Source organism: Vanellus vanellus (assembly GCF_965231255.1).
Source record: "Vanellus vanellus genome assembly, chromosome: 1".
Classification (NCBI taxonomy): Eukaryota; Metazoa; Chordata; class Aves; order Charadriiformes; family Charadriidae; genus Vanellus; species Vanellus vanellus.
The window spans coordinates 66,599,183-66,743,361 of record NC_138905.1 but is presented as its reverse complement, the minus strand read 5'-3'; the positions used below and the strand labels follow the sequence as shown (position 1 = coordinate 66,743,361).

Genomic DNA, 144,179 nt, shown 5'->3' with positions numbered 1-144,179 from the left:
AAGTTTCTATTTTTTTCTTTCCCACAAAAGACAACGTTTGGGGTGTTGTTTCCTCTTGCAGGGGGGAAGAAGGAGGGAGAGATCCTGGGCAGTAGATGTCATTGCATGTGCCTGTGCCTTGAGGAAGGTCTAGCAGAAGCTGCTGTTCAGCCAGAGAAAGTAGGTTTTAAACTCTTTCCGAGTTGCAATGATAGGAAGCACGCTAGTCTCAGCAGTGGGGAAGGTCAACGGTTCTGGTACTTCTACAAAAGAGCAGTGGATAAGGCAATTGAGGTGGACTACAGGACACAGAGGGCTATGAGGACTGAAGGTAAGTGCATTGATTAACCTAACATCTGGTTAGGTTTCTTGTCAGCAGTTTACCTGGTTCAATATTTTCTGGAGGTAGTTGAGCAAGGAACAGCCACTTTTGTCCCAATAGGTGTGTTCTGCATCTCAGCAGGCATGAGTCAGAACCTTTTGACCAGCAGGTCTGTTGTAATATCGTAGTGTTGTATGAATTTATAACGGTGATTATATGACTGTTTATCCTCAGACAATAATAATGGAGTGGGGACAGTGATTTACAAGGAAGACAACATTGTAAGTAAAGGTTTATGCGGTCTGCTCTTATAAAAATATCTAATCATGATCTATTGTCATATGAAAACAATGCTTGTAAGATTGCTATGTAATAAGTTATCAGGCATGGAAATGTTTAAAAGAAGACCATTTCTGCCATAAGAAATGCACTTTAAGTTTACTAGGCTTGTGTTTATGCATGTAAGTGAGGAAGTTAATTTGCATCACATGGACTTTCTTAAAAAATAAGTTACATAATTGTTAATAACATCGTTACTATTATCATATTGAAATTCCACACTTATTTTTATTTTATATGTTTCTAAAATGGGTACAGCTAAGAAAACACAGCTAACATTTTCCAAATCTTTTTGATGACTTTGTGTTTAGCAGCCTCTTTTGTGTTATTTTTTTCTTTCTAATCAACTTTTCCTGTGATGATTGTTTATAAGCGTTGTATTTCATGTTCATAGGAAAATGTATTTCTGGAAACAAAGACAAATTATCCTTTTGGGGAAAAAAAAATCATGATTTTCTGAAACTTCACATATCATACAACTGTATGATTACGATCCACAATCAGACATTTTAAAGTGGAGATCTGCCTAAACATTACCAAACAGCATCACATGAGGACTCTCACTGAAGTTATTAGCAGCTTTTAGGAGCTGGAGTAGGCTGTAGGTAACTAGAGGTCCCAGAACAACATTACTTTTTGTTTCTTTCTATGTTGTTTCTTTCTAGGTTGCCCTGGGCTACAGTGGATATCCCAAAAGGGCAGTGAATAGTTTATTTTGCAAGAAAGATGATGATTTTGACAAGCATGCAATTGTATGTGCAGAAGCTAATGCAATTATTATGAGGTAGGAATTCATTAAATATTTTGATGGAATTAGACAAAAAAAAGTCTTGGTGTTGGGTGCTTCATTAATGAAGAAATAGCACTCTGACTAATCTACCACGGGAATTTCCAAAGCGTAGAAAGGGGGAGTAATGTTACATAGCACAGAAAGGAATTTAGTCATAAGGCACCGAGTACAATTAATTTTTTACAGAGATCTAGGTCCACGCGATCTTAAATTCTAATATACTCGGCAAACTTACGTGATGGAGTCTCAGAGGTTCCTGCTTGTCCCCTCTCTCTGACCTCATGTAAGCCCAGTCCCCATGGGCAGTCATGGGCAGGGGGTCTTCATGTGTGCTGGAGGTGGGAGTAGCCTGTAGCAGAGCTATTGCTTCTGTGTGGGCTCTGGTATTACTTAGCCAGTGGAAATGCAGGGCATTGCAGCTGGGTGCCCAACTCAGACTGCCTCCTTTGACACACACGAACCGAGTTTCATGAAGTTTCCTGCCTATGGGAAATTTCTCTGCAGACCGACAGAGCAAATGTCTGTGCCTTTGTCCCTGGCTGACGGTCCCTTTTCTGACAACGGCTTAGTGGACACTGTATTGACTGAATGCTCTTCTGTCACCTGCTCTCATATTCAGGTGATTATGGTTTGGTGGCGAAATGATTCCTGGATATGCATTTCATAAACCAGAGTATCTGTCTTTACGGTGCCGTGAGCACACATAGAGTAGGTAGATCCGTTTCCTGAGTTGGCAGGCTCATAGTACATACTGCAAGTATTTGCTTGTCCTAAGTTGAAAATCCTTTACTCACCTCCCTTGACCAGTGATAGAAAAGAACAAAAAAAAGAAGAACCCATTCTAGGTTCCAAGAGAAATAATTCCTCCTGCCACGTTTGTAATTGTGAGATTGTTGTATTTTTTCAGTTCTGAGGGAGACCTGCGTCATGCCGAACTCATCACCACACGTGAACCCTGCCATGACTGTCTGAAACTGACCCAAGCAAAGAATATAGCGAAAGTCATTTGGCCTCTGAGACAGAAATGCAGGTGATTAATTAGAGATGGTTAAAAGCTGTGTGTCATGGTTCAAGGCTTGCTGTTCCTTCGTCCCCTCCCTGAGGACATCATCCTAAAAACCTTGTACTTTGCTAGGGGGGGAAACTGCACACTTTTGACTCTTTCAGGCTGGTCCCTCTTCTGCATTGCCAGTTTCCAGCTTGTTTGCACCACCGGAGATAGGCTGAGTCCCAGGGGAAGGAAGGATACTTCTCACGGGGGTATAGATGGTCGGGATGGCTGCTGTCAGGCTGCTCTCATTCTGAAGGGGAAGGAGACAATGATGAAAGGTCACGCTTACAAGCTATCCTTCGTCTCCTTCAGCAAGTGGGGAAGGTCCTGCCTACTGAGGCACCTAGCCTTTAGATGGAGCTTCATGGGGCCCACCCTGCCCTCCTGCCTCCCAAAACAGGCTCTGCTCTTCTGTCCACCTATGTTGGCTTTGTCAGTTCCTCCCTCTTTGTCAAGCCATGTAGTCTTTCTGAACAGCTCATGTGCTGCTAAAGGCATATGTATGGTTCTCTAGAAATCCAGGTCTACACGCTTGCCTGCCTTCCATCTAAATATCCTAGCAGGGTCAGCTCGTACCTTCCAGACACTGGCAAGGACTTTATAAACATTGTTAAAATCTTTGTCATTCTGTTTTAGAAGCAATGTGTAGAGACGATAATACAGTGGGGAGAACAATAAGAGAAAATACTGTACAGAATGAGAAAAGTTTAGGTTATTCACTATCCAAATAATACTGACAAGAAGAGAATACCTAGTTGTTGCGCGTTAGTGTGGTGGTTTAACCCCAGCCAGCAGCTAAGCACCACTCAGCTGCTCGCTCACTCCTTCCAGTTGGGATGGGGGAGAGAATTAGAAGGGTAAAAGTGAGAAAAAACTCGTGGGTTGAGGCAAAGTCAGTTTAATAGATCGAGCAAAAGTTGTGCATGCAAGCAAAGCAAAACAAGTAGTTCATTCACTGCTTCCCACGGGCTGGCAGGTGTTCAGCCATCTCCAGGAAAGCAGAGCTTCATCATGTGTGATGGTTACTTGGAAAGACAACCGCCATCGCTCTGAACATGCCCCCCCCCTTTCTTCTTGTTCTCCAGCTTTATATACTGAGCATGGAATGTCCCTTTGGTCAGTTGGGGTCAGCTGTCCCGGCTCTGTCTCCTCCCAACTCTTCGTGCACTCCCACCCTACTCACTGGTGGGATGGTTTGAGGAGCAGAAAAGGCCTTGACTGCTTAGCAACAACCAAAAGCATTAGTGCGCTACCAACACTATTCTCATCCCAAATCTAAAACACAGCACTACACTGGCTGCTAGCAAGAAAGTCAACCCCACCCCAGCTGAAACCATGACAATTAGAAACCAACAAAATAGCCATTATCTCGTAAAAGGCCTGGTAAGGTTCTCCCATGCACCGCTTTCACACTCAGCTGAGGTTGCTATTCTGCAACACATTTAAGTGTTAGTAAAAGCAATGACTGTGGAAAGTTCTTACTTGCTGTAGATTCAGGTAAATGCCTAGTTGGAGTGGACGTTTAGATCCCTTTGTGCTAGTTGGGGTTGCTGACTTCAGATCATCCTTGCTCTTTCTTTGTTCATACTCTCTCTTCCTGAATTAACTTCATAAATTCACTCCAGTTTGCAACAGTATTAAAAGCAGGATGATTCATAGGCAATTACAAGTGTTTTCCTGATTCATCACCAAATCTAAGCTAAGAAACACATTTTTTTGGCACGGCGTTTTTAATTCTTTTCTTGAGACTGGCTAGATCAGAACAGGATTGGATGTAAAATACTCAGCACGATGTGTATGCCATTGCAAGTTGAGAAGCCCCTTAGGTGCATTGATTGGCCCAAGAACGGTGGTGCCAAACAGGTATAGCAAGGCAGGTAGTGTCACAGCTTGCACTTTTCTGAATTCGTAATTTATTAAAGTTGCAAAATTCTGACTAGCAACACAGAACGCATGGTGGTCCACAAGGCAAAAAGCGTGAGAACTTCTCCACAGAGTGGCACTCAACATTAAAACATGGAAATATATTGCATTCAGGAACTTTCTTTTCCAATAAGAAAGTGATATTCCGTTTCAAGCAATCAAAGAGAGTCGGTGCAGGTAACCTAAGTTTGAATTTTTAATATATCACTAGCTATAAATTGTGTCACAACATTGATACTACTTTTAACACAACTGTATTTAACAGATAGAGTGCATTGGGAGTACTACTGGGTGTCATTCTTGCAAAGAATTATCTCTGTGGATATGCGCATGCAGTTGTCTGTAGAATTTAGACCATACAGTTTTATTAATATGAGATTCAGTTAGTGAAGTAGAGTTATTTCTTCCTTTATTAAAATATAGCTCACTAGCACAAATTATTCTTAATGAGCTTGATTTTTAGAGGCTTTTTAGCACGATCAATGTTTTAAAAAAAAGCCTGTAAGATAATATAAAAATAGGAATATGAAATCAATTTTTAAAAAGTCTTTCATACTGTTTAATGGTGTGTTATACATTTGTCACTCATTGTGTTGTTTTCTTTTATTATCAGCAGTCCAGGGGATTAACTGAAGATCCTTCAGGTAATGATATCCAAATAAGATAATAGCAAATATGAAAAGTCCTGTTAATTTTTAGCTACAATTATGACCGGCTCTGGAATATGCCCATGTCAGAAGAGAAGTGGAAGAAACTAAACTGAGTGAGGTCATGATATGTGCTAAATGTGAGACCAACTACATGATGAGCATTTTGACTATGTAGGTGGTGGGGAATGGTCCCTACAAACAGGGACAGCTCCCACCACCTTAGAAGTGGAAAAGAGATGATGATTGTGTCAGATTGTTTCTCTGAAATCTCTGAGCTGCTGTATCTTGTTTGTATCCCTCCCTTCACAATGAAATAGTTAATTCAGTTAGAGAACTCATTTTTGCCAACGGTTCCTTATTCATGTTTTCTGTACTTCTGCTTTCATTTCAGACGGATAGTCTGTGGCTGCGGCTGATGGTGAAGCAGCATAAAGCTCCACAACATCAACAGGAGCTTTAGGATCCGACACCCCCGGTCCCCCCAGTATATTCAGTGGTGGTGGGATAATCACCTTGCCTTGGCAGCCGCTCCGGTTGTGCCTACTCCCTTCCAGAAGCACACCTCACACCGATGCCCCTGCCACCTCTTTTCTTATTGTTGCTTCTGCTGTGCTCTACAGGGATTTGCTTCTGTCTATGGCTTAAGGGTGGAAAAGCATTTGCTTTCGATGTACCTCTAAGGGGTAGCCATGCCTAACTGTGCAGTGTCTGTAGCCATGAAGGCAGTGGTTATTTTATCATAGAATTGGTATGGCTGGAAAAGACCATTAGGATCATCAAGTCCAACCATTACCTAACTCTACCAGGCCCACTTCTAAACTATGTCCCTGAGCACCATAATCTAGATGGCTTTTAAATACATCCAAGGTTGGGAGTTCAACCACTTCCCTGGGCAGCCTGTTCCAGTCTTTGACAACTCTTTCAGTGTAGAAGTTTTTCCTAATGTCTAACCTAAACCTCCCCTGGCGCAACTTGATGCCATTTCCTCTTGTCTTATCGGTTGTAACTTGTGAGAAGAGACCAACCCCCACTTCTCTACAACCTCCTTTCAGGTAGTTGTAGAGAGCGATAAGGGTTTCCCCTCAGCCTCCTTTTCTTCAGACTAAACAACCCCAGTGCCCTCAGCTGCTCCTCATAGGACTTATTCTCAAGACCCCTTTTCTGCAGTCCTCTTTTCCTCTGCAGCTTTTCTTCTCTTGGACTAGTCAGAGCATCTGAATGAGGATTCATCCTTTTCCTTTATTGCGGTTTCCCACCCTCCCTCACATTTATTTTATTTCATTTGATCATCTTCTTTTCTGATATATCTGTACTTTTTTTTTATGCTGCCATCTTTTTCAGCTGAAAAGCAGCTAGTTCCCTGTTTCCTTGTCTCTCTCCACCCAGGGGTATTTGGTTCCCGTGTGTCCTTTCCCCTTCCTTCTCCTCTTTTTCTCTGGTGGAATATGTAGTTTAATTTTGTTTAGCATTCATGGGCCTCTTTATATGTCCTCTAATAGGTACATGCCTGTTTTTTATTGGTGTTTGTGCCACGTTGATCATGTTTTAGACTTAAATTCGATTTCCATCCTTGAAACACCAGACCAATCAATGCGGAATATGCTTTCGCATTTTTCCAGGCTAAATCATTTTGCTTTAAATGAACCAGGGGTTTGCAGACGATGGTGCTGACAGCTGCTTTTGTCTTTGCTTTTAGATTCCCTCAGCTGCAGCTTCAGTACTGGGTTTTCTAGGATGACCCCAAACCCAGAATCAACTATGAAAATCCTCTTGATTTCTAAAATATCATTGTGGGAACTCTATTATTTGTGGCTCATTAGCTTTCAGCCATTATTCCTTTTACATAGCCGCTTTAGAGTGAGATCATCAAGGTATTTTGCATGGGATTAAATTGAAAGTTATGCCACTTTTAAAAAAATTAATTTGTTTGCACTTTTCAACATGTCCTCTGACTGTATTGCCTTTGGAGCTGGTACGAGCACACCATCAAAAACCAAACGGTGGGGCCCCTGCCACGGTACTACTCGGTACTCATGTTGGAGCAGATGTTGCTATGACTGGACACGTATTTGTTGCCTTCACAAAAGGTACACGCAAGTCTTGGACAGACCTCTGTTCTTCATTTCGCTCTTTCCCTTTGTTTTCTGGCCTGAAAGTATGTGTGGACTCTCTGCTTAGTGTGGAAACTGAGAAGGCAGCAGCAGGAAGAGGATTTTGATACAGGGTCGCGCGGTACCCTCTGCATGTGTGTGTGTGTGTGTGTGTGCGCGCGCGCGTGCAAGGGCATGAAGAGCAGCTGTAATTTCCAAGGACATAACCACGCATTATACGATGTAGGTATGACTAAGCCATGCTACAGGCATCCTGTAAGAGAACCTTTACAGAGCTAAATGCTATATGTAAAAATAACATGATACTATCGTAAATCCAGAATTTCTCAATTCTCCACAAATAGTCATGCACAGGCTTAATTTTCAAATAAGATAAAGTCTTAGGAAGAAACTTGTGCATCTCCCATTTTAACTGCAACAGCTTTCCCAGGGTCATGCAGAAACCCACGAAGCCATCAGAAGGGTAATCCCCATTGTAATCGCATCTCAGTCTGATGTTTTAAGTGCATGCCCATCACTCCTGGCAAAGATGGAGCAAGAACTTGTGTAAAAGTTTGCATAGGGTGCTGGACTGCTGAAAGGACTAATTTTCTTCTCGCCAATGTTGTTAGACTGCATCTAACTCACCGCATAATTCTAGAACTTACCTATCAGAGACCATGTTTGTACATGTCAGATGCTGGCCTTTTTAATCACTGAATTACGTATATTTTTATGTGTATGGATATAATGTAGAATTTTTAAAAATATCGTGCTATGTTAATGACACTGAAATTTAAATAATCACACGATGTGTATATGCACATAGTATCTTCCCCTCCCTCCCCCCCCCCCCAAAGCTTACGGGTTGGTATCGCTTGCTAAGAAAATATTTGCTTGTGGCATTCCTGAGAAAATTTTCACGACTATTTTACCACCCTGCCATACTGTAACTGTCATATCATTTGTTCTGAGAACCATTCACTTAAAAGAGTAAGTTAAAGCCTAGGGTGATCTCTCTTGGCTGTATTATGGGGTACCAGTAATGTAACCAGGGAAAGTAGGAAGTGTTCAGGATGTAATCCTATTAGAAGACAGGCTAAGCCTAAGCAGAAGAAATGTGGATACCGTTAGATAGAGATGATTAAGGTGCTTAGCCTTTTTATTATAAATTGTCAAGCTTTGTGTGTGATCGTCTTCCTATAAATCATAAAGCAATTTATCTAAGCCTTGTAAGCAAATTATTTTTGCAGGCATTTTGCAAGCATTTGCACGAAAAAATACAGCACTGATAGTAAAGGGTTAGCCTTCCTTGTGCTAAATAGCATAGACGCAAAAAGATAATTATTTTCATGATCGTGTACTTGGACAAATAACTTATATTAGAACAAGAACTAACAAGAGCTAATAATGAGAATAAGAATGTTATTTTTTTCCAGCTGAGTTATTCAAGGATGAGTCCTTTGTCTGATTTTGGGTTCTGGATGGTGCTGACATTGAAGGGGAGGAGGAAACCATTCTGCTTTCAGACTATAAAAATGTATGCGAAAGCTGAAGCTCCCTCTGCTTGCCAGTGCAGGTATATAAGCATCTTGGTGGTTTGAAGGAAATTACTTGGAGAGTTCAGGGAACTGCTATGTGAAATTAAAGGAAATAAAAACATTTAGTATGAAAGGCCTCTGTAGAGACTCGTGAGCGCCCACACAGTTCTCTGGTCAGTAATTGATGTCTCTGGCAGTGGTAGGCACCCTTCCACCGATGGTTTCCTCCTCGTTCTTTTCTGGGTCCATGGATCCTTTGCCTGTCCGTATTCTCAAGTAGGTGTGAACATAATCAAATTCAACCACCACAGTATTGTGGGAACTAATTGTCAAAAGAAGGTAACATTTGTCTCTATATCAGTTGAATTTCAAATCACAGAGGCTTTGGAAAGTATTATGAGACTTTCCTAGAAGGATTACTTAATAGGATTAATTTTGAAGTTACTCACTAGTGGCAACATTGTCTTTTGCGTCCCCCCAGCGAGAGTGCCAGGCTGAGCGAGGACTGCACAACTGACACACCACAAGTGGGGCGGTTACTTAAGTTTTCACTTCATGCTTAAGTTTTCACCTGGGATTTGGTTCTTATTCTTCTTGCAGAGAAGAGTCTTATTCCATTGCAAAGTATCATTATTAAATGTAACTAAATTTAAAATTCCGCTTTGATTTATGCCAGCATTTGTCAGCTTGTTACACAGTACAAGGAATTCCTAATCTCCTCTCCTCCCAATAAAGTGGTTATACGCGAAGTTATACGTGCATCAGCCACGAGGTGGCAATACAAGAGCTTGAGATGCTAAATTTTGTTGGTATTTGTAGCATTCTCGCAGGTTGGGGTTTGAGGTATTAGCTAAGCAAATATATTTGCAGTGTTACTGCAGAGTTTGACTCTGTTTGCCGGTGTGTAATATGTGCTCCACATCCGCATAATTGACTTCATGCAAAAGCCAAGGAAGATTAAGCTGATTTTCTGGATCAATAATTCGTGCCTTTTATGTCGCTAATAATTGATATCTCTATTTAAGTGGCTCCATACTCAGTGAGAGATGTTATGCTAGGAACTCAGCTGCTGTTAAAAGCAAAATATCTTAGGAAAGGGGGTGCACTGGCAACATACAGCTGTCCCACTGTGAGTCCTCTCCTGCCTTTAACTCCTGCCCTTCCTGAGGTCCAAAGGGGCCTGGACACCTCATACGTGTGGATTTCCCAGGGAACTGATTGCTTCACTCCGTTAAAGTCTGCTTCTGTCACCCAGGTTTTTGATTCCCTTTTCAGCAAGGCTGATGCTTGTTATCCTGCATTATCAGTGCATTCAACAGTGAATCAAAAGTGATGTCAGGTGGAAATAGTTCATTTCCGTCCTTTCTTGTAATTAAAAGTATTTGTGTCATTTGTAGGGAGAGGGAAAGTATTAACATCTCTGTTTTCTACGCTTACTTTAAAGGACTAGTTTTCCGCCCACTGTAATGGAGAAAGTATTTTTAGACATTTTCTATTTCAGCATGACTTCTTTCAGTAGAAGTCAAAGCTACAGCCTTTCAGAAGGTGGGTTTCTTTGTTTGTTTGTTTTTCTCATCCAAACAAGATAGACTAAAAAATTCATAGCATAAGAAACGAATTGTGGTTGTGGCAAATGTCTCATGTAATTCACCACAGTATTTTTTCGGACGTGGGGAAGTTGTTATGGAAGCGCATTTTATTATTTTGCACGAAAGTGATAACAGCCTGCTGCTGTCTTCTCTTGACTTGGTACCAGTTTTCTGCTGAGCACTTTTGGGGAAATCTTATTTCCAGTCAGGTGATACATTGTGAAGTCAGTGTGTTAGCAAATACACCTTTCAAATACATGCAAGTTTGTGGTTTAGTAAATAAATAGCGATGTAAAGGAGAGGAAAGCAGTAGGAAGCCTTGAAAAAGTAAATAACTTTTGACATGTGAACTGCTATCAGAAGGATTTAAGATGAAATCCTGCCTGTGAGCTGTGTGTTCAGGCTGTTGGATCAGCTGTGGGCACATGTGCGGAGACTGTCATGTACTTCAGATAACACTTGTGGAAGCCCATCGATGGCCCGTGCCGGTTCAAACAGCTTGCTGGGCCAGGGGCATTGGCACACGCGTGCCCTTATCCTCTCAGAATTCAGGAATCACAGTTTCTAAGGCTTGAAGGAAACAGCTGGCTGATCTGCCCTCTACACAATACAGACCGCAGGATTTAATTGTTAACGCAAATGGAGACCTGTATTTGGTGGGGGCACATACTTTTGAAAGACACCTGGGCTGTGGTGTATCTCTCACCCCGTCTGCTAACATCAAGCTGCCATCTTAGACAGCTGATAAACAAACTTTGTCTTCAGAGCTGATAACGGCAGATTTCTTCTGGCAAAATGTGCCTCCAGCCTCTTCTGTTGCTGGAGACTGTTTGCGTGCACATACCAGATTTCTTGTTTACATACTGCACAGCCTGCAGCCACACACACCTCAGGCTGTGCTCCCGGCAGGTTACGTAAAATAAGCTTTAAAAGACCGGCTGGTGTTCAAAGAAGCGAAAGCGAGCTTTGGGACGTGGTGTTTGAGGAACCGGGTGCTTTTCTCTTACAGCTTTCTGCTGCTACATTCGCCAGCTTGCGGGTGAGGTGTTAGATATAAACCCCGATGGGAACCATTTCTCAAGATCACGTGTAATTGGCTGTACAAGCACAAGGCTAACTCAGCTCAGTGTGGATTGTAACTGATAAGACAGTGTTTCTATCCACCTAAATTTTTCTATTGTGTCAAATGAAGAAGATAATTTTTCGCTTTTATTAACCTACAGGTTTTGGACACAGGATATAAAAAAAGCAGAGAAGAAAAGAAAGCATCTAAGCATTCAGAAGCAGTCACACAAAGCTCTACTGAAGTATTTCTGCTTATCTTGTCAGGAACAACCCAGAAAATCTTTCTGGAATCTTTAAAACCTTCCTGGAGTGAACCAAGATATTTCAGTGGGGCTTGGGATGGTGCCTGGGGCAGTGGCAGTGAAGTGCTTTCCAGGCTTTATTCAGAGCAGCAAATTTAATCTTACCTGTCTTCTGTCTACCTGTTCTGCATTTTTTGAGCTGCGAATCAGCTTTCAATGAAGTCAGTAAACATGTTTTAATTAATCTTAAATAGCAACAGCAAAGAAAATCCTGCTAAAACTTAGCTTGTGTTTATCTGATATCAGAAGATGTCATGCTGCTTTGACTCGACACATTAAAATATTCATTGAGCTGGGGTGAGAATATCTTCTTTAAGATATAGTATACAGGATAAAATATTCCTTACTCCCTCCAACATCCTTTTCCCTTCCTCACTTTTACATGGAAACATAGAATCATAGAATGGTTAGAGCTGGAAGGACCTTAAAGATCATCTAGTTCCAACCCCCCTGCCATGGGCAGGGACACCTTCCACTATACCAGGCTGTCCAAAGCCCCATCCAGCCTGGCTTTGAACACTTCCAGGGATGGGGCATCCACAGCTTCTCTGGGCAACCTGTTTTAGAGTCTCACCACCCCCACAGTAAAGAATTTCTTCCTAATATCTAATCTAAATCTACCCTCTTTCAGTTTAAAACCGTTACCCCTCCTTCTATCACTACACTCCCGGATAAAGGGTCCCTCCCCGTCTTTCCTGTAGGCCCCCTTTAAGTACTGGAAGGCTGCTATAAAGTCTCCCTGGAGCCTTCTCTTTTCCAGGCTGAAGAACCCCAACTCTCTCAGCCTGTCTTCACAGGAGAGGTGCTTCAACCCTCTCATCATCTTCGTAGCCCTCCTCTGGACTTGCTCCAGCAGGTCCGTGTCCTTCCTATGTTGAGGGCCCCAGAGCTGGATGCAATACTGCAGGTGGGGTCTGCCACACAAGAGTGGAGTAGAGGGACAGAATCACCTCCCCCAGCTTGCTGGTCACGCTTCTTTTGATGCAGCTCAGGTTATGGGTGGCTTTCTGGGCTGTGAGCGCACATTGCTGGCTCATGTTGAGCTTCTCATGAAGCAACACCCCCAAGTCCTTCTCCTCAGGGCTGCTCTCAATCCATTCTCCTCCCAGCCTGGATTTGTGCTTGAGATTGCCCTGACCCATGTGCAAGACCTTGCACTTGGCCTTGTTGAACTTCATGAGGTTTGCACAGACCTACCTCTCAAGCCTGTCCAGGTCCCTCCGGATGACATCTCTTCCCTCCAGCGTGTCGACTGCACCACACAGCTTGGTGTCGCCAGCAAACTTGCTGACAAAAAACATCTCAAAATGTGGTTTTCAAACTCTAAGGAAACTAGAGCTTTCAAATGGAGTAAACTTTAACTCTCAATAGCATGCCTCCATATTTCCATGAGACACCTGGAACATTTTGCATCACTTGGCATTTGTATGTAACATGATGATGCTGTGTGTTCTCTTACTATGTAGTTCATTTTTCTTGTGTCTATCCTGACATGGATGCTGAACATTTGTTGTATTGCACATTTCTGTTTCTGATTTAAGGCATTCAGTATATATTTAAGCTAAAGAGCAGGAACCTGGTAACCTGGAGTCTGGTCAGCAAGTGATGAAACATGATGTTCCCTGATGTAGACAACAGTGTCCGCTTTCATTCCAGCTTGGTGGTTATTTTTGTTATACTGCATCACATATGAAATAGCTATCTTTGATGTTCACAGATGATTAATTTGCTGGGTTTGTGGTCTGAAACGTAATAATTTACATTCCTCCTCCACTCATGGAAGAGGGATGGTTGCTCTTTCTTCTGGGGAATTGCTAGTCAATGCGCTCAGTTCAGGCTATTCATACTCTGTGTATCTCTACATGATAAGGGGAAATTATAGAGTGGGGTTGTACCTGTAATCTTTTAGGCCTGTGGGAGTTCCCCCAACATGTCACAGACTTCTCCACATAAATGATAAGGCAAGCTGCAAATACTGACAAAAGATAAAAATGTTCATTTTCACAATGGAGGGGAATTACCAACTGAAATTCCGTATGGATCTAAATTAAGCTCAGTGCTGTTTGAAATACCTATAAACAATGTGGAAAAGTAGATGGTTAGTGAATGGTTGATGATGATGAGACATTTCAGGATGCTCCAATGTAATCATGTTTAGAGATTTCTGTGTATTGAGGTGCTGTTGTATCTAATCTGGCTTGTCAGACATCATGGAGATATCAGAATGAGGGCTGAATGGAATTCAGGAGGAGGAGAAACTTTAAAATTAACTTTTCTACTAGGTTTGTAAGAAAAAGTCTTTGTTTCAAAAGCAGGATCCGCTAAGAGGAAAACCACTTGTTCCTTCTGTTACCAGAAATGCTTCGCTACAAGGCCCAGTTACAAACAGGGAAAATAAAGGTGGTCTGTGCCAGTTTGTAGCAGTAGTTGCTACAAACAGACACAGAATATGAAGAAACAATGGAAAATGATGGACAGCCATAGTCTAAATTACAGCATGACGGCAGATTTATTTAGGCTAATGAATATAAGTGTACCTTTGCAGTTTCATTTTTATTTGGAGAGACATGTCAGTGCTTTTGCAATATTAGTCCAAGAAGTAGATGGGGGTTTTGTGCAATGCAGGAGCTTTTTTGGGTGCAATGCCTAACTGCTCTTATCAGCTGAGGCTTAAGAAATGTTTTAAATTCCTGTTGCGCATCTGTGGGTTTATGTCAGAAAGCTCAAGCATGGGAAAACTGATACCAGTGAAATTTTTTGTCTGTCCTCCCAGTAAAATGAAGTCCTATGTAATGAACAGGCTTGCAGTAGTTCATACATCTCCAACAGAAAAAAAATGGCAAGAGGTATGAACCCGGGACATCTTAAACCCCACCCTTGAGGAATTTAGGTACCATGTGGGAGGAAGGTGTATCTATCACCAGATGGAATAGATAGGTCTGATCTCTCCTGGAGATCAGCCCCTGCACTGGGTTTTTCTCTCTAAGTGCAAGGGTCAGAGTCACCAGATGTCTCTCTTTTACCTAAAACCCCACTAACCACAGTTCTCAACGTAGGATGTTGACATGAGGCTTAAGTTGCTCAGACAATGCATCAAACATATTTGGAGAGTTTGGTAACACTGGCTTGTGGATGAATCTAGGGGGTGTGTGGACAGTGTGTTGTGCTCTGCTGGTCTAACGTGGGGTCTGGGAACTGTGTCCTGCAGGCGCTTCTGGTATGACGGGTGGAGGGGATACCGAGCCTTCCTCTCCTGGGTTAGGCACTGTCACTTTTAGCGTTCTCATGTTTTTTGATGTTTCTGGATCTGTCAGAGAAGATCTTCATGTGTTGGGAAGTTTCACAGGTAAAAGACCATTGTGCAGAGGACTTTGGTATGTCCAGGGTGGGCAGCAACTGAGCAGTCGATTCGCAGAAATAAAATTGAGAGCCGTGTAGGTAGGTGACACTCAGGTGTTAAGGCCTCACAGCAGGCAGTTCTGTGTGTACCTCCCACTCTTAGGAGCCACTCTGGCCTCTGAGGGCACTGCCAGCCCTCACTGTCCTGCCCAGCCTCCCCTGGAGCCTCTCCTGCCTAACCGAGGTCCAGGACCCCATTTCAGCTCAGCCTTGGGCACCCGTCCTGGCTATGTTACAGGGGTGCCTCTGCCCAGCCGTGTCTCCAGTCCCAGCTCTTTTTGCTCCTGATGGGACCCCAAGGTCCTGGCTCACCCCTTGATGGACCTTGTCAGCTGGGGGTTGCCCTCAGCCCCCTGCTTGTCCCTCCTCCTGGGGCAGCCCCACGTGTGGCTCCCCAAAGATCTGGACAGCCTGAATGTAGCATTATGGGGCATGTGTAGGAAAGGCAGGTCCGTCAGTGAAATGCGGGATGTTGAGGGGTGCTGAGTGTCTCAGAAGGGTGCATCTTATTTTCTGGGTTGTCTGAAAAGTGTCTACCTCCTTCTGCAGCTCTTGGCACAAGCCTGTTCCTAAATCTCACTCCTAGCCTTTAAACTGCAGCCATTTCCCACCTGCCTGAAGCTAACCACAAGGTCAGCTTCATTGCAGCTGGCGTTATCAACGCTGCAAGGACACGTCAGCACTGCTATGTGACACTGGTAGAAATCGATAGCCCAGAACCATGATGTTTTTAAGAGGCAGCGGGTTTTGCTGCCTGTGAGCTGCAGTAAGTGTCTGGCTGAAATGTCTGTCAGCCCAGAAGCCTTGTTTCAGCTGTGAAGTTACGATGTTGGCCAGACCAAGCCAGCAGAGACTGAAGAGCAGCCAGAAATACCGGCTTCTCCATGGTGATTCAATTCAAACCATAATGCCTCTTGTCAATGCTAGGAGTAAACTCCTGAAGGCAATGGCTACTAAAGAGCGTTAGATCCTCCTCATGCTCGCTCTCATTATCAGCTGAAAGTATGGCTGTGGTCCCACATGTCCCCAGAGCTGTAAAGTGGTGGGGTTTGGCCCGTTATTTACCTTTCCTTTGCCAATCCAGCACTACGCAGCAGCTGTAGGCTGGGAGATGTCCATGGAAAGTGAAGTTGCTTAGTCATGATTTGGGTAACGGAGACTCGAAGATTTCCTTAACCTGTTGAAACAAATCATGGCAATAGACAATCTTCATTATTTCTCTGGGACTCCAGTGACATGAAAACCAGGCCCTGTATATCCCTGTCTGCAATTGCTTAATTGTCCTTGCAGGTAAGGGGAGTGACAGTTCCTCAGTAAGATGTGTATCTTAGCATTATGGCCTGCTATAGGCTATTATTAGATGTTTACGTTGCTTAACTTTAACGTTAAACATGACAAGCTATTTCAGCGCCCGGGATAACTCCTGGCTGCCAAATAGACGGGAAGAAGTCAAGGCGCAGCTGTGTAAGCACTTTAATTTCTTTTTTGTGGGGGAACCTCAAATAACCCCGAGGAATTCATTATTCAATCTTTATCATGAACACATAAACAAACGTGTTTTCTATAAATAGCAATTTCATTAACAGTGGTACGTAGAGGAGCCTCTTGCATGTATGGCTTTGATATAGCGGTTGTGCACAAGCAGGGGGTCATTTTTAACTTATATTAGCAATAACCACAACTACCATATAACCTTTTAGGTTATATCCATACACATATATATGAAAGTTGTTTTTTTTTTAAATAGTGGGTATAAAAATAAACATACACTTATATATACACAAATACAACCCTGTAGCCCTTTTAAAATACACTGAAACTCATGTGAGGAAGGAAGAGCAAAACATGGGGAGTTTAACCCCACTGTTGGAGACTTTTCCAGTTGGCGAAAACCGATGCAGCTGGCTCTTTGCTACCTGTTTTCCCAAGAATTGGATTATGGCCTGCTGACATTCGTTTGGTCAAACACATTTGTGTAGAGAGGAAGAGCACAGGTAACTTCAGAAGGCGACTCTTAAAAAACCAAACCAAACCAAACCAAAAGGCCCAGAAGGGTGGTACCAGCACCCAGTGCGTGCAGCTTTGGCAGCTGCTACAATGGTTCCTCAAGTGCTACAGAAAGCTCGGTAATCCAGAGCAACTCTTAGTTATCTCCAAAATATGTTGACATATTTACTAAGGGCTGACAAATGTTCTAAGTCCACCTTTTCACTTACAGTGACTAGTTGCTTTTGGTTCTTTGGAGCTCTCCGCTCCGTATCTCTGGTCACCACAGCCTCCGAAAAGCCCTCTGCTCTTGCCCTCTCTTCCCAACGGCAACAGATGGAGATGTTCAGAGCTGTGTGCCCTCCATAAAGTATTGTTTCAGCTTCAACTGACGACAAGTCCCGGGAACAAACACGGTCAGAGCTGGGGAATGGCAACAGTGCAGAAGAGTCAAGCCAGGTGGGGGAAAAACAGCTGGGGAAAAGATAATTCAGAGAAACTTTCTTTACTTGAGAGATTTAAGAAAGGTGGTCTTTGTCTGGCCAGGATCTCTTCAGCCTTTTGTCACAACTGTATTTCCTTTGTGTGGCTACTCTCCTTTGGTAAAAAACATCGAAAATTGGAGGGAGACCTTTCTGTTTACTGTAGTTCCCTGACTGGCTGCCTGGGTAAGGTAATGTGCGTGTCTCGGAGTAAACAAACATCCCCACTGCTTTCTTCTTGAGGCCAAACTTCAGTGGTGATTTGAATAACATAGAAAAGCAGAATCAAAGAATACACTGATAAATGATCAGCATAAAAAGGATTTAAATGCAGCCATTCAAAGGTAAGTGGTAAATCTGTTAAATACAATCAGAATTATTATACTATTAAATCAGTTACAAAAGCTTCAGTGACACACCAGCTCAAGATATGATGCAGCAGCCGCGGGGACAAAGTACGTACTCAGAAAGGTAGGTAGTCATTAGCCAAGAATTGGGCCTGTTTCCCGTGTGCTACACGATGTAGCTGTTTTATCATAATGACATTTCTACTTCATTTATTTTATTTGAAGCAGATAAGTCACTGTATTTTGCAGGCAGCATTTTTTTTTTTCACAGGACTGCACTTTAACAGTTGAAAGCCTTTTTGCTTTTTGCTCATTTGCATTCCACTTGCTCTTTCCATTTTACAAAGAGGTTTCCATGTCAGCATCTTCTCTTCAGATTATTTATTATTTTTCTTTGCTGCCTGGTACACAGTAGCATGGTCCTTGTATCTTTTACTGCTTACCTATAGCATCATGGCAACTATGTGCAAATACTCGGGGGGGGGGGGGGGGGGGAGGAGCTGTCTTGCCAGTCAGCAGTACTTTGGGGTGGAAAAAGATTTAGGGTGTGGAGGGTTGTGCTAGAGAAACGAAGACGTCGTTTCACCTGGCTAGCCATAACATGCAAAAAGCATCAGCAGTGGAGATCCAGGACCCCTGGAGAGCCCCCACGATGCTTGCGGACACTCGGGGGGTGATCGTAGCCCAAGCACTTGCCGCTGGTTCAGCTGAGACCCCTCAGGGCTTTCTGGAGGCTCCTTGCAGGCAGGTGCTCGGTGGTGCTGGGATGTGGCCACCTTCGTCCTCCTCACTGTGGTGTCCCCCTGGCCCTGCTGAGAGGGTGGGTGGTGGGCGCCCTTGCTGTCCAGCTGACCAGCCTGACCAGGGCTGTGGTCATGGAAGGCTGGGTGGCCATCTCTGGCTGAGGCCTGTCTTTGGGAATAACAGGCGCTGCAGAAACAGAGGCCCAAGTGCATTTTTTATGCTTTTTCCTTCCCCACCCCCATTCTTAATAGTGGAGTTATACCAGGAATTAATTTAGCTTTGGCATGTATAATTTCCACTGTGCTTATAATGGGTTTCTTTTGTGCTGAGCAGCTTGGTTTTCCTTTGGTTGTTTAATATTACCTGATCTGTTGCACTGTGATGGATGATTAATCTTTACCAGTTGTGTTATTAAGCAGTTCCTACAAACTATGAATTCAAAAGTCTGCACTTCCTGTTCTCCCCCGATGTGATGCCTGGGCACATGTTGCATTTCGTTTCTAATTACATACGTTAGGATGAATTATGTGCTATTACTCAAAATAAATTGCTCTTTGATGTAAGTTCAGCATATGAATGGCCGGTTATAATTATACAAAGTTAAAACAGAATTTAGCACTATTGTGCTTAGTCCAAAATAATTCTGTGTGTTTTATAACAGAATCAAATCAGCACTTTTCCATTGTTTCTCAGTTCAATGTGGCCATTGAGAAAGAATTTTTTCCTTTGTAGATTTGAGCTAAAACCTCAAGTGGTATGTGAATGGCATTGACAGAGACAGAGGAAAGGTGATCCTTTCTGGTTTGCCATCTCCAATTTCCATATCACTTCAAAGGGAGCAGCTGCTGGGTGACTCACTGCAACTGTCGCTTCAGCTCATTGCACTTTTGTGAACATGCTGAGTTCCCAATATATGTGCCCGTATTTGTCATAGGAAGACACCACTCCAGTGCCTTAGATGCTCTGTGGAGTAACATAAAACAGAGTTGTGTACAATTTGGAGTAGAGGGAGAAAGGGAGGTCATATGCTCTGTTTTCAGTCATTTAAAGATTCCGTGGATGTTCCTGGGGTTGTTTTGGTGATAAATTCCGATGCTCTGCCACGCTGGAATGCACAGACAGTGCTCTGCTGGAGCAAATCAAGCATCTGCTTTTAACACAAACATAGGACTTTTTAAATGAGAGGACTAAACACATTCCTGGTGTCAGACCTTAACTTCAAGGGGTTTGGTTATTTTGGTTAATCTGTAGCTAGCACACATGTTGTGCTGGATAGAATTTGTTATCAGCCGTAGCTACAGGCAGCTCCAAGGCTGTATGGGGCCGTGAGGCTCTTCAGCGTTCGCCAGTTCTGCTGCCTATTTTACAAGAGCACGTGTGTATTTGCTCCATCTTGGCTTTAATTATTGGTGGTAAATATGCTTCAGGAGTGAAATATGTTTTGTCAGGAGAAATCTGGAAGTGCTTTCCCAGGAGAAAAATAATTAGAAAGGTTAATGCAATCCACTCAGTAAAAGACTTTAAACTCATTTGCTTGGAGATGTGAAGCAGATGCGTTGTTCACAAAACTGTATTAAATTAGCCCTAGGGGGATCCCATTACTGTTTCTCAAGTACAGCAAAAATGGCAAATTAAATATATATCAATTTTAAATATTGAAGATAAAGTCTGCTTTCAAATGTGTACAGTGCCCCATGCAAGCCACAGTCATTTTACTGGGTGCTTTGTTTCACACAAATCTTAGGAGAGTGAAAATTGGAATTGTAGTTTCTCTGTATTAAAACGATAGATCTCCTTGGATAGGGTGTGTAGGAATGTGATTTTAACAGGATGGCAGAATCGATACTGAAAGCCCTGACCTGCAAGTCGGTTCCTTGCAACAAACGAAGACGAACTTTGGGAACAATTTCCTATTGAAGTTGGGTTGCCCCTGGCCGAGAAGGGCTGGCTCATTTTTTGTAGGGAGGTTTTCTGGACAGGTTGTATGTGCATAAAGAATTGTAAAGGGCCTCATCCTGCTCTTTATGAGCTTTTTGTGCTGGGCCACGAGAAGCTGAAGCGTGCTGGGAGTCTGGCCCGCCCAGCAGCAAGCTCTCTCTTGTCTGATATTGCCAGGGCAGTACACCAGCTTCTATCAAGTTTGCCTTGGCACAGCGATCGTAAACACTCACCTGACGCAGATCACATCCGTGACTCTCACTCAACGCCTGCTTGTGCCTCTCCGGCTAAAATTTTGGCTGCAGTTCCAACACGCAGACTTCCTCGCAGGACGTTGTAAAGCAGATGTTTCAACCAGAAGAGGCAGAGGCTAGCCCTTAGTGGAAAAAACTAACCAAGAGAACACTTTTCAATTAAAATACTTCACAGCTAGATAAATCTGATGTTGGGCTGCATATAAAAACAGTCTTAATCTCCCATCAGTTTTAGAAACCTTGGTTGGGCAGATCGTGTTTCCTCCTGTAATCCGGAGAGGAAATAGGTTTTACAGCACAAAAAACCTTGTTCAGGTATTGGTGCGAGTGTGCCTCGAACCTGCGGTGACCCCACTGTTGGTGTTAATGTGGGATGAGTTGCTGGAGGGAGAGATGCACAAAAATGACTAAAATGGGAAAATTTGAGTTCTGTGAATTTCCTCCCTTTGAGGTTGACAGTTCCATCTGTCATTTCAGCTACAATAGGTTTGTTATCTCTGCAAATAATTTTTCACTACTGAAAGCACAGCCATCCCTCTGCTGGGATTAAGGCAGAAGTTTGCAAGGAACAGAGGTAACTTTGGGGCTAGGGTAAGAGAAGCTGTTTCTCAAGAAAGCACTTGAGAGCAATTAAATGTTGTTCAATGTGTTTCTTGATTGTTGCTTGAGCCAAGATCTTGTATGTTTTCTCAGGCTGATGGGACAGCAATATAAAACTTCTGCATTTTATTCCCTTTTTTCTATATGCTCAAATTTATTACTTCCTTTTGTCTGGCTAAACCCAAAGATATATGATATAGGAAAAGCTACTTGGCATAAATACAGAAATGCAGTTCAGTCTGAGGCACAGCAAAAACAACTGCAGAGGCAGATTTCTTAATGGAATGTAAGGTTTTCATTTTATTACTTCGCCTCTTCCTAGGTCACCTGTCCAGGTCACCTCCGTGAGTAATGTTCTTTAATCACAATAAATGCATTCCCTCAGGTATGCTGGTGAAGGGCCCAGCCTCAAGTTCTCCTCTCACAATTGTGAAGTGCTAATAGGGCAGCTGCCCTGTATCTTTCCATTGTTTCCTGCTTGCATTTTTTTTTTTTTTTCAGCATTCCTGGCATCTGAAATGTGATTTATTTATCTTTTGTCTCTATCCAGCTGAAGACACCACAGCACTCGTGCTGGGTAGTGATGCCCTTCCCAGTAATTCTCTGTTTGTCTATCCCTTTCCATGGTTTGAGCCCAAGCACACTTGCCTCAGCGTGGGAAAGAGGAAAGCCCACCTCCCTGGCCTCCATCCTCTTCTCTCCCCCCAGGATCTCCCCCATGGGAAATGGGAATCCTCCTCTGTAAACTCGACGTGGGGTACCCAGCCATGGTCTGCCTGGCTAAGGGGCCTTCTGCTCAAGTCATGCCGGCTGTAGTTATTTCTTTCCTTTGACTGACATTTTACTCTCCTCAGAATCAAAGTTTACATACCCTATATATTAAGCAAAATATCCCCAAATTCTGTGTAACTGAAAGGAAAGATGACCCAGGCCATTCATTTGTTATCTCCTCACTCAACAAGAAGTCCTGGGGAAGGGAGTGTTGCCCTGAAGAATTGTATCATTCTAGAGTTCATCAAGAAGTTTCAGAAGCCAGTTTCTTGCCTTGTAGGACATTTGGCACCTGGTATGGTACCAGCAGCCTGAGTCTACATTGGAAAATGTAATGAAGTCTAGCTCAGCCTTTTCACATACAGTCATTCACAAAAATACATGAAAAACTGAGGCAACAACAGGCTTGAACCGGTCTGCTGAATTTGAAATTACAATGTCAAGATGTTTTCCAGGTACCTGGCATAAGAGAAAACTAAAAGAACCAAACCCGAACCAAACCCAAACCAAACCAAACACCAGACACCCCCTCCCCCCCCCCAAAAAAAAACCCAAACAAACAGAAAAAGGCAAAAGAAAGAGATCTCGATAGTGTTTGTACCACTGAAGTGCTCTGACTGGGGCACCTCCACAGGCTGCGTGTGGCCAAAAGCTACTGTTCATCTGCGGAGCCACTGAGAAGTTCAGGACTGCCAGACCAGTGTCTTCTCCTGGGTCTTCAGGCTCCCACAATGCAGTCAGGTTGTCTTCACTTGAGCTAAATGCCACCCTCCAGCAAAGAGGCCCATTGGCTAACTCACCTACAGTAAACGAACTTGGAATTGCCATCTTCCTGGTCCCATATTGCTCCTCGTCATCCTGCTTTTATTTTCCAATCTCTCTTCTCCCACTCTCTTTTTTTTTACGCCTTATTTGTTTCCCTGCCCAAAGTGACCCTTAAGAGAACTGCTAGAAAGCACTAAAATAATGCCTGTAAAAGCCGAGTTGCTGGTATGCGGGAGGGACTTTGTAGTTAAACCGCTTTTACTTTCTCAGCAGTAATACTGCAAGTTGAATAGAATGCCAGGGTCAAAAGTGTCTTTTTCTGGCTTAGTTTCTTCCTCTCCTCATTTGTACGTGCTTGTTTTGTACGAAACAGGAACACGTTCCAACAGCAGCAGCTCTGGCCCCAACATTTTTTTCTCATTCCCCACAAAGTCTCAAGCGAAAAGACGTGAGACTTTAGTCCAAAATACCATCTGAAAGGACTGTCAAACTGTCACAGAGGAGTTTCACCTGTCAAAGGTGTTGTATAACGAAAAGGAATAAGAGTATTCGGTTAAAAGTGCATTTACCCCATTAAGCTGAATGCATTTTTTTCCTTTTGCTATTTTTTTAATGATAGTTTTCACAGTTGAAATAGGGGTACTTGCACACGGAACTGCAGACAATAGTTCTTAACTTTTGATCAGTAAACATTGATTTTATTGCCATTATTCCTCTTGTTTTACTTGGACGGCTTCTTATCAGAATCAGAGGCCCTATGAGATCCCAGAACAATACTCTGTTATGTGGTAGCCGCTCAGGTTTTGTTTCCTAAATATGTTTTAAGTTACATCCACACCCTAAATGCCTTTAATAGTTTGACTCTGTTACGTCAAGGCTGCTAACCTTGATGTCAAAATGCTCTTGGGTCCAGCTCATATTCACTAGAACTGCCCTACGTGGCTACATGTCCTCTTGCAACATTCCTGGAAAAGTGATGAAAAAGTTGGTGGTGAGGAAAGCGCGCGTGAGTTCACCCTCTCGAAGAAACTAGGACTTGGTTCAAGGAAGGGTGGGGTTAGTGGTACTTTGTTAACCGAAGGATTTAATAAGAAGCAAGGTGTTACCTCTGGAAATTGGCTATTCAGCAGCACAGGAATTCTGATTAATTACTCCAGGCAGTGTTATGTTACACCTTCACAAGAAAGGCTCACCGGTGCAGGACCTGGACTGCCCGGTCCCTCCTGCCAGTGCTCTGGAAGCGTTTAGTCCTGTTTGGTTTTGTTTTGTTACCTTAGGCCTAAATAGTTATAACACCATCTGTGAAAGAGAGATTGGCTGGTCCTATCATGTTGCATCATGGAGGGACACTCCGGGTAAGTGAGCTGCAGAGCTTTAACTGCGGCTCTCCCACCCCTGGGGTGTGTTACTTCTGAGGTCACTGGAGAATTTTGTGCATCTCTGGTCCTTTTTATTTTCTTAGTGTGCTCCACTTTCCTTTGGTTTTGGTAATACAAAAAAAGAAAAAAACCTCGAAGCCAGAAAATGTTTTGTTCAGTCTGAAATATAACATCTTTTTTTTTTTTGCCCCAAAATGAGATGGTTTTTCTTTTCTTGTAAATCATAATTGAAACCTTTTTCAGGGTTTCTGAAATGGTGGTTTCTTTACCTGATGCTATTGAGATTTAGGTTATAAGAGAAATCACCACGCTTTCCCTTCCAGGGCAAACCAGGTCAATATTACCGGGGATCTGCTCTGCAGCGGCAGCGTGGGTGCAGCAGAGCAGGGGGCCCCTGGTGTTGTCCTCTTCCCTCTCCTCCACCCTCCGTTCGTACACCCGGCTTTGCTGCAGCCATGCTGTTGTCGCTGTTCTCACCATGACAGATAAGGTGGCGACAGGCGCAAGGTCCCAGTGCAAGGCTGGATCCTTTCATCAATAACTGTCCTGCAAATTATTGCTCCTCCCCCCCCCCCCCCCCCCCCCCCATCCCCCATCCCCCATAAGCCCTCATCCTGCCAGGTGTGGCAGCGGGGACAGTGCCAGGTGAATCACCGCACACTCCCTGGTGGCACTTTCCCCCGAGGGAAAGGGAGGCCAACGCCTTCTCCTCCCTGCTCCGCTGGCGGAAGGAGGCGATGCTCTCCTCCTGCTGCGGGGGGGGGGGGTGGTCCTGTACAGCTGGGAATTCACAGGGACGTGCTGATTTCTCATACAGAAGCTGTGGCTGCGGTAAAGCACGGGAGAAACCTTCAGTGGAAATTACATGTGAAAAACCAGAGCAATCCCATTTAAACCAAAACCGGGGATGGGTGCGGCTTTCTTGTCTAGAGTTCGGCTGGCCAGCTCTAAATGAAGTAGGTCCAACAGCCCTTTATTCCTACGAGTAATCAGATACTGCTCGTCAGGTGTAGATACACTTTGGTTTGCAACGCTAAACCACAGTTATAGACAAAGGAGTCAGGGGAGTGCAACCGTGTTGGGCAATTCCTGGTGCGTATGGCACAGAGCTAACCTGTAAATAGGACCCACCCCAAGCTTTTAACTCCTCCGTGCTCAGGTGGCTGTGGAGCAAGGAGAGCACCTTCCTTGGAAGGCACTTGGAGACCTGCACCCCGTAGTCTCATCCTACATCTGGAACGGCTGAAACCTGCACAGCTGGGGCAGGTTCCCCTTGGGTGCTTTTTCTGTTTTCTTCCTCTATGGCTTGTTCAAGAAGACTGAGGGGGCACCAGGGAAGCGTGGTAGCACTACTTAGTGGTATTTTGGGCACCGGAATTGCAGCTTTTCTCCTGACCAGCAGGTATAGGTGAGGGGAAAATGCACAACCCAATACACAACCCTTTCTTTTAATAAAGATCTGAACTTTGGTCCTAGTTTCTCCACAGAAATTATCCTAGTGAGTCCTGGCTGTAGCTAATGAACTCCCTCCTCGACAAAGTCAGTTTATGACTTGGGCACCTCCACTTTGCTCAAGCCTCAAAACGCTCGGTTAGCTCCTTCCCTACATCCTGTTGGCTCTTGTGGGATGACTGTTCTGACTATGGACTACCAGTGCATGGCCCACCTGTGGCTGAGATGCTGTGCCCTGTTGGAGGTCTGATGTCACAACTTTCCACCATGTGAGTCCTCAGCTAATCCAGAGGAAGAGCTTGCTTTGGCCAGCGGTTCAGAAACAAGGCTTTAAGTTCCCAGGTAATATTCAAACAGCTTGGGTTTGTGAGTTGCACGTAATACGTGCTATGGCAGCTCTTCCAAGATTAATGAAATAATGGGCTGTGATATGTATCTTTATGGCTTGTTTAGTGGTTGTTTTCCTGACTCAGTGGGAAATCTAAGAGAATGCTTCCTGAAATGAATTACTTTTGGGGCAATTAACATCATCCATGATTGTGAAACAATGCAAACAACAAGGCTTCTGGTTTTTCTCATTTCCCTAGGGAGGAAGTACAGGTCTGGGACCTGAGTCAAATAGCTTCAAGCAAGAGGAGACTTGAAAAGGATGACTCCTCTTGTCCTCTGAAGGAAAGAGAAAGGGAGAAGTTCTTTCCAGACTCTAACATATGAGGTTATGACCTACTTTCCTGGCTCACCGCGTGAACGGAGCACGATGGTGTGGTATGGCAGGCATGCGTGCAAACATTGAGATACATTTTTCCTGGAGTGCTTCTCTTCTGATTAGCTAACACTGGGTTTCGTGGTACCGGGCTCGCTCTGTCGTTCCTTGAAAGCCCTGACCTGCAGGTGTGACACCACCAACTGGCCAGCCATGAGACCTGTGACGGGACTCAGGGACCTTACTGAAAGGCACATATAAATCAATTGCATGAAATAATAGCAAGAAATAGCGTAGCTGAGAGACCCAGTTACTGTCAGAGTGGTCTTGATTCCTCCCGAGGACTGCAGCAAGAACCTTCCTCCTCTGATGAGTAAGGTGCCCCTCAGGTCACGCATGTCAGAGCCATAGCCAAGGTTGGTGACATGCCAGACTGAACTGTGCCGGAGCGTCTACAGGCAGAGCCTCAGCCTGCCCCTGGCCATGCCCGCCTGCCCTGGCCTAATGCCACACACGCCTGACACCCTGGCAAGCGGTCTGCAGAGCTACACAGGCTCAAAGGAGCCACAGCAAAGGAGGTGAAAACCAGAGAAGGAGGTGTCGAATAAATGCTGGTATTGGTGCGGGAGAAGGCAAAGTACAGTCATCAGGGAGGAAACAGCAACCGTTTAAGTTGGTTTAAACGATTGCAAAACCACACTCTGAGCCAGCAATGACCTCCAGGTTGAAACGCAGGATTTCCCTGTCCTGTATGATGCTGTTGTGACTCCCTGTCTTTACTTTGTTGTCCACAGTAAACATCCTTCTATGCAAGCTTTGGGCTTCTAAGTGCTCTATAAACTTGCTGAATGATCACGTCTTGAATAACCTCACTAAGGAAGCATTGCAAATATTTGTAATTTACAACTAGTTGAAAATAGTCAGCAACCGGCTCAGACTGGAGAGGCGTTCTTTACAAAGGGAGTCAAAATACAATTAGCCGGGGGTTCATTAACACCTTAAGGCAATCTCTCTTTGATTTCATCCATTTGTTTTCTCTCTTTCAGTTCAATTCAAAGTCAATTAAATCTCACCTTAAAGCATAGGACATTTGTTTGCTTGATGTCGGTGTTGTCTTGTTGAGCTTCTGTGAAGATACAGTGATGATGGCAAACCAGGGAGTCTACCTGCTTACAGTTGCTCCAGCTTAATTTCAATGGGAGAAGCATTTTTCAAATTTGGGTGACAGAAGCCGTTGTGAGATGACCTAGTAAATCCTTATCAGGCAGTGTATTATGCACTTTTGGTCTCTGTCCTTATTTATTGTCGGAACGGAGCTTCATATGTCATACCAGAGATTAGGTTGGTGTGGCTGGTCTGTGAATTGCCGGCCTGCCTTTTACTGTCTCTCACGATAAGCATTATGCTTTATGCTTACCACCATCCTGTGGCCCTTTTGAACTTCACCGGCTGTGCTGGAGATAACTGGTTCTCTGCAGAGATTATTTCGGTTTAAGTATTCTAGTATACCTTTTACTACACGCTAACAACTGCAATATATATTTTATTAGCCTAGTGATTGACTTGTTTTTCATACAGTCTGTCTTGTTTCATCAATCTCCTTTATCTTAGCAAGATTTTGCGTGTAGCTCAAGGGTCCTCTCAGAGCGCTGCCTGACCTACATGAAAAGTTGAAAATGAGCTTAGGCAGTTGACTTGGCCAATTCTAATATTCTACTGAGGCTAACAAGAAAGCAGTTAGGCCACTGAAATTAATAGGGTTCAAACTTCCTGGATGGGTACATAGCTGGATATGCTAAGGGCCTTGCTGGAACAGTTTTCTTAATTTGCCTCTTTAGTTTGGAACTGGAAAAGAATATACAGCACAGGTGAAATAAAAGTGTGGGGAATGATTTTATTAGCATAAACACCAAGGTGAGCATTCCCTATGAAAGGAAACATTATCCTCAGAAGAAATCCGGGCAGATCTCAGCTTCTGCAAAATAATTTCTGCAGAGCTATAAAACCATAGAGCTGAAATACAAAATGTTATGCTCTGTCTGAAAATGCAGACATTTTAATTAAGCTGTCTTCTTCCATTCTGGCCAAGCTAGAAACGTAGTTTGCCGGAATGCTTAGAAGATGTTTTTAGTGTTGTCGTTAAAGGAGGCACATTTGCACAAGGCCTTAAATGCTCTGAGCGTGAATTGGGAGCAGTTGGCAGTCAGAATCTCCAGACAGTTCTTAAAAAAAACGGCAGGATCCTGTCCTCCCTGGCAGGCAGACCTGCCTGGCTGTGTGCTCCCAGGGGAGAGCAGCAGGGTGACAGCGCTGGCGGGTTCTCACCCTTGCGGGTAGTGAAATGCCACACTGATATTTCAGTGACAGCCGCGGGTGCAGATTTCAGTACTGAGGCCGCCTGTAAAGACAGCGTTGCTTTTAGGCAATCTTCCCACCCAACAACACACACGTACGCGTGTGCGCACACACGTACGCACGCACACCTTGTGGGAAAACTGTTGTTAGCTGTCTGGAGAGCCCGAGGGTGCCTCTGACACGCTGACGCATCTCCGGTGTAGCCAATGTAAAATTTTTGCCCCGCTGGAAATGTTCAAAACTGGCCTAGATGAGCAGTAGTTTTTTCAACATTTCACACGTTAAAAGAATCCGTTTTCTTATACGTTTTTTCTGATTCTGGCCGAAATACGTTTTGGAAGGCTATGCTTTCATGTATGATTATTATTATCATTATGAGAAGGGTATTCTGAAACACTAAGGGTTTGTTTCTAACAAGGAGTTCCTTGCCCAAACTGGGCTCGAAAAACCAGCTGTTCTAGTTTACCTGAGCTGTTTACCCTTCTAATTCTCCTTTGCAATGTGACTGACAAACAGAGTCTTGTTGTTTTTCTATATTTGTATTTTTTTAGGTGCCAGGTGAATTTGCAGAGCTGGTAGGTAGATAAGTCACTGCTGCTCTTGTCCGTGCAGAGTGCATTTAAAAGCAGTATTGCAAATATGCCACGTTCTCACTTTTCTACGGTTAACTTTTGGCGTGGGACTTCACTTTGTGGTGGTAAATGCACTGCAGAGATGTTTTAATGGCGACGTTCAAAACGCAGCAGAAGCTCATAGCTGAACTTGGCACCCGAACGCCTCTTTCCAGGATTGTGGGGATGGGTTGCCAAAGTAAGTTCTCGTCAGCGTTCATCTGTGCATCTGGCCCTCTCTTGGCATGGGATGGGCCTGTGCAGTGTGAAACGAACTTAAAACTTCAGCATAAGGTTGAAATGTAATAAATTAAAGCCTCTAGCCAAATGAAACTTGTAATTGGTACGTCACTTTCAAGTGAGAGAATGGCTCAGGCAGGTTCAGCGTTCTGCCTCGGTTGCAGAACCGCCGTAATTACCCTGTGTGGTTTTTAGTGCTGCTGAGAAAAAGAAAATGCAATAATTTTTAGAACTCTGGCATCTAAGTGTTTCAACCAGATGAAGCGTTTGTGATCAGTAAGGCAGGGTCAAAAATTGGCTATGGCCAACACAGGCTGAGTTACCTGTAAAGTACTGTGAATTCTTGTGGACATAGACATTAGGCTGTCATTAAGATTGTAATTTAATTTCAAGATTAAACTCTTCCTCTCTGTTCCAATGCAGAAGCATAAGCTGGAAACATGAGAGGACAGACTAAAAAATGTAATTTTACTGCTGGTCCTTCCTAACATCTTATAACCAATATACATAAGCTTGTATACATGCACACAAACATGCACACATATAGAGAGAGACATTGGAATTTGGTGTGCCTGAATAGATTTCACGCCTTTCTAGAAACAACCTAGGTGACATCAAATCTCTCTTGGCAAAAGGGTGCCCTTGAGCTAGCATATTGCATGAGGAAGCTCCTACATTAAATATGTAAATACGTGTGGGAGTTGCTGCATATATTTAATCTCCATTTGTCTGTCAGAAATAATATATCTCAAAAAAAAAAAAAAAAAAGAAGTTGATAGTTATTTGACCTTGAAGGTGGAATAACACCCAACCAACTCCTGAACCTGCTGTGCTTACAGCATTTCGAATGTAGTGCTGCTTGGAGCGTTGATGCTCCTTGATATCAAGTTTGTTAAATAGCTATCAAAATAATTTATCAGGAAAGAACAAAAGAAAGCACTTTATCTGCAGCAGGCACTTTCCATTCATGTCAATATATATGTAATCAGTATCTCCAAAAAATAAACTGGACTAGTGCATTGCGCATCTGCCAGTTGCCTCCTTTGAAAGGCAGCACTGCACTTCTAAATTTGTCAGCCTCTTGCATGTGTCTTCAAGTATTCAGTGGCCAAAGTCAGATTAGGAAGGTAGAAATCATTGAAATTACAGTCCATCCAAACGGTAAAAAAGTGGTGTTAAATGACAGATTTATCCGTATCCCTGTGGCCTTTCTGGTCTCTTGAAAAATTTCTCCAAGTCTTTGGTCACGCGGCTGAGATGCAATTGTGTAATTTTCCTAATCTTAGTCTGAGGTTGAGTCTGGGCTGCAGGACTGTCCGCATCAAGCTGGTTTATACAGCTGAGTTCAGGCATGTTGAGCTGTAGTATGGATGGATTGCTTATACATTTGGAAAATCTATGATTTATTTTTTTTAATAGTAAGAACAATCTATATATTATGAAAAATAAAATACTGAAACAATACATTTCTGTCTTAGCTAATGCCTAATAACTTAACTATAACCATAAGTTATGCAGACCTTCCCTTTCTTATTTCTTTCAGCAAGGATGGGAAGGTGATATATGGCCTTGCATCCACGTATGCTTTATGCTCAGCGGGGCTCCACAGTGTCCACTGCTCCTAGAGGACATCAGTAAAGAGCAGTTCCCTTCCAAAGCAATGTATCTACTGAAACTGGAGAGGATTATTAATAAATAAATAAAGTAGAAGATTTTCAAGTTAGTATACAGTCACATAACTGTGCATTTTTTAATGAAAAGATTTGATTGATATCGCTATTACTGTCTCCAGCTCCACAGGGATGAGTATTGCCGGGAATGGTGATTGTTTTGTTTCTAAACTGTCAGACTGCTCTGAAACACTGAGTTTCTATGGATATTCCTATTGCCCTAAAGAACAGCTTTGGCAGTATCTTTGTTTTTTGTTAGTTTTTTTTTTTGTTTGGTTGGTTGGGGTTTTTTTTGTGGCATATGGCCCTATACACTCGTTTCACACACATGTGGGCTCCTAGCAGAGGCTGAGAAAATTCCACTTGGTGCAACAGAAGTCCTTTCAATAAGCTTTTTCAAAGCATTATAAAGCAACATCAACAACAAACTACCACATCAGTACTTTGCTGAGGAAGTGGCATGGGTTGTTGGTGTCAAGTAACCCAAGGTGGGTATTTTAGGGTAGAATGGAGCTCCATCCCTATGTGTTTGAGATGGCAAAGGTGAGGTTAATTCATCCACTGCTCTTCTAGACGATGCCAGAGAAGACTGGTTGTTTTGAAGGGCACCTAGTTCATAACAGATTTTACTGATGCCAAGAGCCTTTCATTGATCCGACGGGTGAGCAACAATAAATAGATTACCTTTGGGTGCAGGAATCCAGTAAACTTCAAGAACAGGTAAAACTTGTTGGTCTTTTCCTGCAGTACATTCTGAACCATAACATTTGCACAGAGAATGAAGTTTGAGCAGTGTTCAGGTTGTTATTTCCTCTGTAGTTTTGTATATGCAAAGGCTTAGATATGCAACACTAAAAGGTAGTTCTGTTTCCAAGTGGCATTATATGATTTTTTTCTTAAAATGCCTACATGCTTTAGGAATGAAACTTCCAATTTTTATATGTGACTCATGATGACAACTAGGCTTCTTAAGGCCTCAAACATCTTGAAAGGAAGAGTCCAGGGTCAAGTTTTCCTATACGACAAGGTCTTTGATGGTTCCTAAACCACTTACCTCCACTTACTCAGTTACTTTGTGTCCGGACTCTGTGCTTGGGCTCTGCGGGTTAGCATGTGTCTCAGTTTTGTAAGGACAGGACTAACTCCCTTATTAGTAATTACTGTTAACTTCTTCATATATTTTCACAAAACTATAACTGAGGCCGGTCAATACAGCGTAATTGCTGAGACATGGGGCTTTGAGCAGATATTCCTCAAATTTTACATCAACTAAGAAAGAAACAGGGGATTTATCTTGTGAACAACTACCTCCAACTTCATTACTGCTGTTAGAATAGCAGGTTATGGTAGAGTTCTGCCTTGGAGACATAACAAGTAAATCACTTCAGTATGAAGTTCTTCCACGTGATTTTTGGGCTGTTCCCTCCTGAGCTATATCTGTTCCTTTCTTTCTCTTTGTTCAGCATTTACTAAGTGACAGATGCAGTACAAAGTTTACTCATCTATTAAATGCTACGCACAGGCGGAGGTCTTTTCCCATTCCTGTTACTTGGGTATGGACTAGGTTTCTAAATATGTTTAAAAATATAGGCTTGATTTCCATGGGCACTTCTTCAACCCATCACTAGTTTATACATAGGTTCCCAGGTGAGCTAGCATCTCTAACTCACACTGGTTGAAAAAAAAAGCCACAGAATAAATCTGATCTCTAAGTTATCATATTAATTACAAAAGAAGCTCCAAAATTTCAAATGAAGAAGACTTCTACAGTACATTATTATCCTTTTCCCCTTTCCTCCCTGATTTTAAGCTGTCTCGAAAAAAAAAACCACCAACAATTAAAACAATGAAGGCCCATAAAACAAAATGAACCTTTACATCCAAGTCCTAGTGCTTTAACTAATGATAACCTCTAATATTTTTACCTGCTGAACATGGTAATTAACATTAACGTGGTAACTGTAATGAGAAAAACAAGCGCTACATTATGCAAACATTTGTACTGAAGGCCCAAGATTTGAATCCGTCCGGAAGCCATCTATTGATTATAGCTAGTGAAAACAGCTAACGAACAAGGTTAGGTTTCCTCCTTCTCTGAGATCTTTTTCACAATTGACTGCATTGCTCATTCATCAGGTAGGCGAGACTCGAAGTCTTTTAAGAGCTCGGACTGCTTCTTGATGTGGGGCTCACATATAAGCTCCTGATTTGTGAGTTGATTAAAGGAATTTCCAAAGCTGGCCCGGTCTGACTGATGGTGACTATTACAGCTGTAATGTGAGAGTTATACTGAAAGGAGAGGACAAAAGGATAAAAGTATGGCAAAGGAAGCTGTCAGCGTTGCAAAAAATCAAAGCTCAAGCAGAAGTACAGTAGATTCTGAAATTACATATGGGGAAGTTCTTTTGTAGTGATGATTTTAAGACCCACTTCAGGAAAGTCTGTAAGTTAGTGTGTTTTTTTTTTCTCAACATGTATTTTTCCTTTCAGGTGAGGGTTGTATGAAATTTCATGGAGGCAGAACTCTTGGCTCAATTAGAACAACACCAGGGAAGTACAGAAGCATTCAAAAACTGTGAAAAAATATCTGCTTTGCTGTGAAGATAAGCTTTGTTGTAGGGAATAAGAAAATGATTTTCTATACGCTGCTAGAAGGTCAAAACATCTTGTTCTAGTGTCAGTGGCCAAACCAAGCTAATGCTAACGTTAGTTGGAACAAATGTTGCTTTGATCTGCTTCTTGTAGCTGGGCCACATGGAGTTTGAACCCCCAACTAGTGGATGAGATTGCCTTCAACTAGAAAATATTTCCTAGTCTTCAACTAAAGTTTGTTTCTCTTTGTACCCCCATGAGCCTAACCTGGTTTGTTATTTTTTCACTTTATGCCAAGAAGTTTTTAAAATTCTGTAGAAATTATGCGGTACCGAAGGGGAGCAAACACAGAAGCACCACTGAAATGTCATCTGCTGTCAGCAACTGTCATGGTTGCACTGGAGATGTCACCGTTTGCACTGTGCACAGAATAGGAAATACTGAGTTACCATGCTGGTTTTTTCCAGCCAAGTCTTCAAAAGTGGTAAGGATGGAGTGTCTCTGACCTCTGTAGGTAGCTATTTCTACGGTGGCATCACTGTTCTGGTAAGAAATTTTTTCCTAATGTCCAACCTGAATCACCCAAACCTCAGCACGATGCTGTTGCCCTGTTGTCCCTTTCATTACCACCTATCACTACTGCGACAAGTTTGGTTCTGTCATCTCTGGAGCTTATTTTCAAGTACTTGTAGGCTGCTTTGCATTCCCGCTTTGCCTCCTCTTTTCCAGGCCAAACAAGCCCACGTCTTTCAATCTCTTCTAACAGCTTATGCGCTCTAGGTTTCTCACTGCCCGATTTACTCTCTGCTGGATCCTCTCCAGCGTCTTGGCATCCCTCTTCTTGAACTGGGACTGCTCAAGTCACAGCGCTCCAGTGCAGTGTTACTCCCTGCCAAACAGGAGTAACAACTTTCCTTGGTCTGCTGGCCATGCGTCTCCTAACATAGCCCATTATGCCATTCCCCCAGTTCACAGTGTAAGTGCGCTGTTGGTTCAAATTTCACTTGGTTTCCACTGTAATTCCCAGGCCCTTTTCGGCAGGTCACCTGCTCAGCTGGTCAGTCCCAGCTGGCACTGATGTCTGGAGTTATTCCACCCCTGGTGCAGAGATTTGCACTTCTTGAACACTGAGATCTCTGTTGGCCCAGTGATTGAGTCTGTGTGTCAAGATGAGGGTGTCCCTGTTGTAGATCCTAACACAGCTGTGTCTTGTTTCCATTCCTGAGGAAGGTCAAAGTATTCCTAGGAAACTCGATTTTGCAAAACTTATAGCCTGTTTCTCTTGACTGATATTCATATCCAAACCTGAAGTTGTTTTTACACTTTTTCAGTTATTTGTAATACTCCTGGATGGCAAAATCACCAGTATTTTCACTAGTAAGCGCTGACCATGTCCTCTATCCAGTGCAGCCATCGTCATCAGCAGTGTGGCTGTGAGAGCAGCATGCCTGTGTTTTGCAGAGACCAGCAAGAATACGTATTAAAAGAAAGGGAATGTTCTGGACAGCGAAAAGTTGATTTGGTGTACCTGGAAGAGCTGACCACCCGTAATGATACATGCATAATGTATAATGTACATGATAACAGGGATAGATGCTGTACCCAAATATGCCTGTCTGTGGGACACCAGTGAAAGAACAGGATGGCAAAGCTCCCGAGCCCCTAAAACTAGTTGTGTTTAAGGCCAAGAATTTAAAAACTACAGGCCAATGAACATGAAGAATTTTTAAACAGTGTAAATTGTGTGCTGCTTTATTGCTGGGGGAAAACCCAACAAGCTACAGCTTCAGTTATGGAAAGCTTTTACCCGAACTTGAAAATCCAAGGTGTGGTGGTTTAATTTTTTTTCTTTTTTTACAACCTGTGGTTTTACCACATCATTGTTTATATCAAACTACAAGCTTGGTTTTCACAGAACTACTCCTCCCTCAACCCCAAAAGCCCTTAGAGTGCTGTTTATGGGGACAGGTGTCTCATATAAGGAGCCTGATGGAATGAAGGACTCAAACAGATGTATTTTGATTTGTTTTGGCAAGAAAATCCTCAAGGCACGTTTGCAACATCCTTTGTTTTGGGAACCGCCCTTCCCTCCACCCTGTCCTGACTATCCTGTGCCTGGGAATGTACATTGGGTTCTGTGGAGGTAAGCAATGTGTTACCTTAACTTCACTGCTAAATTTACAGGAGGTAGAACTGACTTTGGTGTGGGAGCAGAGATAGCTGGATTATTTCTGATGTCAAGTTTGTCAGCGAGATGTCACCTTCCCAGATTGTCCGCTAAACCAAAGCAAAAGTGACTTGTGCTTTATAGCACGTTTGCAGTTTTCAGTGAGCCTGTTGTACAAAGAGGTTCCCAAACAAACATTAACAGATTTACCTTAGAGGTGGGTGGAGGAAGAATAATATTTTGCTTAGTTTGGGAGGAAAGTTATTGTTACGGCCCAAAAAGAGAAAAAATGATCTTCACAGAAACCTTCCTTTTCTTTTCCTTCTCGCCCTCGTTTTCTTACCCTGAAAAAGCTTTCGTTAAATGACGCGAATGTAAAAATTAAAATGTTCCCCTCCAATAATGATGCCTCTCCTTAATGGGCAGCAGCACAAGTCTGTGTAAACTATGAGTTATTTGCTGTCCTTTTTGTGAAGACAGCAGGTCACGCTGGGGCTCTGCTTGCAGCCAGAGCTAAACATCCCAGGGACTGCCCGGGGTGAAGGAAAGAAACCTTGGCAGTGATGCTGTGAGCGGCCAGGGGTGTGTCTTCTTGCCTAAAGCACAGGATCATGAGCACTTAACAAGAACTTGGTTCTTGTTTCACAAGAATTACGTTTAAAGATTTCTCTGGCTTGAGATGCTACACTGATTTCTAAAATTTCTTTTAGCTGCCTTTCTACAGAGAAAAAAATCCCAGCCAAGGCCCTACAGCCAGGCTGTATGAATGGAAACAGTGGCAGAAGAAAATATTTATCTGCTGCAGGTGGTTGATATAAACTCATGAGCGATCAGGGACTATTGTTCAGGGTTACACCTTATTTACCTTTGTTTTCTTTCCTGGCTGGGAATCAATTAACTGCTGTTTGCTGACTTTAATGGAGAACCTGAGAGCAGACATGCACTTTCCAAGGGTTTTGCAAATCACAGTTAACACGACTGTTTGATCGATGCTGCTAAGTGCATTTTTCCCAAGGACTGAGTGCCCACAGGATGGGTGGAAAGCAGCTGTTCCTCTCTGTGCTGCTCAAAACCCTCCCAGGCTGCCATGTCCTGCCCACTCTGCATTTGTTCAAACAATTCTGGCCAAAGCATCTGTCCCACAGGCCACGTGTCTGCTCCAGAAAGCCCTCCCGCGGGTGTCCCTGCTACGTGGTGTCCTGCCCTGCACTGTTACGGCGGGCGCTGGAGGGGAGCCAGCCCGACGTGCAGTGTCTGGCTACCTGAGAGCATCGTGTTTTCTGTGGCAGAGGTGGGAAAAAAAAAAAAAAAAAAGGTGCAAATTCACAACCATACACAGATGGCCCTTGCAGGGCTCAGGGATGGGTTGCCACGAGCCGAGCTGCTCCCTGGCCCTGCGGGAAAAGCGGGTATATGTGGTGACAGAGCAGGTGACACGTGCCTATCATTTTGTCGTTGAAGTCATATGACAAAACTTGCATGTGGACCAGTAAATAATCCTCCAAAGCTGCTCCAGTGTTGTGCTGCGGTGGGTTGGGATGAGGGTGTTGTTTTGTTGTTTTTGTTTTTTTTTTTTTTTCTCTGAGTCAGAACAATAGAGTTTGAAAGCACTTTTGCATTGAAAAATAAACAAAATGGCAACAGCGGGGCCCAACTTTTAAATCTACATATGAATGCCTTCTTAGATCAGGCCACCTCAGGTTCTTATGCTTTTCCCTTTTTTTTTTTTTTTTTTAATGCCCAGTGTAACAAATCTACATCTGCAGCTACTGTGGTAGATGTGAAGGACACAAGGTTGCCTGAAAAACGCAGGTCCGTGTCTTTCGGGTGTACTAAATACCTCTTCTTTTATAGGTGAGCATATTATAGACTACAGAATTCATTGTGCCCCATTTCCTATAATTACCCCCACAATAACTTAATTGCAACTGTAAGCCCAGGTAATGGGGAATCTGCCCATCTTTCTTCATAACAGCAGAAAATTACTGATCTAATGAAGAAGAAAGTCCTTTGTGGACTGGTAATCTGCGCTGTGTGCTCAGAGGCACAGCACCGGTCAGGCTGCTGGCACGCAGATGTGGCTGTACAAGGGGCACGTGCCAGACCAGTGCTGCTTCCCCCAGCTCAGTGTGCAGAACTTCAGAAACCTGCAAAACAAAATCCCCTTCGCAACCCAACACCCAGTCCTTGAACCTTGCCAATATGTGCTCCTGCTTCTCGTTCGCTCCACGTACCAGCTGGGAAGCGAGTTGCATGCGTCAGGGTGTGCAGTGAGGGTCTCCTGAGATAAGTCCTCCTTGCTGGAGGCACTGGAAGTGCATCTGACCCGGCATCCAGATGGTCTTGCTTTCTGCCAAGTGAGTTTCAGAGCTTCTGAAATTTCTCCTTTCTTTTCCACATCTCTTGCTTGGCCTTTCTCACTTTCACAGTTTACCTGCCTCATACTTTTTTGCCAAGGTAGCATCTGCTGCCTGACCCTGTCCGGTAACACTTCTCTCTGGAGGTTTGGCATCCCTCCCCTCTCGCCAGAGAGAAGCCAGCTCCCTTCCCCCCTCCCCATACTCCGACTTTCCCACCCCTTCCTCGATGAACTGCTCTGGCACTCACACCTCTTTCAAATGCCTCTGCTTCAGTCTTTCACACCAGAAGACATTTTTTTCTTCCGTTGCTTTGTGTCATTTAAGCTGTGCCAAAACTTTTGCAGTAACACCTGCAGGAACATTACAGCTATCCAAAGCATCAGTTACTAACTTCCAGGTTTTAAGTATTTTCAGGTGGAGTAGTAGCATCATTAAAAATAGACTACAACAGTGCTGCTTGCAAATATTAGTTTGTAGATTCTCCTTTTCATCACAGTGTATGTATATCATCAGGCTTTCCTTTATTTTAAACTCTAATCTTCGTCTATATGCTTTTAAAACAATATGATCCTATTAATAAAATATTATTTCAAGGCTTATATATAATATGTTTAGAGCAGCTTTTTTCCTAGCATCAGGAAACTTCTTGAGGATCCTTATTTTAATTTCCAGAAAGCCAGACTACAATTCCTGTAAGCCCAGCTTTCATTTTAGGCATGAAGCAGGAGCCAGGTAACACACCTCATCCAACGTGCCAGCAAACAGAAAGCGCTGACAGCCTGCATGGCTGCCTCTGTCCCTTCTCAGGGATAAAGGTTGTCTCTGAAAGCCTCCGTTGTTCTCTGCGCAGCATCCTGCGCGTTACTGTGTTGTAACTGCAGTGCAAACGTGAAGGTAACCACAGCACAAGCGCACCGTGCAGCCCGCCCCAACTATGCCGCCAAGCAACATTTTTATTACAAAGGGGAAGTTTTACGATGAAAAAGCCTCTTTCCTCTTCACGCTATTTCCTCACCTTGAATTAACAACTAGGATTGTAGAATTAATTATCCTACAAGGTCTTTTAATCTCAGTTACATTCATCCTGCATGCCACATCCAAAGTTCTCCAGCCTTAAAAAGTTGTGTGGGATTTAAACTCATGCACAGTTTTTAATTAGACTATGCCCAATGTCCAGTGTTTTGAGTTAAACTCAAGCGTGTTTGCGTATCCTGAGCTGCAGTGTGCTTTCCAGGCAGAGTTCAGCACTGATACGACAACATTACTGATTTATTTTGTTGTTACTCCAAGCCAAACACAGCTATTCTGGCTGGGGCCCATTATCTTATGACTTTCATGGGCTTCAGAAAGTTTGTGAACTTTCTTGAAGATATTATCCTCTTTGGGTAGCTTTGGCAGCTAAAAAAGCCCCTTTCACTCTTCATCATTTTTCTGTGTTCACCCAGCGGCTCGGCCTTGGCAATTTCAATTCCTGATGAACACACAGTAAGACATATTTTAGAGGGTCAACCAATGCCTTTAGATCTCTCTAGACCTGAGGGTGACCTGGTGCTGGGTAGAGGGGAACAGCCTTTTTTCAGTGGTGCCCAGTGATAGAACAAGAGGTAACTGGCACAAACTTGAACATAGGAAGTTCTGTCTTAACATGAGGAGGAACTTCTTTACTTTGAGGGTGGCAGAGCACTGGAACAGGCTGCCCAGAGAGGCGGTGGAGTCTCCCACTTTGGAGACATTCAAAACCTGCCTGGACGCCGTCCTGTGCAACCTGCTGTGGGTGACCAGCTCTGTCAGGGGGGTTGGACTAGATGATCTCCAGAGGTCCCTTCCAACCCTGACCATTCTGTGATTTAAGTTACAGGGGCTCCCAGATGTCTAAATACACCCGAGGCAGCAGTGGTGTCCTTCTGAACCCCCAAAAGCAAGAGCAAGCTGGGGATTGTTGAGGCCGACACCTTTCAAGTTGTGAGCGATGGCAGCTCGTCTTGTGGTCCTACAGCTGATTACAGCTTAGAGACTGGGAAACGCAGGCAGCAGTAAGAGAAGGCCTTGCACAATTTCAGAGGGAGTATGTGGTCAGCATGGCAAAAAGAGCCTAACGAGGATCACTGTATTTGAAGCTGGTGTCCCTGTTCCCTTTCATGGTCATGGTGCTGCCTGCTCTGTGACCAAGGGCATGTTCAGGAGGCCCCGATACCTTGGGGGGATTTGCAATATTGGCTCTAAACTGTAGTTGCTAAGGCCATGTAAGGCAAATGCCTGCTTCCTCTTTTTGGTAACTGTGGGTATTTAGGCTGGTCTGAGAGATCAGTAAGAATAAGAGGATACAAAACAGGCTGAATAATGGAAAAATTTGTAACAAATGTTAAGTTCTTAAACTTGCATTATTTACAGTCACGCTGGACACAGCACTGGAAGATACAGCTGAAGAAAGCATGCAAGCAAACTCTAATTTCTGATCCTGAGCTGACAATACCTTTACTGTGTACAAGAAAATGTTTTTGGCTCTGTACATGTGAAATAAGATAAAATGGCCTTATTTCCTCATTATATGCAAACTTATTAAAATATCCAAAGTATGACTGCAGAGAAAGGCAACCCCCTTCTCTGTGTATACTATCTGCTATAAACCCCTTTTTGGTTCTGGTATACTTGAGGAAACCCCCCTGCTGGGTTTTCGGTTGGGAGATGCCATGCAACACCTAAACCAATATGCTAGGTGTAGACTCATGTGGTTATATTAACACCTGATTTTTCAAACCTTGTCCTTGATGCACTGGGATGTTGAGCTCAAACGTGCATTTTCTCCAGTCTGATTTCTGCTCCTATTTCCAGATCTTCGTCTCCTTTCATATGATGCCTTAAGGTCATGTTGTCTTCCCCATGGGCTGGGTCCGGAGTATGAGTCAAGAATGCAAACTACAGTTTTATCCGTAGCAATTAAAGTAAAAGAATGGAAGAATAGTTGCTGGATTTGAAATGACTTAGGAAATAAGAGTATCGTCACTTTGCATAGCTTGAGTGTGGTTCACACTGTGACTGTGCTCATTAGGCTGTCTCACGAACCACCACCCCTAAGAGGGCTGTGAGGTGATAGGGTTGGGTTTTTTGGTCCTGAACCTGAAGACAGGAAATTATAACGCTTCTGGCAAGCTGGAGCCTAAGGGCTAAACAAGGAAACAAGCAAGCAAGCAGCCTGAGATACAATCCCTCAGCTTTAATGAGTTGCCTTTTCAGGATGTGTAAGCAGTAGCCGGTGAAAGGGCTGGGATTCTTGTATCATGGCTCATGATGGTGCCAGTTCATCTCACCCGCAGTTTTGTATGGGCCCAGAAGGGAGGGTTGAACTTTTCTTAATACATGTTCCTACTCAAAAGACAATCCCTCCCCTTAAAAGAACCCAAGTAACCTAAACTCTTGTCTGTGCACAATATAATGCAATATTTTACATAGCTTAATTCTATTTAGCAAGGAAGGGAGAAGAAAAAGCATTACCACTTAGAAGCAATGACAGTAGAAAAAAAGTAGGAGGATGAAATGGGGAAAGGAATGACTAATTATCTGGCAATGAATTAATGTGGCTATTCTGTGGTATCTATTACGACATTATCCATACCAATTAAGAGTTTCTACTAAAACAATTCAGTGAAAGGTGGCTGTGGTTAAGATACTATCAAGACAGGAGGACCTGATGTTACCTGCAAAAACTGACAACACTGGGGTCAGTTCCTGGTTCAGCCAAAGCCTTTTTGGACACTACCCGTTATGTTTAAATTCGAGGTCTCAAACCTCCTCTCTGTAAAAGAGCAAGTGAGCAGGTTATATTTCCTGAGTCCAAGACTATAGTGAGGATGATCCTAATTATGTTTGAGATCTCTAGGGGTGATATGGCCAATGGTAAAGTTTACTGGCAAAGACCAATTAAAGAGGGGTGAAGACAGAAGATGTCAGGTGCTTTGATAGATCAGCAATACTGGACAAAGAGAGCTGTAACGATTTTGCATGTAAAAATAAGCTATTTGCACGAGCACTTTGATGCCAACAGTGGCATTACACAGCTTGTCTTCAGTAGCACTCTCGTCTTGTAGAAAAGTCTGTCTCTGTACCCAGATTTAATTTAAAAATGAATTTGTCCTTTTAAAAGAAGGGCTAAGACTTGAAAATACATTTGCTGCATCCCAGCTAGTAGGTTCACTAATAACAACAAAAACCAAAGACAGATTTTTTGTATTAGAGAGAACACTTTATTATTTCTCTGACTCACATTCTTTGCTTTCTTTGGAGTCCTGCTGAAATGTTTTTGATTGCATAGAAGTAGGAGATCAGTTGTAATAGGGCATGTCATTGTTTCTCATCCCTGTTTATAGCTTTCAGTTGTTGCCAGGTCTGACATTCTCCTTTGTGACTTCTGAACACTGCTTTGGTTTTAAAGGGACACTATCAAGAGAAACAATCCAAAAGATGTGCACCACATTCTTAAGGCCACCTTACTGGGAGTTAGATATACTAAGTAGGGCATTTAAAAATGCTCAGCATTGGTTTTTATGTTATTTTTTTAAACAGCATGTGATTTTCTCAGAACTAAACCAGTACTTGAGTATTTCCAAAAGCCCCCTTCCTGATCTTCACACTGCATTTCTGCATTCCTGTGCTACTCTGTATTTAGGTTTACTCTTTCTACTTTAATTTTACCTACCAATACTCTTTGGGCAGTAAAAAGAGACTTGTCCAGGTTTCTTGGTGTTTATTAATTCACGGCATATGCAGTGTTACTTGGGCTAACAAGTCAGAAGAAAAAGTTAGATTTTAATTGTCTCTTTTCTATTATATTTTTAAAAAATTATAAAAACAATTTCCTCAACACGCAGTGCTGTAAATTCCCTTCCCCTGTGTTGTTTTTGGACATAGAGTATTTTGAAAATGACCTCTTACCAAAACAATAGTATTTTTAAAACCTCTTACTGGAATGCATTTGATTTGAATTATTCAAAGCAATTGTGGAGGACTAACAGACCCATGAAAATGATCTGCGATGGGAAAGCAGGGTTGTTTGCTTACCTCCCCAGTACATGTTCTGTTCCGCACACACATGCCGGACTTCCCGGGAACCCTATGAAAACTACATGCACCTACCAGCAGAATTTAGCTCTGCGATATCCAGAAATATGTTTGGACGCAGTGCAATGACACAATCCACTGGTAGTAAATTTCTGATAGGAGCTAGATAGACCTTTAGCCAGGAGTGTTGAAGTGAAGAGACCTGATGATCTCCTCTCTCCTCCCTACTTGAAGAATTATGCATCCCTTTTTGGATAAGAAGAGCTGTAATAGCTCCTGTGCCAGCAGTTCAGCGTGGGGGCACAGGATGGGCTCCATTCGTGCAGGAAGGCTTGAAAACACATATACCAAAGTCTTGGTTGCCATAAATGTAGCTTAGCTCCCCTGATTTCAGAAGAGTAATGCCAGATCATGTCAGCTGACACTCCAATCCACAGAGCTTTATATATTTATATATTGCTTTAATGGTCAATTTAACTACTGGTTTGTTGAGATAAATCTAGCTTACTGAAGGTATCAGATGGGGTCTTTTAGTGCTTCTTTTCCCCTTCTGAAGATCATATCATGGGAACAGCCTTCAGGTGCTTAGGAATTTTTCTCCTCCTGTTACCTATTCCTGCGCGTGCAGACATAGTCCTTCAGTCATCACACTGCATGTAGTTGCTGCAGGGAGGCGGATGATTTAAAGTAAGAGAATATGAAGCAGGAGCAGATGAATTCCTTAACCAGCACAGAGACTTATCTCTTGTGTGTGTGTTTATCTATTTCTTCAAAAATACAGGCAAGACTCCGCTCCCTTTACTATATATAGATTAACAACACAATCGTTTTGAAAATGCAGTTTTCTTAAAATAATCACTGAATCACCAGCAACTAACTCTTCCACCAATTAGCAAAGAATGATGGATCTAAGTTCAGCCCAAAGTGTCTGAAACATAATGGTTCTAGTTAAAACCCTTTCTGGACAGAGTTACGAATTCCAGCAGCCATGTGAGGGAGGATGAGAGGAGCAAGGCATGATGTATGGAAAATCAGTTTTGTTGCTGTTGCTGATGAAATCTCAAAGGAAAGAGGCTTAAGAACCAGTGAGCATATGAATAGAAGTAATACAAAAATAATAATTTTAACTTCATTGGTGCTTTTATAATGCAAGTAGTGAAACAGCTTTTTGTGTATACTCACAGAGTCTGGAGATTCTTATTTAGCATGTGGAAAGAAACAAAAGGGTGAAAAATTACTGTGTCCTGAGCAGTGCACTTGATGCTTACTCACTGTAGAAAACTATCTGTAAAACACAGTCTGAAAAGAATTTGCTGCCAATCAGCATTTCGAACCTCTGTGTATAAATGCATGTTAGACAAAAGGCAGTCATCTGAAGCTCTGATTAGTGGTAAACCTGGATGAAGCTTCACCTCAGACATCCTGAAGAATCCATCTTTGGTTATTCTTATATTGATATATACAGTGATAACAAGGTGATTAGGATTTAAAACACAAAACAGCTACCCTCTGGTCACTCAAGTCTTATATAAAATCAGCCTCTTTTTTTCTGAGATACTTCCTGGTTCGTGAACAGGAACCAACCAACCAACCATGTGAAGATAGTTTCGATAATTGACGTACGATCTCATTTGTCTTCAGTGGTCTTATGATCTGATTCAATCTTTTAGTGAATTATAGGCTTTTGTGGTCCGGGTGTTGATGAAATCCGCCTTCTTAAAGTCAGCCTTTGGAATGAAAGAAACAGAATAATTCGTTATCTTCCATCCCGATTCTGCAAGAGAAGGGTGAGTTCAGCTGCCTAAAAGCTAGGTATGGAGCCATGGCAGGGGTACAGGCAGAGTCCTCTACAGTCAACAGAGACAGAATAGGCGTCTCTCAGGAGTGACTCCGTTCAGTCTCAGATAGGTGAGATGAATCATTGGAGTTGCTCAACTCTCTCCGCTGACTGTACGGGGGGAGCCTATTCTTCTAGCTCGGCTCTACAGACTCCTAAGCTGACTAATGTCAGCTGAGATCAACCCTATCCGAACAAAGAGTACAGGGCAATGCCAAAAAGACTCAGGATTTTATCAATCTCACTTGATCAAGTCATTTCTGTTGCTTATTAGACTGACTTTTCAAAAATATCTAGGCATTAGGTAGCCTGCAGTTTTCAGTATCTGTACCTGATATCTCTAGGGGACCCGATTTGCACAGGAACAGCAAGCAATCAGCAGTTTTTGAAACTCAGATCTGGCAAGTGTGCCTTATTGGCATACCCAAAGTATCAGTGACTTCAGAAAATTCATGCCATCAGGGTATTGCTGTACAGTACAGTCAGGAATGTAGTTGCAAAAAGCCAGAGACAACAAAATCCAGTTAAGAGTTTATATGGGTACAGCACCCTTATTCTTGAAAGCAGATTTCTGGTTTGTGGGGCAGTATACTGCTGAGTGTGATGCAAGACTGTTAAAGGATACTACACTAAGTAACTTTTTTTAAGCTCATTTCAACAAAAAGAAGAAACAAGCTGACTAACAAATGCTAAAGGCTAGAGCTTGAAAAATATAGAATAGTTTTGGGTTGTAGGGAATTTTGGGTTACAGAAATTCTGAACAGCAAGAAAACAAGGAATGAAAACAGTTTGAAATGCAGGTTGAAGGTAGGTAGGTTGAAGCCAACCTAGCCGTGTGTTGAAAAAGCAATCACAGATCTTCAAAAGGAAAAAAAAAAAACGAACCGGTTTGTTGGGTGATTCATGCTGGTCATTTTTTTTTTGCTCGATTTTGACTGTGGCAGTAAACTTTTGCCAACACCTTTCCCAGGTCCTACTTTTTTGTCTGAATATAATAACACCTGGGCTTGCAGACCATACAAACAACAAGGAGAACAAAACTGCTCTGGTTTTAAAGCAGGGAGCTGCCTTGCCCTGCCTTTGCTTTTGCTGGCACCTTACGTCCTCTGTGTCAGGTTGGTTCAGTCAGTGGTGGACGGACACCTACTGCGCATCACTTCTCACCATCTGACACCTCTGGCAGGCAGCAGCAACGTTTTTTATAAACCTTGCCAGTGCATATAAAAACCACAGAGGGAGAGAATATGAACACAGATGAGCAAAAATTAAGAGCATGCATTACTTTTGCAGGATTTTGCATAAGTAATAGGAGCACCAAATTCAGAGACAACTTGAAATCTTATCGTAGGATAGGATTTTGTTTCTTAGCAGTGAAACATCACGTTTTCTTAACAGCGCAGAAGTGCTAAGGCCCCCAGAAGATGTTCTAGGTCCGAAAGGACAGATTAAATGGCTTTGCTCTAACTCAGATCTTACCTTTTTGTAAGCACTGTGGAGATCGGTATGTGACCACAAGGAGTAGAGGAGGACTGAAGCAGCTCTACTAGCTTTGCTGAACATGTTACTGCAATTTTGCAAAAAGAATGATAAAACATGTTTAAATTCCCACTTCATAATCACAGTGCATGCGCAGACTTCAGCAAATGTAACCTCGTAGCATTTTTTCTGTCTCTCTCACGTCCTAAATGCTGTTTTACTGCTCTTTAGGTATTCTAGCACATTCTATGCTGTCCTGACTACTGAAAACAAATGCAACATCCCACCCTGCTTCGCTCGTTCTTCAAAATTAGAGAGAAATGAAGTATTCTATAGCCTTCATCTTAGACCAGCTATCATACTATACGCATTCAGTTGAGGAAAATACACCTCAGCAGAGCAACCATTTGAAAGGATCTTTCCAGCAGGTAAAATCTCTGTTAAGTTAGACAGGATAATAACCTCATGAAGCCTCCTTTACCGAGACGAATTTCCTCTTTCACTTTGTAAAAAGAGAGGAAGGCAAAGAGAGTAATTATTCATAGGCACAAAGCATTAATTATTCTCTTTTGAGTAAACATTGGTTGCATGTGATTACATATTAAATACTGATTAAAGGGAATTCAACATCTATTCTCTAAAATGCCCCTTTATAAATAATTTTACAATACAGTTCTATCATGTTTCTCTGCACTTTTCTGCTAAAGATTATCAGGGCTGTGTTATAAAGAACAGGAAATATAGAACATTTTGGGGGACAGATAAGATCTGATGGTCAGCCACTATATATATTAGAATATAGATAATATTGTGCTGACACCTTCTGAGGAACTATTTAAAATGCTGGAACATGGCAAATTTAGCTGTGGATGGAACAGCTGTTATAAGAGATTCTTCTGTATTTCCCAATGCGTGCAATTTTATCCATATTACAGTCACTTGTTTAAGCTGTCCTGTACCTTAAGATGCAGTGCTTTTTCCCCTCAGGTGGCAGAAGCCACAGTTTCTTCTTTCCCCAGAGAAAGGAGGAGGGGGAGGGAAGGCTTCTTCACCATCTTACCTGTCATTCATGCTGATGGTAATGATCTTTGGCAGGCCATCAGCACTCAGGAGAAGCCGTGCATTGTGAGAACTGCTCTGTGTCAAATTGAACAAGGTGTAGCAGACGGACGCTGTGGTTTCACAGACAATGTCAGACTCCGGGACAGACTCGGGAAGTATTGAGACCAAATCAGGCAAAACTTCTCTAGCTACAAGTCGGAAGAGAGACAAGCAACTCCATTACTGACAAGTGCTGATTGTGTAGGGGTCCTACAAGACTTTACTCCTCCCATTATCACGTATCAGAGTGCTGTGTGCTCCCACAACAGGCACGGTTTCAAACCTGTGTTACATCCCCACAATTTAGGTTATGCTGCACCCGCACTATCAGACAGTACGTATTTTGCCTCTTCTACACAATGCATTAATACCCGATGTACTGCAGTGTGGCCCTGAGGCACGTGCTAGCAGCAGGCTGCCACTTCCCGAGAAACCCTTTGTGTCCTATAGGTAATCATGAGTACAGTGATAGTCAGCAAGCTGAGGAAGGGCGACTACAGCACAATTTTTACTGCTGAACTTTTCTATGTCTTCCCCTCTGCTCTGCTCTGGTGAGACCCCACCTGGAATACTGCATCCAGCTCTGGAGCCCCCAACACAAGAAAGACATGGGCCTGTTGGAGCAGGTCCAGAGGAGGGCCACAAAGATGATCAGAGGGCTGGAACACCTCTCCTATGAGGACAGGCTGAGAGAGTTGGGGCTGTTCAGCCCGAAGAAGAGAAGGCTCCAAGGAAACCTTATAGCAGCCTTCCAGTCCCTAAAAAGGGCCTACAGGAGAGCTGGGGAAGGACTTTTTAAAAGGGCATGTAGTAATAGGACAAGGCGGAATGGGTTCAAACTAGAAGAAGGTAGATTTAGATTAGGTATTAGGAAGAAATTTTTTACTATGAGGGTGGTGAGACACTGGAACAGGTTGTTGGAAGTTGTGGAAGCTCCATCCCTGGAAGTGTTCAAGGCCAGGCCTGATGGGGCTTTGAGCAACCTGGTCTAGTGGGAAGTGTACCTGCCTACGGCAGGGGGTTGGAACTAGATGATCTTCAAGGTCTCTTTCAACCTAAACCATTCTATGATTCTGTGCTTCTATGGTTGGCTATAAGGGGATGCACACACTCAATCTTCTGGACTGGTGTGTAAGCTATGTATTTAAGAAGAACGCCCTATTCTGAAGTCTGTCCCTACTCAAGAAAAACCGCATCACTTTGACTACACTGGATGCGACCCTACCAGCCAACCAAACAACAGCTCTGGACAGCAACTGAGCCCTACTGCATACTGTGAGATCTGTGTCGTGTGGACCAGAGCTGATGGAGAAAATTTAATCAACGGGTTGTAGCCAGCTGCTCCCACTGTAAGAAGGAGCACTGGGCAATAGTTTGGGGCATTTGGGGCCATTCTCCCCTCCGTAACCAGTGTTTCACTTGGAGAGAGTGCTTTGCTCTTGGTGAGTTCTGTTCTTTCTTCCAGATGGGTGTGTCACAACATTCATGTATATTGAGATTAAATTACATGCAGTTTAGAAAGGCACCGTTAAAACTGGATGAACCACCTGCTATACTAAGTATCAGTCAAAGCAATTATGTCAGACATGACATAATTTTTCTCTCATTTTTTCTTCCATTGGTAAAGGTGATTTTTAGAAAGTATACATTTGCCAGTGTCTTAAAAACATCTGTTCAGAACAAAGGTTATTTTTTCAAGTAAAATAGGAATTTTTCTGTTGTTTCTCAATCATTTAACTTTTAGAGATGTTTTATATTAACTTATTCTCAATTCCATATCAAAGGTTCATTTTGCTCAATAAATATAGACATTTTATCTAGGAAACAGTACACCTTTCCAAATGTTTTCCTCTGGCCAAAATTATTTGGAGAATTGGAACTGAATTCATCCATGTTTTTAGTCAACCAAAAAGAATGCCTTTTCATGGAGAAAAGGTTCGTCTGAAATTCCCCCAGTTCTTCTTACCATGGGTAAAGCAAGAGAACTACTGTGAACATGCAAGATGAAGCACCTTTCTCCAAAGCTTCATGCTATTGTCTTTCCTGCATTCTTTCATAAATTGTTTTTCCTGATGAAATCCCAACTTCTCAGTTTAATTCCTGCTCTTTCTGGGGGATTCACCACTTGTAATTTTTAGCACCATATGGATTATCCCTTTGTAATCAGTCCAACAACATATTAGAATATTTTCATTAACAGGGAATGTTTTCTAAGGGTTAAACAGTGCCCAGCAGAGAGTTCTGCAGAATTCTGGAGGTTAATCTGCCCAATGAACCAGCTGTAGTCCTGTAATTTCCCCTTTCCTTTTGGTGGGAACAAAGACAAGAACAACAAATGCTGTGAATTCATTTTATCCTATCAGTAGGAAAAAAATTGAAATATGCATTAAACTGAAATGAGAATACTCAGAATAGAAATAGCTTCCGATGTGAAAATAATTATAATATTTTAGAAATAAGGTACTCCAAAAAGACTGAACTCTTTTCTCTATAGTGTTTTCTAGTTTCCATTCTCAAAAAAACTTATGCAGGAAAACTGTGTGAGCTGCAAGTTTCCAAAGCTTTGTGTCTAAAAGAAGAAAATACGATTTTCACCTGAAGAATTAGAGATGTTCTATGACTTGTCCCAAAGGATTACATAGCTGTAGCAGCACAGAACTCAGCACTCACCTTCCTTTACCCTATTTTAAGCTGAAGAAAAAATCCCTCTCCAAATCTGTGTAGATTTTACTTCCATTATGTATTTTTTTGAAACATCAATGGAAGTATCTAATAAGGAATACCCAATTTAGAGAAAACTTCAAGTTAGAGTCTTTCTTAGGCAAAACTCTTATTTTCAACCCTGTATAATGACTGCAAGTATCTGACCTAAAAATCTACTAAACACACTTCTTTTTTCACATTTTTTTTTTATTTAAAGCAGGAAAGCTTAATGTAAAGAGAACAGAGAAAGAAAGCCCAAGAGGCAATGTTAGTCTTTGCTCACCGATATCACTTTGCAGAGAGGTGTTGCGAGACAAGTTCCTGAGCAGTGAGACTGCTGTCTTCTTTACTGTTGGGTGGCTTACATGCAGCATAGTTCGAATACTTGGAAGGCCATTTGCCTTCTGAACAACAGTCCGGGCCACCGCAAACGGCATCTGTTATAAGGCACGTGGCAATTGCGTGTCATTACCATGAATGTACAGCCTCATAAACAACTGCAGCAGCTTCTCTACATCAATTTAAGCACATTTAAAATAGTTTAAATCCAGAGCTACATATAAGCTGCAACAGAAAAGGAAGGTGATATAAAAAAAGCTTCAAGCCTTCTTTCTCCATGTGCTGGTTCCTCAGCCAAAACATGACAGAGGTCATTAGCTTCTTCACCATGAAAGTGATCTGTGGTTGTTTCAGAGCCTTCCTCTCCCCGTGGGACTATGTTCCACAAAACCACTTTTTTTGTGCTTTTAACATCTACTTATCCCTCACTGTGCAATGAATAGGCAAAATTCCACACATGGGCTGGACAAAGAGTGAGAAGAAGCAGTCCCCATATTTGCCAAGCAAGAAATATCTGCATTGCCAGTTATGATTTTCCCTTCAATGCTTCGATTGCTTTGATTTCCTCGGTCATGCATGTGAGACAGTGACATGTCAGTGGTTACCCGATCTCAGTGCTGTGGGTGTGTTGCTCTCCAGTCCTAAACTCTCTGCATTCACACTAAGAAGTAAATGACAAGAAAAAGAAAAAAGCTGACTTACTGGTCCAGTGCCAGCTGTGAGGTTCTGAAGAGCTCCCAGGGATGCTTCCTGGGTATAGTTTCTGGTACTCTTTGCTATTAAGGAGAGATATATCCTAATCAGCGTGGAATGCCAGAGCGATTCAACACCTCTGGGATTGCTCTTTTCCTCAGGTAGCGGGGTGTCCTGCTGTTTCTAAACATGTAAACAGATCAAGCCTTTAGAAACAAGTGACCTTATATGACTTACTGCATCACAAGCTAAGCCAGCCATTTTGTAACTCTCTAAGACTAGACCATTTGCAGATTATAAAGATGTAAACTCAAATGACAACATGTAAAATTTCAATATTTAATTATACTGGCCACTCTGTCAAAAAAGAGGAGATAGGTATGGGGGAAGCTGCTTCTTATTTCATCTCTCAGCAACTGACACTAGGGGCCGAGGCCAAGGAGAAACAGAAAGGGCCAGCTGGACTTGTACTCTGGATGGAACGGGAGAAGGCAGAATACACTCCAGCAAAACTAATAGATGGGGAAGGGTCATCAATCCCTTTCTTTTGCTTTCCCCCTCCCCTGATACCTCTTTTCTCTCCAGCAATTTCCAGTTACCAGAATGTTTGTGATCTGGACCATGTGGCATCAAAAGAAGAGGTCTTGAGACAGCCCAAAAGCCAGCAAGTCATAGAAGTTGCAAGTCACATTGTCCTGGTTTCAGCGGTGAAACCATCACAGTGCCCACTCATTGGTAGGGCATTTGCACAATTGCTGTACGTGGTACACATACCACTTAGACCCATCAGAGCGAATGAAATTGAGTGGCAGTATTCCTCAACTAATGAAACAGTGAATTGCTATGTCATTTTCACCATCAGCAGCTGAACAAGATAATGGGTGTTAGGAAAGGCTATCAGTTAATTTGCATTTTTGGGGTAAGTAAGTGTCACGCTACCAGATACATCAATAACAGATTGTTAAGTAGATTACAGCCTTATTCTCCAGAAGTTGCTACAACTGATTAACAAAACGAGATGTAACTAAACACATCCTTTACCTCTTTTACTTTTCTGCTCCGTGTCCCAAAACAGCCCGGTGTTTTATCATTGCTAGAAATATTTCTTCTTTGCTTATATATGCTCTGGGCATAGCTCTCAGGGAGCTCTAGCTCTAGCTGGTAGGAAAGGTTATGAAGAATGCACACACAGTTCTCCGTGGCCTAGAATAACAAAAGAATAGAAATCTTGAAAGCTTTGGCATGCATTGAAGGGACATGTATAGACACAGGAAGATCTTTCATTTTTGGATCTTCAGCAACTAACTGCAGAGCTTCTAATGGCTTACAGAAGAGCTACTCTTAGTGCCAGTGATCCACCAAACTGCATTTACACTGATAAATTAAACATGCCCTGGGATGTTCCTGAGCACTGAGGCCAACTGGCACACAGGACTTGCATTCGCAGCGGGGTGCATGCCTGTTGGAAATGGTCCTGGGACATTATAATTCCTGAATTGTGCCTGGGAATTGTTTGGGCGAGTGCTATTTGGCACAGACCAGTAAGTGTGCCAAGGAATATTTAAGAGCTTAAGAGTAAAGATGATCACGTACACACCTTGCCGTAGTGTCAGCAAAAGGAAAGCTCTGTATCTTCCCTAAGGAGGAAGCACTTTTCTGTGGTAGAATGCTTTTTTTAATTAGATATGCCTTTCTGGGCATGGCTAAGGTCAGGTCTACAATTTCTGAGTTATGAATCTAGTGGCAAATAGGTTTATTACCAGTTCCTCCTTTTTTTGAAAGTAAAAAAGGAATGAGTGGTTTTACGACAAAACGCAGCAGGGAGCTATTGGCACAAGTGTAATGCGCTCCCTGAAGCTAATGGCACCGAATACAGGGAGATGGAGGAGCTCAAGTATCTAATCCTAGAATAGAGCTGTAAATGTGCAGTAATTACCACTTCACAGCACAAGTTACAGCAGGCACTCTAGAAGTGCCTCACAGGCTATGGCTAACCTTCTCCTAAGTGACAGCTGGTCTTCTCACCCAATTTCACCCAGCTAAAAAGCAAACATCTAGTCTAAGCAATGTTCAGGGTTCATCTGCAGTCAATGGAGGGAGGAAGAGAATGAGAGGAACTGGCTTCTGGAGGTGTCCACGTCCTTGTAGTTACTGGTTTAGGCAGAATGTATAACTTCTAAAAAACTTAGGAAAATTAATCTCATTCTAAATGATGCAAGTTCCTTAATTACGCTGCCACCCAAAGGGATTTAGGTTCTTTATTTCCTAAGGGTTATATAGCACTAAATATACAGGAAAGTAACCAGATTAATTTTTTAAGCTTCTAGCTAGCTAGCTCCCTGAGACAACTAAAAAGGTAATATCTGACTTTTCAGGTGTTTCAGTTTCTCTGAAAGCTGTGACTTTCTGTCACATTTAAAAAAAAAGGCAGAAGTTTCTAGCTCTTTCTGGTGTTTCTAAAAATGTTTTCCCAAAGCTAAGGTAAGCTATTCTTTCAGATTGCAGAATTAAAAAAACACTTCAGAAAGCTTCTTACTGGACTTTCATCTTTGGTGACAGTTCTAAAAGCCCTGGAAATAAGTATAAGTTTGGCAGTTACATCACAACTGTTTTCGAACATGGGTTTCTAAACAAAAAAAAAGTTCGCGTAGCAATTTCCCCTTGGAAAAGACCTTTCATCTCAAAGAATACCTTGTCATTAGGCTCGTGGTCTGCAATAGCTCCTTGAATATAATACACAAGAGAATCAATCAAACCGTCGCATTCTCTCATCTTTTTCCTTCCTTCTGGGCCGGCAGAGCTCATGTTTCTGTGCAGGAAGGAATACATTGGTGAGAAGAGATTTAGTCAAAGTTGCTTCCTTGTGCTCCTCTGACAAACTTTTCCAGCTAAATCTTAAAGGTAGTGAAGTTAAGGTTGACTGGTTCCTTTCTTCGGACCTCTAAGATAATCTGAGCCTCTGCTAAGTAAAACTTTCATTTCAGTGCACTGCCGGACAAACCCAGATACTCCAGAAAAACAAACTATTGTGTTGGGATGGATAACGTAACACCTGACTCAAATCTTCATTTCAAACTTTAATTAATCCTTTTCAAACAGTCAAACAAACTGGACTTTTTCCCCATTATTCCATTTGTAGTTATATTTTTAAAATCTGGGACAGTGCCTATGTCAAAATATCAGAGGAAAGGTACCTGTAAAAATTTCCATGCGCGCAAATGTCCTTTAGCATTTACCTACACCAAACCAGTTCTTGATCCGAGATGACCCATCAACAGACACACTTCTGAGAGTTTTAGCAACATTCGTACATTAACACATAAAGATAACTGATGTCGGTTACGGGGCCAAATTCAGGTAGCAGTTCATATGCTCATGAAAATGGTCTGACCGATGCTAGCGGGCAGGAGAGGATGCGAATGCAGCCGAGCCGGTAGGTCGGAGCAGCAAGCCGGTCCCACCCCTGGGTGAAAGGCTGAGGGGATGAATCGAATTGCAACGTGGCTGCCGCTGCCATTGCTGCCAGAGCATCAGCGTGAGAATTATGAGATGTGCGGGGACAAGGAAAAGGAAAAAATACGCCATGCTCAGCCGACTCCCAGCTTCCCAGAGAAACTGCTGGCATCTAAGAAGAAAAAAGCTGAAGCCATCAGAAGCTGCTCAGTCAGAGAGGGAAATGCCAGCTGCCTTCTGCTGTTCTACCGCAGTGGCTCGGACACAGCTCCGCACGCTTTCTGCTTCCTCCAGATCCAAAGGAAGCCACTGTTTGCCCAGCTTTCAAGTAACATTTTCTGTGCTTTGTGATAACCCAAGTACAACTTGAAAATGAATTATGAAAGTGATTTAAAAACTCTTGAAAAGCCAAACGCATGCTTGCTGCTTGAAGTTTGGCTCTAAATAAGCTACTGATTTCCAGGGAAGTAACAACACTTACAGTTTTAGGGTATAATTATTTTTACAACTGAACAAACTCTGAATTATGGAATGCTGGAATTATAAACCTAGGCCTCATTATTTTAGACTCCCGCAGCTCTGCTGGCCAACAGGCTGCACACAGTATCACATTCCCGCTTCTTTGTTTGCAATAAGATTAAATATAACCACATCTTAGCATCCATCACGGAGGGGGACATGTTCCTTTAGATAGTTTCAGGGTGTTTATTTTGCATGCTTACTTTACCCACTGGAAATTACAATGGTTTAAAATTTTATTATCAACAAAGCCAGTAAAGTACAGCTTTAAACTTTCCTGTGGCTTATGACTGTAAAGTGAATGTAGTGTTTTATATACTGTCAATGTGGTTCTTCGGTGTTCCCCCCCCCCGGAAGTACATATTCAGATTAAATACTAATGCGTTGTAATTATAGTTTTAGTTTAGGTCATGCTGTTAACAATATCCCTATTTATGACTTCATGTATTCTCTCATGGAATTATATATCACAGAGTCAATATTCAGATTCCTTAATTATGGCCTACTATAGTCATCACTTTGGAATTTAATTTTACCTATGGATGTCACTTTCGAGGCATGTCACCCCTTCATATGTTTATGGTTATGCTGACAAACATACACGTTACAGCCCTTCTAGTGCATAGCAAAAATAGTTTCTGAGGAACACAGACTAAAAATACTATTAAAAGATAAGTGTGGAATTTCCCTCACCAAAGACACTTCAGCTGATACAGTATTTCATTTTGTCACAGTACGTTATTCTACAAATCCCTGAACTTTTGACAGCTACGATCATGCCACATGAGTGGCTGTGCAAGGAGAGGCCATCACCTGGCCCTGCTGTCTAGCGTGAACACGGTGGGGCACACAGCTTTATAGCTCAGAAGGCAGAGAAGAGCCTGAATCAGAGGCACTCTCCTGTTCTGCAAAGGAAATGAATTACTGAACTCTGTTTCATTAAGAGGCTGATGCTCAACTGTTCATCCAGTCAGAGATATCAGTGTGCGCCTGTGTGTGTGTGTCTGTACACATATGGACATTCCATTCTCCACCTTTCCCTGTTTCCTTAACACCACAGTGTGGACTGGGAAGGGAAGAGCTCCTGCTCTCCCACTTGCCCAATTACAGTTGTAACCACCTTACTCTGCACAGGTTTACAGCATTTCAGGCAAAACCTCAGCTGACAGTTTAAGTTTGTCTGTTAATTAAAGAAACTCCAGGAAATAAAAATATTATTAGATTGGGGAAAAATATGTTTTTGAGAAGTGTCACAGAAACCTAAATTAAAAAAAAAACAACAAACCAACCAACCTGATTTTGAAACAATGGCAATATTTTGCTTAGAGAACTGCAAAACTGACTCCATCTTGGATTCCCAACATTTGAGGTTCCTGACAACTGGAACACCTCTCTCTGAGCTCTGGAGTTGGACTCTTCTAGTGGAGCTCCCGGAGGCCTTGAAACTTAGTGGCTGGGCAATTGCCATGCTTGGGCTGGCCCAGTATTGTGGCTCGCGGTAACTCCCATGGTGAGATTTCAGGGCTACCCACCAATCTTCAAATGTGCTGTGCAAGTTTGTTTTACTAGCATTTCATCAGAAGTACACTGAGACAAACACATCCATGGAAAAAAGGATCAGCTGGAGTCAAGATCAAGAGTCTTCTCATAGAAAAACTCTTCTGCTACACAGTTCCTGATATCTCCACCCTGTGTGTTGGTATTGAATGGTTGGGAGAACGCAGCATGGGGAGAATGCAGCCTTAGGGAGATTGCTGCTTGTAGGGATACTCTCTTTTGAATGACTCAGAAGTTATGTTTTTGGGATCATCTAACTGTTAAAAACCTCTGACTTCTGGCATGCTTAAATATGCTAATCCTGCTGACATGCCCAAACTGTACCACATGCTAATGTGGATGCATTGTTATCTATCTACGTGCCTCATTTATCGCATGTTTGATGCTTCTGTTCTCTCTTGCACACATGCACGGTGTAACTATACCTGTAACCAAAACAGACCTTTGCCCATGTTCCTGTAGTGTTTGTGGAAGATCACCTAATTCACTATTGGGATATATTGTTTTGATCCAGAGATGTGAGGTAAATACAAAGAAATGTAACACAGTAAAATCAAGTGTGATTTTGAAAGAAACAGAATGATAATATACGTTCAGTTAGATTGCAGATGGCACCAAATGAAAAGGATACTCCCTTTAAGCCAGCAGTGAGTCACACACTGGCAGACTATGTTGGAAAAGGTTTTTGCACTGCTGTGAATGATCTTCACGAGTGATAAGAAGACAGCTTTTGCTCCTGGGACTCATTCTGCTAAAACTGGTAATTTGAATTTAACTCAATTACGTGATAACAATTTCCTGAAGTAGTTTGGGAAATTCTATTCCCTTCATGCCTTACACAGTTCAAAAATGCAACAAGGAGGGAAAGGTATCCGGGGATCTACTTAGTAACCACAGGCGCCAGGCTGCAAGCTGCTTGCTGGAAATAACAAAATTCCTTTCAGGAATTGGGGGAGCAGATAAACCAAAGAGGAGGTAAGAGAAGATAAGAATGGATGGAAATAAACTTAAAGGAATGGCAATGATATGCAAGAGGCTTTGGTTCAAAGAGTTTTTATCATCAGTCATTTGTTTTACGTTCTCTCTTAGAAGCTTCCATTCTGAAATTGAGCTGCCATTACGCTTTTCAACACACGGTGAGAGCTTTGGCTTCACTTCTCTCCAGAAGAAATGCAAGTAGATGTTTACGCAGCCTCCTAGTCTGAAGTGCAATGATACTACTTCCTCCAGCTACAGTTTTCCACTGTCCTTGTGGGTCACTGTGTAATTCACAAAGAGGTTAAAAGGGAGCTGGGACAGACAAATGGTGAAAAATAATAATGAAAAAGGAAGAGTTACTTCTATTTTACTGTCTGGGGAGCCAGGAACAGAGAGGTTAGCTGACATTTCTGGAGACAGTTGTCTAGAAAGTTTTGAAGAATTTGGATACATAGCGCCACAGGATGCTCCGGTTACAAATCAATCAAAAAGGAGGATTCTGTAATGAAACACAGCAGTTGCGATCACTAGCTCCAACACTTAAATCAAATGTTTTGCAGGAGGAAATGTGACCACTAAACATAAATTTTGTAAAGTTCATCATCGTAGAACTTTTGGGAACTGGTATTTCAAGGTAAAAATGGAACAAAATCGTTATCAGCTTTCAAGGTATAATACGGATAGCCTTCTACTAAGCCTTCCTTTTAATCAGAGGAAGAATCATGCCAGAAATTCACTTATGTATATAAATAATATTCGAAACCATACATACTGCATGCTGTTGGCATCTTACCCTTTCAGATGCAGAAGGAGTATGGAGGAGGAGGAGGCTAAGTATACTGAAGATTTCTAACCATTTGTACTGGAACTGGAGACAGAACTATTATGTGTAGGACTTTCAGGCCAATAAAAAGTGACTTTGCCTTTAAAATCCAATAGGACTTGTCTGCAAAAGTCTGCAATATGCCTCTAGATAGTTTAAGACACCAATTTTGCTTGTTCAGCTTGTTGTCAGGCAACCAGCAAAGTCTTTTGATTTGGCTTACTCTACCTGTTCAGGGCATGGCCCTTTTTATCATATTTCAGGACTGAACAATACCATTACTTATTCTAACTGCTAATGCAGAACTATGTGATGTACACAGCTTCTTTTTATTATATTAAGTTTTTTGACATGCGATTTCTGTAAAATTGTGTCAGACGCAAAGCTTTGAGACAACTTACAGACCTATAGAATGGGATTAAGAAAGCCTTCTAACGTCAGACTTCCTTATCAGTGACTACATACACTGATACAGGCAGCTGAAATTCAGGGCTCCACAATACTTCTGGCAATAACTGGTTAACAGAATAGGTAGCGTTCTAGTCATTCACTCATTCCAGTGTTAGTATCTGCAATATTATATATAGATGTGGATTCACTTCTGAAATTCTGTCAAAGAAGATGAAGAGAGCTTTAATTTACTAGTTGGTAACTGCGTGGCACAGTGCAGACGCCTGTGTCAGATAATAGCGTTAGATTTGGACTGTGGGTGTCCCTGTCAGTCAATAGGTGTATGTAAATTTTTGAAAAGAAGTTTTGGCATTCTCCTATAACTAAGTACGGTACTATGCATAATGTATAGCACTTCAAAGTACTATTTTTACCCTGTAATAGAAGCTGCAGGCTATAGACTTTATCAACATGCACAACAACCATGTTAGTATTACAAAAGGGAAGACTAATTACAAATTTATATTCTGGCGAATACATATACCTTTCAACATCTTCATTAGTAACATTATTCCCTCAGTGCACAGTTTTTTATTTTGTGGTGTGCTCTTCTTTTAGTTTTCAGCACTTCTTTCTGCAGATTTTTTTTTTTTTTAATTAATACATAAGGAAGGAATACCTCTAGGGACCTAACTGGGGAGGTGCACTAATTTCCAATAAAGTGAAGCAAATTGATTCATTTAAAAATATCGGATATTTGGTCTGTACAAATACAGTAAGCCTCATTAAAAACTATTCTTTGCTAGAAAATAAGTTGGCAATCCTGCAGATCAACTTTACCTGCGAATTTCCAAGCCCTTCTTGTTCTCCTCTCAGTTATAATTTTTAGTGTTCAAGTTCTTAAAAGTGAGAAGGACTAGAATATGGACTTCATATTTATAAAATAGGTAACGTATCTTTGGACATCTCAGTAAGGGCAGTTTGAGAGACTTTTCATTGAGGCTGCAGAGCTGACTGCAGCTCTGGTGCAGCCGCACTCACTGACTGTACAGAGCAAAGTATGTTCACAATCTACTTTTATTTAATTTGAAACAAGTCAGCTACTGTTACTCCTTCTTTGTATCATATCGAGTTGTGTCAAGTTGCTGCAACAAGCTCAGAGAGAGTAATACCAAAACCAGTGAATGATCCTATGCCCCCATCGGCTGGCTTACAGGGAAGAGATGGTTCCAGTATCCAAATGCAGGAGAGGAGCAGGTCATGCCACCACAGAGCAGCCGAGCTAACAGCCAGACCAGTTTCTGTACACATGCAGCTTGGGCTAATTAATACAAAAAAAGACAACCTGCTTCATTTCATAGACAACACCACTAGCATTAGCTAGCGGGATTTTATTACGGGTAGTTAATGTTTCTCTGTATTTACTTTTGAGCCATCAGAGTGCAGAAAAGTTAATTGTTACTTAGAGATGAAGTTAATTAGTAGTTAGTGTGCTGACAGGAGTTCCTGCTGGAAAAGGTGCTTTCAATTCATTTGTCCTCTGAAACCACCCATGAGTCAGATACAGAGCTGTTTACACAGTAAAAATTAATGCAATACAGATACAACTACTCCGCTATAGGAAATGTTAGCAAAACAGATATATGTAAGGCAAAACTGGGCAGCTTCCCAACCTCTAAATTTCAAAATTAATTCCTTGTACTTTATTAAGAAGATTTTAAAACTCACACCATGCTTTTGCACTGGTACCTTACTTGTTAATTATTTCAAACTATGTCCTTTCACGCATTTTTGAATGTGTAAACAAGACGTATCTCTAATACTCATATCCGTATTTATTTAACATGCAATGACTTTGAACTCACAAACACAAAGGGCCACAGTTTTAGGGACTGTTATGTTTAAAGGTGTTTTTAATAAAGATCTGACTTTTATACTTCAGTCACTTAGGGTTGCGATTACTGAGGCCTTTGGTGGTTTTCTGTAGTAGCTGCTACTATGTTCATGAGGCTATCAGCTGACTTGCAGTAGTAAGTTCACTACTGTAAATCTATTCATCCACCCCATGGCTGCAGCCTGGCCTCAATTTACTTGAACGTGTTCAAAAAGTTGGATGGGGCTTACTTTGGTTTAAAAAATGGCTTTTTCCTAATTTAGGTTAAGTCATTTTCTAATCAGTTTAGCTATAGATTATAATACATCTAAGTAAGCATCTTTGGCAGCAACTGAAAACTGAATGTTTCTCTATGCTTGTAGATACCATGCCCCCTTTCCAAGTCATCTATTTAGATGAGACGTGATTATGGCTCAAGATTAACTCTACATATTTATCCAAGGGGCCCTTGGAGATGCTACTGAATATAACTATTAGCTGTGGTTTATATGCCAAGTAGAAAGAAAGAGTGAGTTGGCCACAGCTGAGCATGTTCTGCTTACTACCCAAAGGACTGCTCCCATGCCTGGTAGGACTCAGCAGGTATTACAGCAGCTGAGCAGAACTTAGCCTGCACAAATGGCAGAAAACACTGTTGTCCCATCAATACCTAATGTTGCTGTAGATGGAGATGACTTGCTCAGTCTCTGCAAAGAAAATCCCAGGTACATGAGCACTTCAGTTGTCCCAGTGATGGACCTATGACACCAGAACTAATCCTTCAGTTAGTCTTTCGGTAGCCCAAATGGCACTCATGGCACTATACAACTGTAAAGCGCAAAGAAAGGAACTTGTGAGAGAAAGCTGCCAACTTTGTGGTTCTTATGGGAAATGCTAATACTTCTGGGTGTCTGAACCAGAGACTGTGCTCAAAGGAACTGTCCACAATGAGTTATTCACTATAAACAGTGTTCCCACTGCTTGAATAAAACATACATGACAGCAAATTCTGTTGAGGTTACCCTGAAACAGTGGTATGTGAATACAGTGAATTTCTTTACTCCTCATAGAAGGTGAGTTTATTGTTTACATAGAATCAAACTCTCTAAATGGAGGCATGCAATGATAAAAATTCTATTACTGCCTATTAACTGTGTTTTGCTCTAGCACAACTAAGAAATTGTGTTTCAAAGAAATACTGCTTTACCTGCTATAGCCTAGGACTCTTCACAACATTTTGCACTGTTACTTTTTAACAAATGCAATCATAAATCTGTTTTGCCACACAGAAGTATAGACACAATACTCAAGCTACGTATAAGAGTCTTAATTCTTTTGAGTTTGTAGAGAAGGCACATTTTTATGTGACTCCAGTGGATAGTCACTTCTTATGCTTCATAAATTTTAGAAATTAAAATGAAGCAGGAATTGTTTATGAAAAAGGTACTAACAAAGTGGTTATAAATGATACTTATATGGGTCAAAGAACTTGACACTATGAAAGTGTCACTCTTGTGTTTGTATCAGCAGCTCATACAACTTTAGATCTAGGCTTTAAAGGTCACCATGTTACACATCCTCTAGAGCACTGGTCTCCCCAAGGGGTGCACAAAGTCCACTGGGGTGTGGGAAAGAAATATTTTTGTACCATTCATAAATAAAATGAAAAAACCAATTAAAATAGTGTTTATTTCATCTTTATATCATCTTTTTTAGTTTCTGGTTTGTGTATGTTTTATAATGTATATAATATATTAGTACAGTAGTACATGTATATAAGTTATAAATAAATATCCATATACTGAGGGAGTGTTCTCAAAAGGTTTTTCCTGATAGGGGTGTATGATCAAAAAAGTTTGAAGACCACTGCACTGGAGTCTTAAAATAACTTTAACAGCCTCACACAGGTTTAAAGTTTCTTTTAAGTTACTGTTAGCTTTTCTCTAGTGCTAATTTGTCATACCACTCCTACAACCAATTTAAAAAGCTTTGTTTTTACTACTGTCATCATCAGTCAGGGGCTAATAGTAAATATCACACCAACAACTGTTATTCAGTGAAGGGTCTCTCTGACTTCAATCCAACTATGCACTGCAACCAGGCCTCTGATTACTATTTCCTGTTATGGATATATTTAGTCTGTGGAGTACCCATCAAATGAATCCATAGGAGTCTTATAAAGAAAGTTGTTTTCATTGCACGGAGCAGTAATTCTTCTGGTCTGATATACATGAGGCATTTCAAAATACGTGCTGTATGCAAGCTCTTCTTTTGGAGCCATCAAAATTCAAACCAAGAAAGAAAATAACTGTACAGGCCTGTTTTATCATCACGTTTTGGGTACCTCTGGACTGATTACTCACCTCAAGCATCCTGTGGCATTGTAGAAGATATCAGGGTCAGATAAAACACTTGACTTCGGGTAATCTCGATCTGGCCAGCCAGAGTAAGGGATGAGAACAGCTTCAGTCAGCGTCTGCAGGGCTTCTCTAATCAACAGGTGCTTCAGCTGGTCATTGGAGGACAAATTCCACAACAAACCTGCAATATCCAAAATAAAAGCAGAGTGGCAAAAAGAGCCCCCCACAGTTTGAAAGATCTAATCTCAAACTCCTTGAAGTTAATGACTGAAGGAGCCTGCCTGGCACTTGATATCCTCAAGAGGAGCAGAAGGGGATGATAAGAGTTCACCAGCCCTGATCTGAGGACATGGAAATGGGCCAAAAAACGGGCCACAACTATCCACTTAATTAAAGTCAGATCCCTATACAGTGAGTCTTATGCCCAACTGAGAAGCACAGTTTTCAATGGCTCTGCATGTGCATTGCCCATCTGAGCAATCATCTTCTCCACTATCAAACTAATACAAGCTGAACAGAGCTAACACCACCAAGGCCAGTGATCATTCTCCACACTTCCAGGGAGGAATTTGTCCCTTCTGGATGCCTGGCAGGACCAGCTGCACTTTCAAGTACCAAGTAAAGACCAATGAGAGGGAAAGTAAACTCGCATGCAAAGGGGGCAGATGGGAGGTACGGAGAGTGAGTTTACAGGTCTTTGGAAATCTGCTGGAAGACACACCAAGTTTCTCTAACACTTGATAGCAAAATTCGTCATAGGAGGGAAAACTGTTAAACACTGGTTGACTGTTACTGTCCAGACATTTGTGACTAAACAAATCATTAAGTAACGCTATAATTCTTGTCTGCTCAGTATCTCCAAACACCAAAACAAATCTCAAATATAGTCTTGTATAATTGATCAGCTTTGCTTTTGTTCTGTTCGAACAGCTGACAATTCTTTTTAAGTACTCTTCCCTTGGAAAAAGACATGTATTTCTGCTTTTCACTACAAAGGCTTTCATTGTTTCCCTAGCTTGCTGCTTTAAGTTTCACAGTCCTCCTCCTCCAAACACTGACAGAGTATTAGTGAATGTTCCTTTCATCAGTTCACAACAAAAAAATGTTTCTTTTGTATCTCCTTACACTTGAATTTAATTACAGCTATCGTGAACAACAGTAAAATCAAAACAAAAGCCAACCAGAAGCAGCCCATTCCTTCTTCTGGGATCAGTTCTTCAACCCTGAATTGGGGGATAAAAGGAAGAGTGTACTTTCCTGAAGGATAAGTTAAGCTTATAGGAAATCAGACATGCAGTCCAAACGGCATTGGTAAGGGAAACAGGATAAGTCAGAATGGCACAAATGCAAGGGCACAAGGACAGAACATCATATTAAAAGGAACAAGTGCATTTTGAATTACAGACGGATATGTAGAATAGAATTGTCAGAACAGAATTTGAGATGTTGCTCACATGGTAAATTTTCCAAGAAAAATCCTACCTTTACCCACGGGCACTGTCTCACTGGGCTCAGAAGGATTCTCTTAGTGGCATTCTGGGCGTGGAATAATTTGTTTACTTTAAAAATGTTTTTAGGAGTGGGCTCTTTCCTCGCAGCTATGCTATAATGTATTCATAGGGGCATAGTTTTCCCTTAGGTGGTTATTTGGGAAAATGGGTGGGGTCTCCTTTTAAATTTAGTTTTCTTTTAATGACAGTTCTGTTTGCGCTGTAATCTTCCCTGCAGGAAAATTTTTCTTTCATTTCTTAGATTTGTACTGCATGATAACAAGATCAAGAGGTTAGATACTCCCTGGAGGCTCATCTGGCTTACCTTCAAAAGCTAATCTTTTTTGTTTTTATCATGCCACAGCCATTTTACTTTCTGTTCCTCAGCACGCTCTCAAAATACTACAAAATGCCTTTCCTATCTTGGCTCCTGCATTGTCTCCAAGTGACAACCTCTCCTACTATTCAGGAGTAACCTCATTCCTTTCCTAAGAGAATTGCAAGAAGTTTATTTGTATGTCAAACAACAGACAGAGCCTATGGTTCTTTTTCCCTAATTGTATCAATGACATTATGAAGCTAGCAAATCCAGTCAATGTGACCTTGAGGAGGTCTCGTTCCTCCTAAGAAGAAGTCATATTAGCACAGAAATTGAACAGAGAAACCAGGCAGCTATTTTCTGCACATGGGCATTAGGTAAACTGGTCCATGGCAGCTTTCAAACCACTGTCATAAGCACAAAGCCGCTTTGGTGGGGGTACTGGGTTGGTGCCTTTTGTGCGTTCTCCTGGGATGCACAGACTGTCAGGCAGGACACAGCACTTGCTACAATCAGCACTTATCTCCATACACTTTCACTGCTTTCAGTCTTTTAACAGGACGATACAAAGTACACTATGTGACTATGCTCAGACTGTATTCCTCAGCCTAGGTCTCGGTCTGCATCTGCATTTCTGATGTGCCTATGGGAGCGTATAAATAGGGATGAGCAGCTGCAGGTTCTTATGCGTGGTGAAATCAATAAAATGGAGTCACATTTTTGATCCTGGGACATCTTTTACTTACTTTCCTGTTATTGGCTTTTTTAGTTCCTCTCTGCACTGTGAGAGAGAAAGAAAGAGGAGGGCGGGCCAGTACAACAGGTCAGAAGGAAATACAGGCCATTGAAACACTTTTTGAGAATATATGATATGATACGGCTTAATATCAGGCAAGTGTTCGTCTGTACTACCACTGCTGGTACTAATAAGCCAGTGACCTTAAAGATAAGGTTCTACAGCTAAGATGTACTTATCTCATGTGCACAAGTATTAGGTCATATTTCTGACTGGTGATGAAGTACGGTATGAGAAAAACTCTGTGTCTCAGAGTTTTAACTTCCTTCTCTCCAACAACTTCCTTATCTTCATCTATTTTCGTCGGGTGAAGTGCTTTGGTACCATGCTTCCTACACAGCAGTAGCAACAAAAAGCTTTCCTCTGCTGAGCTTAGACATCTTTATTAATGTGTATCACATGCTTTCGATCCTTGGCAGGAGTCTTTCACCAGTTCAGTGTGGTATTATCAGGTACTAAGATTATTTTACTAATCTCTTATGGGCGAAGACATTCAGCTAATTATCATATCACCCATTTGGAAGTCTCTAATTTACATTCAAAGTAGGCAAGTAATAAGTATGATGTGGAAAGACAGATGGGCTTCTCATGCTGACAAGGTGGACCCCAAAGGTTCTCTATTAACCTTTTCCTGGAAGTGTTACAACACTGCAGTGCAATAGCAGGCACAGCTATGATATTCCACTAGTCCTGTAGGAAGCCAACGGCAATGCAAGAAGAGAAACAAAACTCGCAGGTGAGCCATGAAGCAGACAGGGAAACTGTTGCTCAGCAGGGTTTAACCATTTTGGTAGAAAGGTACTCAGAAGTTTGCATTGTGCTTGGAAAAGCCTTATGCTGAAGCCCTTTCTCGGGCTACGTAGTCAATCTGCACAGAACAGGAATTCCAGTGTTTCCAAGATATCGCTGTACATGCCAAGATCATCTGGAAGCACTGACCTTAGTAAGCATATACTTAACAGTGACTGTCTACCTCCTGTCTGCAGCCCACTCCTTGCCTGCATGGGAAGTGTGGCCTGGGAAAGAAAGTGGCTAGAAGCAAAGTTAATTTTCTCACAGAAATTCATTCAACCAGGCTGCCCTTTGCCCTGTAGGCTCCTTGCAGCTTGCTAGGGAGCTGGAAGAATTGCTCAAGTGATGGCAAAAAGTATGCCCCAGTGCCACTTTCACCAAGGCACCCAGTGTACTTCCTCCTGACTGCACATTTGGTCTTGGACAAAGTGAGAAATACTTCTCTCTTGGTGTATTTTTAAAGCCATCCCTTGCAACTGATAGGCAAGAAAATACATCAGAACATTTTGCTTTATGCAAACTACAACATCCTGCTCCATATTGCTTAAATATTTTGTTGGTGTCTTGTATGTTTTGTAAGTAAATATTCATGTTCAATGACAGCAGTAATTGCAGAAAGAAAGTGCCCCTTCATCTATTTTCACACTGGTGAAGGGGAATATTCACAGTATCTGTATGAGTTATCGTGCACAAACAGTCAGAGGTCTTGTCAGAAATTCTGAAATTGCTAGCAAGAAAAGAGCATAAGGTTTCTGGACACTGTGCCACCATTTTCACTGCTTCCCTCACTGATGTTTAATAGCACTGAGAGACAACACACTATGCAATATGTTACTAAGTGACCCAATTCTGCATCTGATGAATGTGAAAAACTTTAAAACATTTTAATGTTGCAAAGCTGTAGAACTGAGCCAAAAGAGGCAACAATACAAACCTTTGTTCTCCAGCTTAGGGAGCGCAGTATTTCAAATACCTAAAAGAATGCAGAATTACAGAAGGTCTAAACGTGCTTTTGCTTCAAGGCAGGCTGGCTTGACACCTTCTGTATCTTTTCAAGCACTGTCATATTAATAGCTTGTGTTCCTGGTATCTTTAAAGATCACTTGAAATAAATCCCCATTCATTTATTCATAATGTTTTCTTCCATTCATAAAATATAAGCCTGGTCCTCCTTTGCACGCTAACTAGAATGAATGTGGGTCTCAAGCGGTTCGACTTCCTAGAGACACACTATGGTCACACATGAGTGCAGGGTTGAAGTGGTGGGCGTTTCTTAGCTGGCTGCTGCAAAGCCAACAGGGCAGTAACCACAAGTTTCTTTATGAGTAATGGTGGACGTTTCCTCCCACCGTTCCTTCTGCTACATTCGTGTACAACAAGAGGTGCCATATGGGGTTTCTGACCCAATGGGCTCTTCCTTCAAAATTGCAATGGGCCCTACTCATTTTTAACAGTTCTTCCTCAAGGACATTGGAAATAAAAGGATGAGAAAATAAGCCCGGCAAAGACTGAATCGAGAATGCAGGTCAATCCACTGACAGTGCTGTATGACCTTTACAGTCAAATGGATGTTCTGCAGGAATTCTCTCCCACACAGAAAAGAAGCACGGTGTAGCTGTGGCAGTGTTTTCTGCTTGTCACAGATCTGAGAAGACAGACTCTGGGGTGTAAACAGCTAGGAATGAGACAGCTCAGAGTAGAAATTCGGGACAGTAGGGTTTGGGGGACTAGGACATCCACTTTCAATTCACAGCACCTGACAGTTCAAGGGGACAGTCTTCAACAAGGAGCTCCCAGTATGCACAGGTACTATAGTGTCAAAAAGTGAGGGCTGAGCTGCTGCGTAAGTCGTGGGCATTAACTATGGTCCCAGGCACCTCTAGGACTGCTCCAACCACTGCTTGCCAAGATGGTTCTAAAGAAATTGCTATTTGGAACCTCACTTTCTTTTCTGATGTATCAAGGACTTTAAACTTCCTGCAAACAGACAGACTCATGTCATTTCTGAAGAAGCTTTAAGAGGGCACTTTTCAGTTCCTAGTGTCTTAAGGACCAGTCTTGAGTAAGGACCTTGGAATTTCACCCTAATGGAAGAGCTTAGAATAGGTGACAATATTCTTGTATTTAGTCACTATACATTGGCCTAAGTAAACAATCAGGTACCTCACACAGAAAGCTTGTGCGCTAATTAAGGCTTCATGCTTGACTGCACAGAAAACACTACCTGTTATTTGCTTTTTAGTCTCTACATCCTTGGTCTGTCGGAGTACTTGGAGCAAGAGCGGGACCCCTTTCTGCTCTGACACTTCCAGTTTGTTGTCATTGTCCTCAAACACCAAGTTTCTCAGAGCACCACACGCTGCTCGCTGAATGTCCTCATTCTGAACGTCTAGAAGCTGTAAAAGTTTTGGGATACCACCAAGTGAGAAAACCTGTGAAGAAAACAAAACACAGCAGAGAACAGTCAGGTACTGGAAATGACAAACTCCACCCCGCCCCCAGAAAACCTTTAAATAGTCATAGGGACTTTCTTTGTTTGCTCCTATTTGAAAGACTTGAAGCACAGATCATTAATCATTTGGACATGACTGTTAACTTCTGGGCTTTCATATGAGTCACAGTTAAAATCCACAACTAAGGGAGGCATCATATTTTAATAATTAATGTAAGAGAATGAAACTAAATCTCTTCCAGCTTTGCTGCAGATTTGTACTCTCTGACAAGACATTTAATTGCTCTGTATTTTAGCTTCCATGTTGGTGAAAAAGGTATTTGAGATTTATCTCTGGAACATTTATAAACTTCTTTGAGATTTCTGGATGTAGAATGTTCCTGATGTGCCAAGTTTGCTTTTTTTTTTCTCAGCAGCCGGCCTGATGGAAAGACAATATTTTTCCTCTGTTAACTTTTGTGCGTGTATTGAAAGTGTATTAAATAAGAATACATTTTACTTAGTACTTCTTATCTGTGACTGAGAAAAAAATAGTAAACTAGTAAACTTCAAAATGTAGACCATTAAACATTGTAAGCTAGTTAACCACTGAACCACCCACATTTAACAAAGACTACTCTTCTGTGTCTAATTCTTTAGAAAATAAGGTTTTGGCTCCAAATGAATGAAGAATCAAGATGTTATTTTACCGCAGCTGTACGGAAACAAATAGGTTCCAAGTTCTACGTGTTGTGGCAAATGATGAATCCCATATGAGCTGCGATGTGGCATCCGCAAGCCTTGGCTCATTTGGGAATGAGTTTCCTTGTGTAGAATCAACAGCACGTGAAAGACTTAGAAATCTGATACAACTGTTTGGAGTAGTCCAGAGTTTAATGATAAAGAGAATTCAGTATGACCATCAGGTGTCGGAGACATGAAGAAATGAAATGTAACAAAGCCTTTTGCCCTTCATGCCCTGACAAACTACACTGCCTGCCTGCCTTTCCTCTGATTCTGTTGTACAAAAGGCACAGTGTCTTGCTGCTGCATTGCTGACCTGATTCCCCTGATTCAACAATCATGTAGATGCTAAAAGAATGAAATACAGAAATATCTATCTTGAGGTAAGTGGAGCATAGAACAGGCTGAAGGCATATCGGCCTGTTTTACTACAGTAGATAAGAGCTTTTGACATCAATACAATAGCTGGCTGTTTTTTTAAAAACATTTATGCAGACTTTCTGTTGATAATTTTAAGTGGTTTATAACTCTTGTAAAAGAAGTGGTGCTATTTTGACCTAATGTGCAGAGGAGAATTTACAAAAGCTAGGGATTGGTCTGTCTAAATTTTCATCAGTAGACAAAAATTCATCAAAATACTGTAAGACCACAAGTTCACAAGAAAAAGAAAAGCCAGAAGAGCCACTACCAGGTATCAGGGAACAAAACATTGGGAAACAAAGCATCAGGCTGAAAGACTAAATGAGGAAACAAGACAATGCCAACGTGAACAAGTCTGATGGGCACCAAACAGAAAAACTCATCTATGATGCATGGGACACACAGGAAAATAGAAGAAGGCTTCAGGTTGACTGCTCCAATTTGAACTTTTACTCATCCACTTGTTTTTCAGGGAAGCTGCCTGAGTGAGGTTTGAATAATAAACCACCTTCAAACATTCAATTCTGAAGCTCTGTCCTCAGACTGAAATTAAGGCTGGTAATTGTACTGGTGTTTTTTTCCAGAACAGACTTTGATCTACTGTGAAGCAAGTTAAAACTACCAAAGGACTGAATGATGTTAGGCTGTCACTGAACTGGACTGTATATACATGAACATGGAGTTAAGGCTGAGATTATGTATGAATAATACCAAGCAAATTACAAAACAAAGCAGGTGTAAGAATTTTTTTTTAAGTGGTTGAATTAAACATCCACCTTACACATTAATGTACAGAACTGTTCAGCAAGAGAGCCATAATTGTGTTCGATAGTGAAATTTGAAAAAAGGGGAGAACAGAGTATTTTTAATATTCAAAAAACTTTCAAAAGACTTAACAAGTCTCTTGTAAGAGACGTACAAAATTTGGTTAATCCGAACAATTTATCAGTGCATTTGTGCAGTCCCAGCAAGTCCTTACTAGTTTGGCTAATCTGTACATTGTATTAACACTTTGTGCAGTCCTAGCAAACCCTGAAGCTTGGATAACTTTGCACTGTACTCCCAGAGTTTTGTTTTTGGGGATATTTCTGTGCCAACGGTGTAAGGATGCCAGTAAAAAAAGAGACAGGAGCAATTATATTGACAGAAAGTTCAGACTCTATGACTTACTCATAAAGGATGAAAGAACTATGTTCACTTAGCCTGGAAAAGAGCAGATTAAGTGGGTATACACTTAGCAGCTTTAGCACATACGTGAAAAATCACTAGAAGAGGAACAGAAAAAAAGACACTTTTCTCCATATCTGTGAATCAACTCAGTTTGCAAAAGGGAGACGTAAGTTATACTTTAGGAATATCTGGTAAGGGTAGGAGAGCTCTTTGACTGCCTGCAGGAGCTTGTGGGTTCCTCATCAATGAGATGTTTTAAAACTTGGTCATAAACGTCTCTAATTAGAGATGGTCTGGGTGAATACTTACCTTAAATTTCTCTGTCTCCTATCACAAAATGCTAAAGACCAAATTTTTGCTAGTGTAGACCAGTGCCTTTTCACAGATTTAAAAGAATCTGCAGCAAAAGGCATCAGTCTATTTTAGGGAAAATATTCAACATCAGTATCCTACAAGGTTTCTTGGAGTGCCTTTTTTTTTTTTCATGTTGGCATACAGTGGCATACAATATAGAAAGTAATTTGCTCTACCTGATTGTAACTGGCATAAAAATAATTACTTACTCTTCTTCTGGCATCTGCTTTCTGGAAGCACTCATGCTGTATGAAAGTCACTGCAGCAAGAATCCTAGGTGTGGACTGTGTATTTTCACTCTTCAGTATGCTCACTGCACGCTCCAGAGTCATCTCCCCTTCTGGGCTCCTTAAAAGTATAGACGGAGGAAATATAGTGAGGCAAGACTGCAGCAAAATCATCATTTAGCCTGTGAAATTTCTTTTAATGCTAGGATCTTTGTATTTTCCAAGTAACTTTAGCTTTTCTTAGCAAATTATTCCCTTTCCAATAGCAGAAAATATTATAAAAGCTTTAAGAGATGCTAATATTCCGAGTGAAGAGAAAATTATAAATGGAAGTGTTGCAACAATGAGACGTTCTGGACAAAGCAAGCCATGCTTCAAATTATAAAAACAAAAGGGAAAAATTGGTGGATGAAAGACTAAGATCCAAAGAAGGCCATAACGAAATTAGAGTGTCTTTTACTTATCACAAAGATACCTTGATGTTTTCCTCACTAATGTGATGATTGCTTTTTAATAATTGTTTTCATGCCTTTCTTCAGTTTCAGTCCCCAGGCTACATATATGCAGGGCTCAGGACCTGCTTTTTTTTCAAGCATATAGAGGTTGTTCTAGTTTGAAATAGATAGATAAAGCCTTTTTCAGGTTGGACAAAATAAAAACACCACTCATTAAATTGAGTATGTACATCACCTATGGTAGGATTAAAAATATGCACGGCCATTTTCCTCCCAAATTCCAGCATGTTTACTCCGTTAGACAACCATATTAAAAACTAGAATGAGGTCACCAGACCCATTTTTTCTCCAGTAAATGGAACATAAAACAATTCATGGCACAATCAGGACTTAGCTCTTGGACAGGTGGTTATGTTCCCCAGCCTTTTTATTTACTATTTTTTTTCCAAATACTTTCCACCCAGACAAAAATAAAGAAAAAAAAAAAACAAAACAAAACAACAACAACAGAGGTGGACAAGACCATCAGAATTCTATGTTTTTAAAAAAAAAAAAAACACCAATTTTGTAGAACCAGATCCCAGGCTGGCCAGACAGGGATGAGAGAGTAGTCTGAGAACCACAGTGAAACAAGTAGTCATTGGCAATAACTCCTTGCTTCAGAGCTACCAGAATCAGAATGGTTTACTCGGTAATCATCTCAGTAAGTGCATCTGAAATTAAAAATTTTGACGGTTCTGAGACTATCTCAATAATGGACTGGCAGGAGTGAAAGAGCCTGGAAGTTCAGGCTTGCCCAGAACAGGCTGCAAAGGAGCAAGGTAGACAAACCAGGCAGAAATTAGACAGATTTCTCACAGGGAGTCTTGCTATAAGTGTATTGAAATACGATTCTTTTCCCCAAAATATTTATGATGAACTCATGAGCTCTGAGACAAAAATGGATTTTGCTGGAATTTTTCCTGCCAGCCACACTGTAAATCAACATCTGCTGCTTGCTTTTGCTAAAGCAAAAGACAATTAGTATGGATGCAAGGACAGCAAAAAAATGAAGAACAATTTTGATGCACCTGTTGCAAATGAAATTATACTCCCATACCCTGAAGTTTCCACCTGCTTTTATATTTCCCTTTGGTATAAATCATGTTATTTCTTGTCTTCTCCCCTTCTCTGAGTTAGCGTTTTGAGCAAATATGTTGCATCTATAGGTGCTAAGGCATGCCTGTGCAAGACAAAGATGAAATGAAGGGGACAGTGTGTTGGGGATGTCACTGGAGAGGTTAAATCAAAGTGAAATTAGACAGAACTATGGTTAGTATCTCTAGTGCCCTGGGCTCTGGTCTGGTAATGCTTACAGCTTCCAGATTTTCAAAATCTGGATTTAAAACAAAGTAGCTACTAAGTTACTCTAAGCTGCAACTCAGATGGACTGATCAGAAACCTACTAAAGGTCTTGAACAATGAGTAATGGAAAAAAGCCGTATCATATTTCTTCTTCTTACTCTCTTTTAAGTGCAACAGAAGAACAGGCTTTTCAAGCTTGGGTTTTAGTCAGGTTTCTTATATCAACAAGGGGTTTGTGACCATGTTATACACGTGCACATGTGAGCATGCCTACCTGACTGTTAGTCACTGCAGTATCTTTGGAGCCCTTGGACCAAATTCAGTTGCCTTCTACAGAGCAGCGGACATCTCTGATGTTTAAAATTGGGAGTCATTTTAGTGACTAACAGCAGAGAAGGACCTTATCCCTGCACTTTCCAAGGTCAAGATTGCTGCATGAGCTGATTCCTCATGGGACACCAGAGAATCTACATGGGAACTCAACCTCAGGATACCAAGGATGTCCCAGAGTAGTAAAGATCCATCAGCAGTCACTGCCAGGCTGACAAAAAGGCGTGTACAGCCAGAGGCCAAATTTCTAAAAGTGCTGGGTGTGTAGATCTGCATTGAGACTGAGAGCAGCCTGCCATTCACCAGAGTTAGCCCTTCATGGCTGATACTCCTTCATGGGCAAAAATCCTTCTCTTCCGTTGTGCACTGCCACACCAGAATTGCTCCTCATTGGATAAAAAGAACATTCAATAACCTTTTATCTGACAGTAATGAAGGATGCAATATAATCTTTGACCCTCGATGGTATTCATAAAGTTGCAGCACCCCAACTTTTGTCAAAATAAAATTTGATGCAATAATTCCATCCTACCCTCAAAACATTTACAGGCAAACTTAATAGCCACGTGGCTGATTAGCACGTGTAATGACAACAAGTGGACATTCAGACAATGGTTGTTAAACAAAACAATGATTTGACAAGTTCTGACTTCACCTTAATTGCCAGAATATAAAATTTTTGAGATATATACGCTGCGTTGTCTAATCATTTTGCGACAGCTCTCAGCACATTTAGAGGTCAGATTCTGTAAGCAGCTGTTTCTCAGACAGCTTCAGGTTGAATCTTTCTCTCTCCTAAGCCCTTGATATAAGGATGCCTTCAACTGCTTCACTTTACCAGAAGAAACAGACATAGCATCTCTATACTCTGATTTTTCTACTTTGATTTCACAGCATGAACTAGTTCTTCCACAAAAAGTTTAAAAATGCTTCTATATACATTCCAAATACTATACACAGTTAGTCCACTACTCCTCTTTACCCTTACACAACTATTTTACATTATTTTAATTAACCTTGGAAAGACCTAAATTGAGATTTACATACAAAAGTACAAATTTCTAGAAAAATCAAATTACTCAGATACCCCTCCTTCTATTACTAAGGGAGCAATAGGTAAGGGAGCAATATATCAGATAATGCAACCTTAAAATCAAAGAGGGTGGGATATGACAAGAAATGTGAAAGTCTCTATTAACTTCTTAAACAGAGAAGTCTTGTCAGAAGAAATTACTGTACTACTGGTGGAACAATGGACTTAAGTGAAATATCTCTGATTTGACAGCAGTGTATACCCCAAAGCAAAATGTCATCTAATATGTTTTAAATACTTAATTCTCCATTAATCTGTGCAGTAGCTAGTTGTGGGTGAACCAGAACGTAATACAACCAAAACAGGACTTCTGCACCAAGCCCTTCCAGTGACAAGAATTATTAAATCTGTAGTTTAGATGTCTGAAAACATAAGCATATGTAACAAATACTGACTATATACTGGCTATAGTTTCTTCCTCATCATTTAAGACTCTAGCGGTGCAAATCTCTTGTGGAATTGTACTTTACATGCTGCTTTTCACCATCCTCTTCACTAATGTATTTTACAGAGACTTTTTTAAACTTTGGGTAGAACAAAGAGCCCCTCATTTCCCCCAAAACCTGGTTATGAAACTAAAGTAGAACCTAGGATATTTGAAAATCTAAACAAGATATGTACAAGTAAATTAAATAGTCAGAAGTACTGAGATAAACTAAATCTGTAAACATCTGCAGAAAGAACTTTAGAAGCTTTCACAGCACTTCCAAGTGCTTTCCTCTGTAATTTCCAGCAAAAGCTGATCTTAAAAACTGGCATTTAAGGAATTAAGCTGTCAAAAAGATTTCCATTAGGTCACAAATCTTCCACCTGGAGATCAGCATGGTCTCAAGCAAGCCACTTGCACAATGACTGAACACAGATGTTTACATCTACAGGTATGAAAAACAACACTTAGGTTGATGTTTGTGCAGGCAGACAACCAGACTCCAGTGTCTACACCTGCAAAAAGAGAACAAAAATTGCTCCTACACAAAATTAAATATCAAAATTGCTGGTTGCGGCTCAGAAACACGCTCAAGAACGTGCTTAAGGTTACATAAATGGTTAAGTCAATGGGATATATGCCTGTTTGTAAATTGTCTTACGGAGAAACAAAGTCCTCCCACGTACTTATTTTCAACATCACTACTCCTAATTCTTTAGCTGTTGTGAGCTCTCAGCTGTTTTTTCTGCACTTACTTGCTGTAAAGACTGAATACCTAAGACTCACATGTTTAATACCAGATCTCTTAACTCCTGCATCACCCAGATCAGGTGTGGGCACAAGACCATGCATCTTTGCAAATCTAGTCATAACACACAACATGTAGTTGATGACAGAAAATACCTGACCTGTACATAGCAGTGACATCAGATGATGCCTCATCTCACACAGTAGCAAGTTTAGAAAAAGAAGAAAGATGGCCTTTGGAAAAATGAACTTAACAGCTACACAGTTACGGAAAAAGAGACACTTCTTAGTAACACTGTTATAAATTACACCATGTTTAACTTACATAAGTAACCTCGGAATCCTATTTGGATTACGAAAAAACAACAGAAACCACAATAAACAGTGCAAGTAACCATCTCCTGTTTACCAAGTGGTTTGTTCAGTCCATTGAACCTTAAGAGCTCTGGAAACAATTAGAATAATGCTAAAATGAACAAAATATTCACTCCTGAGGGGAATTTCAGTACTGAAAAATATTCTCTTTTGAAAATGGAACCGATTTTAGACATTCTGAAATCTTGCCTGGAACAGAATTTCAGGGGGAAAAAAAGGAATGCTTCTAAGATTTTAAACAATTTTCCTGAAGTCTGGGGGCAGCTTTAGGAATTTCTTCCACAGAGCTAACAGGGCTTCAGATTAAGATAGCATCCTCAGAGCACGTAGGATCTCATGGTAGCGAGAAGTTCTGGAGTCCTGAGTTTCAGAGCAGCTTATATTTGTTCTAGGGATGGATGGTGCTGCAGAGCTAAGAGAAATTTCTGCCTGTGTTTTAACTGAAGTTTATTAAAACTAAAAAGTTTCCTTGAAACCATGAAGGATTTTTAACTGGAAATTGTTAATCTGTCAAAAGCTGCTTCACTGGTAGATTTCTGATCTGTTCTTGTGAGAACCAGTGCTGAAATTATGCGGTCTCTTATGAACACAAAATTTGCCAACGCCTTACTGTGTATTGTGACTTAGGTCGTAAACTACTCAGTGACTACTTCATGCCTCCTTATAAAATTGATTAACTCTTGGCAAAAAGGGGTCCCAAACCTAAGCAGGAGGTGTGGAACCTGCAGTATGTACATACAGGTACATTTTTTCGCCCTTTCCTCTGCTGCTCTGGAAGTGGACTTTTAAAAGCAAACATACTTTCTGCATCCTCTGCACTAACATTTCATACACTGTGTTGGCTGCTGAACCATAAGCTGTCAGTTCATGTTCTCTTTTTAACCAAACAGGTTCCTTTCAGCTGTGACACCCCAGAATCAAAGCAGGTCCTCCATTGTGCTTACCCTAGCTGAGATCCATTGATGGTGACTTGTTCGCTCTGCAGGAAACCATTTCTCCCTGCTGCTGCCACAGCAGCTGTCAATGGTAACCTCTTCCCATCTGTTTCTGCAGCAACACTGGTCACCGAAGCTGGCTGGGAAGCTTCCCTCCTGGTCTGTGTGCTTCTGAAAGTAGTTTGGTACCAGTTGGACCTTAAAGATTGCCTGTTTTGAGACCCCAAACGGGAAGCAATTGGTGATCGCACTTGTCCCATTGCACTGCCTGAGGTCAGGTAGTTCTCCTTCTCCAAAAGGTTGGTCATACTGCGACTGTTGCCTGCTTGATGGTACAGTGGTACAGTGGGGCTGGGGTAGACACCATCAAAGACGGCATCATTACCAGCCCCCATGTGGGAATGTCTCTTAAAAGAGCGGCCCCCGTTCACTGAATCACGAAGAGTGTAACCAACAATTTCAGACCGAGCATATCTTGGTGGGACAGTCCCGCTGGATCTCCTGCTATCTCCATGCCTCATGGAGAATCCAGTCGAAATCCTTCCTTCATAGTGAAAATCATTGGACACACATGCCAATCTTTCAGGACCTCGTTGGGGTGAAACCTCTAGTCTCTTCAGAGGCTGTCTTTGAGCTCTCTCTTCCATTGTCTTGTAAGTAACCCTTGTCCCCCAGCCATTTGTATAAGAGGATGGTGAGGCCACCTGTTCAAGGTGCATAAAAGAACAGGAGTCACAGTAAGATCACAGCATTTAGGATTAATAGCAAAGAAAGCAAACCAAAATAAAGATAAAAATTCTAAGGTCTGCTATCAGAATCAGAAAACAAAACGTGAACATCACCAAATTTGTGTATTAAATGGGATTCTGCAACACTTCTTTTGTATCTGCCTAACGAAGGCAGGAAGAAGTACGGTCTAAACATTAGGAGACAAAGTCTAAGCATCTAGTCTTCTGTCATTACCTCAAAATAGGTGCATAAGTCAATTATGCCTGATACCTTTCTTTGTGTCTTCAAGATTTTTACTGTTTACGTGCCATTTGGGCCCTCTCCAATTTCTTTACCTTTTTCTTATGCTCTAAATTGGACATCAGATACTTTATTCAAGACCTTTCAGAACTAAATCAACTTGGGAGACTATCCGGCCTTGAAATAAAGGAGTCATGGCCCAATTTTTTGAAAATCAGTAAGCACAGTGGCACCCAGCCATAAGTCAAAGCCCCATATATACCATTTCCATGTTGTATTAAGGTTTTGTAATATTAAAGGCATTTTTTAAGGTAAACAGAGAAGCTTACACAAGTTATTAATTGAAGGCACAGTGCTTAGCAGACAGAAGCCAAATTGAAATCCCTTAATTTCACTGTTGAGGAGTTACTGGGAGTGATAATCAACTCACAAAAGGAGTAAAGGTCGCTGAATCTAGTAGGCTGAGGCAAGGATCGTTAGATATATCTGTTTATTCTACAGAAGCTACGCAACGATACCTTTATCTTTTGTTTGGGGGCAAGGAAATTAATGCTTTTGTGAAATACTAGATCTTGTGGCTTTTTCTGGCTTTCACACAGGACAAACAGTCTCTCTCTTCTTTTATTTTTTAATTCTTTTTTTTTCCCCCCTGCCTGGAAAACTGTAGTATTTTCTTGTGGTTCCTATTTCACCTCCAGTTTTCCCCTTGTTCCCTTCTAGAAAGAAGAGATTCACATCAAATATTAAGGACTGGGTGATAGGTGAGAACAGAGGATAGGAGGAAAGAAAAGGAGATGTATTTAAGTAAATTATTCCAGCTCTACCCATACAGAGCCAGAGCTGCTTCATTAACTGGCCAGAAGCTGGGCTATTTCCTTTAACAAGTATAAGCCATTCTTGGGTAATCTAAAATTAGGAAAGAATTGGCACCTATGTATACAGCTATTTATTAAATAAATATTTCTGTTCCCAAGCTGAATTGGTTTCAGTTTACTAATGTTGATCATGCAGCAGAGTTGCTATTGAGCTATGTGTTGATTTCCAAGTCATATGGTTACTCCCTCAAGTAGGTTGATACCAGTTATGAACTGTGTCACAAAACCTGCAGAAAACCAGTTATTTATCTTAGCATTCAGACCATGAACCCAAGAAAAGCTGGTCAAAATAACAAGTGAATTTATGATTAGACAGTTTAGAAACATCATTGTCCTGCAAGGACTGTACTGCTGAAATTCTTGTAATGCTAAAACAGGTTACAACAGGATTATTTTAAGTGACAAGGAACACTCTACCTGGCATTGTGGAACTAAAGCAGTGTTTTCCTGTGGTTTTGGATGCTTAATTCCCTAACCTCTTTCACCATATTCCCAGCTCCTGTTCATGTCATTTGTTACCCTGCAGAATCACTGGCCTTCCTCTAGCAACCTCCAACTGTTCGGCTGGGTGAGTGGCAGCATGGCCTCCGGCTTCTTTGGGCTGCTGATGTTCTGCTGACTACCCTGCTGCCTGGTGGGACAGATAAAGATCTGACTTGTCACAACCTTTGCCTTAGTGGAGTGTTACTACGGTTTTTCATTTTCTACCCTGATGCCAATTCGCACAAAACCAACAGGATTGCAGAAGGCCCCTCTGTACAAATGAGTTGAATTTAGCCACTGGGCTCAGAAGTCACCAGAAGGGGGAAAAACGTTAACAAATCTCAGTTGTAAAACCCTCCTTTTAGAGAAATCAGGCTTTAAAAAGCAAACCTTGAAACACAATCTACATGCTACTATTTGTTGTAACAAAATGGATAAACTATGCATGTGATACTATATTTATTTCTATTCGTTGCCTTCTTTTCCTCACCTGGTTTGACTGATAATATGAGAAACCATAGGGAGTTCTTGGTGCAAAATCATTTTCAGTAATCCCCATGTTATAGACACGCTCTGGAACACTGGATGCACGGTGCAAACTGCCTGTAACCAGAGACTAATATTAGTAAAATTTTAACAAACCATTATATTGTTATAAAGGATGATTTACAGTACTAGGGAAATTTCCCAGTCTGCACTGCCATTAATATATATCAGCTGAAAATCAGACAGGTGAATGTGGAAAAAGGTTTGCATTCAGTGTATCACATTAAAAGAAACATGGCTAAGCAAAGTTTTCTGAGGATACAAGCCATTTTTTTTCAGTTTCCTATTTATTTTACTTAAGGCATATGTTTAACTTTCAGAAGCCTTGTTGTTCATGTAGATATTTAATGAAAAATGTTTTAACATAGCAAGCTGATAATTTAAATTTTCCAGATAATGATGGATTATTAAGTACTGAGAAAAGGTATCATGGAACACCTCTTAAGAACACTTATTTCCCACTGTAACCACTTTGAATATATATATATGGTTTACATTACAGGCTGACTATAACATGAAAAGTAAACAATAAATTAAAATATTGCAGCTGTAGATTGCAGATGAGAAACATGGGTTGATCACATACCTCTGCTACTGTGCACCGTACAGATGCAATTTTCACAATGTACCACTGTAAATAAATAGCATACACTGACTATAGACTGTTTATTTCATAGTTGTCTACCTCAACTGCTGATGTTTCTTCGCCCATAAGTGCTCGTTTAGTGATAATATATTGGAGCAAGTAATGCTTCACTAATCTTCTCAGTGCTTCACCAAAACAGCGCAAAGAGTCCACGAACAAATTCCATGGTTTATGAAGGCACACGGCATATGATGCTGTAAAGTAGGGGTGTTTAATGACACTTCAAACCTGTACCTGAAATGTTCACTAATCCTACAAATAATGTAGGTCTACAGTGTATCTGTTCTGATTCTTTTATTCTATGACCCAGCTTTGAAAATAGAACAGTGCATTGTGATTAATTCTTTCATTATGTCGTGGTTTGGCCTCAGCCAGCAACAGAGAACCACGCAGCCGCTCGCACGACTCCCACAGCCGTGGGAAAAATCAGCAAAAAAAGGGCAAAACTCGTGGGTTGAAATATTATAATTTAGCAGAACAGACAAAGGGAAAAAGAAAGAAAGAAAAACAATAACACCGGTAAAGGAATACAAGAACGCGATTACAGTACCGCCGCGAAGCGCACCGACCGGACCCGCACCGCCGCGACCCGCCCCCGAGTGGCGACTGACTCCCCCCCCCCCCGGCTAGCTCCTTTTATAGCGGGCATGGGTCACGTGGTATGGAATACGTGCCTCCCCTGCCGGCTCCTTGGAAATTAACCCCATCCTTGCCGGAACCAGGACATTATCCACCCCTTATTCCATACCATCTATGTCATGCCCAGATCTTTCAGTTCCCATAGTCTATGAGCCATCCCTTAAAAATGTCCATTAAGCTCACGTAGTCCATGACGGTAGGCTCCAGCAGTGAGAACAGTCTCTCAGGGCACATAAGATGATGTGTAGTGCTGAACTGGTGGGTGCTGTATTTGAAGCTCGTTACTGGGGAATGCAATACAGTCCATGCCCACGGTCCACAGGTTGAAGATGTCGATCTCAAGGAAAATTGCTGGGCGCCAGATACTAAGATCAGTTCTTATTACATCATAAAATTATTCACTGGCTATTCTCACCCAAAATCAAATCCCCATAAGGTACACATCGGACCTCCCCATCCTCTCGCATCACCCACCAAGTGCACCCGGGTCCTTGTGCAAAAGCAATCCCACGGATGGGTTTGCCTTTGCCTGAGGCAGGGCTAACCCAGACTGTCTTTCCTAACATATTCTTCATATGCACTACAGGGACTTTATCCCCTTCTACTGTACGTGGAAGTTTTGATTGGGCAGGGCCAGCTCGATTGGCAGATCCCCTAGTGTTAACTAACCAGGTGGCTTTTGCTAAATGAGTATCCCAATGTTTGAAGGTCCCACCCCCCATGGCTCTCAGGGTAGTCTTTAGCAGTCCATTATATCGTTCTATCTTACCCGAGGCTGGTGCGTGATAAGGAATATGATATACCCACTCAATGCCATGCTCTTTGGCCCAGGTGTCTATGAGGCTGTTTCGGAAGTGAGTCCCGTTGTCCGACTCAATTCTTTCTGGGGTGCCATGTCGCCATAGGATTTGCTTTTCAAGGCCCAGGATAGTGTTACGGGCGGTGGCATGGGGCACAGGGTATGTTTCCAGCCATCCAGTGGTTGCTTCCACCATTGTGAGCACGTGGCGCTTGCCTTGGCGAGTTTGTGGGAGTGTGATATAATCAATCTGCCAGGCCTCCCCATATTTATATTTTAGCCATCGTCCTCCGTACCAAAGAGGCTTTAACCGCTTGGCTTGCTTAATGGCAGCACACGTTTCACATTCGTGGATAACCTGTGCAATGGTGTCCATGGTCAAGTCCACCCCTCGGTCACGAGCCCATCTATATGTTGCATCTCTTCCTTGATGGCCTGAGGCATCGTGGGCCCACCGAGCTATGAATAGTTCACCCTTACGTTGCCAGTCCAGATCCACCTCAGCCACTTCAATTTTAGCAGCCTGATCTACCTGCTGGTTGTTTTGATGTTCCTCAGTGGCCCGATTCTTGGGGATGTGGGCATCTACATGACGTACTTTCACAACCAGATTCTCAATCCGGGCAGCTATATCTTGCCACAGTTCAGCAGCCCAGATGGGCTTACCTCTGCGCTGCCAGTTGTTCTGCTTCCACTGCTGTAACCACCCCCACAGAGCATTTGCCACCATCCATGAATCAGTATAGAGGTAAAGTACCGGCCATTTCTCTCGCTCAGCAATGTCCAAAGCCAGCTGGATGGCTTTTACCTCTGCAAACTGACTCGACTCACCTTGTCCTTCGGTGGCTTCTGCAACTCGTCGTGTCGGACTCCACACAGCAGCCTTCCACTTTCGATGCTTTCCCACAATTCGGCAGGACCCATCAGTGAACAGGGCATGTTTCTTCTCATTTTCTGGCAGTTCATTATACGGTGGGGCCTCTTCTGCACGCGTCACCTCTTCCTCTGGTGATATTCCGAAATCTTTGCCTTCTGGCCAGTCCATGATCACTTCCAGTATGCCTGGACGACTGGGGTTTCCCATTCGAGTTCGCTGGGTGATCAGTGCAATCCACTTACTCCACGTAGCATCAGTTGCATGATGTGTGGCAGGGACCCTTTCTTTGAACATCCAGCCCAGCACTGGCAGTCGAGGTGCTAAGAGGAGCTGTGCTTCAGTGCCAACCACCTCCGAAGCAGCTCGAACCCCCTCGTATGCTGCCAATATCTCCTTTTCTGTTGGGGTATAGCGGGCTTCGGATCCTCTGTATCCCCGACTCCAGAACCCCAGGGGTCGACCTCGAGTCTCCCCTGGTGCTTTTTGCCAGAGGCTCCAGGTAGGGCCATTCTCCCCGGCTGCAGTGTAGAGCACATTTTTAACGTCTTGTCCTGCCCTGACTGGCCCCAGCGCTACTGCATGAACTATTTCCTGCTTAATTTGTTCGAAAGCTTGTCGTTGCTCAGGACCCCACTTAAAATCATTCTTTTTCCGCGTCACTTGATATAGAGGGCTCACAATCAGACTGTAATTTGGAATATGCATCCTCCAAAAACCCACAACACCTAAGAAAGCTTGTGTTTCCTTTTTACTAGTCGGTGGGGACATAGCTGCTATTTTGTTGATCACATCCATTGGGATCTGACGGCGTCCATCTTGCCACTTTATTCCTAAAAATTGGATCTCCTGTGCAGGTCCCTTAACCTTACTTCGTTTTATGGCAAAGCCAGCTTTCAGAAGGATTTGAACTATTTTATTCCCTTTCTCAAAAACTTCTTCTGCTGTGTCGCCCCATACAATGATGTCATCAATGTACTGCAAATGTTCTGGAGCTTCACCCTGTTCCAGTGTGGTCTGGATCAGTCCATGACAAATGGTGGGGCTGTGTTTCCACCCCTGGGGCAGTCGATTCCAGGTGTACTGGATGCCCTTCCAAGTGAAAGCAAACTGTGGCCTGCACTCTGCCGCCAAAGGGATTGAGAAGAATGCATTGGCGATATCAATCGTTGCATACCACTTGGCTGCCTTCGACTCCAGTTCGTATTGAAGCTCTAGCATGTCTGGCACAGCAGCGCTCAGCGGTGGTGTGACTTCATTCAGGCCACGATAATCCACTGTTAGCCTCCACTCTCCATTAGATTTTCGCACTGGCCATATGGGACTATTAAAGGGTGAGCGAGTCTTGCTAATCACTCCTTGAGTCTCTAGTTGACGAATCAACTTATGGATGGGAATCACAGAGTCTCGGTTAGTACGATATTGCCGTCGATGCACCGTTGTGGTAGCAATCGGCACCTGTTGTTCTTTGACCCTCAACAACCCTACCACAGAGGGGTCCTCTGAGAGACCAGGCAAGGTGGATAACTGTTCAATTTCTTCCGTCTCCAAGGCAGCTATGCCAAAAGCCCACCGGTATCCTTTTGGGTCCTTAAAGTATCCTCTCCTGAGATAGTCTATGCCAAGGATGCATGGAGCCTCTGGGCCAGTCACAATGGGATGCTTTTGCCACTCATTTCCAGTTAGGCTTACTTCAGCTTCCAGTACAGTCAACTCTTGTGATCCCCCTGTTACTCCAGAAATACAAATGGGTTCTGCTCCTCTGTAATTTGATGGTATTAAGGTGCATTGTGCACCAGTGTCCACCAGAGCCTTATACTCCTGTGGCTCAGATGTGCCAGGCCATCGAATCCACACAGTCCAATAAACCCGGTTGTCCCTTTCCCCCACCTGGCTGGAGGCAGGGCCCCTCTAATCCTGATCATAGTATACATTACTCACCTGTTGCAAAAATGATTTGGAAGTCCCTTCAAGAGGATCGGAGGTTAGATCAGGCCTTCCATTCTGTCTGGGGAACTGTCTGCTGGAAACAGGAGCTGCACTTTTTCTGGAGGGATCCCCTTTTGTGTTTGTTCTTCCTTGCAGCTCACGTACCCGTGTCCGTAGTGCTGAGGTAGGTTGTCCATCCCACCTCCTCATGTCCTCTCCGTGGTCACGCAGGTAAAACCACAGGGTGCCTCGTTGTGTGTACCCCCTGTACTCTTCCTCTTGAGTAGGGAAACGCCTGCTCCTAATAGCTGAGATGCTGGCCTGTACAGGTGGGGTGTAGGACATACTCTCTTCAAGTTGCTGGACCTTCTGGGACAGTTTCTCCACAGCTGAAACGAGGGGGGAAGATAGGCTTTCTTCATATTGACGGAGTCGTCCAGCCACCTCATCCACCGTTGGTCCCTCTTCACCTCTCCATTCCATCACTGCCAAGGAGTTGGCATATGATGATGGTGCGCTCCGTACAAACTTCCGCCATATGGGCCTTGTGCACTGGACTTCATCAGGATCTGTGGGTAACTGCGCATTATCTGGGTCAAAGTAAATCATCTCTCGTACGGCTAATTCCCTTAGGTACTGGATACCTTTTTCCATGGTGGTCCACTTGCTTGGACGACATACAACATCTTCACTGAAAGGATACCTTTCCCTTACACCTGCCAGGAGTCGTCTCCAGAGGCTGAGGGCTTGTGTCTTTTTCCCAATTGCCTTGTCAATGCCTGCCTCCCTAGACAAGGATCCCAGCTGCTTAGCTTCCCTGCCCTCTAATTCCAAGCTACTGGCCCCGTTATCCCAGCATCGGAGCAGCCAGGTGACAATGTGCTCACCAGGAAGTCGACTGAAATCTTTTCGCATATCTCGCAGCTCACTCAGGGATAGGGATCGGGTTATTACCTCTGGTTCTGTCTCTTCCTCCTGTTCCTTTGATGGCCCTGGTTCATCATCATCCTTTACTATGCGAACTGATTTCTTGGTGTATTTCTTCTTCTGTATAGGAGCAACTGATACTGGCACAGGTTGGTTGTCCAATTCAGCTGCAGTGCCTGCCACTGGGGTTTGAGTGGCTGCATTGCCTGTCACCAGGGTTTGAGTAGCCACAGTGCCTGCCACTGGAGTTAGAGTAGCCTCATTGTCTGCCACCGGAGTTGGAGTAGGCATAGTGCCTATCACTGGAGTTGGAGTAGGCTCCTTGTCTGCCACCGGGGTTGGAGTAGCCTCCTTGTCTGCTGGTCTGGCTTTCCCCTCTTTCCCCTGAAGGTCCTGCATAGTACTGAGCAGTGTTTGGTAGATACTGGCCAGGGCCCAACACAGTGCCATAAGTTGTGCCTCTCTGGAATAGCCACAGCATTTTCCTTTGAAATATTCTATTACTTTATCAGGGTCCTGTAGTTGTTCAAGGGTGAAGTCCCAAACCATTGGAGGTGAGAAGTTCTCTAGATATCTGCCCATGTTCTCCCACATCCCATGCCACCCCTGACTATCTGGCCTTGGGACAGATTTCTGAGTGGTAGTCTTAAACAGCTTTTTTACCCTAAAAAAGACTTGAAAAACATTCAGGAGACATAGCAATAGGAACACGCTGGTTTGAGCATCCCAAGGATATTCAAAATTCTCAAGAGGTGTTACACCTGGCCCAAAGGAGAAAAAGGAGGCAAAAGAGCTGGGGAAAGTATCTCCCCCTGTTTCTCCCATAGATTGGGTGTGATTATTGATAACTTCTGAGAGACGGTAACCAAGGTATGGACAGGACAGCAATACTACATAGAAACCCCAACAAAGCCACTTGAATAGTGATGTTACCATATCATAAGCTGATATTGCACAGGACAGCAAAATTATAGTCCTGATCCCTCTCCCTGAGATAACAAACAGCATCACAGGGAGTACATACAGCATATAAGAATTTACATAACACAGCCATGTAAACAAACGAAGCAACATTGTAACCGGCTACTATTTAACTAATAGGAGAAATACATATAAGAAATCCGTTTTAACAAGCTCTGGTCAGATCTGTTGTTATTACAACCCTTCGAGCCCCACGTTGGGCGCCAAAAAGGACTGTCGTGGTTTGGCCTCAGCCAGCAACAGAGAACCACGCAGCCGCTCGCACGACTCCCACAGCCGTGGGAAAAATCAGCAAAAAAAGGGCAAAACTCGTGGGTTGAAATATTATAATTTAGCAGAACAGACAAAGGGAAAAAGAAAGAAAGAAAAACAATAACACCGGTAAAGGAATACAAGAACGCGATTACAGTACCGCCGCGAAGCGCACCGACCGGACCCGCACCGCCGCGACCCGCCCCCGAGTGGCGACTGACTCCCCCCCCCCCCGGCTAGCTCCTTTTATAGCGGGCATGGGTCACGTGGTATGGAATACGTGCCTCCCCTGCCGGCTCCTTGGAAATTAACCCCATCCTTGCCGGAACCAGGACACATTAAAACTGCATTCTCCTTTTAATTAAAAACAAACCAACTAAAAACTTCAGGCTGTTTTTTTTTCACTGTTACAATGCATTTTCAAAGAAAAAGTGCTTCTATTAATATTTTTTTAAAGCAACAGATACTGCTGAAATAGTTATTCATGAGACCCCTGTGTTACTATGAGAATCTGCATATAGGAATATAAATAACACAGGTTATAACACACAGAGGTTTAAAGAAGTGAAACAGAAGTTGAAAGCAAGATATACCTCAAATCAGTCATAAATGGTGCCAGCGTGTGCTGCAGACGTTTAGGCTCAACAGATAATGGTGGTCAAAAAAGAAGTTATTTGGCCATGAATTTTCAAAATAGCAGGTATTACCTGAGTTGCTACAAAAAAAAAATAACGTAAAGAACCAATCATTAACTTGGTCAAACTGATGAAGTCCCCACTTGTAAAAACAGTAGGAGTCATATGCCCATGGCCCATGGGAATTCAGGTGCCTGCTGGGATTTTTGAAGCAGCAAGTGTATGTGTGCTAAATAGCTGAGGCTTTCAGTTTGTGCAGTTAGACTCAGTGCTCTGTTAGGTGCATGTGGGTACCCCTAGGAACTTCGGTACTCCCATACCCTTGATCCTTAGTGTCTGTAGGTAGTAAAGGGCTTGACAAGAATGAAAATAAACAAGACACTCATGTAACAACAAAAATTTATGAATGATTCTCACTCACACGTAGCTACCTGGATATGTTCAAACTTGTGTATAATATAATACAGTATAATACAATACAATAGCAGACTGCAATAATTTCAGGCCTAATTCAATCATACTTTGCAGTTATTTTGCTTATTTAATCATACTTTCCGATTCTTTCATTTTGACCATGAGAGACAGATTTAAACATGTATCAGGTGACTTGTTAAGGCACATTCACAGTAACTGCGTCATGAGAGTGGAATGATGCAGCTTGGTCAAACTCATGATTTGGATTGTAATAATTCCTTTGTGACATTACAAGGTTACTGTAGCCCAAGGGTTATCCAAGTACATGAGAAAGCAGGAACAGGAAAACATTGTTTTATACTGCAAAAAATTCCTGCCAATGTACACAGACATCCAAAATCTACAAATTCATATAAATCTCTCATTTGTGTGATATAATTCCCATATCAATGTACCATTTCAGGTGCCCAATAAGACTCCATCTTAGCCTATCGTCTGTACCTGCTTTTTAAAGATTTGTTTTATTCATTGCTGCTTATTAAAGTACTTTCGTATAGTATATAGACTTTAAATACATATACATGTACATTTCTGTTTCTTTATAGTTAGCATTTTTTTGTCCAGTTTACTTTACTTAGTGAAAAATGACTCTCATTTATTTAGCTAGTCAGGGCATAAAGACCTTTTGAGCAAGTAATCTGTGCATGTTTTAGGTAACTCTAAATGCCTTGTCTTTACTAAAAAAATAAAAAAGGAAGATAAATTAAAATAACAAGGCTGTCCATGAACTAGTTGAGGATAAACTACATATCTAACACTTCTCTCTTTGCAAAAGCAAAATACAGTCAACCAGAAACTGCAAAACTCGGTTACCTTCAAGTAGTCCTCTTTTTTTTAGACTTCAGTCTCCCTGTGAAACTATCCATCAGTAAATATTTTTCTCTTTCAGAGATAAATACAATCAATGTTAGCTTATAGAATTTCACTTTGAATTTACAGTATCTCTTGCTTGCTCTTAGCACATGAGTAAATTATTTTGCTAGCATTTTACCTGTAGATTTATTAGGTAGGCATAAAAAGTCTTTTTTACTGTGCCAAAAGCCAGTGTATTAAAGGAAAAAGTGGTAAATAAAATGCTGTGTCTTTCCATTAGTTATGAGATGCAGAATAGGTGATCTGATCAAAACTTGCCTCTGTCAGTGAGGCTCCCTTCAGCTTATATTCACCATACTGAAACAACCTACAAGTTTTTCACACCTTTCAGATTTGCCCAGTATTACATTATTCAAAAATCATTAGGCAGTTCTTATACACTCAGTGCACTGTTTTTTTTTTTTAAAAAAAAAAAAAAAAAAAAGCCATGACTTTTTTTTTTTTAAGTTTTATATTACAGATTCATTTACTGCTAGGATTAATATTTTCTAACTATGAGACTCGGTGTTTTACGTCTCACAAAAACTTTCTCTTCAGAAAATATGCACACGATTCAGTTACTTATCCACAGGGGCCAATGCTATTTGAGAGGCCATAGGATACCACACTTGATTTCCAGCAGCCAGTCAAGAAAAGGACGGGTGTCCTACAGGCCCTGCGTCATGTCTGTCAACCCATGAGGATATTTTGGAAAACTCAGGCATCTCAGACAGCAGCAGACACCCATGTGTGGGCAATTGAGTGGAACTGTTTATCACAGTCCTCCCCTCTCCCCTGTCAGTATGAACTGAAGCAGCTCAGGAACGCTTTGGATGCAGTCAGGAAGAAAACTAAATTCCTTTGCTCTTCTCCACACTTAAAATAAAAGCTGTACAAAAATCACCTGATATCACAACAATTCTGTCAAAATTTTGAGATCTGACAAAATAATCAGACTATCAGGAGCGAGATTGTACAGATAACTGAGGAAAAAATCCCATCCTTATTCATAGAGGCTCTTTGTGAGCCCTCTTTGCTCCCCTGGACACGACAGCTCCAACATCTCCAAAGGCCTTGAACGTTCCTGCCCAGCAATCACTGCCTATGGCTGCAGACAGATCAATCTCCTGTTCTCTTGGCTTGCAAAAATAACAATGACAAGAGGCACCTCTAAGATATATGACATATGAACAAGACAATTGTCCTCCGTTAAGGAGTTAGATGTATCAAATTCCCCCTAAATCGCGTTCAGTGTTAACTCTCAGTTGAGTCTTTTTCAGCGCTTTTGTATTTGAATGGTTACCATACTATTACCAAATTTTGGCTTTAAACTCCACTGCAGGAATCAGTGTAGCTGTACCCTGTACACAGATGTCTATTAAGGACTGCAATATTTTCATGCATCCTGAGTGCCCACCTACTGGGTATCTATTGTCCACTCTTGCTCAGGGCAGGTGGGTGATTACATCCACAACAGAGACCCATAAGTGCTCCTGGACTGCCATCTTTTAATCCTTTTTTATACTCCACCACTCACGATGGACTGAGATGGTGGCATTTAAGAACAGCATATCAAAAACTTCACTGAATCACTTCATCTAGAGATCAGAGACACTTCTTTTTTGATCATGAGCCTTCATCACTCTGCCAGCACATGCCTGGTCCCAAAGGAGTTTTTCTAACATTTTTTACTTTGTGCCAGTCAGTACATTTACACAAGTGCTCAAATTTGAGAAAATTTCTTCTGGCTCAGGAAGAAGAGGTGAGGAATTTAATGAAACCAACAACAAGTGGAATGCACTAACAAGGAATTTTTTCTACTTCTTTTTCCCACAAAGATATAAACAGAATATCACTACAAAGCAGTTAACATGGTCAGGATTCTGCAAAATAGAAGGCTGAGGATAGAAAACTCCCCCAAACTCCTGAAAGCAAGTTTAACAAATAATACTACTAAGAATTTCAGAAGTGAAGAAATGTGAAGAATAAATAAGGCTCTGATTGTAACCCTCTTGTATCTGACATTGTTGATTCGGAAATCACAAAAGTTTTAATTCTGTTTTTTAGAAACACACTGTGTTTATAAAACCCTGTGTTAGAGAAAGAATCTCTACACAGACAGCAGTTCATCAGGCTGTTTGCTTTTGTATGATATATTACTCAGTCCTTCCCTCCTTTTTTTATAGTGGAACTGATAAGGATGTACAGGATGTACAGGAAAGTAGACTTTAGTCCAGGGATTATACTAAAACAGAAACACCACAAATGAATTCAAAAAGCAAACCAAAATCCACATGGAACAAGATCAGAGGCAAGTGAACTCATAAATAGAATAAAGCTTAATAGACTCCTAAAGTGTACATAAAATAATTGATACTGTTGCATCATATGCGTGCTGAAAAACACGCTATTAATGTGTATGATTCTGAATGCCATTTTTCTTTGATAAGGCTGAACTATCTACCATTTCATTTCCACCTTTAAATAGCATTCAGAAATTTTATATAGCTGCTTTAGTTGTTCAAAATTTTTCAAGGCAGGGTTAGCTTTAATTTATAAAGGTTCAGCAACTGATGAACTAGAAAAGTTGCAGCTGTTGTTAAACTACTGCTTGAAAAACTATTAAAAACGTTTGACAAAGTCTTGAAAGGAGTTGGGGCAGCACATGACTTCAATGATCTGGCAGCTGCTGGAATGCTCAAATCTGAGGATGGCCTGAATTTCTATATTATAAAAAAGAAGAAGAAACACGTCCTCAAAAAGGGGGGAAGGGCATAAAACAACAAACAATATGGGGGTAGGAAGCAAAAAGATGTTTTTCCATTTAAAGGTAATGCTGAAGGCTAAGCAAACACCTTAAATTTGAAACTTTAAGGAGGAATTATGCTGCCTGACAGACTTCAAAGCTTCCAGTTCCAGTAGAAAATGGTTTTGCACAGATGATACCGGCTAAGACCTTTACTACCACTGATTTTTCACACCCAGTGGTTATGTGCTTGGCTAATTTTAGGCACCTATGTGAATACTCTGGTTAGGTATGTGCTAAGTACCTTGCTGAACAGGGTCTGAAATAATCCTACAGATAGGACAGTTATATCACAGGGACCTGTTCCTTCTAAATCTTTGTATCACCTTCCCTGCAACAGCAAACAATATGGGACCTGTGGTGAATGTAACTAGAAAACTGTTATAATTCTGAGAAAGTGAGTTTTTGGCAAGTAAAAGAGAGCATATTGTTAAAAAGTGCCCTACATATAAGAATTCACACGTTTCTCGAAGCATAGAAAATTTTGAGCAAGTCTATGATGAAAGCACATTGGGATACACATGTATACATACATACATTTCTCAGGAAAGTCAACATGTTAAATACATGATAGGCATTTGATTCACGTTATAGATATTTGAGAGAGAGAGAGTTATATCCAAGTACGATACATGAATATATAACATATATCTAAACACATGCATAAACATATGGAACATTTTCCAGTTCCATTTATTTTTTCTGAGTTTTGCAGTGGGATTAAAAAAAAAAAAGCAGGGCAAGCTGGGTATAAGAATACGTTTCAAAGAAGAAAAGCTCATTTTATGCATGAACAATACATGTAACAGATATGACATTTGCCACTCCTGATCCTGAAGCTTAAAAGTTTTGGTGACTCAGAAATCCAAAGGGCTCAAATACTTGACCTTTAGAAAAGCAAAGCAAACCAAGACAACTATCCCCAAATCCATCAGATCTATTAAAAACAAAGCAAACCAACAACTATCCCCAAATCCATCAGGTCTGTTATATTCCAGAGAAGTTAAGATGAGTTAGGAGGATGGGAACTTTGTTCTCATAGTGTTTTATGCATGGTTTAGAGACGTGATCTCAGGTTCACACCACCATCTCATTTATTAACTACTGTTTAAAAAGTTTTCCCCAGGCTCTCTATTGGGAGAAGAGGAAATCAAGCCACTCTAAAAGTGTTTAGAAACCTCATTTAAATGAGACCTGCCAAGCTAAAGACACATTGCACAGCTGTGTATACCTGTTTACGCGATGTGTGTACTTAACTTTTCTGAGCAGAGTATGTCTGTGTCTGCATTGTATGCATTTTTGCCATGAGGTGTTTTTTAGATGGAAGCACAACAAAACATTCCTCTGCCTGACAAGACAGACGAGTGAAGTACAGTTACAAATTTAAAGACCTTTGGCTCACAGATTTTTTGCAAATGAAAGGCGACAGCTTCTTTAATGACAACAGAGCAACAGGGTGTATAGCCCGCGAGTCGGTCAAATCTTCCTATTTAAAAACAGGATTGAAGTTTTCGGGGTAAGGCTTGCTTGATTTCATTTATGTATTTACTTAAACCCCTCGAGCAGCTTGCCTTTGGCCCTCAGCACCTGCCAAAGTCACCCTGTGGCTTCCCGAGGCTGCAGTCAGGCCCCTGGTTGGGGCAAAAGGCGCAACTGTGCGGACCTTCCCGACGGGGTCCGGCCTTAGCGGCTGTACGCTCCTGGAAGCGGGGGAGGGGGAGGGTCGGCGTCGGTTTAATACCGCGCACCTCAACGAACCGGGTTAAAAAAGAAGGGAGCGCAGCCCCCGCCGCGCACCCGAGTTACGGCGCTGGGGAGGGGAGAGACTTCAGACCCGCTCGGGTGGGGAAAAAAAAAGAGAAGGGAAAAGGCGGCAGAGCCACGATTTTCCGTCAAACCCGGAAAGGCCGGTGAGCGCTACCGCCGCTGCCCCGAGCCGCCCGCACCTCCCCGGGACGGGCAAGACGCGGAGACGGCGGGGGCCTCCCGGGACCCGCTCGGGTCTCCCCCCGCGGCCCTTTCCCGTGTTCCCGCCGCCGCCGAAACCGCCACCGACAGCCACCAGACAGCACCGAGCGGTGCGGGGCCGGGGCGGGCACTCACCGTTGTGCAGCGAGCCCCGGCTCTTCCTAGCCAGCGTCTGCTGGACCTGCCGGTGGATCCGCAGCGCCTTCTCCTCCCCGGCCCGGTCGCCCGAGAGCTTGAGCCTGGCCTCGGAGGGCAGAGCCAGGCTGGAGCTGTCCAGCTCCCCCAGGATCTGCTGGCCCAGCACGGTGCGGATGTAGCCCTGCTCGGCGGCGGGGCCGCGGCCGGCCATGGGCACAGCCGGGCACCGCTCCGCTCCGCGCCGATAACCTGTTGCGCCGCCGCCGCCGCCGCCGCCTCCTCCCCAGCACGGTGGCTCAGCCGCTGAGGGCCGGGCCGGGCCGCGCCCAGCGCCCAGCACCGCCCGGGGCTCTGCCCCGCCCGCCGCGCAGGTGCCAGGCGCGGCCCGCGCCCCCGCCCCGCTCCGCCCGCCGCGGCCTCCCGGGGCGGGGCAGGGCCGGACAGGGCCGGGCCGGGCCGACCCGTCCCCGCTCTTGCCGTCCCCTCCCCTTCTTTCGCTTCCCGCCGGGGCGAAGGTCCCGGCGCAGCGGTTTGGCCCGGCCCGGCGCAGCTCTCGCCGGCGGGGCGCGGTCGTCGCCTCAGGCAGCCGCCGCCTCAGGCGGCCGCCGCCCGTCCCCGTACTCCCCGCGCGGCAGCGGGGGCCCGGCGCGGCCCGCCCCGTCCGGCAGCCCCCCCCGGGGCCTCCCGGGGTAGCAGGGGCTGCGCGGCCGGGGAGGGACCCCCGGGGCGGGGGGGATCTGTGGAGCCTTGTCCCGCGGCCGCCGGGAGGGCGGGTTCCTGTGGCACACGTACCCCCGCGGCAATGAACACGGGCATAGTTTTTAAACGCGCTGGAACACCTCTGCGGTGAGGGCAGGCCGGGGGAGCTGGGGGTGTTCAGCCTGGAGAAGAGAAGGCTCCGGGGAGACCTTATAGCGACCAGTACTTTTCCTACAGGAAAGGCGGTGAGGGACTCTGTCAGGGAGTGTAGTGACAGGACGAGGGCTAACAGTTTTAAACTGAAAGAGGGTGGATTTAGATTAGATGTTAGGAAAAAATTCTTTACTCTGATGGTGGTGAGGCACTGGAACAGGTTGCCCAGGGAAGTTGTGGATGCCTCATCCCTGGAGGGGTTCAAGGCCAGGTTGGATGGGGCTTTGAGCAACCTGGTCTAGAGGGAGGTGTCCCTGCCCACGGCAGGGGGGTTGGAAGTAGATGATCTTCAAGGTCCCTTCCGACCCAAACCATTCTATAATTCTATGATCGTCCCTTATAGATCCTTTGTGTTATGTTATAGATTTAAGATACTATTATATTTTACACATGGTTGCAATTTGCGCACATGTAGGTAAGTTTCAACCTGAAATATAAGGTGTGAAACAGCTTTAAGTACAGCAGTCCCTGCCTGTGAAGATCAAAGTTGGAGGCAGGATTGTGTTAGGGGGCTGTAGGGCTGCTGGTTTGGGAGATTTTTCTTCTCTCTGGGTTTTTTTCAGGCTGTCCTAAAGATTCGCAGAGGGATGAATCGAAGACGGAATTGCGCAATTAAAGGCTGGAAAAAAAAAAAAACCTGACTGGCTCTGCCCCTGCGAAGGTCTGTGCCTGCCTGTGTGATCTAAGTGGCTTCTTACGCACTGAAACACGGCTCAGGGCATGTGAGCAGGAGGAAGACTGAAGTTCTCACACTATCTCAGGACACAGCTTGGAGTTACTGTTTAAACAAACACACTACTCACAGTGAATTGAAAGGAGGAGGAAAAAGGGAACATGCAATGTCTTGGGGATAGAAAAGTGCAGGCGTTAGAAAAAAGTAGATGATTTTTTGCGTGATTAAAAAAAAAAAATCCCCAGCAAACTAAATGTAGGTATTTTAATAGAAAAGCTAATTTTTCTTAAAAGTCAATGAAAATTACTGTAGCTTTTAACTTCATGTGTTGCTGTTCCAGAGACATGCTGGGACTCAAAATGAGCTGGTGTAGCTTGTTTTTTTCCAGAACTTCAGACAGCAGTGAGGGTACAGGGTGGCTGGGGAGGAACTGGGGCGATTCTTGACTTGGGGTATACCGTAATGTAAGATACTGGGGCACCTTCTTTATTCTCAGAAAACTCAGGATGAGGGGAGGAACTGGCTTCATGCTGTGGAGCCCAGAATCCTTTTGCCCTGATTTACTCTTTGTCTCTCTTCCATCTTTTTCTTTAAGAGGGGGAGGGAGCTCTGGCCTTTCTTGTCACTTGGTCTGGCTAATGTCATCTCCTTTTGTTCTAATGTGGCATATGACAGGAGAGGTCACGTTAATGATATGTGAGAATAACTTCAGTGATTAAGTGACACGCTCCTTCCTTATAAATGGGGAAAGGTTATGTATGGGAGTAGAAAGTTTGGAGATAAGCTGTGGGGTACTGTCTGGGAAAGAGGAGCAGGAATCTGTGGAGAGGAGGAAGTTGGAGGTATGCAGCAGAACTACAACGGACAGGGGAAAAATGTAACAGAAGAGTGGAAGGATTAAAAAAATGAAAGAATGGGCAGGATAAGGCAGGAAAAACAATGGGGAAGACACATCACAGCTTGAAAGGAATGTAAAATCTGTTAGAAACTATGTTAGACCCTTTTGCTGACACACAGGCAGTCAGAAAAGCATTTCCAGTAAACAATAGATACTACATTCTCAGCACGTATGAGTAAGGACTGCTGAGGAGATTAGAAAATAGTCTAAAAAATGTGAAACATTTCCTCCCCTCCTACTTTTCCCTGCCCTCTTCTCTATTCCTGAACTCCAGCAGAAATGTGAATTCTGGATAGTTTTTATAGTTGAAATCAGTTTGGATTCCCACACAAAATACACCTGAAATTAATTCAGGATTTAGGATATACTCTTGCAGAGGATGTCCTCAGATGCTACAGATATCACATATAGGTTTACAAGCTCTTGGCACATTGGCATTACCTCTGTTGGAAGAACTGTTGAATTGTTATCAACTTTATTCTGCAAGTATGTATGTTTATTTGTGCTTGTGAGATCCATGGCAAACGAAATGGCAGTTTGCTCTGGACTTTAAAATCTTTAATGAGTTTTCTGAGATATTTTTCTCTCCTTGTAACTAGGAAAGCTGACTGGAAAGTTTGGGGGGGTGAGGGAAGGGGGCAGAGAAAGAATTTTGTCTGCACAGCAATTCAGACAATGCTTAGCCAAGATCTGAAATAGAAATTAATTAAGGTCTTTTTTACCTGTAGAAAATAAAAAGAAGTGTCATGTAACTGATTGCTGCATCAACAGCAATCCCTTGAAGTGGACTCATGTTGGATTAACACCTCTTCTCAACTGAATTGCAAAAAAAATACCCCGAGTCTTTTGAGAGGGAAATACTTTACCAGTGCCATTTGCAGATGCAAAACAACATAGCTGGGGTTATCCCTGAAAGGATCACAACTTGTGATGGATGATTGCTTATGAGATTTTTGAAAAAGATATTTAATTATGACGCATATAGTGACTAAGGGATGAGGAATCACAGACAAAAATATTTGCTTTCTGTCCAGTGTCTGATGGAGTCAAGCAGATGAGAAAACCAGTTATTTCTTTATAAGTTTTATTTCTTATTCTGACCAGAAATGCTTGATGCTTGGCCTAAACCATGCAACCTTTCTCCATCAGAAGTTCCCCACAAATAATGTTTATGTTAAAGTTGTGGTAGTTGGTCCTTTCACTCTTTTTTCCTGTCTCCCCACCCCTCTCTCTGTGTTAGGGCTTATGGAACAAGCTGGGTTTGTACTGTGGAAACAGATTATTTTCAGCTGCAGGAACCTTAGAGAAAATGAGTGTAAGTATGAACATTGAGGTGTTCAGTTTAAATGTGAAACAGCTCGGCAGCAAGGGCTTCATCTTAAATACACACATTATTCCTATGTGCATCTCTAGGACCACATGGAAAACAAAGTGCTGTTTGCTCAGGGGTTTCTTGGTTTGGTTCTTTTTCCCTTTTCCCTTTTCCCTTTTCCCTTTTCCCTTTTCCCTTTTCCCTTTTCCCTTTTCCCTTTTCCCTTTTCCCTTTTCCCTTTTCCCTTTTCCTTTTCCCTTTTCCCTTTTCCCTTTTCCTTTTTCCTTTTTTTCTTTCTTCTTTCTTCTTTTGGATCCCATGGTTGAAGGCGTTATATGCAAGTGCAGGACAGTCAGGAAGCAGCCGGACTGTTTCTACATCTTTCCTCTTCCTTCTGGTTTCATTTGAGCCACCCCTCCGGGGCAGAGGGAGCCAATTCTTCCCGGCCGGTGAAAGCCCTGCGAGCGGCGAGGGGCCACACTGCCACCGCGTGTTCCCTTGCTGGAACGGCACGACCCGGCCTGCTCCCTGTCGCTCCTCCCAGGAAGGTAAAACTTACGAAGCAGACCTGGGGAGCACCCGGAGAGGAGTTAATTCCATGCTTAAAAAGCCGAGATCGGTATTTTATTGCAATTTTATTTGTTACAGGAGGTAGAGCTGGAGTTCAACCCATCTGTCTTTTGCACCAGGCACTTGTATCCTGTACTGTCTTACAGTAACATATCCATATCTTTCATCCCAGCATCATTTTTGGAAGCAGAGAAACAGAAGATCATCTATTTTGTCCTGTAGGATAATTTAAAGTAAAGATTTTTTTTTCAGAGCCACCTAGGGGAAAAGTGCTACTTTTGCCTTGGTAAAATGAGTGTGATAGCAGTTCTCTGCCTGACATAAATGTGACAATAAAAGCAGTAAGAGCCATGACTGGGACTTTATACCTGACCTAGACAGAGTTCAAGGGAGCGGCAAATTGCCTGAGGAAAGAAAGCACACACAGATGTGCACACACATACATACACAAGATGACAATGATCCTCATTGCAACATGACAAACCTTCATTCACTTTGATGAGGCGAGTGTGCAACTGCTGGTTTTGGAAATCCAGGCCATAGCCTAGAGCTGACCAAACATCCTAACTTGAGAAATGTCATTTCAAAACTGCCATATGGCTGTGAGCTTTGCTTTTTGTCTCAAGAGAGCCAAGGGCTGCAGGAATTCGGGATGGTCCTGAAACCACAGATAACAGTGGCTCCTCAGGCATACGGCTTTTTTGTTGTGTGGTAGGGCAGGACTAAGTTGCATTGTGACCTGGGTTATAAAGCAATGTTTGTTCCATCAGTCTTGCCTTGATTTGTTTGTTTCTGCGGGTGGAAGCATTGGTTATCTGGCCCACCTATAGCAGGGTGGCCACTGATGTTGGCCGATGTTGTAGCCCTCAGGTAAAATCTCTGCTTGAGCCACAGACTGTTGAGCAGTTTTGCGTGCTGTCAACTGCCGCATGGAGCTTGAGCTGATGGGAATGGGATGCTACTGCTAGAGATCTGCTAGAGACCTACATTGGGATGCATTCAACCAGGGGATATTCTTGGATGCTATGTCTAGCAAAAGTTGTGGGGTTAGATCATTCTCTGATACGTGAAGTAAGATAGAGCAGTCTCCAAGAGAAAGGGGTGTGTGTGTGTGTGGGGGGGGGGGGGGGGGCTGTGTCTGCCCTTGTATACAATGACATCTCTCCTTTGTGATGCTGTAAAAAGGTTTTGACGAAGTGGACGAAATAGCAGGAACAGAGATAAGGTTTTTAATGGGCCTGACTATGAATCACCTTGGTGGAGATTCCCCAGCGGAGTCCAGGCCCGTTCTACTTGTTAGTGGGCTCCTCTTGGCAGAGCTGGTAAGGGAGAGCCTGGTTGCACAGCTCCACTGGGAAGATATTTTTTTCAGTGAGCAAGAGCAGAGGGGACAGGGTTAGTCTAGCTTTTCCATCTCCCTGCAGATCTTTTGTGTTTGGCAGGGCCAGCTGCACACTGTGAACTGGTGGTGGTGGGAAGGGGGGGGGAGGGGGCAGCAAGTTCTGGGGGAAGGTGGTAAAACCCCTTCTGTCCTAGCTGGTCAATATCTTGTAGATAACATTCCCTTGACTGCTCTCTTCTTATGCAGTTTATCACAGCTGGCTCAAGGCTTGCTAGCAAAGCAGGCAAAACTGAGCAGCAGGGAAGCATGGGCAGAGTTGGAAATGCCGCCTTTAAGCATTGATAAAGTAATAGCATGTCCGTGTGTGGCACTGTTTGTTTGCCGCCCGAGTACCCGCTGCCCTCGGCAATTGCCTGTGCCTAAGGCTTGCTCTCTTGTCTTCATTTCTTTTCTTTCCAGGTCTGTTTTGTCCTATGGTTCCTAGTCTCTCTCTTTAGCAATCAAGTGTAATACTTTAAAAGTGTGATTTTCTTTTTTTTTTCCCTTTTTTTCTTCTTTTTAGGATCAGAGATGCACATAATCAGTTTTTCGAACAAAGGTTGTACTCTGCATCTGTCAGTTCTTGAGTCATCGGGGCACTGGGGAGACAGCCAGGAAAGATGTAGGAAGACGTATTTAAATGGGCTTATCAGATACTATGCTAAAAAGAGCAACAATGTAAAGTGACTTGTTCAAAAGGTTTGGAATGAAAGGAATGAAGCAGAGCTAATTTCAGTAAGCTGCAATCAATGCTCAGAGTAACACACTTATTCAGTTGTCTCAGGCAGTGGTTGTTTTTCCATGCATTAGCATTTTGGTCACTGTAGTAAAAGAACACATTGTATATGTAGGTGGAGGTATGAATACTCTTAAACTCTTGGCAGAGGAGCACAATACCATTGTTTATTTGAGTTGTTATTGCATGCAATATCATCTAGAGGCTCTGAATTTTATCAGGGCCCTCTTTTGTTAGTGGCTGCACATGAGAGATTTTTTGTCTTCATCTTGTGGTACAAGTAAAGAATACATCCAAATCACTGACGTCTCACCTTCATGTACAAGTCAGGGATGGAGGATTTAAATGCTATTCCTGAAGAAATGTGGTAACCCAGAAATTGAAAACCATTTTTTATATTTTGGCTCCTGATTTTGAGATGTAGGAGATGTGTTTATTGAGTACATAGTATAGCAATATTTTAAAACAATCTTTTTTCTAGTGTTAGTAGAAAGTTTTTTACTGGTTATATTTCCTCTATCAAAGCATCTTTTGAGACAAAAATGACTGGTAGACAGTAAATTATCCATGGCCCAGCAATGTGCCCTTGTTGCCAAAAAGGCCAATGGAATCCTGGGCTGCATAGGGAAGAGTGTGGCCAGTAGGTCGAGGGAGGTCATTCTCCCCCTCTACTCGGCACTGGTGAGGCCACAACTGGAATACTGTGTCCAGTTTTGGGCTCCCCAGTTCAAGAGGGACAGGGAACTGCTGGAGCAAGTCCAGCGAAGGGCAACTAGGATGATTAAGGGCTTGGAGCATCTCCCTTATGAGGAAAGGCTGAGAGAGCTGGGACTCTTTAGCCTGGAGAAGAGAAAGGGGAGACCTTATTATGGCGTACAAGTATCTAAAGGGTGGGCTGAAGGAGGATGGAGCCAGGCTCTTTTCATTGGTTCCAAGTGACAGGACGAGGGGCAATGGGCACAAGTTAGAACACAGGAAGTTCCGTTCAAATACACGGAAACAGTTCTTTACGGTTCGGGTGACAGAGCACTGGAACAGGCTGCCCAGGGAGGTTGTGGAGTCCCCTTCCCTGGAGATTTTCAAGACCCGCCTGGATGCAGTCCTGAGTAATGTGCTGTAGGCAATCCTGCTTTAGCAGGGGAGTTGGACTAGATGATCTCTAGAGGTCCCTTCCAACTCTGATAATTCTGTGATTCTGTGAAAATAAAATTTTGTGTTTTTTTTTTTTTTTTTTTTTTTTTTAAATCAGACCTATAAACCCCCCCTTCCCCGGCAAAAAGAAAAGTATTAATTCTATATCCTAATTTTTTTCCCTATTTTATTTAGTGAAGTTGAAGAAAACGGGTATGAAGGGATTTGAGGAGGACATCTACTCATTTTCTGCTGTAAATTAGGATTAACTATATCTAAATTATCACAGATATCTATCTGCGACTTTTAATATAATAATTTTTTGAATAAATAATTTTACTATATTATGTAATGCATGATGGGAGGCTATTGCTGTATGATACTGAGGATGCACACGTGAAAGATCTATTATAATAGACTATCATCTGCATAATGCCAGTGTAATGCATCCAAACCAGTCACCATAAGAAAATGACAGAATACATTAAAACATACAGGAGATTAAGTTGGAAGAAAACCAAAGTGTACATGCATATTCAGTTTGGGTTGGATCCTTAATTCTTCTTTCACAGCATTGTGCACAAAGCAGACACAGAGCTGGCTGGCCTGTTTCCTTGGGAAAGGCAAATCTCAGACAGGCTCCAGTTGCCAGAATAGTTTATAAGCAATCTGTGTGTAGGACCAGCAGGTCCAGCTGGACAACAAGAACTGCTGTCGAGAGCTGCTCTATAAACACAGTGATTTCCCAATGGGCTTTTTTCTTTTCTTTTCTTTTCTTTTCTTTTCTTTTCTTTTCTTTTCTTTTCTTTTCTTTTCTTTTCTTTTCTTTTCTTTTCTTTTCTTTTCTTTTCTTTTCTTTTCTTTTCTTTTCTTTTCTTTTCTTTTCTTTTCTTTTCTTTTCTTTTCTTTTCTTTTCTTTTCTTTTCTTTTCTTTTCTTTTCTTTTCTTTTCTTTTCTTTTCTTTTCTTTTCTTTTCTTTTCTTTTCTTTTCTTTTCTTTTCTTTTCTTTTCTTTTCTTTTCTTTTCTTTTCTTTTCTTTTCTTTTCTTTTCTTTTCTTTTCTTTTCTTTTCTTTTCTTTTCTTTTCTTTTCTTTTCTTTTCTTTTCTTTTCTTTCTGGCTCAAAATAAATGCAACCAGATCTGCAGTATAAATAGCTTCCTTGTTTCCTATACTTTTCAATTCTTATAACTCTCTCTCTTTTTAGGTTTTGCTGTTAGCGTAGATAGCGGTGGGTATAATACGATGAAAACCTTCATATTGTAGGCACTTCCAGCACAGTTTAGGGAGTGACATAAGAACAGAAAAATGTCTGTCCTGGATCAGATCAAAGATCTAGGTAGCCTACCATGCTGTCATGGTGGCCAACAGTGGATTTCTGGTATAAAACCAGCGCAAAGGTGTAATAGTACTCCATTAGTATACTTGTGCAGCTTACAGCAAAGTGCAGCTCAGGGATATCTTTAGTCAGAGGCAGTACCTTTGTGTTTAATTGTCTTTAATGATTTTCTCCCATGAATTTGATTAATGTCTTTTTGCATCACTATTGCCCTTTTGTAATGGGAAATACAGCTTAATTATAGGGTATGAGAAGTTCCCTTTTGTGGTTTGTGGTTTGGTTTGTTTTTTTTTTTTTTTTTTAATATGCTAGATGATAATTTCACTTGATGTAATCTATTTTTGGTATTATGAAAAAAAGGAATAAGAGTTTCTTATTCATCCTCTCTGTGCTACTGATTATACAGTTCACTATTATGTTCCTCTGCAATTGGTTTTCCAGGCTGAAACGTCCTAGCCTTTTAATTGCTCTTTGTGTGCAAATTGTTTCAGACTGAAGATCATCTTTATCGGCCTTCACTTTTTTAGCTCAGCTCTGCCATTTTTAAGATGGGATGATGCCAGAATAGCACACAGTATTGAGGTGCTGAGACACCTTGGAATTATACAGTGATATATTAATTATTTCCTATTTTCTTCCTTATTCTGCACCTCATAATTCCTTTACATTCAGTTAGCTTTTTTAACTGCTTCTAAGCTGATGTTTTGAAGTCAAACACTAGTGCAGAGGATTCTTTGTTTGGCCTTCATGCTTCCTGCAAGGATGTTGAATGTAAACACATTTTAGTTACTATTACAGAGTTAGTCCTTGATAGGAACATTGTGACAGAAGTCAAAAATACCACTGGGAAAGGAGTCAAAACTGGACTCTCCCCTTTGAGTTGCTTGACTAGCTTATCCGTGAAACATTCATGTACAGTGTCTAAAAATACCCCAGTGTGACATTTAAATCTACGTAAAAGTAATTAAATTCTCCTATTGTTATGGTATTTCCAGTCCTGGCAGACTCTCTGAATCTGATTTTTCCCTAGCTTGTCACTATTGTTAACTGTCCTTATCTTGCCCTGATTGGTGGTAATGTATATACTTTGCCTTGAGAGTTGCTTTTAAATATTTCGCCTGACACTTCTGTATGAGAGCTGAGATTTGCAATTGGCCAGCCAACCGCTGCTGTACTTTTGGTGTTCTCACAAGGTGTCCATGGCGCTGTAGAATACACATCAGCTTTAATGCGGGAGGTCAAGTGTGTAAACACAGACACAAACACATCGTTTTAATCTGTGAAAAAGAGCCATAGGTCAAAAGGAACTAAAACAAAATATTGAAGAGAGATATAGTCCTGACCTGTAGAGAGTAAATGATGGAAGAAATCCAAAGTTGAATCGCTTGCTTTGTTCCAAAGACTGCAAAAATGTTTTACGTGTATTCATGAACTAAACTTGACAACATCACCAAAACAATAATTGGCAACTAGTTCCCTGCCTACAGCCATCTGCGAAATGAAATGAAACTTTGGGGATTTTTCTACAAACATGCTCTAGCTGTGGCTTCATCAATATACTCAAGCATTTTTATGTCCTCCCTACCCTTTGCTCCTTTGTTGCATAATAAATTCATGTATATTTATCAGCACCACAGCATCTGCCATCTGTTAATCCAGGTGCTAGATCTAAACAGTAGAAGTTCTCTGTGCCAGTGGACTGTTCCTTGCTGTGCTGTCTCTGAAGTTAAGTATCATTTTAATATTAGCAGGAGATTTGGATGCTGTTGCTTCCTTTGCCAGCTTGTGGAATTTTTAGATAAATTATAGAAATACTTGCAGTCCCATTTTGTTCTCTGTAATATCCTGTTTCATTTTTAACTTCATTTTGAACTATAGGAATTTCCTTCTCTTGTACGCTTCAGATTACTCTGACATACTGTGCCAGCAGCCAGTAGATTTCACTCCTCTTTGTCAACTCCAGACAATAACTGGGATATGGCAGCTTTGTAAAGCACTTCCTGAAAATCTGAAGTCATTCAGCCAAATATCTCCCTGATGTGAAGCCACTGGCAGTAATGGAGATACAGCAAGAGGAGTATTGCCTTGGCGTCCACTAAATCCGTTTCATTTGGTTTTGGCAGGACGTTTATGATTTTTTTTAAAAGGAAATCAGTCAGTCTCTCCATAATCTGGATCCAGGCTGGCTATTCTTTTTGAAGCTGTACTTTTTCTGACATTTATGAAACTTAGTTGATCTCTAGACATGCTGTTGATGATATCTTATTTCCTGATGCTGCAAAAACCCCATATCTCAACAGGCAATTTAAACTGGAATATTCAACTGAAGAGCAGTCTAAGCAGACAAGGACATTTTTTGTCTAGATCTTAGCTGGAAGAAGGGACTGCACAAAATTAAGCAGTGCCTGCCAGTTCCTGGGAATGCAGTACCCAGTAATTTAACCGGAAAGATCACTGTGGACATCTTCTGTTACTGACAGGCCTCCTGCCAACCTCTCTAAAAGCCCCGCTGAAACTTTTCCTCACTAGACCTGGAGTCACGTGCAGCCAAGGATTGGAATTTCTTCCCCCCAACTCTGTTTTTATAACGTGGAAAGGCCACCAAAGGGTTTCAGTTATTTAACCAATGTTTTGTTTGGAATATAAAACAACAAACCGGGGCATGACATTTATTTAAGACGTTTTCGTAGTTAAACCAGATGAAGTATAATAAATTTCCTTCGTGCCCACTCTGATCCTTGCGGGTCTGGTTGTTTCCCCTTGTCCAGCCCCTGTCGTTGAACAAACCCGTACAGCCCCTTTTGGGTTGCTCAGGAAACGTCTGTCTCAGGGTACTCTTTCATGCCACTTCTCACATGGGTTGCCACTGAAGTGGTAGTTCCCACTTCTTCCCTCGCATTTCCAATTAAAAGCTTCTGCTTCTGTAGCAGTAGATTGGCCACAGGGTACGAAGGCTTACCTTGCTGCTGCTGAAAAAGTAGAAATTCCTTTTTTCTTTTTTGGGTTAGTTTTCTGTGAGATTGGCAGATGAAAGACGGGATCAAATCTTCTGGCAGGAGCAGGCAGTTAACTTGAAACCTCAGGGCTATGGGTCTGCTCCCTCTTGCAGGCTGCCCCTCACCTGGGAGTCTCGCAGTCCCTGTTGCCGCTTCATGCCTTTTTCTCCTCCTCCCTCCCTCCCTCCAAAGAGTTCAGTATAGCTCAGAGCGCAGTAGCCCAGACGAGACAGACCTTGCTGTCTTGCAAGGTGCCAAACATAAAAGAATGCACAGTACTGGAAGTAGTTTCATCCAAAATATATACTTTTTTTACTTTTTCTTTTTTTTTTTTTTTTTACATACTTATATGTAAAATGCATACGTGTAACTGCAGACAGTTGGAAAACATGCATGAGTTACTTTCCATTAGCTTTCCTCTCACTACTGGAACCCATCACCAACAGCTTGTTTATTCCCCCCAGCCACTAGTAATTTAGCTCCTCTTTTCTCCATCATAGGGAGATGTTGGAAAAAAAGTCTCTGTCTTCACAGGGTATATGCTATATTCCACAGCTCTGAAACAAGATCTTGGCAATATTTCAGATCAAGAAAGTTGAATGCTGTTTATATAGATCTCTGGTGCTATATCAGCTTTCTAGGATTGCTTTTTTCTCTGCTTCCTCTCCTACCCCATTGTGCAAGCTGCTCTGAGCTTTTTGAACTACTGTTCAGTGCTGGGCTGTGTTCTGCTATGAGGTATGGCGGTATGTTAGTAATGGGTGATGTGACTCTTCGTTTTTTTTTTTTTTTGTGTATGAGCACACAGAGGCATGCACAGACAAGCACAGACTAATCCTCTCATTCTTCCATCCAGGGGAGTTCACTGGAGAGGAAGAAACTCTGGATTTCTTGTCTGCTTATAGCTATGGAACAGGCCTGCAAATAGCTTTCCAGAGGCATCGAGCTTTTAATCAGTTGCAATTCCACATGGACAAAAGACCAAAGAACAAATAATTTATGAAGTGAAGTGCATAGATTTATGCGTTCATAAGTTGTACGTGGGACCAAGGAAAACATGTTTTATCAAATCAGTATAGAAGTTTAACCCTTTTCATTAACATTCCCCAAACCATAGCAATATAGAGCTCATTGTTATATCTTCTCATGGATCGCTGTTTGCACTGGGGGTGGGGGTCCAAAATGTCTTGGGTTGCTGCCTGGTGTCCCAATCATTTGATAGGGAATTTAGCCACAGAATAACATGGCTGCACAGTATAATGTTTAGCTTTGTGTGGCCACGCTTCTGACCTCTGAAAGCCAAGGTGTGAGGAGGACTAGTGAAAAGGTGGGGCTATGGCTTGCTGCATTCTTGTACGGGCTGGGATTTGTCCAGGGCACAGTCTGTGTCCGCTTCAGAAACACTCTGCAGTTCATCAGTTCAGAAATAGCCACAATAAGTCAGTCCAGCAGACAGGGCAGTAAAAAGCTATATGACAGCTCTGAGCTTGCCAGTTAGAAAATTGAGAGAACAGAGATCTGTAGGAGATCTCCAATTTCACTTTGCCTAAAGTCATACAGGTTTTGAATCCTGAGCTCCAGTCCAGGACTTCAGCCCTTCTGCTGGCAATTAGTTTGTTCTAACTACGAATTTGCTTGATTCTTTGAGCCATTTCTGTTGTATTTATCACCAAATGGCTCCTTATCTCGTAGTAATAATGCTGTTCAGCTAGGTAAGAGAATCTTCTATCTTTATTTTTGGCTCTTCCAGAAGGAGAAGTACTTGAGAAGGTAAATAGTACCTTCTATTTTGTAAAGGGTAACTGTATATATTATTACAGGCTTCAGTGTGAAATAAATGCGATTAACAAAAAGAAAGAATCTATGCATACAACACTGAATATTTTGCTTAAACACAACTACAATTGTCAAACAGAAAGTCTTGCCTGTGTTCTTTTTCAAAAAATGGTTTATAATTGCTGACATTATTTCTTGGTGATTACTGTACGTGGAAGAAAAGTGTGACTGCACTTGTCAGCCACTTTTCCTACACAGCGATATTCCTTTTCAGGAATTATACAATCTTGTAGCCTACTGAGAAGTAAATTAAAAAGCACTGAGATTTATTCCCTGAATTGGATCTCCAATTAAAGTTACAATTACTCAAAGTATTGTTTATTTTCCTTCTGCAAACTTAGAAAAAGGCTACTTAGAATAGGGCTAATGACGTTTTTGATGGAGTTACAAGAAAATGTGCTTATATAATACTTGACTTCAAAATCACATGGAAACATTGTAATTAAGTTCTGTGAAACTCACTATACTATTTAGTTCACTATGTTTCCTTATATGCAGATGAGAGACCTTATTCTCCTTCCCCACTTATATATATAATTTCACTCAGGCATTTGGAGCTGCACTACTATAATACTGCTGTCAAAAGAAACAGCAGCAAAATACAAGTGGAGACCGAATACCTGGTGAAATTTCTACTGACGACAAAGTAGAATTCTGCTGGAGGAACACAGAAACAATCATCAGACACAGCAGACATGGCAGAAAGAGAAGAACTGACTCATGGTCACCACTGTCTGTTCTTTATATCAACAGCAACTGTCATACTTTTGATGAGACAGAAGAGGACCAGATTGGGAAGAGCATAGCCAAGGGTTAAAAGTCATCACCAAAAGATCAGTCAATAGGAATTTATTGTTTTGTTGTGAGAAGTATGTTTCGTGACATCTGAAGTCCAGCTGAAGTAAAGGCAGGAGGTGTTACAGGGTTACCAGAATAAAAGAAAGAGCCAAGGTAAGCACAGGGGATAGCTTTCAAATTACTGGGTGGAATCCATGTGGAAATAGCTCGTTGGAACCAAGAAAGGTTCCGTATATTTAGGGATGTCTTAGGGGGTGCCCACTGAGGACTAAAGATGAGCTATTGAGGTAGTCCTCAGAAAGGAAGAAGAAAAAAGTTAGCAATATTGGCACTGTCAGTGATGGTCAGAGTTCAAGGGATTTTGCAGTTCCATATGTTCTGGAAGGGGACAGTTTTACTTTGATGTCCGCTTTTTAGCTGAGAAGAATGCCAGCTTCTTGACTTCAAACAGGCAGTGTTTGTTAGGCAGGACCAAAGACTGGAAGGTAAGGAGACGAGGAGTTATGGTTACCTTGAGCAAGGCGGAATCTGCTTCCAGAATATAGACAGGGAAAGAGAGACATTTTCTCTTCTCATCAAGAGGGAAGAAGCTAGGAAAGAAAGAAGAAAGAATAAAAAAAAGAGATGGGAAAAGGTGTTAGCTTTTATCCATGCTGAAAGTAGGGCCTTCATGTACTGTGTAATAATACCAAGAACATATTTGAACTTCGGGTTGAGTCAATCTGATCCAAACTTTAATGAACTTTGAATTGTGCTTCTGTATTCTTAGTGCCTCTTTAATGGAAAAAAATAAAAGATTGGAAATGTAGTTAAATGTTACAATAAGCATAGTAATGAGACTATAAATATACTAAACTGTTGTAATAAACATAAATCTGAAAATGTAAAATAAGTTTCTGAAAGCAGAAATGTGTTGGGATATCATAAAATGTCCCATTAAAAAATTGGATACTTTATTTTCAGATTTCCACTTCTATACTTTTTTGATGAGACAAATAATAAAGAAAAATGACAATTTCTGGTTGGTCACACAGGCCAGTAAAAGTTTTAAGGAAGTTATTTTATATAAGAAAGAATGAAGGGTGGGTTGTAGCTATCACACTATAAACTGAAATGGAGATTCATAAAGTACCAATGAATTTTAATGCTTCATATCCACCGTATTATATTCTCCAGAAACAGAAGGTTACATTATGGGGTCCTGTCTCCTGCTGAGACCAAATTGATACAGACACAATTTCCATAAGGAATTGCAGGTTCACCTGTTGATATACACTATGGGGTGGGAGGTCTGATGAGCATACAGATTGCAGTGTCCGTTCAATATGACATGGAAGTAAAGACAGACAATTACACTCAGAGATGATATAAACCATCCAGGTGCTTACAGCTCTAGAAAGTGATTTTTGCATAAGCACAGCACCTCAGGAGAAACAAGGATAAAATACGATGGCTATTAAGTAATGACTGGGTAGTGTGACCTGGAGGCCACTGAAGGTGGAAAGACTGCTGCATGATTTATTTTGAGCAGCAATGCCATCCTTTTCTTACACTGAAGTAACAGTGTTAAGTCATGGCTGAAATAAAGACATTTCTTGCATGTCAAACAAAATGATGGATTGAAAGACATGAGCTTTAACTATGACCATCAGGAGAACTTTTAGCTTTAAATTTAGCCTCCATGAGATGCATCTGAGGTGAGGTAATCATGAACGGTTTGAAAACCTCTCACAAAGGTAGATGGCTTCTACAGAGAAAGATGAAAGGGTCATTTTGGTCATTCATCTATCAGAGATGCTTCAGTTCACAGAAATAACTTGTACTGTGTCAGAGGCAAGCTAAATTGAGCTAAGGCAAGACTGAAAGGTACCATCTTGCTTGAAATATTGATAAGAAATATAGAAAACCCCAATTCAAATAATTGAATAAATCCTTAAAAATAATCCTTAGGTGGGCTTCTATTTGATGCAAGTACTAGGGTAGTAAAGAAGATGTAAGAATATTTAGAAATTAGCAACTTTATCATCACCAATTAACTGCTTGTGTGCTGGAAGCAAGTTAAAGTGATAGCAAGGTAGACAGTGGGGGGCAGCCTTCATGCTTTCTTTAAATCAGCTTAGGTCAGGAGTCACTGAAGTAAAAATGAAACTATAGTCCTTGAAATCAGAGGAACTACTGCATTATCATCGAGCACATTCAAGGATAATCAGACTAAACCATCACATAGAGGTTTCAAATCCGTGCTAGTAGTGTCATACACACAGTTCTTCCTCAGGACTTTCTGGTCTGCTGCTCTTTGTACTTCCTGTGCTCCTGCACAGTTTCTACGTGATTTTTCCCACTCTTTTGGGTCTTCATGAAACATGGGATTTCTTCTCTGTTAGTTGTTGACTAGCTAACTTTTATCAGGTTTTAACCTTCTCCAGTCCGTGCAAAGTCTGCAACAGGATGACGTTCCCCTGAACTTCCCAGAAAAGCAACGTAGGAAAGCAAGTTCTTGCAGGCTGTTGAGCATGTAATGCTCTGCTTTGTGTGTACGATGTGCGTCACAAGAACGTTGCATAGTTTGCATGTGACTCTCCCATCTTTGTAGGTCTGTATTAAACCACAAGTCTAGGATGCAGTGATTTTGGTGGCTTTGTTTTGTAAGAGGAAGGGATGAGAAGCTCCAAAGGGAGCAGCAGAGCGACTGAGGCTGTGAGGAACGGCTGGTTGGGCACGTGTGCTGATGTTTATTAGCCGTGCATATGCCATCTGCTGAAGGAAAAGAAGCAACAGGGGACCAGTCACGCTGAGTGGAAAAGATGTGAGAGCAGCGCTATGGCTGGCCTTGATGGCTCAGCTGAAAGGGAGGGAGACACAATCAGAGTGGAAGAGCAGAGGGAGGGGAGGTGGAAGCGACCTGGTTCCGTGAACATAAAAATACTTGTCAGCTTCTGGTGTTTGCTTTTTCTGACTTTGTTACTGAGGACTAATTGCTGTAATAAGGCAAGAGTGCACATAATGTTAAGACTGGAAAGGGTGGTCACTGGATTTCGCTTCTCCCCTTTCTTGAGGCTTTCTCTGTGAAACTGTCAGAGGAAAGAGGACCTGAAATCGCTATATCTAATCACAGGAGACTGTTAACATTGCTGAAAGGTCTTTTGCCTTGGGAATTAGTCCCTGGTGTAAAAGTTCTCAAATCATTGGCAGGCAACGTAAATTAGGCTTTGCAGCTTAAATTGAAAGGACTACAGGAAAAGAACACCAAGGTTATAAATTCAAGGATTTTGAGTTAAGGAAATGTCAGAACTAAGACACACATAGAATATGTACAGCTCTAGCCTGGCCAACACAAATCTGGTCATAAATAACTTAAAGGAAAATTTGCAGTGGGAAGGGTCATAGTAAACAATTAAGGGCAGAGGTACTTTTCAGGTGTAAGAGGCAAGACAGCAACCAATGGAAGGAGAAACAGCACAGGGCACTGAATGACTAATCCAAAATATTGCAAAATGACTCATCTGTTGCTTAAATTCCTGCTGATATGATAAGAACTTGAGATTTTTGATCAGTACATACAACCGAAGGAACCTTATACGAACCTGACTGCATTAAGTTGAATTTTCAAAATGACTCAAATGAAGAATTGTCCAATCTCAGCAGTAAACTCCAGCTTCTTTAGGAAGTAAGGCACTAATGCTGTGACATTAATCTTGCAAGTACATTTTTATTCCCCAAATAAAACTGGAGAGAGGGAAAAAAAGCTACAACATGAAGGAATTGGAATTGAAGAATTAAAATGGCTTTGCCAAAAAATCTTGAGTATGAACATTCTGTGTATATTTTCTGTGTCACCTGGAGGTAACTGAGTGCCCAAGAAGCTGTTCTCAATATCTGCCTTGGTCATCAACTGTAAAGTACATATCACAAAACTGATTTTATTCTCATGGATAATAATTGACCTGTAGTATTTTTCTGTAATCTCACAACTTTTTTTTTGGAATGAAATACGGAATGGGGGCACAATTCTGTATTTTCATATGTGTGGAACCTTAAAGAAGCTATTTCAGAACAGCGTGCATAAAAATCTCAATATCGTATATAGCATTTACTAGGAGCAGCGCAAAAAGCAGGTCATTTTATTACATTCTTCCTGTCTTAATGCATACTAGCAGCATTCTTAAAACAACACGTTCATTTTGCTGTTCTGCATAGTTCTGCTTTGTCTGGATGGTAATATTAGCTGAAGTAGCACTTATCTCCAGCCACTCTTCTGTTGTCAGCTATGCTTTCATGTTCTGATTTATAGTGCTTTAGACTATCTTCTGCCTGAAGCCCGCTTTAGCTGATTTTTCAGTAGTGTAGCCCAAAGTAACAACAGGAGTGTCTGAAGGAGTGTTAATATTTTTTTTTTTTTGCAAATAAAGAGGGTACTTTAATTACTTGGCAAGAGAAAAGCCATCAGCATATTTCATTTCTGAAGATTCATAGGGTTTAAAACATTGATTACTTAGGACTTTCTTTTGATATCAAGCAAATGATTGCTTGCTCGCTGTTCCAACAAGATGCCCTATCATTTTAAATAACAGTTGAATCCTATAGGTTTTTAAAGTTAGCAAGAGAAATACATTATCTCTCTTTCCAATTCATTTTGCTCATAAAGGCATAGAAAGTTGGCTCTTCACGGGGAATGAACTAAAAAATTAAGGGACTGCTGCAGCTCACTTTTGTCTTTTATTTTTTTTAAACAGCTGCTTTGAATATGAACAGTGGTACACACTCTGTCAAGGCTTTTATGCTCATAAAACAAGGAAAATTATTTCTCCTAGTGCTGAGTCACATACGTAAGTGACGAGCATAAAAAAACTTGAGAAGGCAGAAAAACAGGTGTCTACCATATACTTTTTTGGGGTGGAATTAACTCTAAATCTCATTTCCTAGGTTAAATTAGATCTTTCTGAAGCCATATTTGTATTATTTTTTTTGTTTTTGTTTCTTGTTCCAGGTGTTTCAAACATACACAGGAAAATTTCTGTTTAGAAAACTAAATTGTGCTGTATTAAAAAACAAACCAAAACATAAGGCTGATTTAAACACCAATTTAATCTCATGCTCAAAGACTATTAAACTATCTTGTGGCAATCACAGATACACTAATTACCCTGCAGTTGACAAATAAAAAGGCATTTTACAAGTATTATGTGGGATGTACAAGCTAATATCAATTCATATGTTGCCTAGTTATAATTTTTAATTGTGTTCTTCAGAATTATTTAATTAACTTCATAATTGTCAAGTAAAAAGAAGTGAAGCATACAATCCAAAATCATGCCAATGAAAAATCTCAATTGGCTGTAACAGACTTTGGCTCAAACGTGTACTGCTATGGTTGTCAACAAAACTGTAGTTAAAAAATAAAAGATTAAAATTAGAAGGAGCTCAAAGGAGGAACCTGGAGGAGCCTGTGGGGAGGGGGAGATGGTGATAAGATTGCCAGGTGAATAACTGATGTCACTAAATTTGCAAACGCTTATGTCAAGAATGTAATTCAACGTGTCATACAGAAGAAAAACCAATGTACTTCTAAGCGAGGGAAAACAGTTTTTCAGGTTAGTACCGGTCATGATCCCTACGTACAACCCTTTTTAATCTTCTCTTTTTCCATGAAAGGTTTGAGATCAGTTAAGTGTTGCCATGTGCTATCCAAGGGCATGCTAAAAAAAGATAAAAAACGGTTAGGAAAGGCAATATAGACATTGTTGAGGTTCAGAAATCAGTCACAGCTCTTCTACCATAGGCTTCCAGAAAAGGATACTACAGAAGTAGTATCTTATATCTGGGGTAAAACAAGGAGATGGCCAAGTCTGAAGAAAAGTCTTTCACTTTTGATGTTATAGATGCTGACCCAGGAGTTGGAGATCTGTTCATTCATGTGCCCTCCAAGCTGTGGTGACTTTCATGAGGCAAGAGAAGAGGGAAAACAAAAAACTGCCTAGGACTGACAACCTCAGGCATTTATAATGCAGTTCAGATCCCAGTGCTGGCCTCTTTGGGACTGGAATTTATTGCTCTGTTGCATTAGGCTGTTTGTGTGAGATAAGAGGAGGCCATGAGGCCAATTTTTAATTGACCAGGGTAATTTTCAGAAATCATTGTAAGTAACCTTTATTCTCAGCCTCAGCAGAGACCAAAAATGCAATGGACCATCACAGCTTTATTTACACTTTTTTCTTTGGAACCAAAATCCTCTAAACCTTGGTTAAGACAGATGATAGAATTTTAATGTTGGACTATCTTACACTTCAGTTCCATCTGCCACACCATTTCTATGATAAAGCAGGGTCCTGATCTTAAAAGCACCTAATTGTGTCACTCTCGTGAGTAATTAGAAAAATTCAAAATATAACATTTCAATGATGAAATAAATCCAGCTTCATGTTGCCTCAAAGTATTACTTAACACCAGGAGTGATACATTTTCTCAAATGCACTTATCCTCACACAAGTACGGAAAACAGAGCTGAACAAATCTCCCCGGAGTTCAAAAGTACAACTTGCAAACTGGCCTAGTGCTCATTTGTAAACAAATGAAGTACAGCCCAGACAGACATTTTCCCTTTCATTTTGTCAAGCCTTCCTTTGGTTTGTGCCAACTCAGTATGAATATGGTCTCTCTGCGTATTCCTGAACTACTTCTGTGCTTCATTTCACTATGGATTTTATTTTCCAAGAGAGACCTACTGTTGGAGCGCAAGTAACCTACAGATCCATCAAGATGCAGAGTAATATAAAGTAAGGGGAAACGTATCCCTAGGCTGGTCACCCTCACACCACACTCTTCCAGATGGGAGGGTGTGGTATCCTCACCCTGCACACTTGGAAGTGCTGGTTCAAGAGGTCCAGGGGGCAGCAAAAATACCTGCTTCAGAAGCAAAGACAGAAGCAAAATCCCCAGCTGAGTGCATTATAGTATTGGAAGGTGCTTCGCAGATGGATATGGCTTTCATGTGTGCGTTTATATGCCCTCAATTCTTCCACGCATGGCCAGAGCTGAGGAGATTTTACAGTGACACAAGATATTAGGTGAGACAGCAACGTGCCAAAGGTGTTGCACACTTGGCCAAAACATCCTTTATACTAAAGTAACAGGCTGAGGCTGCCCCCAGGGCATAACCTTTGGCACCAGGAAAGGGGTATGGGGGCCAGAATAGGTTTGCACGATGAAGGTTGCCATATGCAGCTGGGAGGGACTTCACTTTGGTGTCCTTTCTCAACTGGGCAGCAAGCAGTGGGGAATGTATGCGTGGTACACCCACCCTGCCTCGAGCACAGCTGAGGGTCTGGAAGCCAAGACACGCTGGGAAAGAGCAACCCCCACTGCTCCAGCCCCAAATGCAGTGAAATCCTCCCCACCTGCTCTGGATGAGTAGGGAAAAGGTGGCATCACTGACCCTGTTGGTTTTCACTGAGCCTGTGCCAAGAGTGTCTGACACAGACTGATGTTGCCACCTTTATCACTCAGTGGTATCTCAGTGGTGTCCGGTGAAAGAATACTTGCGAGGGTGATCGTCCACCGGAACAGGTCACCTGAGATGTTGTGGGACTCCATCTATGGAGATATGCAACATCTGGCTCGACACAGCCCTGAGCGACCTGCTCTAGCTGACCTTGTTCTGAGCAGTGGGTTGGACTAGATGAGCTCCCGAGGTCCCTTCCAACCTCAACTATTTTGTGAGTCTGTGATTCTGACTGTCCAGGTATCTGCATGCCCCAATCAAATTCCAAAATGTAATTGAAATAATATTGTCTAATCTCAAGATATAACTTGCCTGCAATTTAATTTCTGGCCCACCTGTTCAAGGCATGGGCAAATGCACGTAGTAATTTTAATGGAAAAATGTTATGTCTGTAACACAAATCATATCAGAAACACTCTTATTCTTGCAGAAACTCAATTAAATACACATATTTTAAGAGACAATAGATGAATGTAAGTACCTAATAGCAGAAAAGAAAGTGTTATCAGGTGATCTTGATGCAACGCCATTCTTGATTATGTTTATTAAGATTTGTTTACTAAACTGGTCTACCTATTTTCATCTCACCTAATTAAAATTAATTACAAGAGGAGTAATTATGCTAGCAGCCAGACCTGCTACACTGAGTAGATTATTTACTTGAGCTCTAATTTTACAGCTGCATCTGATTTTTGCAGTGTTGGATTTTAATATGTGGATGTTCATCTTCTTTCTTGTAGAGTTTCCAAAATGAAAATACTTATGTTGTGTGTAATTACTGAGACTTTCAAGAGCTATTTTGATCAAGATTGAGATAATTTGCCACTTTGCCATGGCAAGATGGAATTTAAGCTGAGGAGCTTGCTGTGTTGTAAATACACACTTAACTTATGTTACTGTCCTTTCTCTGAATAGTGTTAGAATAATCATTTTATAAACATATATATGTCCCACTGGCTTATGCTGGGCATATACAGAAATATTTGTTCAGTTCAGAAATAGGACATGTATCATTTGAACAGGGTACAAGCATGTTGAAATCAGCGGGTGTAGGTTCAGTATCTTTCATGTAAGGAAGTTGTTCTCTCATACTATTGCAACTGTTTGTTTATGTCTATTTATGAATGCATATTATTATTATTTCATTCAAAATGTTAAGTGTTTAAAAATATGGTTTGGTTTTCCATGGTTTAGCGCTTTGTCTGGAAAATAAAAATAGGCATTTTTATATCAGTAAACCAGAAATTTTTATATTACAATCAGAGGTAATAGATAGAAATTAAAAGCTCTAAAAAATTGTAAAAAAATCTGCTAATACACACATCAACCTCAACCTGCAATATAAGACTGACATGAAAATTGGTGTCTAAATGGATGGAGTTGTGTTTTTAAAAATTGTTCTGGTGAAAAGCAAAAGAACAACGTTAAGTGTTGGAGCAGCTGATCAGGGACTAACAGCACCGCGATGCTCAGGGGAAGAACAGAGCTGAGGCTACCGTTCTCTCCCCGTACGTTTCTCATTCATTCTAGTTAAGAGACAAAAGGTACACTATGATTACTTTATTAAGAAGTAATACAATAATTTAAAGAACAAATTGGCCAGTGTCTGCTGTGCACCAGTGATGAAATTAATGGAACATAGCCACTGAGAACAGAAACTGAACTCTATCTTTATTATCCAGGGGAGTGTTGGCTCTATAAACCAATAACATCTGAATAGGACTAACCTATTCAGAAACATCAATTGGCCTGAGAATGAAAGCAAATATTCAACTTTCAAAAGTGAGATCCAGCGTAGCGTATTTATTTCAAATTGCTAAACCAATTCTTTGCAAGAGTTCTGTAGCCAAAATACCCATTGTCTATAATTATTCATAAATTATATTCCTGCAAGCCTAATAAATTTGCATGCTAAATTTAAAGGAGTGTTTTGCTTATCCTCATTGTGGTAGCTCCTGTATATCTTGCATAAAACGCACAGCAATTTGCTCGTGTAAGCTGAAATAGGTTGTTAAAATTGAAACAATATAATGGATGTACCGTATTGTTTGTTTGGGGTTTTTTTTGGTATATTTTAATATCTAGACAATGTTGCAGTGCAACATAAAAAAATCTAACGAGACTAATCAAAAACTCAGACAAATATTTCTCCTTGATTGAATTTTCTGATTATCTTATAAAACCAGAACACACTAGGCTCTTTAAAAACGTGTAGCACGGCAAGAAATGGAGCACTGGAAATGTAGCAATGATATTGCGTACCATTCATTAAAAAGAACCCAAAAGGAAAATGTGATTAAAAATGCAGAATTGTTTTAAAATTTCTTTAATAGTATTAAATCAACACTATTTTCTTTTCTTCAATGGATGTCCTACTGCCCTAAGAATGCTCCAAGCATTTTTAAAGCATATGAGGATAAAAGGAGAAAATTAATCCTAAGACTATGTTGAATATGTATTTTCATCTATAGAATTTTGATAATAAAGTAAACAGTATTTCATATCGTGCTTTAGATATATACCTAAGAACTACTACTTATTTAATATTTTAGTAAGAGGCTTGTGTTCCTTTCCCTGAGAAGAAATGGGAAATTTTAACTAAAGTGAGCATCGTCCATTTTTGTTTAATGGTAAGAAACATTTTTTGCAGATCTCCAAATACACAAAGTCTGTTTGTTTGCCTTTTTTTTAAACAGGAAAAAAGAACAAAGAGAGGATGCCATCAAGGGAGCTTTCTGATTTATTCTTGAGCAGTTTGGCTTCACAATTGTTGAATGGTGCCCTTCTTAAATGGGAAATATTCCGAACTGGAAATTCCTGCATTGCTCTGTTGTTTTCATTAGTTTCTTCAAATCTGCTTGACCTTCTCTTAGAAAATTTGAAAGCAGCAACCTTTAATAAGGTTTCTAGATCAATCTTGTCAAATAAAGGGAGAAATTTCAGCTTCATGGAAATAAATTCAGCAAGGGATTCTGTCGAGATTTCACTGAGAGTTTAATGCCCAGGTTTTTTATCTCAAGGATTTTGATAATATCTGTTTTGAGAATAGTTTGGCTTTTCTCTAACTATCATACTTTCTTGATGGCATCAAAAATGCAACTAATTTATAACTAAATAAAGCACAGCTTACTTTCATAGGGGATTTTTAATGTTTAAATGAAAAGTTATGGAGACCTCACATTCCACAGGAGGGAGCCTCTCTCCCGCTGAGCTGGGAGCCGGACTTAAGTATAGGATCTTTTTCTCTTTTGAAATCTATATAAACAGACAGTGTCCTGTACAGAAAGTTAGGGCATGTTGGAGTAACTTCTACAAAAAAAAAAAAAAAAACCAAAAAAAAAAACAGGGAAAAAATCCCTTTTTTAATTATAAAAGAAACTTTGGGATAAACAGAACCTATGCCATTCAAATATTTGAGATATTTATAACAAAACACTGAAGTAATGTTCGAAGATACCATCAAAATTTTAATCTTTCTGTCAATTTTGTACTGAAATCTGTTTTCTTTTGGTAAACTAATAGTTTTGATAACAAAGTCGAAATTGGTTTAAAATATACATTTTCAGAAGTAAGAAGTTGTTCTGGAACACTGCAAAATGGAAGGGACTTTGAAATTCTTCATGTGTGGCTTTTATAGAATAATTTTAAAATTCATTAACCAGCCTTGCTGAAAAGAGTAGATTTGCAGTTCTACACATTAAGGTAGTACTGTCCAAGCTAAGTATTATACAAGTGCACAGGATGTGTTTATTATACTGGTGGAGAATGTGGCAGCCCTGGAAAGTTCACGTGCATTTGGAAGGATGAACCTAAATGGACTTATTGTCCTGCAGGCTGTTCTGAAGCAGGAAATTAAAGTTACAGAGGAGGGAGCTTAACTAGTTAGGGCACTCAGGAAACAGGGAGAAGATTAAATTAAATCTTAATAAAGACAGGTGGCAGCAGCCTCCCCGCCAAACTACAAGTTGTGCTCAGTTCTTCCCACAGGACAGGACAATAGACTTCGGATGGCTCGTTCTGGCAACCCCTACTCAGGCGCTACATTTCCAGTGCAGGGGCATTTATTTGAACGTTTCTCCAATGCTTTGCATTTCCTTCACCAACAAACCTCCAGAGAGGCTTGAATGCAGCAAACATGGTTTGAATTACCCCTTGGGCGTGCTTCAGGACTCTGACAGACTTGTGGGGTTTTAAGAGTAGATTGAACTGCTGTTGTCCCCAGTTGTTTCCCCCTTTTTTTTTTTTACATATTGCAGCTCCTGGGGCCTGCTATCTGCTCGCGAGTGCATAGCCACCCGTGCGGCACGGTAAATAGGGTTCATACCCCCACCTGGTGCCCACCTGAATGACTCCTTGGCTGTGTAAGAAGGTGTGTGTGAAAGAAACAGCGATCCCTGATTGTGCAAGTTTTTGTTGATCAAAAATGCAAGTTCATGAACACCATCACTGGCCACAGTGGCCAAATGCATGATGCCAGCCAGCACCTTCTGCAACGCTACACAGTTTAAGCACAGCCAACAAACAACATCTTTCCTCCAGCTGACAGGAACATCAGTGTCATCACGCTAATCCAAACGGTGAGGGACACTACATATTCCCTGCTTTCACAAGTCACATATTTTACTGGAATAATTACGGATTACTAAGTGACTTAGCTGGATACTGTGTTTCTGGCAGGTAGCGGTGGCGTAATGTGATGTTGAGCCGAATGCAAAATGTTCTCCCTAAAGGGATTGACTCGATATCAGTATTTCAAATGCAGTCTGGATAATCACAGCTAGCTGAGTCTTCCTGAAACTCCAAGGAGCCATCAGGGAGCACCTAAACCTGGTGTAACAGTATGGAGATCAACCAGGCCATGCTTTTGTAACCTGAGACAGACACAGGCCATGGGCTCAGCTCAAGTGAAGAAAGAGTGGTCTGGAAAGCATCTGTTCCTGTAAAACATGAGGGCTGTGTCTGTCTTATCAATATGCCCAAATACTTGTGCCGGCATGGCCACAAACATCTTCCTCAGCTGCATAAAGTACTGCCTTGCCTGACACATTTCTTAGTAATTTAGTCTGCTCCCCTGTCTGCTGGGACTTTAACTGATAGCACCACCAAAACAGACAGAAACCGATGCCAAAACTGTTCCCAAAGGAGTCCTTTTCTAGTTGCTTTTCACACACTTATGTCCAGTGTCTCTGTGTCATGGCCCGTCTTAACCTGAGATCCTGTTCTTGCCAGAACTATGTTCCTCAAGAAATTCTTCCCAGTCCCTGGTGCAATGCTGTGCAACTCTGTTCCCACCAGGAGCACTGGAGGACTCTAGGTCTCCTCAGGTGTTCCCACAGAAAGAAAAAGGCACCTTTTTCAGGGCTTCTTAACACATGCAAAAACCATGCAATGCAAAAGAAGTCTACATGACTAAAGAAAGACATCTGCATCTCAAGGTCTCAAGCTGCTTTGATTTAAATGTCTTGTCATCTAGAATCTTTGTGGATTTGTTGTATGTGAAATCTTACAGAGGGCTAATGAAATCTGCTTGCCTTTTGCATAATCTGGGTATTCTCAGTGCTAAGCGAATCCTCAAGGTAGCTGAAGTATTGGCCAAAATGCAGAGGGTTGCTTTTTTCACATGATGGGGCAGCAAAAAACATTTGGGAGGGTAAGTCCTTATTATTGCTATTGTTACGACTATTACTACTATCAATATTAATAATATTATCATTACAACAACAATTATTATTGTAATAGCAATCATAACAAAACCAATAGTAAGATTTTAGAAATTCTTTGTTTCATGTTTCCTTGGGAAGGATATTTCCCAGGAAAAAATGAATCAAAAAGGAAATGTCTCTCAGAATCTATGAATAGGTTGAAAAATGCTTTTTGTCATGACAATCTCATCATAACTTTAACTCTTGCAGACTCAAAATACTTACTTTCTTGTATTATGCACATGAATACCATGTATAGAAGTATGATATTTTGGAAATTTTACACACTTACAGACAGCTGTGGACTTCAGTGGGGTCACAGTTCCTTTCCTGTTGAAATGCACTAACACAAAATAATCCTTAAAGGGATTACTTAAAATATCTCACTGGAGCAGGAAGCCCTAAGGGAGAAAAACTAATACCTGATAAATGATAAGTGAAATGTCACATTGTTTTGTGGACATTTTTATTTTTTTAAATTCCAGTAAACTTTGGGATACATAAACCATTTAAGACAAAACAGTAAACAAGCACCAGATCCAAAATAATCTAAATTGTTCCAAATGTTTTGGCTGGATGCTATGGTGGATTGTGGAGAGCCTGTTCTGTGTGGCAGTACACAACACCTCAAAATGGGAGCTGTGGGACAGAGACAAGGGTGGAGCCATCCCAAGGCCAAACCAGGAGAATATGAAGATGCTTATGAATTATCTTTAGAAAGGTCCCAGTTAATATACATAAATACAGACCTAAGTCCACTGCTGTACTAATGAAGGCAATGAGGTTGTTCCCAGAGCGGGCTTGGACATCTTCAGCTCTAAGCATGAATGAAACAGGAGCACCACTGTTTGCTTCTGTCTCACTCTGACGTTTTTAGCTCATTTTTATGGAAATCTGTGCTGTGGGTTTGGGCCCAAAATATGTTGTGCCTGCATGCCTGTTAGTTACTGTGGAGCTCCCAGCTACTTCCCTGTTCTGTAGAGAATAAGGAGTGGGTGGCTTTTGTCCCCAGGGCACTCAGATTTCCCCAAGAATGAAGCAGATCTGCACCTTAACGAGGAACAATCTGGTAAAAACTTTGTCTGAGAACCTTTCTTCTCTGGATTTTATGGTATTTTATCCCTGCATCAGGGATGGGGAGAAAGTAGTTCAAAGAGGTTAAGTGCCCTGGCAGAGATTGTAAGGCAGATCGGTGCTGGAATGTGGATGATCATGCACATTCCTGTAAGCTGTTTCAGCCAGAGTCACTATCGAACAAGTATTTTAAAGATTTAATAAGGTCTTTCAGAAGCCATCTAAATATTGAAAGTGAAAGAGATACCGCTGCATATTTTATGAGATATTTTTCAAGTACAGCGATAAAATTTTAAATGCTATTTCATCTTTTTTTTTTCCTAGAACCACTGACACAATAATTGTTTTACAACAATCTTAGACTCAAGATCCATTTAATAACGTGGGGAAGAGAATATAACGTACGAGGGAGGCAGCAACCGAATACTGTTTGTTTCTCATTGGAAATTTCCCAGAAGGGCCATGTGTAGAAGAAGGGGGTTAACCCTTTATATTTTTGCATGTTAACTCCAGTCAGAAATTTAACAATATATGCTTAAAATGTAAAATGTATGTATTAGACAATAATATCTGAGCACACAGTAAGACCTGTTATTTTTATATTTCCTTTGTTTCCTTTTCATTCTTTAAAGATTGGATCAAACCCAAATATTTTAGCCACATGCTCCCACCTGACTCGGTTGAAAGTAATGAGGAGACATACACCAAAATAGCAGTTCTTTTATTTTTTAGGGGAAAGTCTAATGGACAAAGTTTTGCAGAACACAAATACCTCTTATTAAATAATCTCCTTTTCTAACTCCTTTTAATATCATCAACTATTCCTGGTCTCTTCTCCTTACCTCTTCAGTTTCATTCTGCAAAATAACCTCCCACACTTCCTTAATAGTAAAGACTGAACAAATCTTTTCTGTATCCCTCTGTTCTTACCCAAGCTCAAATTTGTTATATTTATAGCAAACTAAGAATTTGAATAAGACAGTCTGTTTCAGAGTCTTACATTCGCTATCAACAGGCCTGTGCCGTATATTATCCCTTAATTTGTTTTCTAGCATTTTCCGTAACATTAGGAGAGACCCTAAAATGAGTTAATGAGAATAAGTCAGGGGACCAATCAGCAGTGCTCCTGAAAGGAACAGATTTACTGCAAACAGCAGCAGGGTCTGCTTGAAATACAAATACTTAAGGGCCCAATTTATACCTCAAAACCAAACAATTTCCTTTATATTTTTAACAGATCATTAGGAAAACTGAGATGTTATGCTTTTAAAAATGAAAGAGAATGGCTGCTATTGAAACAGAAATCATTATGTCATCGTTACAACTGAAGTAAATTATGTTATTAACAGATTATTGGGCTGGCTGCATCCTCAGTCAGATGAATCGACAACATGAGGTTCTTCTATAACATATAGGTGGTTTTGAAAACGCGAGTGGCCAATGTGAGAAAAAAACCACATGGTTACTTAGAGATCTGAAACAAATTTTATTGGTAACTGTGTAAAGAAAAACACAGTGAAGCCAGCTAATAGAGGAAACTCTTCTTTCTGTTTCCATGTTGATTTGATTTTTTCAACACAGAAATATGTTAATAACTGTATAGATCATCTAAATTAATTTAATTGCAACATAATTCAGTACAAAATGATAACAAACCCAAAGCAAAAGTGCTCACCTCACACTTCCCATTTTATTGAATGGAATCATACTTTGCCTACTGATTAGCCTGATAAAGTTATTAGTCTTACTTGTGAACTAAATGTGTTCACTTGCAGAGGTGTTTGTAAAGCAGAGGGTTAAGCACACACAAGTTCTGATTTTTGTATCCTATTTTATAACAATAACCATAACTGAAATTTCAGCTTTTCTGCATGTGCTATATAGCTAACTGTAAGTAAAATTCTGTCCCTATATTGTTACCGAATCTGTCCCTCAACAGCTAAACACACATGGAATGGTTAAAATAAAGCCAAAACCTAACACAAATCAGGAGTTATCAAAGGAACGTAAACTTGCTGCTCTGAAGTACAAACCTATCTCTGATTAACAATGTTTTAGCTATTGCTGAGCAGCGCTTACACAGTGTCGAAGCCTTGTCTGCTCCTCGCACTGCCCCACCAATGAGTAGGCACAAGAACTGAGTGGTACTTAGCTCTCTACCGGGGTTAAACCATGACGGAGAGCACTGATTTAACTGCACTGAAATACAGGGGATGTTCTAGAGGTTTTGAAGCTGATGCCAAAATCTAAGAGCAGTAAAGGGGATAAGTGGCTCATTATAGTCAATTTGATATAGTGTCAGTGAAAAGTAATGGAACCATCTCATAACAAATTTAAGCAAAAGTAGTATAATTAAGGTCAATTGTTATGAATTTATGAACAACTGATCTCATGTGACTCAATTAACTTTGTATCTTTTATGATGACTTATTTCATAGAAATAATTGTGTCCTATATGTGGGCTTCTGCAGGGTTGTTTGACCTGATTAGATCAAGGAATATGAATAATACAAAATCCGTATAGCACATTTCCAGGGATTGCCCGAGTCAGAGGTACCAAACTGTAATTGTAAATGGAGAATTTTCTCTCGTGGGCAGCTCCAGTGAGTCCATGGAATGATAAGTTTTTGAAGGAAATCTGAAAACATTGTTGCTTGATTCTTTAGCAATTAAAAATTCCAGACAGTCTTTTAAAATTAAAGCAGACTAATCTCCAATACAAAGCATTTTCAGCCACTTCGCAATCTGAATCCATTCAAACTACATGGTCATACATAAAGCCACATGCTCTAATATTAAGACAATAGATTACACTTACAGAAGAAGTATTAAAGGCTAAAATACTATCTAGATGCCCAAATCCCTTGGCCAGCACCACTTTAATAAAGGAGCACTGATGATCTGTTCAACCCAAAACATTTTGCTTTTCTTCCCAGTTTGGCTATGATGAGTACTGACAGTGATGAGATGCTTCACAGTGCTACCTGTGGACCTGGACCTTTCTAGTATGGTATTATGAGTACTATGTAAACAGAATGGAGATTTGTGGTCTAATAACGATTCCCCAAAACAGACTTCTTGGCTCTGTCCCATTATTCATCTGGCACTAGGAGAAAGCATTTTGGGATCTCAGATTCTTATTTAAGCTTAAATAGAAATAAAATACACGTGGGTGGGTGTGAAGGACCCGTAATGCGTAAACTGCTTACTAGGAATACACTGATTTATGAGGAAGGAAATACTTTAGTAGCTGTGATTTATTTCCCATTTTAGATATTTATATGTCTGGTGCAGAAGTTAACTGGATGTACTCATTAAAAACCTTTGTTTCAAAAGGGCAGCAGCCTAGGGCTGTGTACCCAGTATTTATGGATCCAGTGACTGCACACACAAATCACGTATCTCTGCTGAATCTAGATTTAATCAGTTTAACATTTTTCTAACTTGCTTGCTCACTCAGATTCAACCCATGCAAAGGACCCTATGCAGAATATACTGAAGCCCTCTGGATTTGTGGTTGTAGGAACTTGTTCACCTGGAGCAAAATGATGTGGATTATGGGGCAACATCCATGATAAAGCAGTGGGAGTTCTGGACATTTCAAGGTGTCTAAGACTCCTAAAATGGTTATGTGTCTTCTGGACTCTGACATTTGTGGGTGCCTGCATTTCTGTTTATGTCTCTCCTGATATGACAGCTTCCTTGGCCAGAGCGGTCGTGATGGGAATCTTAGTATCTATCATATGAACTGATCCCCAAGTCCGACTTCAAGATCACTGGAAAGAAATAGATACCTCACTCATTCTCAGGTACATGTCTAAAACGAAGCACTTGAGTCATTGTTTAGACATTCCTGTTTCTCTCTGCTGACTATAAGGGATGTCAGTAAAAACGAAGACATAAGCCTTGAAGATGGCTGAAGTTGGCAAGGTGAAACCTACACTGGGTGACCACTTCCTGGCAAAGCACAGCCAGCATCCAGATACACTGGAGAGCCACACTCAAACCCCCTGAAGGCCCAGGCTGCCTGGTGTGTTAAAATACTGGGCTTCTTACAGAGTGTGATTGTAGCTGCTTAGAAAACAGTAAGAGAAAGAAAAGAATTAACTACGGCACCAATGACAGTTAAGAGGAGGACCTGCTACTCTGAAAGAGGTCATGGTGTGCTCAGTTTTAAACAGATGAATAATTAGATTCCTCCTCAGCAATGCGCTGAAGCACACATTTAGTGGCAACATCAGCATTGGCCAATGCACTTTTAAGACAATTCGCATGAAGTTAGGTAAGTGGCTTAAGTACTTTGCTAAATCACGACCACAGTGCAAGAGACAATTCCCACTTTATATACTGCTCTGCTAATAGCTTTTCTCGTCTCTGTAATGGAGTTCTAAGGGCACAAAAGACAATTAAATTAAAAAAAAAAATAATAACAAAGCACTTAGTGCTGCAGTATTATATCTTCCCATGATGGAATTCCTGTAAAAGGGCAGCTAATCAGTTTATCTACTTCCAGGAAAAAAAGTTTTTTCAGAACAAAACAAAAACTCAACCGCACAAAAAAATGAGATGACAATTTTGTCTGGTCACTATGTACAAGTACCCGAGTAGCTTATAGTTGGACAAAATAAGGCACTGTCACACCCACTTTTGAAATGGTGGTATAGTTATAGAAGTGATGTTATTAAAAAGCCAGTAAAGCATAAAGAGCTAGTTAAATAGATGAGACTCCTTTGCCTCTTGTCCCATTACCACTAGGTTAATGATTCATCGTAAGGTGAAGAAAATATATTGACCTTGATGAAGCCCAGTGCCAGATTGCCATTGATTGGAACAGAACCACAGCATAAAATTGCATGTTATAAATATTTCTGAGGAAAAAAATGATAAAAAGATTAATGACAAACTCTATCAGAGACTGCGTAGATTTTTTTTTATCTTAGTCCACTCAAGTACTAGTTTCTGTAATGTGTTATTTGTTAGAAAAAAAGGAGGATAACTTTTAACTAACTGAAAAGATATGTTACTTTGTCGATTTTATTGTAAAGCTGTTATTTTTGACCCTCTTAATATTACCATCGGTATTAACATTGAAGGGGTACCATAAACATAAATCTGTAAGTAAGGTTATAAAAGGTGTGCATGAGCTAAACTGGATTTTCTCTCAGTGTAAGAAAATACAGTGAACTTTGTTAAAACCAGGCCATGACAACACAAGTAGAACAAAACCACTGCGCTATACATGGTACACTCCAACAGGCGTGTGTAAAATCTTTTAAAACAAACCTGACGATGTTTATCGAAGTGTAAAGGTGGCTGTGTTTTTACTGGTTCTTGCCTTAAATATCCAGTTTTAAATTACTTTCAGTGCTGGATCAATTTTTCCCAGTGACACTGTAAAGCCGGGCAGCAGCCTCAGTACCTCCTGCAGCTCGTCCTCCGGGCAGCCAGGTCACCTCTCGGTCAGCGGAGCTTTTCTTATCTTTCCTTTTTCTGCAGTCCCCCGTGCCTGGGCCTGCCGCAGACACTGAGCAAAACTTTGGCCTCGTGCCACTACCAGGGAAAGGCAAATACACGCGCTAAGCCAGCGAGAGAGGTTAAATAACCGCCAAAGCAAAATCCAGTTCCAGGCATTTATTTTTCAAGGCTTTTCATTAGGGCTTATTTTTTGTGTTCGCCATCCAGAAAATAAGTCTTTGGAATAATCAAACAATGATTTCCCTGCTGTAACCAGCCCAGATGGAGGAGGAGGACGTGCATTTGTCCTTCATTTCTCTTTGATCCAACTTGCTCTTGTCTTTAGAAGCCCACCTTATACAGCCAAGTAACATGAACGGCTTGTTAGCCCTTTTATGATTGTGCCTCTCATCTGTCACTGCTGCTAATGTCGTATGGGTGTCCTGTTTAAGTTTAATTAGCCTATGTATGGATAGTTTCATTATCAGTGAGGAATATAAAAGCGGGGATCCAAGAAGGTGGTTATATTATTGCATCATGTGTTTCCTACCTAATGTATATTTTTCAGTAAAGCTGTTTTTGGACAGTACTATCAATCATCTTCGTGGTAAAGACATCTTTGTTGTTGGTCCTCCCATTACGGTTGTGCAGGCACCATAGAGCATGAAATAGGTTTTGGAGGTGTTTGGGAATGCCCCAAAGGAGCTATTCTTTCTGTAGTCACTTTATGTCACATCTTAAAACTGCTCAAACTAGAAGATACAGTGCTCCGTGTCTCAATGTAAAGCTAACTCATCCCCTTTTACAGTAGTCTAAAGATTTTTCCAGCCTTAAAGAGTCTTGTTTGGGGGCAGAAGAACTAAACGATAGTCAGTCCCATGCCTCGAACAAACATTTGTTTTGGGAAGTTTATCTGGAGGTTAGATGTTGTTTTGGGGCAGTTTCTAGAAGCTGTTCAGGGACTGTAGCGCTGGAAATAGTCTGGATGAAGCTGGATTAACGGGCTGAGCGCAGGTGAGACATTCAAAGTCACAATGTACCAAAAATCATCATCAGAGCTTTGGTTGTGCATAGAGTACTATGTCCGTACAGGTAATCTGGCTTTCAAGTCTTGTAGATTTAATCTTCAATTCTAGCTTATATTTAAAATGTCAGTTCAATTTTACTGGTATGCTGGAAGCATTTAATCTTACTCTTTTATCACTGAGAACACATTGCTGGTGATTTAGGGCTTAGTTAGCTTCCAAGAATTGCTTTATGTTGCTGAAGTTTATCGGCCATATTCAGTCAGCCTAAATTCCACCTTAGCTTCTAAGTCTAGTGTTTCTGACAGCTCCTAATTCAATGCCTTTCATGCTGTGACTTGCTTTGTCCACCTATGGAGGCATAATGTAGGCCTTCCAAATATTCCTCTTTCTTCTTTCAAACCAGAAAGAGAGAGAGAAAAGCGTGGTCTGTATAAATAGCTGTTGCTTGTAATCTGTGCATCCACCATGAATAATTGTCTCTGTATAGTGGTACAAAGGATCCACTTGTAGATCTTCAAAAGAAATTTCTCCAAGAGGACTGAGAAAGCTAAGACAGATGAAAGCAGAAGGGAAAAAAAAAAAAGGCTTTCTGTTCCAGACCTACAGAGATTGCCAAGAAAAGTTGGTAACAGTTAGTTTCTCAGAGTCTGATATGGGGTGAAATGCATTTCTGCTATCCAGCTCTCCTAAAGCAAAGTTCCTGGGGAATTGCGGCCCTTCATAGCTGATCAGTAATGTAGAGTTGGTTTGGAAGTCGCTGCTCAGGGGAGTTTGTGTACATGAAGGGGACAGAGGCAGTATCGGCTCTACTGGATGGCTTTATTACTATGGCGTAGCTCACAGAGACATTGCCCCTTCCTGGAAACAGAGCAGAATTTCACAGTGGTACCAAGATACCTGGAAAGGAAAAGGTTTTATTTATGTTAGAAAGCAGGACAGGATTTCAGTTTCCCAGATCATGTGCATAGCACCACGTAAATTCAGTTGCAAACAAAATTCTTTAGCAGTACTGAAAATCACATGGGCAGCCCCTTAATCCTAATTTTCTAAGATTTTTCGGATGAGCTTGTGTTAGTAATGGTGGGAGGTTTTTTGTTTGTTCATTTTTTTTTTAAAGAAAAGTTAATCTTGTGTAGATAAGTCTGGAAAAAACACAAGGAGGGAGGCTGCTCGATGTCAGATGAGGAGAAGCAGAAGGTGGCTGAGTCATCTACCCATTTGTCCTTAGATAAACTCCAAAATGCTTCTAGTTTTCTAAGGAAAGGACCGTGAAGATGTGATTGCTCAGTAAGAAGAAGTTATTTTAAATCCCAAACAAAATATTTTGTAACTTCTATGAAAAAGTCTGAAAAATGAAAAAAGGATATTTTCATTAAAAAGCTGCTTTGTTCAATTATGATCCCATTGTAAAATTAGATACACTGGCAAAACTTCACTCAAGGAAAAAAAGTCAGCAGCTTCATTATAAGAGCTCTACCACGGCTCTTCTTTTCCCTTAATTTCTTTGCAGGAAATAAAACCCCTGGAAATATATGAACTGGCACATCAAATTGCAGTATGGGTTATGGGCAGCAAGTTGTGCTACTGTGTAGGAGACTCATGATCAGAAATGGCATTGAGAGCTTCAGAACCTTACTTGAAGGACATAGCGTCTCATAGTGTCTTTGTTTAAATTGTGGCATAGACACTGGACCATAGACTTGGACCTTCTCTGGGTGTGTGCTGGACCATCCTTCCACCTTCTTCCCTTGACTTGGTTTAATTGCCAAGGAAAACCAGGTGAAGCTGGAGCTACGTAACTTCTTTGGGCTTCCTTCTTTCCCAGCCAGCTGGGGTACGCTGTAGGAAGAAGGGCAGCAAATTATGTTCCTCTTACTTCATGGGAAACAGTCTAGGTGAGCTTGTGCTAGAAGGACCGCTTCTGGCTAATCTCTTGTGGACTATGGTGTATGATAGAAAAAACAGGATTTTGACACAAGAATATGCCATATCACTGAGAAAATACACTTCAGCAGGTACTTGGAAAGAAATAAGGATTTTATGGTGAATGTTTCTTGCTTCTGCTTCTTTTTAGTGGCCAGATTACAGAACTTCATTTTCTGTTAACTACATTCATTGTAAGTGCCTAATAGAAGACCTGGCACTGTAACAAATCTGAGAAATTGAGAAGAATGCATGTTTCTTTCTTTTATATCCAGTGAAGGAAGAAACAAACAGGCGAAGACAAAAATTTAAAAAATGTGGGGGAACACAATACAAGTTTTAAATAAAAGTAGATTCTGATTTCCAGATCTATGAAGGGAGAAGAACTTGATTCAACAGGTACCAATGTGTGTGCAACTTTATTATACCAGCATGGTTTAAACCAAAACGAATTGATCCAGAACTGAAGGCTTCCGAAGTTAAATATATCACTTTTACAGGGATTTTAATCTGTCCAGTAAGCAGAAGTAATGACTAGTTTAGAGCCTGGGAGCCGCGTCCGTTGCCAAAGCACTGTGGATAGGGCTTGTGTGTAAAAGATATTTTTCATAGTTACTCTTTCCACTGGCAGTGCACTCCTTCCACTTCGAATTCCCCTATTTGACACTGGTCAAACAAAGTGTAATTCAGAAGTCAATACGTACAGTACAAAGGGATCTAATTAATGAAGAGATAGCAAAAGGAACTACCAGGACTGTACATAAGTAAGTTCTAGTCTACACTTAACGCCGCGATGTGTACCAAAGGATTTTTAATGCTTCTGTCCAAGCATGAGTAATTTCAACCACAGTATATCAGGGGCCCACTCTCTTCCTGTGAATTACAGGGTGTAATATAACATGCTGTTCCCTCTTGCAGTCTGCTTGCAATTACCTTTAATTGTTTGGGATCACTGAAGTAATACATTTAATGTGAATCATGGTTGTTCATTTGTTATACTGCGGTGGGATAAACTTGCCCAAATGAAGACCTCTTTTTTTCCTGGACAGGCAAGGGAAGCACAGACTTAAAATCCACTGAGGTTGGAGGGATGCTGTCCATTGATTCCAGTATGCGCTGAATTAAAAAACCTGTGGAAGTTATGCGCCCAACTTGGGAGCTTTTGCAAATCTCACTAGGCATCTGCTTGCGTCTTTAAATGTCAGATACTGCTGGAAATGTGGTCATCAGTGAACTCCCCAAGATAACATGAGAAAGACATAGATTACCACATCTTAGTTCCCTTGTATTGCAGCCTAGTGCTTTAACAACCTCTTCTCCTTTAATACATGCAGATTTGCAGTACATATGTACTGATATAGCCAGGAATTTAAGTTATTTTAAAAAAAATCTTGATTTAAGCAGTCCTCACTGTTGTCAGACATGAGGTATGTTAGAGTTTTATGGTGATCAAAGCATCATGATATCACATAATTTTTCAGACATGAAAGGTTTGCATTGCCTTGGTAACACGTAACTCTCAATTGCTTTCAGCCAATTAAACGGCTTCCTAATTTTCAGTTGGTTTCCATTGTTGTCTTGCTGCTGATAGTATGATTTAAAATCTGCTTTGTGACTGTGTGAAAGTAGTTGATATCACTCAAAATAAGTTTGAAAAAGCACACCCTATGTATGCCCCTGATTAAATAATTTGAGATGATTTTCCCTTTGGCTGTAATCAGCACAATATGAAATCTGTCGCTGGGTGGTGAGAAGGAAAGAGATGCTGCTGAACATTCTGTAGAAAAGCTTTATGTGCTATGGCTGGAATGCAAGTTTGTTTGGGGATATGTTAGGAGGGATCTTGCTCGTGTTTTCCTTTTGAATTTCAGCGGCAGAACAAAATGCTATACCTGCTAGATCTGCCTAACTCTGTGAGAAAGAAGAAATAGCCGGTAGCTAACATGAGACAAAACAGCAAACGAGAGGCTGGCTAGTCTGTCCCCAGTAGGCTTTGCACTGTCCAAATGATCCTGAGCATCCAGGCAACAAACGTACCCAGAAGCCTTCGGTCATAGATAAGGGAACAAACGAGCTGCGTGCTCAGCTCTGGAGGTTAATGAAGAGATACGGTGGCTGTTCTGCTGTGAACAGGAGATGTTTGCTCCATGTGCAGGTGGGGGCTGTGGAAACTGAGGTTATAAACCAACTGTTGTAAACCGACCTTGGCTAGCTACTTTAGTTAAATTAGTTTCCCTGCTGTCATACTCTTGTTAGTGGAGTGCTGTATGTCAATCTCATCAAGCCCCTTTCTACCCGGAATGTTCCGCTGCGGGGAAGTGTGCACAGCCCCTCATGGTAAGATGTCGTGGGTAACTGGGGTGGTAGGAAAGCAGCAGGCGGACAAACTGTGCATGGGAATGCAGTGTTTCACACTGTCTGTTCTGGGAGGATGGCTGCCCCAAAACTGGTAACACTGAGAAGAAAGCAACAATGACAAAGTTTGCCTAAAATGACCATTTGCAGGATTAAACAATGACCAGGGGACTCCTGAGACATTTTTGAGAGAAGGACGCAGGCTGAATTGTAACAGAAGCAGGAAAATTTGTAATAAGGGGGACAGACCGTGATGTGAGAAGTGGTACCAAATCACGAGTCAAATCGAAACCAGGTTTGTCACTGCCAGGAGCTGCCCCAGCCAGCGCCGTGACTTCTGTCTACACCTGATGGAGCACTCTCCCAGTCAGAGGCTGCGAGTGGCCTGCACCCAGCTACTGGGCTGATGGTATGGGGTGCAGCAGGTAGGGACTCGCTCTTGGAGTACGCGTATGTTACCTTGTTGGGAGGTTTTCATGCTGGAGTGAGGATGAGTGGGTTGTAGGGAGCAACTTGGGCACGTGTAATGCTTGAGCACCCACGCTCACAGGAGAGGGCATGGGTACCCATAGCCACACGTCTTGTGAGGGAGGCTGGGGACTCCGCGGGTGCTTAACTCTGTGACTGTATGTGGGGGACACACGTGGGGTTTTATAAATTTATAAGATTAATTCTAGGCATTTGTTTAGAAAATCTGAGGTGTTTACTGACGTTATTGAAGTGTCCGGTATTGTGGTTTGTCTGTTGTAGTGCTGATACTCATCTTGAATATATAGATTACTCACTGCTGGTTATTTTTGAGTTATCAGTAAGTAAAAATTGTTTATCAAATGTGAGGGGAACAGTTTTTTTCCCTGTGAGAACTCATCTTCTAAGTATGAAGATTCAGAAACAAAATACAAATAAAAAATAGAAAACAGAAATTGGTAAGATACATACAAGCTGAATTCCATCGAAAACACCACTGAGACCATGCAGTTAACAAAATTCCACAAGAATAAGGGAAAAAAACCCAAGGAAGAAACCAGGGCATTCTGTAAAACAATGATGGAAAATCACAAACTTATTTCATATTTACAACAAACATAAGTAGGTAATACGTTAAAGTCCCGTCCTAAACTTGGAACACGTATCTGCCTTGCCCACAAAAATATCTGAATGATTAATTAGTGATAAAAGATAAAACAGAACAGAGTCCTAGCTTTAAATAAGTAATTTCTGTTTGAACGAGACTATAGTCCCCACACTATAAATATTGTACAATGTGGTCTGCACAACTTTACAACTTACATGTATCTTCAAATTATTTTCTTGGCATTCAAAGAACTTTCTCAGATTTGTTTTAAAACTAATTCTGGTTCCTCTATGATAAAGTAATTAGGGAAAACTTAAATTGTGTTTCATCTATCTCAGATTACATTATCACACCTCCTTGCCAAGTTAATTATTTTTGTACTGTACCTTGTAAATTAATTAAATTAGCAGGCAGTGTATGACACAGCTTATTACCTTTTGTTGTGAAGTGTGGTTTTGGATATACTGTACCTATTTATTGTGTTAAGAACAATAAAATATATGTTGCTTTCTTTAAAAAATGCTTTGTGAGCTGGATTACTTGAAATGGTCATGAACCATGAAGGATTAATAGTAGTAAGACTTCTACCTCCATTCACATGAGATCTTATTTCCTAGCACAGGGATACACCTTATATCAGCAATATTCTGTAAATATTGGCCTTTGGAAACTCTATTGCTCTTTATGATTTAGAATCAATTGCCATAGATCCAGGGAACAGACTTTGAGAGATATTTAGGCTGTATTCACATCCAGTGGGATTCACAAAAGGACTTAATTATTTTATTTTCCTCACTTTTCTGTGTATGCTTTAAAATCCTTAATGGATACTTCTTTGCAGCTTTAATGATGTAGATACTAATAAGTATATTAGAAAGTTTAAGTACATTTTTTTATCCACAGTTTAACTTCAGTTGGCTCTATTCCATTTTATATGCTATAGAGTTTTACAAAACAATAAATAAAGGGAGAAATATTTTGTATAGCACATATCCTAGAATAGGAAGGAATAATTTATTACCTAAATTATCTTAATATAGGCAAATCCGTAAAATGACATTCACATTTTTGTTTTTTAATGTATACACTTTTTTTTGCACCTCAGAAGTATGTACATGCTGCTGTCCCAATTTGGCAAAGCACTTAAGCGCATTGTTAACCTTCGGGGCGCTCTTTGAGATCTAAGTGCATGCATTAATAATTGGATTAGAGGATAATGCCTTTAGAAGTAAACTTAAAGCATAATCAGCTGAATCAGGAATTAAAGCCAGACCAACTTTTAATGATTAGATAGCGCCTCTACTCTTCTAAATCTTTCCCAAGGGAAAGATTCCCACTTTAAAGGTGCTCAGGACGAAAACACCGTATCAGCATCTCTATGGTGGGCCACTGAAATGCTTCCAGGGGACTTTTAATATATCTATATCAAACTTGGGATGACACGTCCCTGACTTTGTCCTTTATCCCCTATGACATACCTGGAAAAGTGCTTCTAGCTTGCTACTTCCCTTCAACTTGCCTGCAGTACTCTGACAAATGACCCGGCCTGGGACACTGCCTGAGATACACTGTATGTTTAGACGGAGAAGGAAAGATAAGCCTAAGGGACCTTTGTGTTCCCTAGATGCTGTTTTATCCTCAAATCTGGCAAGGCACAGGCACTACCTACTTCTTGGAGGGTATGACAGAGGAAGAGTCTCCTTACGCCTCAAGGACACTGCCAGATCTGGGCTCACTGGCAATGCGTGTCATCATCTCCCTGCTGAGCGACCTCTTTCTTAGAGGGCTTATACCTAGGTCAGGCCTGGAATAAATACTGCTCAAAAGCGCTCAGCTTGCCAGAAATAGGTTCCTTTCTGGGTTTTTGTGTCCTTTGGTGTTTGAAGAGGGGGGAAAGGGATGGACCTCGCAAGGAGTTTCCCCAAGGCACTGAAAGAGGGGAGAGGGGACAAGGCAAGCGGCACACAGATTACCCATAGCTTTGGCCAGCTGCATGGGAGCAAGGTGCCAAGCCGGAAAGCAAGGGAAAAGCCGGTGGATCCCAAGGGAGCTCGGGCTTGTGAGTGAGGCATCAGGGCTGGATCGTATCAGTGGTGCTCTGCTTGGCACCAGCAGGGTGGGGACTGGCCCTGGCTCTGACTGTGGCACAGCATGTGGTCTTTCCTAATAAGAGTCACAGTTAGCAGCCCTCTCCGAGGAGACCACCTCCGAGCTGACTGTGTTATGGCATGACACAAGGGGAGAGCATGTGGTAGGGCTGGTGCTGGAGGGTGTTTGGCCTACCTTGTGGGAGAGGTTTTGGGACACTGACGCAGCTGAAAGAAGTGGTCTAGGTCTTATGGGGTACCTGAGGTTGTCCACAAAGGGTAGCCCAAGGATCCTCTCTTCTCCATTAGTTTCCCAACTCAGATGCTTTTCTCGCACACTGGGCTTTCTCCTGAGGCAGGACAGAAAGGAGAGGGCATTGCTGGAGATGCTGTCAGAGCCTAGACCTATTACAGTCATTTTGCATTTCATCTCATGTAATCTGTCCGTATGTGTTTATGGTAACAAATTAGCAAACAACCTGCACAGACAAGACCTGCTGGAAAGGACTAAACCTCAGGGATGCGACTTGCCAGGACGGATGTCCAGTCATCAGTAATAACATGACACCTGGAGAGTGCAGAACCTCAGAAGTGGTCCTTTGCTTTTCATAGATGAATAGGAAAAATTTCCAGACTTTCAGTCTTTACACACTAATCCATTTAGCATTCATTGACACTGTCACTTTAGACCTGTTGTCAGCCAGAAGCTGGGGTATACCAGGATTAATTCTGTATAGAAGAGGTAACGTCTAGAGGAGCCAAGTATTGCGTGCAGCTCTGCACATTTACAAAGAGCATCCTGCTGTGTTCAGACAAAACAAAACTGTTTACATGCTCACACTCTCAAGGCTTTCCCAGCAATGTGGTTCAAAAGCCTTCCCTCTCTTATTTTGCTTGTTGTGAGCGCAGCCCGGGCTTTCTTGTTGCCTCTCTGCTGACTCTGTTAGCTCTCGCACTAACTGGTGCGTACAGGGAAACCTCTCTACTCATATATACCCTTTCTGGGTCTGTATTTTGGAAATTTACTCTTATTGTGTCAGGTCATTATAGCAGGCTCAGCCCTATGTGAAAAGTTTTACGGTAGAAGCAAAGTGGGTTTCAAAAGGAGGAAAGGGAGGAGGAGGGCTAGGAGAAGAAAGGGGATGCTCTGGCACCTACAGCCATCCTGCACTGATTCTTATTTGTCCTGTTTTGAACTGCTTCTGAAGCTGCTTAATTCTAGAACAGGAACTTTTTTTTTTTTTTTTTTCTTTTAACAGTCAAAAGTAAAATTGGCTCTTACACTTACCGCTTCCAGTGCTGTTTATCTCAAGCTGTAAAGCTCCCTCATATTCTATAAACACATTTCTTCATCTTTGTTTTTTTTTTTTTTTTTTTCTTTTGCTCTCATCTCTGTTAATCAACTGCTCCTTATGCAACACATACTGTAATGAAAATACACGACACAGGCTGCTGCAGGCAACAGATCATGAACCCTTTGGACCACTCATCTTGCACTTGCCAGTCAAGAAGCATTTTGCTTAAATAATGTGCATTGTGTTCGTTCTCCCTTCAATTAGAGTAACCAGGTAAGGTAATTGGGCACCTAGCAAATGTGGCAGCTGCAGGCAGTAATCATAGCGCCAGCACCTGCTCCCATGGCAACGGATGTGTTTACATTCACAAAAGTACACAACATTTTCTTCCTTCTACACAGTAGAGAAAGGAAAGGTTTTAGAGCTACACAGAAAGAGAGGGATTTACAAGGATAAATGTTTAAGCAAGTGGTTGAGAGAAACTGTTTGTTCTTTGGAGTGAAAACTTACAGGGTAATGGGTTGTTATCAGACAACAATTAAGCATCTTCACCTCCTGACCTCAGCATACAGCAGGCAGCCCTCAGAAGCATATCTCATCCTCTTTAAACTATACCACCCAAGAGAAAGAAGAGGCAGGAGGGATTCCAGAAGTTCGTGATCCAGCACTGTTTCTGCAGATGTGGCACCAGTGTGGCTTCAGAGGCACCGTGTTTATAGAATGCATTGGAATGGCTATTTTTTTTTTTTTTTTGGATGTTACAAAGTATTTCTTCAAAGATACCCTGGAAAAAAAAATGTCATCGCTACTAGTTTTGCCTGAGAGATTGTATTAGGGTTGAGAAATGTCTGCTGCATCTACTTGTGTGTTGCCAAGTGGCAGAGAGAGGGATGGGTGGAAGTTCAGGGTCTGAGCTCTATGCATACAGGGAAATTACAGCACCTTTTGGCTTTCCTTGCTTTTCCAAGAACCCGGCAATCTCTGCTTCTCCTGCAGTAGATCCAAGACACCCAATACATAAGCACTACTTTCTTTTTCCTGTCCCCACATACTCTAAATTTAAACAAAAGAGTGACCTGACCATGCTGAGAACTTAGGGCAAAGGTATATCTGATCATGTAGGTGGGTTAGGAAAAACAAATACAAAACAAGCACAGGTGAAATTGCGGGAAAACTGCTCAAATGTAGCAGAGCTGACCTTCCTTAAATTCTCGGGTGGAAAATGTGGGCATAAGAGAGCCTTGAGCTCGAGAGATAGTTCTGTCAGGTTCTTTCAAAAAAATGATGCTCTGAATGAGCGTTTCATGAAAACATAAATAAGCATTGAGAAATACCAGTCCTGTATTTATTAGACTTCTCTTCATCCTGGGAGCTGTTCATCCTAATGAACACTTGTTCCTCTGGACTGTGGCTCTTGGTTGACTCAGAACAGATTCCACACATTAGAGCAACATACCTTGAACAAATAATTTGGAAACACTTCCTCATCCACAAACATCTGGCCTGATGAAATAAGCAGTTAAGACACTTCTGACGTTCTGTAATGAGTTGTCAATCCTCAAAGGAGAAACTGAAACAGTGGAGCTTAAGTTGAATACATCTTCTCTTCATTGCCATGCATTGCTCAAGCTTGGAGGATTATGCATTTGGCAGCTGGACTAAATTTGGCAGTTCTGAACCAAGACAGGTGACTGAATGAAAGCCCATGGTCTGTTTATGGCTATAGCTTACCCCAAAGTTATAAAAGATACAGACCATTTAAGATTTCAAAGTTCTGCATCCTCACCTGATAAAGGAGGAAGAAATGATATGTCCTCTCCGTATATCTACTTGGTAGCAGGATTATGAGGGAAGATGCTAAAATGTCTAGGTTTAAGACTGTGATTTATGATTTAAGCCCTGGTATTGCAATGAGATCCCCTCTATGCATATGCAAATTCACTTATGCCAGTGGATCTGTGCTGGGGCACGGGGCTCTGTCTGCAGAGATTTCATTGCCAGACTGTTTTAAATTTTCTGATTTGTTTCTCCCGCTAAGAAGTTTTATTTTGACCAAACAGATGGAGTACTTCAATAGGATTAAGCACATCGGGTTTTTACTCTGCAGAAATTACCCCTGGCTCTGCCACTGGTCTTCTAGGTGACCTAGTGCACACTCTTTTTGCTTCTCTGCCTCTTTCAGAGTTTCCCCATGTGTGAAATACTACCAGTCTAGTTAGTATTGTTTAAGAAAACTACGTGCGCTGTAAAAGTGTTTGACTTTTTTGCCCAAATCATCTGTAATTTTGAGATTATCATGATAAAAATTGAGCTCATTTTTAGATTTAATTTAAGCTATCAAAGGTGCTTTGCTGCAACCCTTTAGAAGAGCTGTGACAGCCTTGGCTTAGTGATTGCTCATAAAATGTCAGTTAAATAGAAGTAACTTTAAATGAAAATTTAAAATGTGCTACCCCATGTAAAGGTAATAGAAGATGTTAATATATCTATCAAAAGATTTCCTTTATGCTTTAATCACTCTGTGAAAAGATTATTCTGGTGCAGTTTTTTAAAAGAAACTCACTTTGAGCAGATTCAGTTATTTCTGCTCACTTGAAATACACTATTTCGGTGCAGTCTCAGTGAGAATAATGTCACTGCACAAAAAGGTACGGAAGTGTTTTATATTATTAAGAGGATCTGAATCTGTAACCTTACTTAAGCAAAGACAAGATGGGCCAAAAAACCGTTCTTGTTATTCCCTGATACATGGTGGACATTAGAGTAATCTGAAAAAAAGCCCTAGAAACTGCATTATATCAGAAGAGTTTGCTCTATCAAAATTTCAGCATTTTGCAAATGGTATGGCTTTACCAGTTTCACTTTGGAACAGGAAAAATTGTGATAATTTTAAGAAGTCTTTTTTCAACATTTTCTAGATAAAATTTGTGTGTAATTTCCTTATAATTTCTTTTCCAAAGAAAAGTATTCTAAAGCAAATAGTCAAAGTAAAAAAAAAAAAAGGCAGCAATGGATAATGTTTGCCAATGCGTTTTCTTGTTTTGAATTTCACTTTTGAATCAACAGTATGTCACTTTTTAAAATGTTCTGTGAAAGAGACCTGCTGCCCAAATTATTTATGGCTTATTCTTCAATTAGTTGGCGGCTTAGGATATTGTAATACAGGCTACAGAAATAATGGATAACGGAGCCATTTGCTTTTTGGTATCTGTTTAGAGACAGTTTTTATATAAGTTACCAAAATCTGAAAAAAGTTTTTTGGAAGCAATCAGTCCTGTAAGTGGTATGAGAAGATGATATTTATGCACCTGTATGTGAGGAGTACGGTCTCTGCCAGACCAGGGGTGCAAGGTACTGCTGAAGCATGCTGAACAACATACACTGAAGTTCCACAGGATGATGAGATGAAGCATGAAGGGGATCAGTGAACAAAAAAGTTTCCAGTGCAGCTCCTCTATCGGAACTTACTTCATTTACTGAGATTCACACTGGAACTTTGTGACTTTTCAGGATCTCCTTTTTCACGATATGGATCATTTGTAAATCTGTGTCAACATAGAGCACCATTGTGGGAGAAGAACCCCGGAAGAAAAATCAAAAGTGCAAACCCAGTAACACTTGCACATGTGTCTCGACAACTGTGTGAACCCAGCCTTTTTCCTTCCAACCTGAGTTCATTTACTCTAAGCATATTGAGTCAAAGAGGACATTTTTGTCACTCATGAGTCAGATTACCAATACAGACTGTTCAGCAATTGATGCATACCTAATAATGTAGTAATTGAATCATGCATCAATATCTTGTGATATTAGTGCTCAGTATAATCCTAGTTGACATCACTTTAATGATTTAGATGACAGAAGTTTAGCTACTAAGAAAGCAGAACAATTTCACTATTGTCACTCTGCTCAATATTCTCACAAATAAGTTTGCACTTTAAACAGATCAGGGAAGGGGCAGAAACTCTTACCCAGGCTGGCACTTGGGTAAGGGCACTGGGCTGAAGCCCCAGCCGACCCCATGCCTGCGGGGCTGCCAGCTGTGGAAGCCGGTGGGACCAGGACCGGCTGAACCTTTCTTCCTGCAGAGCACAGCCTTGGATGCAGAAATCTCCCTCCCAGCCCCGACATGCTCAGGAAGGTGAAAGGATGGGTTTATTTAAGGTAAAGAGAAAAAAAAAAAAAAATAGTCATTCCTTCCCCTTCCTGCAGAAGCTACAGCCTGAGAGTTTACTTATGCTTGTGTGAGTTTCAAAGGTCTTATCAATAGTTTAGCAATATTACTGTAGGCAGGCTAATGGGATCCAAGTTTAATTAAGGACTGTATTTAATTCGGTTTGTTTATTATCACTTCTTCAAAGAAAACCAAACAAAAAACCTAAACCAGCCATCTGTCAAACATATTCCTATTGAAAGTGGCATTTGCCCTATGTCTGGAAAAGACAAAGGGTTTTGCAATCCCAAATTGTGGCTTTCTGTGTAGCTGCTGGAAATGACCTTTCCAAAGCCTTGTATGTCTGGTGCATCCTGAAGGTTTCTTCCTTTTCTTACCTTTGAAAGGCTGTTCCACCTCAGGATAAATCAGTGTACATCTCCGCTATGGTCATATACCTGTGGACCTATTTCATAGCTCCCCTTTTGACCTTTTCCTGTAAGGTTGCACTGGAACTGTGTGTGAGGCTCAGGAGACGGGATGTGAGTGGAAAATGTTGTTTAGAGAAACAAGAAGAGACAGCCAAGGCATAGCAGCAGTGTTGGGTGGCTTTGTCTCTGTTGAAGGGCCTCAGCAGATCCTGGGACACACTTGGGCGGCTCTGCCATAGCCCCAATGTACACTGCCTGGGGACCTCCAACAGCAACAACCCCTTAAGGCACTGCTAGTGACATCTTTTTGTCACTCATCCATTTATTGGGAATTTGTTGCTGGGAATCTACTCTTTGTCATGGCTCTGAACCATGAGATAAGGCAATATTGTCCCAGCCCATAACTTTCCCAGTAAGTGCTCCAAACTGGTTGGTGGAGGAGGAGAAGAAGGGGGATGACTACACAGCCACTGAGGGGTGATTGTACCTGGTAGCAGCTGAGTGACAGGATGCACAAGCGCACTGTGGGCGTCCAGCTTTGGGGAGCCCCATCACTCAGCAGATTTGGACCTTAGCCGTGGTGTCAGGCTGCTGGCTGCTATATTTCTTATATATTTCTCTTAAATGTATCCTTTTTTATCCTCATTGTACAATTCAGTTATAAAGCAT

At 41.6% G+C, this 144,179-nt stretch overlaps 1 protein-coding gene across 1 annotated transcript; it reads right to left on the bottom strand.

Annotated features, from left to right (window-relative positions):
* Positions 1-45,068: 45,068 nt before the first annotated feature.
* On the bottom strand, positions 45,069-95,066 carry PKP2 (plakophilin 2; the record flags this gene model as incomplete). Its single annotated transcript, XM_082482122.1, has 13 exons — positions 45,069-45,238; positions 46,825-46,912; positions 47,885-48,074; positions 50,912-51,065; positions 51,670-51,843; positions 52,702-52,863; positions 54,352-54,469; positions 63,617-63,794; positions 69,235-69,442; positions 72,339-72,477; positions 78,072-78,766; positions 80,880-80,988; positions 94,849-95,066. 13 exons carry the CDS (start codon positions 95,064-95,066, stop codon positions 45,170-45,172), a joined length of 2,502 nt encoding a protein of 833 aa, XP_082338248.1. The 3' UTR covers positions 45,069-45,169.
* Between the last annotated feature and the right edge of the window lie 49,113 nt (positions 95,067-144,179).